General features: G+C 40.2%; 2 protein-coding genes across 2 annotated transcripts; one reads left to right on the plus strand and one right to left on the minus strand.

Moving 5' to 3' along the window:
- Positions 1–3,223: 3,223 nt before the first annotated feature.
- On the minus strand, positions 3,224–35,095 carry OTC (ornithine transcarbamylase). The gene is made up of 10 exons (XM_064473342.1): positions 34,860–35,095; positions 30,709–30,847; positions 30,041–30,122; positions 22,341–22,428; positions 16,192–16,345; positions 8,641–8,763; positions 7,904–7,957; positions 7,643–7,792; positions 6,458–6,595; positions 3,224–4,432 (listed from the first exon to the last, which is right to left on the minus strand). The coding sequence occupies exons 1-10, from the start codon at positions 34,934–34,936 to the stop codon at positions 4,373–4,375; spliced, it is 1,065 nt and encodes a 354-aa protein (XP_064329412.1). The 5' UTR covers positions 34,937–35,095; the 3' UTR covers positions 3,224–4,372.
- A 6,980-nt stretch (positions 35,096–42,075) lies between these two features.
- On the plus strand, positions 42,076–105,189 carry RPGR (retinitis pigmentosa GTPase regulator). The gene is made up of 17 exons (XM_064473355.1): positions 42,076–42,271; positions 50,484–50,576; positions 53,105–53,167; positions 54,748–54,906; positions 56,425–56,574; positions 65,435–65,593; positions 76,451–76,606; positions 77,172–77,296; positions 78,437–78,619; positions 79,522–79,687; positions 84,133–84,239; positions 86,050–86,115; positions 87,134–88,640; positions 101,037–101,200; positions 101,412–101,451; positions 102,787–102,875; positions 103,783–105,189. The coding sequence occupies exons 1-17, from the start codon at positions 42,076–42,078 to the stop codon at positions 104,002–104,004; spliced, it is 3,645 nt and encodes a 1,214-aa protein (XP_064329425.1). The 3' UTR covers positions 104,005–105,189.
- The last annotated feature ends 7,311 nt before the right edge of the window (positions 105,190–112,500 follow it).

Consider the following 112,500-nt stretch of genomic DNA (forward strand, 5'->3'; position numbering starts at 1 on the left):
TAAATTCTTTCTGGAAGCCTCTCTCAGCTGTAGTTACTGTGCTGTCTCTTAGCTTTGTACATAAAGAAGTACACAGGGAAAAAATGTTGTTCTTACTCCTTGAGAAAATTACAGAACAGCATTTTGCCCCTCTTTCTCCACTGAATCTCTAATTAACTTTAGATCACTTTCAGATGATCACGAAGGGTAACCAAAGAATCCCACCACTGCTGGTAACAAGCTGCAGAACAAGTGCTTACAGAGTGTGCAAACTGCTAATAAGCAATATTAACAGCACAGACTGGGATCCACCTGGCTGGAGAGCAGCTCTGTGGAAAGGGACCTGGGGGTCCTGGTGGACACAAAGCTCAACATGAGCGAACAGTGTGCTGCTGCGGCCAAGAAGGCCAACAGGATGCTGGGTTGCATCAACAAGGGCATCGCCAGCAGAGATAAAGAAGTCATCATCCCTCTCTACTCAGCGCTTGTCAGGCCACCCCTGGAGTACTGTGTCCAGTTCTGGTCCCTGCTCTACAAAAAAGGATGTGGACAGGCTGGAAGGGGTCCAGAGATGTCACCAAGATGATCAAAGGACTGGGAAGCTGCCATACGAGGATAGGCTGGGAGAACTGGGTTTGTTCAGCCTTGAGAAAAGGAGGCTCAGAAGGGATCTCATCACCATGTGCCAGTACTTAAGGGGCAGCTACAAAGAAGATGGAGACTTGTTTTTTACAAGGCGTCACATGGAGAGGACAAGGGGGAATGGACACAAGTTGCTCTTGGGGAGATTCCGATTGGACACGAGAGGGAAATTTTTCACAGTGAGGACAGTCACGCATTGGAATAATCTCGCCAGGGAAGTGGTTGACTCGGCCATGTTGGACACCTTCAAGAGTCGTCCGGACAGGGTGCTGGGCCATCTTGTTTAGTCTCTGCTCTTCCTAGAAAGCTTGGACTAGATGATCCCTGAGGTCCCTTCCAACCTGGGATTCTGTGATTCTGTGAGTACTGCATTCCTAACTCTAGGTGTAGCAACCCTCTAAAGGGCCATGAAGATAGTGAGGGAGTGGTAGGGTGCCAAAGCACTAGACCTAGGGTCATTTGAGATGCCGTAGGATGTCCTTGCTGGCCACCAGTTTCTGCTCTAAGTGCCCCATCAGTCCTGCATCACATCTGCCAGGCCTATGCAGATGTCTCCAAGACCCTCATCTGTCTAAAATGACACTAGAGGAGTAATCTCTGGGCCCTTGATCCTACCCCGGGGTCTCAGCTGGGATCAGACTTACCCTGGTTGTATCAAAGCCAGATCTAGTACTAGCTTTGAAGCTGCGGCTGGGCTTTGGACAACAAAGTCAGCACTCATATATCCCCTTGGGACACAGCACAGCTGCAGTGCCTGTCTGTGTGTGGGGTCTGGGTGTGGCTGTGCATATGGTGGCACACAACCTGCCCCACGGTGAGGGGGAACCGGGCAGGGGGCTCAGTCCTCCCTTCATGCCCCTGAGCCTGTGACGGATGAGGCTGGCAGCTGCCCCCACTGGTGCGGGGCCCTGGAGAGGGACCAGAACACAGCACTGCAAATGCGCAAAGGTGAGATATCGGACCAGGGGGTTATTAAATGAGTCAGATGTGAGTAAGACTTGACACACCCAAACTGGCCCAGGACCATTCTCTAGGTCAGACAGAAGAGCAGGGCTTTTGGGGAAGGAAGTTCTAGGTTATCAGGACCCAGGCCTGAGCCTCTCTGTAAAAGGATGGAGAAAACAATACCCTATCCTTCAAGTGCACTCAGCAATGAAAACAGCACTTCTACTGATTAAAGCATAATAAATGTAATGAAAAACACTGTAAGCTATTAGTGACTGCTACCTGTTATGCATTTGTTTTAAGCCCTTTGAATGTTGATAACTATTTTTTTCCTCTAGAAAATCTTTCTACATTATTGCTGTTTCCTTTACTCACCGCATTTGCAGTCATCACTTGTAAATTCAAGTAATGAATTCATGAGGAGTCTGGATGGCATAATAATTCTATCTTGCACACTACCACAGCTACCACCTGGCAACCCCAGGATGCTTAACCTGCGTAAGTGGATTAAGCCTCACTGTGCTGTTCTGCTGCTTGGGGAGGCAGTGAAAGTCCCTTCAGGCAGAACAGGAAGCCTTCAGGGTACCATATTTCTGGGTCCCCGGGGCAGAAATGTACATGCCTATTTGGTACCAACCCAACGCCTCTAGGAAGTGTCAGATCTGCTCTGCATGCACCGTGCAGACAGCCTGCACATGTTCAGTAAATCTGCCCACCGGGATGTGTCTGCCTCCCAGCACACACGACATGTACTGGAACTGAATGCAGAAACACGCAGTACGTTCAATGCTTCTGCACAACGGTCAGTCGCGCAGCACATGTGCACTAAGTCTGCCCCGTACTTCTAAAAAGCATCAGAATAGCTGATGGTGTGAGCAGTTTGTGCAAGACAGAGGAAAGACTATCATCCATCGCTGTATACATTCACAGAGGAATAGAACCATATGAAATTATCCCCCTGGAAATGTCGGATCCCATCGCTCACATGCTACGCAGCAGATCTATGCATGTGTTTTAAAAATGTCAGGGGGATTCAGATGTCTGGCATCCTGCTCAGATTCCTAAGTATAAAAAGAGTCTGTGATAACCTAGATGCACGTTAGCTCTAGTCAGAACACAGAGAAGCGATGGGTAGCAGATAATTGTTAATCTGTTCACTGTGAAACATTTAACAAAACAGCTTCGTTATTATAGATCTGCCTGACTTCACTGACAGTATATTAAGCAACACAATAAAACTGGTATTAACGTGTTTTTATGAAAGGACTAGCAAAATGAGTCATCTTACTCTCAGATAGCACTAAAATCAGGTTAGTAAGGATACCTACAATTCTCAGCACTGGAACACCTCCCTGGCTCCAAGAGGACCAATCATACTTCTAAGTGTCTTGCTGAACTGGGACTTAGTTCACTAAGCAGGACCTAAACCAACCAGAAATATACTGCATTCCATGCATTTTTCCCCACATACTGAATTCGGAAATAAAACATTGATTTCTAGCGCATAACCTATTCCTTCATCACTGACGCAGCTAGATCTCTGAAGTGTCACTGAATTATTGAAACCCTTGTAATGTTGTAATGGAAAACGCTAATTTTAAAAAGAGACACACAAACGCCTGCAAAAACAATGAATCAATCATAAAAGGGTAGATAAACAAATGTATTTTTATTTTCATTTCAGTGATCCGTGTGGCCCAGCAGTGAACTCCAATTTTGGAAGGAATTAAATAATGTTTTGTAGCTGGTCAGAAAATGGAAACCCATTTGCAGAATTTTTAAAAACTCACAGACGTTGTTCCAGTATTACAGCAGGAAAAAAAAAAAAACAAACCCACAACATATTCTTGAAACGAATTAGAAACAAGAAAGAAGGTGTTTATTAATAGTACTCAAAGCTTTACCCGACATATTAAATTCACACATCCCGCCACCTATAAAAACTACAAATGTCATGAATCTGTTTACTACTGAGAAGGATTAGCTGAAACGTACATCATGCTACAGCACCGGACAAAACTCAGCAAATTCTTTCCACAAAGGAAGCGTATACAATTTCATCATATGGTGCCCCTCATGTTTGCTAAGAAAATAAGAACTTGGTTCTTTAGCCAAAATTCTGTTTAGGGAGTGAAGGTCTAGGGGAGATGGACAAAGAATGAACTGGTTCCTTCCAGCCGTCTCTCTCTGCCCCATCCAGCTCTGTGGAAGCTGCTCTATTCCAATTCCGCAGCAATATCCCCCGTGCCAGCCCACAGGAACGCCATGGGGAAAGATAATGCTCCCAAGGTCTCTATACTTTTGGTGTCAAACAGGAGCAGGATTTGGAGGTTGGCCGGAGAACAGAAAGAGGAGCCAGGGTCCCAGGAACTAAGTGCAGGCAACCAAGGCAAACAGTAAAGCACTGCTTCTCTGCGCACGCTCCCCGAGACCGGCAATTAAATGGACAGGTTTAGAGAGAAGGTTTTGTCTGTCTGTACAAGTTCCAACACAGCTGTCTGTAGGCTATGCTATGCCTAAGATGCTGGTGAGCCAGCCATTAAAGTGTGGCCTTGGAACATTCTCTGTGACGCTGATCACTAGAAGGGAAAGCCAGCTTGGAGCATATTGATGAAAAGCAGCTTTCGCAATGGTGTTTATTGTCTTGAACATTTTCACAATGTAATCCAATGTTATACAGCTAACTATACAGTTTTATTAAAGAATCATTCATTGCCTTGATACTTTCTGAAGAAGATATACATATTTGCAGACCAGAATATTCTGCCGATGAGGAATATTTTTTTTCTTGGCAGGAATCCAAGCTTCAGAATGTAGGCTTTTGTAGCCGTGGTGAGTAATCTGTCAGCAGGGAAACCATGACAGCCTAGAGGAGGAAGAAAAGAAAAAAATCCAATCACATTGGAAACAGATACTCCATAAAAATAAATAAGGAGGAAATATTTTCCAGCTCTAAAGTCTTGGGCTGAAAATTATTGCCCTGACAAAAACTGCTCACTTAGATTTATTTGCTAGAATTTCTGATGATGAATCAGGAAAGAGCTGAAAATCAGTTAGGGTGCTCTGTCCTGTAGCTGATAGGTTTTCTTAGTGCGGACAAAATATATTAATGGACGGCCTAGGAGAAATTCAGACAAAGCATGTTTAGACCAAATGCTGAGGCCTTTTTGCTGTGTTATGTTGTATCCTCAGCTGCTGCGAGGAGATGTCGTAGGTACCCAAACGGCACCTGGGCTTGCTTGTGGATGTCAGCAAAACTTCCATTAGCATCAGCGAGAGGCATACTTGAATAAGGACTTGGAAATTATCCCAGTTTAGCTGTACTTTCTGTGGTAAAACATGGAAAATCCTCACTGAGGTTAATAGTGTGTCACCTACCCCTCCTGCCCTCCCCTAGTATTTGACACACACTCCAACAAAACCTTAGGTATGGCCGTGAAATGAGAGTAACGGGGAAGTCAGCTAAATAAAACGTGGTGCTGCAGCAGCTCTGCCGTCCTCCCCACACCTGTGCACATAACAAGCCCCGTGCTTGCTTGGTTTTGCCCAGGCTTGCACTGTTGCGATTTCACAGCAGTGCCTGGCTGCAAATTGTTATTTTGGCCCAGAACTGGATTCACAAGGGCTCTCCAGGGGTCGTGGTCGTGTTGCCTGTCCTTCCTTTCCCTTCAGCACCGCCCAGTGTGACAGGGAGTCCCAGGCACACAGCGGGGACTGAACGCAGAGCTGTGCAGCCCCCGCTGCCACCCATGCCATTGCTGCACTCAGCCCTCTTCGGAACTACAGCTGAGCAAATAATTTATTTTTCAGTTTGCTGTCTGAGCTGAAGGTGGTAGAAAATTATATATAAACAAGACCCATATATTCATTGTTTTTACAGCTTGATAAAATACAAATATGACATTTTTCTTAACCAAACAAAATGTGTAGCTTGAATCCAAAGTAAAGGGTTTATTTTCTTTTTTTAAAAAAATAATATTTGGGGCAATTAGTAGCATTGCAAAATTAAAATAAAAAATATGAGCACTTTTCAGAATTTTAAGACCAAAACTATGAATTTAACACAAATTTGTTAATAATTTTAACTGTGTCCAAAATCTGAGGTTTTGATAAATACAATACTCAAGCATTTGTTCACTCGGAGCATATCTAGACTTTGCCTGAGAGCTATGCCAATGCCATTTTTTGGATTTTTTTCCACCTCTGAAAGTTTTCACTAGCTTTTGTCAACATGATGGTTCTAAGGCCCACAATAAATAACAGGCTACTGAGATCTGGCAGTAATTTTCTGAAATTCTAGGAATGCCGAGAGGGGAGTCATGGTTTATGTTAAACGCCAAGTGTCCTCTCACGGTTCCCATGGATCAGACAGTATTACCCACACCATAACTTTTCAGGGTCCTTCAAAGCTTTGCTCTTGCAGCGCTTTCTCAGGGGAAGTTCCCATTGGTGTCAGTGGCAGTTTTTCTTGAGAGAAAACTGCAGATTCTCTAGCTTTAAGTGTTTGGGAAACTGTAGCTTCTAAAACCAGTCCCTGGGACCTCAGCATTTAACAGGTTTTAAAATTGAGCAGTTAAGTTAATCGTTAGAGTAAACCCAGTGATTTAAATACCAAAAAATTACAGTTTATACTGTAGATTTCACTTAGTGATAAAAAACTGGGTCAAGCAACGGCAGATTATCATCAAAACAGGTCACATTTGTGTCCAGAAGTATTCATGCTACATATATAAGATGCCTGCAGTCAAAATTGCGATGTGTTGTGGGGTGCATTTGAAACATATATTAATATTTACTATTTATTAAGGAACTAAGCTGAATCCAAGCCTGGAGCGTAAGGCAGAATAGAAGCTGATCCTAACCCCTAACTACTGTTATCTTCCTTTTTTACCATAATTGTCCATTTTCTGTTTTCAGCCTCCTGGAAAACCAACGATCGTGGAGAATAAAATACTTCGTCATCAACTTCTTCAGGTTTTCTTGGTAAACAATGTAAAAAAGTCCAGTTGGAAGCAGCAGATTTTGCAGTCTGTAGATTAAAAAAGCGTATAAAAATAAAGAAATACGTGAGGGTATTAATAAAACCTGTAACCAGTAAAAAGGTTAACAAATTTTATATTAGCTCCCGCTCTAGCTCCTTTGATGATGAACTCAGAAGAATTCCATTGACTTCAAAAGAATTCCTCATCTGTGAATAAGATGGGAATATCCCCATTTAAGTCAGTAAGAATTCAGTGCTGACTTCACAAAAGTCAAATTTTTACTCCTATTTCTCTGGCGTTAGTAGGGGAGTGAAAACGCCAGTGACCTAGTGGATCAATAAACTACAATCTTTATTTGAATGCCATGCAGTAATATAATACTATTGATAACTGCAACAAGAACTTACTAAACTATGATTTAAAAGGCTACAATTTTTTTGTTTTCATATTGTCACTCATAAGATATTGATCCAATACCAATGACAAATGAATTAAAGCATCTTAGGCCAGTTCAGGATCATACCCATCAATAGTATTTTGTGAACTTATGTTAAAGTACAGTCAGTTAAACCAGTAATTTTATCAGCAAGGAAAATGCCCTTTTTATCTTGGACGATAAATAGTTTATGACTTCACGCTTTGTCTGACTTTCTGCTGATAAGTATTTCAGCCAGATGATTTTAAAGACATATGTTTAATGCTTCATTCATTTACAGATATACAAAAAATTGCCCCAAATGCTTGCCAGGCATTTAAGAATTAATCTTGAAATAAAAATATAAGGGATCATTTCTGGTAGCAAAGAGGCAATGCAAAGTTAGAAATGGTTTTTAGGTCATAAAAAGTAAAGCGTTAGCTCTCCTGCACATGTTCTGGAGTTAGATCTCATTGGGAAGCTCTGAAAGAGGCCAAGCCATGTGAATGGTATAAGATAAATTTCATTATCTTTGTAAGTTTTTCAAGCTGGACAGAGATTTGCACCTGGTTGTTCCATGGCCCCACTCCAAAAAATACCAAACCCATGCTTCGCTGATGTTGATTCTTATAAAAGCAAATGTAAAAGCATCAACAAAACACTAAATCTCAATTTTTACCTGCATTGTAATCTGATAACCTTGAAATGCCTTTAGTCTTTCTTTCTTCTCCTCTTCTTGTCCCATACTTATCCAAGTATCTGTAACTAAGACATTGGCACCGTCTGCAGCTTCCAAAGGATCTGTTGTGAGAAGTAACTTGGTACCGTACTAATGTGAATAAAATAAGGAAGATCAGGATGACAAGGAACCTCAACTTTGTTTATAATGAAAAGAAATTCTATTCAAACTACTCTACTAGGCTATTTCTTAGGCTCCTACCTCTTTGGAGTACTGTTCAGTTATTTTAGTTATTCTGAGGTCTGGTTCAAAGCCCTGCCAAAAGAGATGATAGGTAACATATCATGGAACATATATAAGATCCTTACTGATTATTAACACTGGTTAGAAAAATACTGATTGAACCATTTGCCAGGGGAAGAAGAATGTCTTGCAGAACTGTAAAACTTGAGGAAATAATGTTGATTTTGTTGAAAGTTTATTTTGGAGATGAACTGGTGGAAAGTGTTCTGGTAAGGTAAGGAAAATGCATTCCAGCAGTTACAGAATGAAATGCCTACACATCATTTAATTTTTTGTTCTAAACTGATTCTTTGTTTTGTATTTTATATTGTATTACAATGCAGCATTCTAAAAAGCTGCATCACCAATCTGAACCAACCAAGATGCAACACTTCCATCAATCTGAAACAACCTTTAAATTTTTGGTGGGGGAGAGGACATTGGATGACTTTGTAACACTTTCTCGAATGAAATTGTCGTTCTCATTGATTTATGCAGCCATGAATTCCCCTCAGCCCTTCTGAAGCTGGACTCAGTAGAATTACTTGTGCTTTGCCTCAAAAGAACTGAACTGGGATTCTGAACCTTGGTTCTGAAAGCTGGCACTCCGGATACACGCAAGCACCACTAGCCGAGGCCCTTGGGAAGTATCCAAGTGGCTGAGATAAGAATGGGCAAAGTTTGCCTTCCCTACCCCACGCACATGGCTTTCTTACCTTGGGAGTCGCAATACGCAGGTGCATTCCCAGCTTTGCAGCACTCATCATGATGGAGTGGAGGACGTTGTTTCCGTCCCCGATCCAGGTGATAGTGAGCCCGTTCAGCCCGCCATAGTGCTCCTGCCAAACAAATCAGGCAGCCCTGGGGTTATGTTCCAGGCGAGCAGAGCAAGGTGATCCCCTAGGTAGGAGGGACCGATCAGGCAGGTCTGGTACAAAGCAGGCTGGCTACCTCAAATGCTAGCTGCATGGAACCATACCTTTAATTGAACTTACTGCAGCTACAAGATGGTCAGGGAGGGAAAGCCCCCCATGTCTTACATAAAGACCCAAGTGCTGCAGCTTTCTCCAGTGAAGGATACATTGACACGTATGCCATATGGTGAGGCCCAGGCTGAGATACACAGCACCAGACACACAGTAACTTTAGCACCAAAGCTGTGCAGCCATGGCTTGGTGCTCATAGATATCAGTGAATGGTAGAAATTCTTAATTTAGAGGCAGTCCTAACGCCTAGGATAGCGCTCCCAGCTTTGCCCAAAAATTGTGAAAATATCCCTATTCAGGTTTGCCATGGCTTGGTTGTCTCTACACGATGTTCCCTGTGGCCATGGCAGTGGCCATGCTCTTAGAGCACATTTTGGCCATCACAACTGTACAGCACAGTGAAGACCAATACTCTGAAAGCAGCTGTTCCACTCATGGCCTATAGGGTTTGCTCTCCATTGTATATAGCCAAAGGGTGCACTGATTTTTTGTAAAGTGTGGATTACTCTAACGGGAAACAGCAGACTGTAGCTTTGCCTGATGGCACTTACAGCCTGTACATGTGCAGCTACGCTGGCCTTCAGCCATCCACAGATAAGGCCTAAGGAGGAACAAGGGTAACAGGAGTGTCATATTTCCAGAGCAGGACAATATGAGGCCCTTAAGCAAGCCTTGTTTTAAATATGCATGTTTATAGGTACTTTGGTTGATACCAGAAAGTTTGTGAAGACGTAACCAAATACTTCTATATGCCTGCTCTGTACAACTCCACCTCATGACTCGAAAGACTAAAGACATGATGGAGAGCCTTTTATTCTTAGTTCAAAACCGGGCCATGCTACAATTGTGTTGTAGTAGCTGGAAGCCAGACAGTGTTTCAACACTTTGTGTGACATGGCTCAATGCTTGTCATAGAGGATAAGCACCCACATTGTAGAGCTGCACTAACTGGCAACCTTGCAGGCAGTCGCAACAAAGATGCCAAAAGACTGAACAGGAAAAGGGCTGGGACTAACCCCTCCTCTCCTGGCAGCAGCTTCTCCTAAACAAATAGTTGTGAAGTTATTCCAGAACAAAGTTACTGGCACTTCTGCCAGTGACCACAATTCTGAGTCAAAAATAGTAGCACTTGAAATATTGAATGACATTAATGCCGTTGAAATCTAAACCTCATAGAGTCCTAGGCTGCCTACAGTTTACGGGCTAAAACTCTTGCTTGTTCAGTTGAAGTTTGTTAACAGCAAGCTCACTGGCACAGGTTTGATGCAAGGGCATTTACAGGAGGGCCAGTCAGGACTTTGCTGACATGGAAGTTATTTCGGTATAACAGCTCTGCAGGTCTCTAGGATCTTTCAAAGTCCTTCCACATCTCCTAGCAATGGTGCTCCTAGGACAAGGCCAAACTAAAGCATTTATTTAAGGGGTTGTTTCCAGCTAGGACTTAGTGATAGCTGAGACATGAACCCAAAGCCAGGAGCAAATGAGACAGCTCTTAGATCTTTTGATCTCACTGGTTAAAAATAGACATTGCAGCCTGTAATGCTCAAAGCGCTGACTAGTGAGTCACAAATATACTTCTATGTTAAATAACTTCCACCTTATTACCAGCTGCTACTCTGCATTAAAAGAAGCACAGTGCATACTAAATACTTTTCTCTGTTTTCCCAAGCTACTAGCTGTTATAGATAAAATACGAAGTACTGGAGAGGTCTGTATAATGACCCTCAATATGTGCTGCAAATTGCAAAACCACATCTGCAGTGACTACTGTATAGAGTGGACATAGCTGAGCTAGTCTTAATGAAGATGTTTAGCTAATGGAAGACGTCATAGACAAGGCAGAATCAAGCTGTGTGTGCTAGTGGAGCCTATTTTATATCCTGTGCTAAGCTTTATGCTGCCACTGGTACACTACTGCTGTAACTCAAGTCTCTTCATCTAAAGCCAGCTCACTAGGACTGTGACTGTACTGCTTATACACATACATCCTCAGCTTCCAAGAAAGCTGAAATGATTGTATTGGTCAGAACCAGAAATCTTTGAGGCAATAGGAAAGCTACTGTACACGAGATACATTTTTTTCCTGTTTTATAGTATACGTTTATACAACTGCACAGAGAAAATCCTGCTAAAGGTGTTTTGCCACAATGGTAACACTCTAGGTTGAACCAGAACCTTTACAATACACACTTATCACCTGAGTCTTTGAAGACATTTTTTCCCCTTATAGCACTCCCCAGTTTTTCCAAAACCTGTTATAGTGATGTAGGCTTTTTACCTGATTGGGTGATCTGCAGTGTCTCTTCACATTTGGAACCTGACTTCAAAATATGTATACTCCTAGTAAAGCCATACAAAACCCAACATATTTAGAAAGTCTAGGGCCCTTCTCCCTTGTGAATGCCTCTTTGCAGACTAGTGATTGCTGCTGTAGTGCCACAAAACTTGGCTTTGCTATTCTCATGAAAAAAACCCTGCTAAATAATTAATGTCAATTTTACAGTCAATTTTCTCAACTTCGTGCTGGTTTTACAATATTTCATTCTGTTCTTATCCATGGTTGCAGTGTATCAGTGTATCAAACCTTGGGAAAAAATAAGCATGCCAGTGATTTAGCACTGTTGTATGTTTAGAGGAGACTGGTTTAACTAATTAGGGACATTTGTGTCTGCCTCTGCCTGGACTTGTTTCCAGCTAGGCTGAAACTCTGACACCATTATAGATTACTTCTGAAATGTTTGACCACAACAGTCATAACAGCCTTCAATGAAAACAAGCTTTTGCATAATGAATCAATAACCTGTCAAAATTTAAAAAGGAAAGCAGGGGACCAGTCAAAGCTTTAGCCCTTTGGGAGACACTGTGATCCAGTAAATGAGAAACTGGGCAACCTCAGATTTACAGGCTCTCAAACTGAGCTGAAGGCAGATGCTGGGCCGGTTATCTTTCTTACTCCCCCATTGGTTTTTGTTATGGTTATTGAAGCAGTATATTCTAGAGGATCAGTCCAGATCTTAGTTGGGATTTTAGAGGAGAAACCATATGAGGAATGGCTAAAGTAACTTGGTTTGTTCTGCCTGGAGAAGAGGAGACTGAGGGGAGACCTCATTGCGGTCTGAAGCTTCCTCACAAGGGGAGGAGGAGGGGCAGGCACTGATCTCTTCTCTCTGGTGACTGATGACAGGACCCGAGGGAATGGCAGGAAGATGCCAGGGGAGGGTTAGGTTGCATATTAGGAAAAAGTTCTTCACCAGAGGGTGGTGGAGCACTGGAACAGGCTCCCCAGGGAGGCAGTCATGGCACCAAGCCTGACAATATTCAAGAAGCATTTGGACAACACCCTCAGAGATGTGGTGTGAATTTGGGGTCGTCCTTGACCTGTGCAGGGACAGGAGCAGGACTCGATGATCCGTGTGGGTCCCTTCCAACTCAGGACTTTCTATGATTCTACGAATTGTTAGAATAGTGATGATGATGATGACAATAGTGATGGTGATGAATTTGAAGACTATAATAATTTCAGCTCTTTGGGTCACACATCGAGGAGAAGTTGAGAATATACGGCAGCCCTCTTCAAGCTGGGCAACACTGTTATTTGTTATGCTATTTAAAAAGGAATCACTGATGTATTTCTTATGCCAACCAATTATTTCTGAAAAAGAACTTTCCCTTCAGACCAGTGACATAAAAAGCTAGTGGCATATGGATCCACTCTAATTACCAGTCTGGCCATCCTGCAGTCAGCTACAAGTTAGCTGATTTGGCCAGTGACACTAATATCAGTCGAATCAATGTCAATACCCAGTTCGTCTCCGGAATACAAATTGTGTGATGCTGCCCTCCAGCCAAGCTTTGCAGAGCAGAAGTTGTGAGCCACAGCTTCTACCCGGGAGACTGAGAGGCACCGGGTGGACTCAGCAAGTGGCTGCTATGTGCCTTCAGCACAGACAGAGAAGTAAAGTGGCTCTGCCTGTCCACAGTACTAGCACACAAACTCATGGGCTTTAAAGGTCAAATCCCCAAACCCTCAAAATCAGGTTGCATAATGTTTACAACCATTTCTAGAGGGTTATAACTCAGGAGAAAACTCAGCTCAACCCAACTTTTAAGAAAGAGTGTAGCATGTATGCTAAGAAAAACATCCCTCTTGGCATAATAGAGGGCATTAATCCTGACCATAGTATTAAAGGGCAGAGCCAGCTTGGACGTCAAACATGTGAGGGGTTCCAGGTTGCTCAGGCACTGGGCAAGAGGATGTTGAACCTGAAGAATCTCACCCCGGTATTCATGAGAGGAGCATACTCTGTGACCTGACAAGGACACCCTGAATACAGAATGAGAACTGACAGCCCTGAAAATAAACCAGCCACATTGTCTGGGGAATGCAACAGGCTATACTGAAATAACCACACTAAAATGCACCTGTGAAAAGTGAATTAGAAGCCACAGGCAAGAAGACACTCTGACAAAACACACCAGGAAATAAGGCAGTTTCAGACTGAAGAGAAAGTGCTCGGAGAGGAGTCAAGAAGGCACATGACAAAATTAATAGGATTTAGAAAATGGGAGAATAAAAATGTGTTAAGCATGAATAGGGCCAGAGTGCATGTAGTCCTCTACTGGCAAATGCAGCAGGAGAAAAAAGACGACTAAAAAAAAAAGTACATTTTGGCTATGGACTGACAGCAAGGAAGAGCAGATCCAGGCATGAAAATATTTACAGAGATAAGGAAGAGACATTTTTAAAGAGAAATACGCTGCACAAAATCTGTAATTACATTTAACTATAACGCTAGCAGTCTGTGCCACTATTGTAGTTTGCATGTATGTACAAATCAAATAAATTGCCTTTGCATTGCAGGAAAGCAGTCCAAATCTTATATATAAACTTTCAAGTAGTTTAAAGAATCAGTGGTACTATTCAACATCCCTATATTAATCTTCCTGCAAGCAGTACGTGGATAATATCTTTTTACCCTTCCAAAAATCCCACAAGAAGTTTGATTGTGGTCAGTAACAGCTAGACCCTGTGGCTTACACTTCTTCAAGTGTTAATCCTACTTCCGTGACCTGGTAAAGTTCATTATATGATTAAAATGCTGTTTTATCACATGCTACTGGCTTTAAGGCTTGTCTTCGCCACCTCAGCATACAGTGCAGAGAGGAAAAAAGGCAGCAGAGGGGCAGGTCAGAAAGGGAAAGAGCAGGCAATGCCAACGCCCCCAGCGCGCTGCTGAGAGCCCCCCGCTGCCTGCCCTTCCCTCCTCGGCCAGAAAGCAAGAACGGAAAGTGGGTCAGAAACCAGTGGTGCAGCATGCACTTGGCAGAGTGGGGTAGCCACCCAGCTGCCCTCTAAAGACCTCCTGACAAACTCTGGGCTAAGGAACCTGCTGGAAAGACTCAGGGAGAGAAGGGCACAGTTGGAGGAAACTGCTCTGCTGATCAGGCTGACTGGGAAGGTGCTGCAGATTTTAAAAAGCTTCCATGGCTGTGCGAAAGCTGAGCCATTCCTTGAGATCTCTCTAAGTGCCCACTTTGTCATGGTACCCCTCCACATCAAATGTTCCTTTTGTTTGAGCACCAGCTGTTATGGTCCTGCTTCCTCATCATGTAAAATGGGCAGGGCCACTCTTTCCAAAGACGTCCTCCTCACTGCTTGATGCAACAAGGACATCCATCTGATGTTGCTGCTGCCCTAGGTATTCACACCAAGGAAAAGCCCAGCCTTGGGCTCACGTTCACGTGGAGCTTCTACCATGGCTGCCCTATACAAGGACACAATGGAGGAGGAGCAGAGGATGATCAACAGGGCATGTACTCATTCTGCTGATCTCCACAGGTTTCTTCCTAAGGTCAGTGGAGAAAGAGATGCATCTCTAGAGGGTGAGTACAGGGCAACAGCACTCTGAACGTTGGTGCTGTAGTCAGAGGCCTGGATAAAACCAGGCTTAGGGGCAGAGATATCAATAGTTGTGTAGACTATGAGTAACAGATTATTTCTGAAGCTTGTTATTCACAAGTGACAAAATGCTCATAACTAAGGCATTTGCAAGACAGAACCCCCCACAAAACACAACCATAAGATTTACCTGGTTTACATTGCAGACAGTGTTTAAATGAAATAATGACATTTAATGATTGATGACGTTCTCATTACAGCTTGCTGTCTTACGTAATTTGAACAGTTCATTGAGGCTGGCTCAATGTCATCTCATAAATGTACCTTATCCTGAGGTATGTGAAGTGTTTTTGTCTCAAGTTCACCAATTTTTGCTGGTCTCTTCACTTTTAGTGTTGAAAATTTTACAAAAAATACTAATCGAAGTAAGAAAAAACTGATTTTCGCTAAACATGAGTCTTTTACTATTCAAAGTTTAAGGTATGAATAATTTAATATTACTGTCACTAGATCTTTTCCACATACTGAATGTCTCATAGCCAAGTCTTCGACAGCTCAGAAACACAGCTGAATGAATCAAGAAATTATTCTGTCCTCCCTTTTTCAAGCAGTGTGATTTTTATTCATTCAGAAAGTAAACAAGGTCAGAGGAGTTCATCATACTTGTCAAACAGCACTGCAGTATAATAATCTTTTTTATAAGCCAGTTCCTCAATTGATTGTAAAACAGCATAGTACTTCTGCTCACGGATGAACATCTGGTATTCTATGTATAAAATGTTATCCTGCTGTCAAATCAACTATTTCATTAGATTAAACTACAAAATATTATCTTTTTTAACTATTCTTGGATGTGAGCAAAGTTTAAAGAGGTTTAAGCGCCTGAACACTAGGCGTTTGCAATGGTAGCATTAACTGCCTTTTCAAAATAAATTTGTTCAACCAATTTCCTAATATATGAATACTGATTCCTTTTAAACAGTTCACAGGTTGGGGCAGAATCAAGAGTGAACTACTGAGTTTTTTAAGTCAGTGGAAGAACTCCCACTGGCTTTGGTTGAGCCAACATCCCACCTTGATCTTAATATGTAAAGCCCCCTGCACATCTTTTGAATTGCAGCCTAATTCCAATGATGTACTTGTACAATGAAGTACAATGCTTAACCTCAGTCCCACTACAGCTGATAGGAATAGGTAATTGTTTTAAATTAAACAGGTCCTTAATTATATTGCTGGATGAAGATCTCTTTAAATAACAAGTGTCATGTAATTACCACTTAGAAAAATCTAGGAATAAATGGTTTTGAACCTTCCCCAAATACTTACCAAGACTTGGCAAAAAAAAAAAAATAATTGTTATTAAGCAGGGATTATATTGCTACCTGAAGAGTTAGGTAATCAGCTAAAATCTGGAGAGGATGATATAAATCAGACAATCCGTTGATTATTGGGATCGTGGCTTCTTTTGTCATTAGGTCCAGATCGTTATGCTTATATACTCGAGCCAAGATTGCATTTGTCATGCTGGACAGCACCCTAGAGGATGGCAGAAGATACCCAAGTCAAACATAATAAATATATCCCTGTTGCACTCATCAGCGTGCAACACATAAATATTAATGAGAAGTGGCAATAAATCAAAAATTTTCAGCTATCTGAATAATTTACCATGCCTGCATAGCACCCTTAAATGCAGACATTTAACAAGCTGCTAATAAGTAAGCAGTTTTGCTTATTAACAAACTGTCGTAAGTAAATGAAAACAGCTGCTGTATTTTATAGATTTTTTTCTTTTTAGCATTTGATTGTAGCTACCAAGGTAACATCAATAAATGTTAAGGTATCTGAACTAAGATAAGAGATTGCGTGACACTAACATTTGAAGAATTTAATAACTTCAGAAGAGATAAGGCGCAAGATTTCTTGAGTCTTTTAGCAAAGAACAAATGTAGCATTGACGGAACAGTAGTGTCTCTGTATGGTAGCCTGACCTTTGTGCGGATCAGGAATACAGACTTATCTTACATTACCCCAATACTTTACTGATCATAATGAACACAGAAAGAGGAGGCCAACAACAACAGCCTGTTCTTTCTCCTACCTACACACCTGCATATTGATACCCGTGATATCAGTGTTAAAGTAATGCCCAAATTTGAAACTCAGTATATGGATAGGGGCATGCAGCACTGTAGCACTGTGGCCTTAGCCTCATTTGCCAAAGTGTGAAAGGCTCGGAGATTAGCATAGTGGATTAGCATAGTATGCTCAGCATGCTCTGAATTCTTTAGATAAATTAAACATGGATTGGAGCTCTGCATTTCTCTGCATTTCTGTGTTTTAATCAGGCCCTGAAGCATGACTTTGAAGTAGCATTTTGTGTGGTTTCATGTTATCTCTAATAGGACCTTAAAACAAAACAAGGAACTGAATAGGAGAGTATGAAAAACCCTTGCAGCATCTATCTTCCTGAATAGCCATGAAGAATTCTGGTATCTCCTCTTGTGGAAATATGGCTATTAATGCCATGGCCTTTACACAGACAAATCTCCTGATGAAGCTACTGAAAAGTATTTTCTACTGACACCAGACATTCTTCACACAAACAAAACTCATAAAATGTTACAAGATTCCCTGTAGAGTGCTCTCTGAAGAAAAGACTGCCAATAGCAGCTACAGGTTAAAAGGAGGAACTGAACAGTGTATTTACTGATTGCAAGGTATTGGCACAGTTGCTGTTTGTGCCATTATTTCTTGTTAGCTCACAAGTTTGTTTCTCTGTGTGTGCATTTATTCTAGCTTGAAGCACGTGACTGTGGAAAACCTGCTCTGTTCTGAACTAGTTGTCAGGGTTTTGTTATCCATCTAACAGGTGTCCACCCTAAACAAGACATAGCCAGTCCCACCAGTCACAGAAAAGAGGCAATCACACTGGGAAATTGCCCATTTCTCTTAGAATGTTTTGGGGTTTTTTTTAGGATGTCAGGACAGCTGATTCTGACCTGCCATGACTGATAAAGAAATTCAAGATGGTTCCTTTATGCCATTAGAGGAAATTCAGTCATAACCAATTACAAAGTAGTGAAAACAACTGGATTGTCTTCCTTAATCTGTTGAAAGTAGATACTAGAATTATTACACACTTCCCAGCGAGACATCAGACAGTCCTTCTGCCAGCATTTCTAGATGTCATATCTTATAGTAGGAAACCCAGGTGGAAACTGGGTTTATTCTTTGTGAAATCAAAACCAAACTGAACTCAGAGAAAAAAAAAAATAGACCTCCTCTGTGGAGATTAAGTCTCCTGTAATCAAATCAATTTAAAGGAAACCATGTAAGGCTGGGGCTGCCTAGGAAAAAAGAGCTGGCTAGACAAGTCTTTAGTAAAGATGAAGTTTTAGAAGGTGAGGGGGAATAAGCACAAGCTCATCAAATGACTTTTCATTTAAGGTTCCTATGTTATCACCAACTACAAGGTCTTTTTCTCTTTTCATTTTTTTTGCAAGATTGTGGGCCTATAAACTTCAAAATCCCAGAGCCTGGAAATATATGAGTGTATTGGAATGCTGTATATCTCTCTCTTCAGAATAACTCTTATTTCTACAGAGAAAAGCTGGAAATTTTTACTCAAGTGTATCCTTTGAGGAACCCAAAGTGAAACACAAAAAGAACTATGCCTTTTTGGTGTGGCTGGCTGATCTCTGAATTTGCAAATGAGGCATTTGTATGTATTTTGGGTAGAATATTGCTATCCAAGGTAGCTTTGTTTTTGTTTTGAAAGTAGGCATCCATTCAAAAAGTTTCAATTTCTGACAAGGCTACTTCATTCTTGTTCAGAGTCTTACAGGGGCATATGATGGACGTGTGCTCTCAGTAAGCAGAGAGAAATAAACCTGTTCCCCACAGATGCAGAGATCAACATCCCCTAATGATGCCAGTGGAGTGGTAAAATCATCCTATGAGCTCTTCAGTGCTGCCACTGAACCTTATGGCCACTGAGCTACAGCGGTGCACAATGGAACTGCTCTATAGTGGAACATACAGATACAGTACTTATATTCCATTTCACGTAATATACCGGACATGCTAAACAGCACTGAAAGGCTTAGAGCTACTTAATAGGTGGTAACTTTTTGCTACTGTGTCAGCGTAAATCTAAATGTCTTGTGAAGCACGGAAGAACTGTATTATGAGCAGGTAATAAGTCACTAAAAATGTGTTCACAGCAGAAGTGCTTTCAACCTTTACCTGCTGCAATTCTAATAAAAATGGGGGACTTTCACAGATCTGTGACACTTTTGCTTTAAGTCTCAATCACAAGTACTTCTAAGGCCTTCAGAACCCCAGACACATGGCTGTAAATACTTGAAATACCCTCTGGGTCTACTACAAGAATTCTTTTTTTATTATTCTTACATTAACTGAATGAGGTTGGCCTGTTATCCTTCTTTCACAAGAAATGCCAAGGAATTAACACTCAGGTTGTTCTTTTGGGTAAACTCAGCCTTCATTATGCAAAGTCAATAATAATTCTGTTAACAAGAGCAGGAGTGAAGCAGAGCATGTGGGACTCTGTAAGGACTTGGGAAAGCCCTCACTCCACTGTAGCAGGTGAGTGCTCTGACTCAGCAAAGGTGCAAAACTCCCAAGCCAGGGTCATAAAAGGGGACTTGATCTGGAAGAGCAAGTAGTGACAAAGAAAAGAGGGCTGAAGGCTTGCATGGCAAGTGGGTATTGTGAAAGCTTTCTCCACAGAATGGGGACTCCTCCAGAATGGCTAGATTTTCTTGCTTCTACTTGTGCCATATTTCTTGTAGCTTACCGTCTGTCTTTTTCCCCTTTGCTTGTACAAACAAAGGTCATTCAAGAGCCTGTGAACCGAAGATGTAATGGTCCTTTATTACCCCATTTGTGAAGAAGAAGAAATGAAAACTGGCCTATACAAAGCATTCCCTTTGTGTATCAGAACGCATCTTTATTTGCTGAAGGGTTGGCATCTGGATGGCAGAGAGCATCCATATGACAGCCCTGCACATCTGGTGGAATGGTGCTTCAAGAGGTTATTGCAGGGGAGTGCTGCATTGCATAAGGGCCCTGACCGCATCCTTGCCCTTCTTGGGGGTTTGGCTGCTGGGGCTCGGAGCCAACCTTGCAGCAGTGCAGCTGAGTGCTACCCCTCATCACTCTGATGTCAGGGGGGTGAGGAGACAGCACTTTAAGGAGCCCCCATCAGGGCCAACCCCCATCTCTTGGGAGTCACATCTCTTGCTGCTTTGTAACCATGCCCATGCTGATCCTGACCTGGACCCCCACCTGCAGGCTGACATCTCAGCCTGGCCTTGGCGCACTCCCATGCCCACAGAGGTGCCCAATGCCTGTGGCTGCCCCCAGCTGCCTCCTGGCTGCCCTGCTCCCTGGCTGGGGGCAGTGGGACAGGTGCTGGCTGAAGAGGCCCTGCCCTGCCCGACCGAGGGGGAGCCCCTGGCACCTGAGCCTCCCTAGTCCCCAGGATGCCACCAGCCCAGATAGCACCCTGACACACTGCTCTGAAGAGTCTCACCATTTGTCCTTCCCTTCCCATTCACAAGTGCCACAGTGCACTCTCACATAGGCCCTGCTAAATCAACCCTTCCTTTGGCTTCACCTGCCACCTTTGGTGGTGGCACTGCAATACTTCCACATTAATTTGTCTTGAAGTCTGAAGTCATACCTTCCCAAATGGGACACCTCTGCACTTTTTCATTCATTCTCCACTGCTCTCATGTGTCACATCACTTCTCAATTTCAGTTCCTTTAAGCTGATATAAATAGCTGATCTTTCATTTTATATATATATATATATATATATAACTAGCAGGTCTTTCCAGCCTGGTCTGCTGGTACCCCTGCTCACCATGTTAGGTTTTGCCTCTTCAGTCCCAGTCACTCAGCACCACTTTCCCATCTCCATCCTACTGCACTTTCTGTCGGCATCCTCTCCTCCTCCCCTTTCTCTGCCAAAGGGCTCTCTGCTTACAATCGCCCAGTGAGAATGGAAGAAAAGACAAGACACTTAGAGAATAATAATACTTATTTACATCATTGTGGGGGATTTACCTTTGATATGGTTCCATTCACCTTTAATATGACATAGTAAGCTACATATGTTTGACTTGAAAAATCCTCCGTCTCTCAAGCCAAGAGTTGTAGCAAGGATGCATGTGCTCTGAAGCATTTAAATGGCACACTTTGATGAAGCTATAGCTATCCTGCTTAAACTGGGACTATGTCCCATGATGTATGAAGAATTTCTTTTGAGGGGATGTATTTGAATCCCATGGCAGTGTATGTGTTCTGCTGAATTGGCTATACTGGCCACTGGACACTCAGACTTGACCTTTAAGTCTCAGATTAATCTGCTCCATTTGTAGGCCCACATTTTGATTTTTGGATTTTTGAATCTTTTAAACTTGTAGTTACTAAAACAAGGCAGTGGGACACATGTTTGTTGAAACACCTGAACACTATCATTGCAGCTTACTGATACTGTCAGAGTTATGTCTCTAGCAGGGAGTGAGAGCTAAGACTTCCAAGCATCAAGAGACTGAAATTTTGACTTTCTACCACCAACACTCATATGTCTTCCACTTCAGTAGTTAAAGGAAAGAAAGGAAAACTTAAAATGTTCAAATGTTTGGTCTTTTTCTTACGTTTTCCTTGGATTTCATCACCGAGAGAACAGCAACATAATTCTCAAACAATCTATCCCACTGACTGTGAAAACTAGTATACAGCAGAGGTAATGGAACCTCAGCTGGCTGACTGCATATTTTGAATTGACATTGGAGGGAATCCACTGGAAAAAAAACTTGAGCTCAGTTCTTCCCTGCTATGGCAATGGGGGCTAGCTACCCATCCCTGCATGCATGTGGGACTGCGCATGATTAAGTTCTTCCAAGGGTGCCAGTAAAAGAAGAATGCCAGAGCCTAGCCTCCACAGCAGTCCTGACAGTGGGTACAGCTGCGGAGGAGGGTACATGAAATCAGAAACTGGCTGCGAAGTGTTGGTCAAGGCTGGTGCTGCTGAAATAGGGGGATCCAAGTCACCTTCAGTGCCACCCTGTCACTGAAAGTAGGCTTTGCTTTTTTATTTTTTTTTTTATTTGCTGTACTTCTAGCACCATTAGGAGCAATAGAACCAGAAGGTTCTAGTCTTGCTTGAATATATGTGCTGTCATCAGTGGAGCTATACTACTGAGGTTCATAAAATGTTTCCGTTTGTGTGACTGTCACTCTCATTAACATTCTAGCAGCCAAATTTGATACGATTATTTCTTGTTGTGAGACATTTTGGAGAGCTGGAGTGGACAGAATGATGGTGTACTGAACTACAGAGTCTGTGAGCTAATCTGTAAATATATAAGAAACCTGGAGTGCCGTCTGATATTTTTCCAGAAAGAAAATATTAGCTTCCAAAATTCTGTGAGACAGGTTTCAGCCTGATCAGCTACCAAATACATGGAAATGATCAATCAAGTGACATTTTACCAACCTTGCTGTATCTGTGAGACTCTCATTAGTGCCCAGATGTATGTCTTGTGTTGTAAGGAAGGAAGGATGTCCTCCAAGGAGAGCAAATCCTACAGCAAGGGCAAATAAAAAAGAAATTAAACACCAGCACCTCATATTTACAGCCAAGATTAAAAATCTCCTTCATGTAAAAGATATTTACAGCAATAAAAGTAAAAATCAGCAGGACATCCAAATGTTTCAAACACTTAAAGTCTGACACACAACACACAAATAAATATATTTTGGAATAAAATAACTCTAATGTGATGCTTTGCTGAAATCTTTAGGCATGAGTTCTGATCTGTGCTCATAGGAACAGTCATTCAAGCTGCAAGGCTACATATTGCCGAAAGCATCACTGTGGCTCCCTGTTAAGAGCTAGGTAATCCGTTCAACATGCTGAAGTTCTGCTTCAAGGGACTTAGCATCCTAGAAGAGCCATCTGAGTCACTAGGTGTAATTCCACATCCTGGCAAGAAGCTTCAAGTATATTCACTCAGATACAAAGCCCTAAGTCTACTCATATGCTATAACAAATTTGAGCTTGGTCACAAATGACCAAGTGCCTTAAAATTATAGTGTGACAGAGAGAAAAGGAAAGATCTTGGCCGCTGCCAGCATCCCTCCACCCTGCAATAGTTAGGAATTTACAAGGTGAGCCGAGGAACTGGTTAGGTCTGAATAATGAGATCCATTCCTGAACAGGAAACCATGGAAAGACCTGAGCATCATTTAAGAGTATAAAATACTTCGGGGAACTTGAAAAGGTGTCTGGATGGTACTTTGGATAAAGACAAATTACATGCTAAGGGCAACTCTCAGGTTCTGTCCTACCTTATTTCCGTTGTACCACCACTAGAAAGCTACCACAGGCAACCAGCTGACGCAGAGAGGGAGAAAAACAGCTTGTTTTCACCAATGCTTGAGTCTCCCTGCCTTTGCCTGGTTTAAGCCTAATGCCTCCCTTCACTGAATCTCAGTGGAAAGTCCATCGTGGCCACATATTGGAAGGATGGAGCCCAAGGGGGGCTGGTTTTTGAACTGTCACAAATGGTTTAGCATAAGCCTCGCACAGGACACAGGGTCCTACAACTGGGGACATACAAAGTACAGGATATGAACTGGGCTGTAGGTAGCCCTGTAAGGCATTTTCTGTGCCCTGGGGACGATTTTCCGTGTAAGAACAACTCCCTTCTAGTAAAGAAATTGTCAGGGAGATCTTGCCCTGTTACTAATATCCATGACAGAGGACATTTCCAGAGAGTCTGTGTCCATCTTATTTTTATTGTCAGGAAAAGAAAGGGTGCATACAGCACAGAAGAGCAGAGACCCAACTTCTCTACCAAACTGTGATCTCTTGGAGGTGCTAACAAATTCCGTGCTGTTAAAAAAAAAAAAAAAAAAAAGGAAAAAAATGTTAAAAGCTGCTCGGGCTATTATAGCCATTAGATGGCACTGCAGACATCACCAGGGCTGCAGCTTCAACAAGATGTTTTGATGTTTGTACAGGCCTGACAAAGATTAAAAAATTAATCCCACAGCTGCTCTTCAAATAAGGATTAAACCAGGACTTAACACTGAAACCTTTCACAGATGAAAACCAAGCAACTAGGTTCAGGCAGCAGGCCTGGGCCCCACAACTGGTCCCCTAACACAGAGTAGCCCTTATTAACTTCAATCCCACGTGGGTGAGGTCTCCCACTTTGCATCAGCTCAGTCAGTCTCTAGACTTTAAAACGCAATAGATAAAAATAATACCAGCAAATCATTGACTTTTGACTGCCTCAATTTCCTTAAAAGTCAGATTAAAAATAATGAAGCTCCAGACTCCACCTGAAAGGCAAATCTCTGCTCTGTCCAGCCAGCGTATACTCATTTTAATGAATGGGCCTGATTTTACTTACCTTTGTCATCATTAAGGATTGCTCCGAATCTCAACAAGATTAGTCAGACACAGCAAACCTTTAAGAATGAAGCATCACTTATTCTACTATTACTTTTTGATGTTAGAAAAGCACTATACATTTGCTGGTTGCTTTGCCCTCCTTTCTTGGTTATTAGAAGCATTTTTGTATTCAGGCAGGAAAGATGTTTATGTTTCCTCAAATACTTTCACTTCCTCTCTGCAGCTTGGACACAAACACTGTATTTATGGGAATGAGTATGCAAACTGTTGCCTAGATAGTACAGCCTATCTATTCAACAAAAGTTTTCAAGTCAAGATCTCAAGGATGAAATGTTTGTAGTAACTTTTCCTGTCTAGCTTCTTGTGGTTTTTTTCAAAGTCATATACAGTTATGTCAGTGATTTATCCCTGCAAGTTCCACACAGTACAACAGCTCTGCATTTTCGGCTTTTAAATGCATACACCTTGGAAGATGTTTCACAGTTCAGGCAGGCTCCTATGGACATGGTCTGTTTTCTATAAATGATGCCCAGGTAGAAAAAGAGAAATCTGGCCATTTTTTCAGAATTGCCAGACGTGAGGCAGCCCCGTTGGAGCTACCACCTGGAGTCTGTGTACACAGCAGAGTCAATGTGTTGGGCTTTCTGCTTGTGAACTGGCCATCTGTGCAAGCCTGGGAACATATTTCTATCCAAAACTTTCCATCTGGAAATACAGGAGCTCTGTGCTCTAGCTTTGTATATAGTTGCAGAGAAAGATCTTTGCTTCAGATTCTTTCATCCAGACTACTAGTAGAAAGAAAAATTGATGACTTTTGAAGATATGCAGGCACCAATTCAGCAAATAAGCATACACTGGAGTGCCGTGTTAAACTGGAAGATCTAATCCCCTTTGTTGTCACAAGCTGGTCATATCCAAAGCCACACGCTAAGTGTTTATATGAATCTTGGTATCTTCAACAAACTGTACTAAATGTTCATACTGCAGAGCCAGAATAGATTATTATCTCATGTCCACACTTCTCACTACTGTTAGTTTTCAAAAATTGACAGTTTTATACCTCAGGCTGTGGCATATTATTGAGCCCACCTATGCAAACTCTTTCATGTAGAACACGAGTGCTGGTGGTTGCACAGACATGGGTTTAATCTCCATTCCAGCCTGTCCTTGCTACATTGGGTAAGTGGGCCAAAGTGAATCCTCTAGTTCATATGTTGGATGCACGGTTGTGGAGCTGCCCTGCCATCACCAGAACCATCTTCTCAACCTCAGAGGAAGGATCCTTTTTTGTATTTCAAGAGATCTGGATTTGGATTTGTCTGTCAGGATTTACAATCTAGAAAGTATTTTTCTGATAACAAAGAAGTTTTCTAAGCAGCAATTACAGGAATATTCCTAAAATACAAATGTAAAAACTGATAAGCAGCTTTTTAAAGCTACCCCTCTAAAAGAATAGTAAGCTAAAAGAGTACTCTTGCCCCCTCTGTAACGTGGCCAAGTTAAATAATTCTAGTCATTCCAACAAAGAAAAAACCCTGTATTCCTGCCACGTAATACCGTCCCCACGACATTAGACCATACAAAGTGATACAATTATTTCTGTGACTATATGTAGTAGTGTTCAGGCATGGAAATCATGTTCCTCTCACCCCATTGTGTGAGAGGAGTGAGTTGGGAGTAATTCCACTAAGGCCAGTGGCAGTGAACCTCTGTAAAGCTGTTAAGACCTTGTATATTCCAGTGCACAGTGAAAGAAGGTATAAAGAGCTTTTCTGCCTGTATTGTTTCCTCTCCATTTCTACCTGTGACTTATTGTCTGCATTCAGCTGCTGTGAAATGGTTGGATTTATTTATAATTTGTTCACTAAAACATAACTGCAGCTGTATATTTTGAGAGTTATCAGTGACAATCAGAATATTTTACACCAAAGCTATAACAAAACCAGGTCATTCACCTTTATGCCATGCCTGATGATGTTTATTTTATGAGTAATATATGACCGTGTGGAACATCTTTGTTTTCAAAAAGTACGCAAGATTTCATGCAGAATGGGTATGGGATTCTGACTGCCAACAGATGACATTTTCCAGTATAATAGCAGAGATGTCATATTTTCCATTATTGCCAGTGATAGCAATAAATTTAGTAGGCTCCACAGAACTGGATTTACTTTGCCAATACCTTATGGAAGTTACTTGTAGTTCTTCATTATACTTACAACACCACTACTACTCTTAGAAATGGTAAAATAATATGGGTTTCAGAAATATGCATTATGACAAGATTATATTTGTTCAAGAGAGTAAAGGGCCAATGAATTATACCACAAGGAGCTGCACATTATTCAGTACAGTTGTAATGTCATCAGAATAAAACAGTTTAGAGCCGTAGTATGTTGGAAAAGCCACAAATGTCAACAGTTATTTTACAATGCATTATAAATTAATGTTTTTATAATCTTTGATCGATCTCAGCAACTGGGAGAAGTGCCCAAAGACTGGAGGAAAGCAAATGTCACCAATCTTCAAGAAGGACAACAGGGAGGTCCCAGAGAATTACAGGCTAGTCAGCTTCACCTCGATCCCTGGGAAAGTGATGGAGCAGCTAGTCCTGGACACCATTTCCAGGCACTAAGGACAAGAAAATCAACAGGAGTGGTCAGAATGGCTTCACCAAGGGGAAGTCACGCTTGACCAACTTGATAAACTTCTATGATGAAATGACTGGCCTGGTAGATGAGGGGGTAGCCATGGCTATCATCTACCTCAACTTCATTATGGCCCTTTAAACTGTCTCCCATAAGATCCTCATAGACAAGCTGCTGATGTACAGGCTGGATGAGCAGTGAGGTCGGTTGAAAACGGGCTGAATGGCTGGGCCCAGAGGGCGGTGATCAGTGGAGCAAAGTAGAGTTGGAGGCCAATGACTAGCAGTGTACCCCAGGGGTCAATACTGGGTCCAGTCCTGTTTAACATCTTCATTAATGATATGGATGATGGAGCAGAGTGTGCTTTCAGCAAGTTTGCTGATGACACAAAACTTGGAGGATTGGCTGATACACCCCACGGTTATGTTGCCATCCAGAGGGATCTTGACAGGATGGAGAAATGGGCTGACAGGAACCGTATGAAGTTCAGCAAGAAGAAGTGCAAAGTCCTGCGCCTGAAGAAGAACAACCATATGTACCAGTACAAGCTGGGGGCCACCCAGCTGGGAAGCAGCTTGGCAGAAAAGGACCTGGGGGTCCTGGTGGACACCAGGTTGAACATGAGGCAGCAATATGCCTTTCCAGCCAAGCTGGCAAATGGTATCCTGGGCTGCACCAGACAAAGTATTGCCAGCAGGTGGAGCAACGTGATCCTTTCCTTTTATTCAGCACTGGTGAGGCCACATCTGGAGTGTCCACTTCCGGGCTCCTCAGTGTGCAAGAGACATGGACATACTGGGGAGAGTCAGTATGTCCATGTCAACAAAGGGCCACGAAGATGGCTAAGGGACTGGAGTACCTCTCATATGAGGAAAGGCTGAGATCTGGATAGCCTAGAGAAGAGAAGGCTCAAAGGGAACCTTACTAATACATATCAATACCTGAAGGGAGGGTGCAAAAAGGATGGAGCCAGGTGCTTTTCAGTGGTGCAATAGGCACAAACTGAAACACAGGAGGTTCCTTCTGAACATCAGGAAACACTTTTTAAATTAAAATATAAGGATTGGGCACTGGCATAAGTTGCCCCAGGAGGTTGTGAAGTTTCCATCCTTGGACCTATTTAGAAGTCCTCTTGACGCGATCCTGGGCAACTCGCTCTGGATGACCCTGCTTGAGCAGGGGGGCTGGACCAGAGGAGCTCAACCTCAACCATTCTGTGACTCTGTTTATTTATTTTTCAGCAATGGTGTTCTTTATACGCACAGGGACAGTCAGACTTCTGAAAAGATTTCCATGGTGTTAATATATGGCAACAATCTCCTAAACACTGCATGGAGTGGATTTTGTAACCAGTGCTTTCAAAGTCTCTATCCCTTTATAATGAAACCCACTGATTTGCATCTAGTTGTTCCTAAGAGTTGCAAAGTTTTAGATTAATCTCATCATCAGAACCTTGTCCCACAAGTGATCTCTTTCAAATTATTGAAGGTGCTACTCGTGGGAAATGCTATTTGAGAGAGTTTGGGTATTTTATAAATGAACAATCCATTTCAATGTGCACTTTCACTGGACATTAGAAAATTGGTATTAAATTAGCTTATTTAGTTCAAAGGAACACATGTGACCCCACATTTGTTCTGAGTTAGAAATTCCAAGGGAGAAGTCATGTATGTTGCAGCTGAAACGTATAGAGTTTCCATGGACAGAAAACACTTGAGTCTGCCTTTGAAACAAAGTCTTAGGCTTAGGGGACTTAAGACCAATTAACTGAAGGTGTGAAGTTAATGCACAGAAGTTAAACTGCATTAAACTCCCTCGTGGAAGCTCTCACTCAGAAATAAATTGGTTTTATTTCACTGGAGGTTAATCCCTCTTGGATGAATTTATGTGCATTAACTCCCAGCCCTAAGTTAATTCATTTGAACTTTCCTGAGCTTCCCCTTTCCATAAGCCTTCAAAAGCCAAGGACTAAGTAGTGCTTCTCTCCAAATACAGAAGCATGAAGGATAAACAGATTCAGAGAATTCATAATTACCTGCCCACGTACCAGTATGGCAGGCAACTAGAAACTGGACTAAAATCTCTGGAATTAAAAGGTGGGTGGTCTTCACAGAGAAGGAATGCACAAGAGAAACCCACGTATAAATCCTGCTTATCTGGAGAAAACAGAAAGCAACAAGTCTACATAAAGACCAGGATCAGCAAGTAAACGGCTGTGCCAGAGGATACAAAGGCAAATTCAGAAATGCTTGCAGATAAAATTTCTTCTTCCGTTATTTTTACCTTCTCCCTTACACCTTGTAAAGAAATGTAAATACTCAACAAGTTTCCTGTCTCTTCACCAGGAGAAGTCAGCCCAAGGGATACTGGGTCAACTTAAATGTGAGAAGGGCAGACTTGTCCTTCCTTAATGTGTAAAAATGTACCCATAAGACAGTCACCAATTCATAGTTACTCCTTGCTAACATGCAAGCACATGAATGATTTATTTCAGCAGTCCTACTGACTTCAGAGCAACTACCACATAAATAAAGATATGTATGTGTTTCAGTGTTTGCAGGACTGTATCCTAAAAGAATAACGTTCTGGTGCCTGATCTTATTAGGCTAATACCTTGGAGTCTCCAACAAATTCTCTTCCGCTGTAGGTAATCATGTTAAATTTTTTCCCCCTAGTTTATATCAAGGCATTACCACGATTCCCAGTCTAAACACATACTCTGAAATGTGACAACAGTAATGCATAATACATTAGAAAAATATTTATTAGAGCTTGCACAGAATTAAATTTGTGATGCTTACTAAAATAGATGTTAGGAAATGTGCATCTTGCCAGTACAACTAGGAGCTTACACCAGAATTGCTTGCTTCTGCCTATTACTTTATTTCCAATTTATCATGTTTTGGAACAATCTGGTGAAATTTCAGTGACCAAAGGAACGTGCTTGCAACATTAATATGCAAAGTGAAACACAATTAGCTGCCATTCTTTTCCTATTGTTCCTTTCAGATTTTTGGCTTCTCCTGAGTAGAAATTGCTAAATACAAAATTATGCAGTGTTTTTCAGTACATATTCACAGTATAAAATTTCATATAAAACCTGACCGTGCCATTGCTCAGACCTACCTGTTTCTGCAGATAATCTTGTTCTTGTGCTTCTCTTCTCAAAAATCATGGCCAAAGATTTTCCTTGCATCAAAGGCAAATACTGGAACATGAAAGTTGAAGGCATTTCAATTTTACCATCATTATACACCTTACAATGTGAAATACTGCTTTCATATTTTAATTAAGCATTAGAAAATTTGAACAGGTGTTTTTTTAACCATAGCTTTGTTCTTCTGCCCTTCAAGGAATTCATTAGCAGTGGAAAAGTTAAAGGGAAAGAAGTAATTCTTGGGGCAAAATGCAACTGCATTTTGGCACTCAATTTGAGCTAGCATTAAGGAGAACTCTGATACTAATTTAATCCCATGCAGGGAAGTGTCTTCCTTTTCCTACATTTAGTGCTGCATGTACACCGTGTGTCAAGGGACAGGGTTAGCTGACAACAGGGAGTTATCTGGGCAAAGCTGTTTAACCTTTTCACTTGTGAAATTCTCTTAAGTATTTAAAGAATACTTCTGAACACTTTTCAGGAAGGCTCTTTCATTTGTATCACATGATTTACAGCATTTAAGAGGTCAGGTGATGTTGTTTAGGACAAAACAGCTGAATGGCTCACTCCCAATAGTCTTTACACCAACATTTGTTTCAACATCTGAGTAACCTAAATGACAGTTAAAGCATTTTACCTCTCCTTTGTGCTTTATCCTTTGTTTCAACTCTGAGGCCATCCACAGCAAATACTTCAGCTCATCTGTCGTGTAGTTCTGTAGAGTAAGGAGGTCACGACCTTTCAGATGAACACTCATTTGAGCTGGTGGCCCATACCTGTGTCAAAAGAGCAAAAAATATACATCTCTCATCATTTGACACTAAATTGTACTCATGCTAAAGCCAATGAGGAAGCAGCTGAAATGTCTCCCACTCCCCTCATTTGGCCCAGCTGGATCAGCTTAATGGCCTGCTAATTACTGTCAGACAGACACAACATGCCACTATGCACTATATCGATCACCACCATAATGGTGTCTCAAATCATATTATAAACTGTAAATTAAATGTAGTTTCTTTTGCCTTCTGATATGCATATAGCTTGACCGCATGCTGCCTAATCAAATAAACCCAAATGCATAAAGCCATTCAGGGCTTGGTGAAATGGCTTACGCATAGACCGCAAAGCTGCCCTTTGGGGACACAGAATACAGGGAACTGATCCTGGTGCTCCTTCTCCCTCCTTCGTGCTTTGTGGATGAGTAGACGCTTGCCATGTTCCACCCCACCAATACAAATGGTAGTATTTCTATAAATGTGCAAGAAATCACTTGATAACACTGGGGAAGAGGGTAAAAAGATCCAACAAAATAGCCATGTGTTCTGGTCCTTCTCCCACCACACAAGAAATGTTCTGGGCATGTGAAGTTATTCAGTGTATTCTGGCCTCCCAACAGATTTATGACTACAGAATCACATGAAATGGGGTATGAATAATCACCCACAGAAGTTACACGATCAAATTTCCGCTAGCTTAGATGAGGTGTCTTAATGAAAGTCACATCTAAGCCTGTGTTTCAACAGGCTTAAGATTAATAAGGGAGAGTGGCAGCTTAGTCCCTTCTCTGGCACTGTATCCACATCCCTCCTTAGCATAACACAACCTGCACTGTTCTTTTGCTAAGGTTTGGATGGGTACAAGCTAAACATGCCTTTTGAATTAAAGGCAGCATTTTTAGACTGCTCTGATGGAATGGAGACCAAACCAATGGACTGAGTGCAGCTACCGCTTTCATATTTCCAAGTAGGCTTCCCTTTAGCTCAGCTTTGAGGCCAGGCTCAGTTACAGCACCTCACAAGTGCCACATCTAGGAATATTCAAGAAAAAAAAAATAGAATTTCTGTTAATTTTTCTGTTAATTCCAATGAATAAAAGCCCTGGTAGCAGATAGGCCTATTACAGCTTCTAAAGATTTTGGTGTTATATTAGTTAAATCCGAGGGAAAGATTTTTTCTGGAGAATTCTGTGGCATAGTTTCCAACTAAAACTAGAGGAAGAGACCAGCTCTTAAAGGAATGGTACCACACATTATTACTGTCAGTTTGACATCACAGTACAAACTGCACAACTTTTTAAATCATGCAGCAGAATTTTTTACTTAACTGAATATATCTAAATGCTGTGTGTTTTCCTTCTGGACACCTTAAAAGTGCTTTAGATACACATTATACCATTGCCATTACTAAGATGACTTTTTTCACAGTGAAAAGGATTATGTGTAGCAGCAGAAACACGGAGAATATATGAAGAAGTAGCCCATGCATATGCCCTGCAGGTTAATATTGCTGGAACTCAGTATTTGCTGTCATGTGTCAGGGCAGTGTGCTCCAGAGATTACGCAGGCTGCCAGAGGCTCATCTGCTAAGCTAAGCACAATGCGCCACAAAGATTCCTATAAATGTGCACCGTCAGGGTCCGATCTCTGCACAGGCCCCCAAACTACAGGAGGGCTGGACTTTTCTGTAGCGCTGTGCAGATGAAGGAGTGGATTTCTTGCTTTCTAAGTTTAGAGTAATGTTGCCTGTGTATATTCTTAGAGTGTCTCTGAAAATTGATTCTTAAGTTAAATGTAATCTAAACTGTATGTGTGACTTTAGTAATAAATAATTGTGGTAGTACCATTTAAAATAATAATGTGCATTTTCAAGCCATAAAGACTAATCTTCACAGCATTACAACCATTAGTAAAATAAAGTTACATATTTTGCTATAAGTGTTATCCTTCTGTCCCTGTGCTTGCTTCCAACCTGAGGTAAACAACCTAGAAACATTAGGATGCATCCAAATGCCCCATTTTTAAATTTGAAGTGGGTGTTACAGAGCTAGAAAAATTATTTCCTGTACTTCCATATTCAATAGCTGCAGAATAGAATATACCTGACATTGTAAGAAAGGCTGGCTCAGGTAGCTTCTACCATAGCATGTAAAACAGCCTACTGAAGCAAGCTACTGAAATCCAGCCTTGAATACCAAGGCTCTTAGTTGATATTCAAGGGAGAGGCTCTAACTTCAATGTGTATATTCTGAAAGAAATTAGTTTCATAACTGTGACTTTTTTACTGTTATTATTTTTCAGAACAGGAATTTGCTACTCTATCCAGTTTGGGGAACAAATAAATGCTTGTCCTGTTTTAAAATCTATGCAATTTTTTGCTGCTTGGTCACTCTACTCTCCTTCACTGCAATGTTTCCAGAGGAGCTTTGATGCTGCTCTTTGAGTTTCTAATTGCAGCCTACAATTCCTTCCAGGGAGTTAGAGATTGTCTAATCTCAACCTGCCAAGCAGAAACTCCTGTTCATGGGTCTTGTTTTACCACTTGGCACAATTGAGAAGTGGACTGAGAAATACCCACCACTAATTTCTGCACTGGTAGATAGTGAAGTACTAAATTTGGTTACCCAGACAGGATTTGGAATTACCATCCTTGGAGATTTTCAAGACATGGCTAAGCAAAGACATAGCTGACCTCACATGCTGTTGTCAGGCTACAAGCAGAAAGTTGGACTAGAGGTCTGCTCCTGACCTTTATGTTCCCATGATGACTCTGTTTTATTGCTATGACCTTCAAGAAATGTGCTCCCTTCCCTGTTGTCCACATCCTCTGAAAGAGAGGCAGAAGTAGACAAATAAATTCCAGAGAAGGAGCATGAGACAAGATACCAAAGTTAAAATGTAACAGGCAGAATTGCAAGGTCAAGCAGTTGGCTTATTCCTTCTGAGCAGTGATAGCAATTACTTTGGACTGTTAGCACAGATTGGTAAATATTAGGTTATCCTGAAGTATCAACCTTAGTGTGCTTAACTTGTGATGCTCATAGACAGTGGTGATAGCTTATGCCAACGTTACAATATAATGTTAAAAAAACCCTAAAAATAACAAACATTATGTGGGGAGCTTAACAAATTGGATTACTTTATTGGAAAACCAGCTTTACTGCAGTTGCTTTCCAAACTTGTTTTTCTATCATCTCTGATGTAATGTAGAAATGATAAATAAAAATGACTTATTGCGTATTAGGATTCCCGTGAATGTGAAATTCTCGTATATTGTTCTCTAGAACTAACCATTTGTTACATAACACTGTTAATGCTATTCTTATTGACACTGACATAAAAACATATGAAGATGTGGAATTAAGTTTCAAGTCTTTAATTTTAACTCGATTCTGGAGATGTGACAAGCGTGAGAAGCAGCTTACTGAAACACTGTCATACAAGTACTTTTCTGAAGGCATGGCGGACGGGCACGTCTTTGCACCTGAAGAAAAAACGCAAAGCCAGTCACAGAGACAGGTCTACCTGGTTAACTTTGAATGCCATATCACATCATGCTTTTCCTGCGTGCCTCCAGTGTATACAAAGACAAAAAAATACTGAGGTGGAGATTCACTTTGCAGCTTCAGGGGGAGAATTTCCCCCCCAATACTGGCCCTGATAATTGTCTAAATGCGTAAGTATTTCCTGTACTTTATTCAGATAGTTATTTACTGATTATAGTACCTGCAATGTACACTGACCTCAAGAAGAAACATTCCTTCTTGACTTTGCTACTAAATCACACAGAAAGAATTAACAGCATTTCACAAACATTAAAAGGGAAAATCCTCCAGTCTCCTGAAGACACTGGGCTTGCTGCCTCAGGAGGCAAAAGGGCTCTAAAAATAAGGCGGGGGGGGCGGAAAGGTGCCTTTCTCTGAAACACTCTTTCACAGGATTCAACTGCTTTTGTCTCCAGATTTCTGACTAAACAGCACTGAATGCCAGACAAAACTAAAGGATAAGCTTACCAAAAATGTCTCAGCAGCTGCTTGCTGGTTGATGTTAGTTTTGCAGTACTGAAGAAGTTCCTCGTGTTAAACAGCATCTTCTGTTCGCATTAGACTTCCCTCAGTCCCGCAAATAAAGTTAACAGAAATGGAGGTGCATGAAGCAGAGAGCCAACTGTGCTGCTGTGCAAACGAGGGAAGACCAAGAAAAAAAGTCTTCACTTTGGTTGCCCCAGCCAGGGCCGGGCCTGATCACACTCTACAGATAGAGACTTTTCACAGGGCCCATTGCACCACTTGAGGTTTGTGCTCTTCTGCACGGGCCCCTCCTATAATACCTGTGTCAACAGCATTTTGTAGCAATTTTGTGTTTGTTAAATATTTGTTCAGGAGCATGTGCCAACAGAAGAAGGCAAAATAAGACTTGTCAGAGTGCAACATGAGCGGGGTGGCTACCTTGGGGATGGGACTGCAACTGTGGGGGCTCCCCAGCACCAGCACAGCCTGGGCAGGGACTGATGGCCCCATGCTGAGCCAAAACGAGGGTCCTGGGTCCATGGGTGTTGGGCTGGGCAGGGCCTTTAAGGCTTATTTGTGCCCTCAGGGCCCTGACAAGAATGGAGAAGGGCTACATCAAAAAATGTATATATTGCTGGGTTTTTTTTGGATCAAGCTTTCAGTTGTGCTATAGTAGCATTAAACAGCCCTCAGTGAGGCCCAGAAACATAAATATTGCAGCCTGCATACCATCTCCTCACGTTAAATTGCTTTCTGTATAATCTGATGTTGGTCAATTGCTAAATACTAAAGTGATTTCATTTAAATTTCTAGCTTCAAATGTAATTCTCAGAGAAGATTTTATGCCGCCTGCACTGTAGGTGGTTTTGAAATATGGCCATTACTTTCTCATTTCTTCCTCTGTATAAGGAGAAGCATACTTGCATAAATCAAGGTGATGGCATATCTATAAGAGATGAAGATATGTTGAAATTGCAATGTGAGGCTGATATAATTAAAACATATTGAAAAAAAAAAAGATGTTTGACTTCCCCAGAGAGACTGCCATGCAAGACAGGGTGATAGCTCTTGGTAGGATTTGTCCAGGACCCCTCATGCCAAGCCAACCCTGAGATACTTGGAAAACATAGCAGTTGCCAGGGGAAATGTCAGGGAGAAGCAGAACCCAATGGAAATTAATGGGAATGAAAGAGCCAGAAGAACTGCACACAGAGAGTAAAGTTTGGCCACAGTTCCCCTCTTGGTTACCCTTCTCTGGGAAATGACTCCCATGGCCTTCAAGCCCAGCCCTTGCGGACTGAGTGTGTGTCACTAGTGTCACCAAGAGAAAAGATGGTGGGGAAAGAAAAGGTGGTTGAGGTGCCAACACCCCCAGTCCTATCCTGCAGCCCTGCAGGGAGGGGACAGTGCCAATACCCCTTTGTCAGGTGACCCCTGGACAGGGACTGCCCAACCCCAGTTCCCAGGTGGACCAATTCCTTCATAAGCTCCTTTGAGTGACAGCAGCACCAGGTGAGTGGGGGGAGAGTCGGAGCAGCGTCGGCACTGCTGTTGGTGCAGTGCTCTTCTCTTACATTTGGGGTGACAGCAGCATCTCTCAGCATGGAGCCCTGGAGCCACCCCCAGTTCCTGCTAGCTGTCCCCAGGCTGCCAGGGCTCATTGTGCTACCATGTTAAAAAACTGACTCATTCGTCTCAACACCATAAAATGCTTCAATGTTGAAATCAGGGTTGAATTGGTTTGGCATATTTCTATATTGCAGAGGTTGGTATTGAAAATGGACCAATAGTAGTACATGGGTTGAGACACACTGGTGAAGAGAGAATAATGTAGTGTAAGAGAAAAATAGATTAGGAATAGAAAGGAATTATATTGATATAGTAATTTAATATGAATGTAAGGCCTCTCTGCTTGCTGAGCTGGCAAGGTCAAGGAGGCTGACCCTTTACACTTCCTTTCTTGAGGAGAAGCAGCAGTCAGCGTAGGGAAACGAAAGAAAAGCATTTATGCAGAAGTGGCTGTGCGGTGGTGCAGGAATTGTGCCCATGCTGCTTCCTTTCAGCCTGAAAAAACCACCTTGGGAGGTCAATGTCCTTTCACAGCTCATTCTCCCCCTGGCCTCCTGGCCTGAGGAAGCGCCTGACCTTTGTGCCTCTCTTTTGCAGACTAGGGCTTCAGCAGCTGGGGCACCTCAGAGGGGCAGGAGCTCCTCCCCCGCAGCTCTCTTCAACCTGCTGCACCCTGCCATACCCACAGTTGCATCTTCCAGTAGGTACATGTCTATGTGGACACCTCGGACTATGTGGCATAACTGGACCCCTGCTGACACAACTTCTGCTTCATCTGCATGCAGTGGTCATCTAAAACCAAAGCCAAAAGCCCACTTTACCAGCCTTTCCAGTCCATCCTGCACTGCGTGGTGGCCAGCAACGACTTCTAGGAGCTCAGCATCCAGCCACTTGCAGGCACTGCTCGAAACTCTTTCCTTCTCCCATCATTCCTTGTTCAAAGACCTCCTTACCAGGTCAGCCATCTCAGGCAGAGATACATTTGTCCCACTTAGTGAGGTGACTCCCATCTCTCCCCACTAGGTGTTGCCTTCAGATAGGATCTCACAGTCATAGAAACCAAAACCCTGTTGCTGACACCTTCTTCCTATGAATGTCTAATCGCTTCATAACTCTTTTATATTCTTGGCATCCACAGTATCTGGTAACTACAATCTCCAGCATCACTTTGTACAATAACTTTTGTTCGATTTTATTTTGAGCAGCTTTTGCTGGATATCCCCTTGCTCCAGACATAGGCGAAGCAGTTAGGGCAGAAAGGGACAATCAGAGGGACGATGGGATTCAGAGAGATGAAATCCCTGCCTCATGTAGGGGCAAAAATCACAAAGACTTTCTGGTCACTTTTGAAAATGTGGCCACCGTTCTTTGTGAGTACTTATATGGATACCCAATCTTATGCACCAATAACTGTATTGATTAAACTCTACATGAAACAAGGCTTAAATTGGTTGTCCAGGCTGCCAGCTGCAGCCTGTATTAGAGTACATCATCCTGAAAGTAAGACCTTTTACTTTGGATGACTTGGCGTATCTGTAACACAGAAGAATAGCAAGAAAACAGAAATCCATAACTGACTGTAGATTTTTTTGGGGGAAAAGCTCTACTGGGAGTTTGGGACTGCACATTAAATACGTTTAAAAGGCTACAAGCCCCTAGATTTATTCCAGTGGGGTCTGCACAACTGCCATCACCTAAGTGTGCCTGGCTGGGTGGAAGATTGAAGGTCTTCTCATGCACCCCATCAGAATACTTTACAGGGACATCTGGGTGAACCAGAGCGACCATCAAGCAGAGGAAGCTTGTCTTTTAGGACAGGAGAACCCCAGTGGTGACAAATTTTCTGAGTTACGTTCTGTTCATCCATCCGTGGCAGAGCAGCCCTGCCCTCCAAGCACTCAGCATAAGCAGTTGTGTCAGGAGCCTGGCTTGGCTAAGCAGGGAGCTCAAGGCAGAGCCCCGGTGCAAGCTGGCTGCTTCGGGAGCTGTAGGCAGGGGCAGGCTACAAAGGAAGGACACAGAAACCATGCCCAGGCACGTAGGGACGGTGTCAGGAAAGCAAAGCTCTGCTGAAGACGAGACTCGCAAGGGGCCTAGAAGGGAGGAAAGTCTTCTCTGTACAGCACCCGTAAGCCCGCTCCTGGCGTGCCCTGGCCGGCTAGGGGCCCCCGCACACGGGGAGGCACGGACAGACCGCCGCCAGCCCAGGGGGACTTTAAAATGGCGGGGAGGGAACACTCGGCCCCCGGCGACCGCCCCGCGCCGCCGCCGGCAGCCAGGGGGCGCTCCCCCGTCCCGCCCGCCAACCCCCGGGCCGGGCCTCCTGCCGGCGGCGGGCCGGGAGGCGCCGCGCTGTGCCGCGCAGCGCCGCTCTCTATGGCCGTTGCCCGTGGCAGGGCCTGTGTTTACTTCCGGCAGGCCGCTGCATGGGGAGGCGGGGGGGTTGTTGGCTGCCATGGCCGAGCCCGACCCCGCCGAGGAGGACGAGCTGCCGGTGCCCGGTGAGTGGCGCCGGTCTCTCGCAGGAGACGGAGCTTGCTGGGCGGTGGGCCGGGGTGGGGCGGGGTGGAGAGACCTCGTCCGCCCATGGCGGTCCCCGCCCGCCGTTGGGCGCCATCACCGGCGGTCCAACGACCGCCTCCAAGCCCCGCCGTGCGGCCGCGGCCCCGGGTCACCCCGCTCCGCATCTCTCGGCCGCCTCCGGCTCCCTCCGGCCTGGGAGCGCCGGGCGGCGGGCCGCCGGCTGCTGGCCTCCGGGGAGAAATACGTACGCTGACGTCAGAGATCAGACGGGGTCAGCCTTGCTGTCGTCACCGGCGTAGTATAGTGGTGCCGTGTCAAGCAGGCGGGTTTTTAAACTTAGTAAATGAGTTTTGGTCCGTGGTTTGACCTACGGTGACTTTTAAACAATTGCCCGGTGCCCAGACAGCAAGCATCTCCTTTATGTTCTGTGAGATTTAATTTTATGAATTGGTAGGACCTAATGTCCAAGCTGGTGGCTTAGGTTTTAGATGAGAAATTAATGAGATATGAAGGACATTTGTTTTTTGTATACATGAATATTTTTTCATATTAATGCTGCCGAAGGAAAAAGAAACGAACCAGAGAGCTCCACATTGGCATGAGTGCCAAAGACATCACCGTAAGCATGCTCAAATAGCAGCATGGCTCGCTGGCTGGATTTTTAAAATGAAACCATGTTTTCAGATGCATTTTAAGATGTCTGTGGTTGTAGGTGTGCCTACATAAAATGAGGCAAATCTCAACCCTTTCTTTAAATTTGACTGCATGAAGGCTTGTTTTTAATAAAATGGTGAAACACATGGAGAGAGGTAGGGCATACAATTGTATGCATGTTTGTGGAACGTGGTACATAGGATAACATGTCACTTGCAAATATGGGAGACTTGTGCATTACAGAATAATTTCGAAGTACATATCAAATTTATAGTTCAAGTGAGAACTTTGGGGTTTGCAGTTGGGATGCAGTGTATGAATGAGAATTAAACATCTCAGTGTATTTATTTTCAATTAAATAATGTTACTATCAAATTACATATAATTTTATGGTAGCAATATAATATTACTCTGTGTATTTGTGCTGTTATAGCTTACATGTTAACAGAAAGTTTGCAAATAAAAAGTTTGGTTTTTTTCTTTGTTTGCTTTATCTTCCAAAGAATGATTTTATGCTTAAAGCACAAGTTTTGATATTTTAAAATAGGAGATCTAATTATGCTTTGCCACGTTATCTGCATGGCTTTTGGCAAATTATTTAGCTTTTGAGGTAATTTATTTTGCTATAGAATTAATATATTTTGTGTCAAGCCACATGCTGGACTAAAAGGTGAATGAATAGTTAATGTTTTATGTTTTAAAACAACAGTGCTGACACTTTTGAAATTAGGAAGTGTTGAGAAAACTAGGCAGATTACAAGGGTGGAGGAGCTGTCTGGATTTTTTGGTGGGGGTGTTTTTGTTTGAGTCGTTTAGATCATGACCTTATGATCCAAGATGGTTGTGCCAACCTGTGTTTTGAAGGCTAAGAGTTTTGATTTTTAGGGGGGCATTTTTAGAGCACATGTGTCTTTTCAGATGGGTGAGGAAGAGTGGTCAGTTTGGGGCCTGTCACCTCTTTATAGTGTGTGTCTCTCTCTCTAATCCAATTTGGAAAACCTGTTTGAATTCAATTGTAAATGTAAGTGAGAGCTCTTTGTCTCGACGTGCTTTCAGGATGAGCTTTTTATTTTACTTTTGGAGGGCAGTTATTCAGGGTTCTTTTTTCTTTCTTTTAGGCACCTAGTAGTTTTTCTTAGAGGGTAGAGATAATGTACATTAGTGTACTTTAAAATAAATTATTGTATCTGTGGTTGGTTGACCTTGGCTGGATGCCAGGTGCCGTCCAAGCTGTTGACTCCCATCACTCCCATCTCAAGCCTATCACTTCCCCTCCTCAACTGGACAGGGAGAGAAAAACACAACAAAAGTCTTGTTGGTCAAGGTAAGGACAGAGAGTCATCACTCACCAATTACTGTCACAGGCAAAACAGACTCGACTTGAGGAAATTAATTTATTGCCAATCAAAAGTCAGAGTAGGGTAATGAGAAATAAAACCAAATCTTAAAACACCTTCCCCCCACCCCTCCCGTCTTCCTGGGCTCGACTTCACTCCTGATTTCTCTACCTCCTCCCCACCAGCAGCACAGGGGGATGGGGAATGGGGATTGTGGTCAGTTGTTTCATGTTGTCTCTGGCACTCCTTCTTCCTCAGGCGGAGGACTCCTCACACTCTTCCCCTGCTCCAGCCTGGTGTCCCTCCCATGGGAGACAGTCCTCCATAAACATCTCCAACATGGGCCCTTTCCACAGGCTGCAGTTCTTCATGAACTGCTCCAGTGTGGGTCCTTTCCATAACTGCAGTCCTTCAGGAACAGACTGCTCCAGCGTGGGTCCCCTATGGGGTCACAGGTCCTGCCAGGACCTGCTCCATCACAGGCTTCCCATGGGGTCACAGACTCCTTCAGGTGCATCCACCTGCTTTGGCATGGGGTCCTCCACGGGCTGCAGGCAGATATGTGCTCTATCACGGACCTCTGAGCAGCAAAGGGACAGCCTGCCTCACCATGGTCTTCACCACAAGTCACAGGGGAATCTCTGCTCCTGCACCTGAAGCACCTCCTCCCTCTCCTTCTTCACTGACCTTGGTGTCTGCAGGGCTGCTTCTCTCACATATTTTCACTCGGCTCTCTCCCAGCTGCTGTTGTGCAGCAGTTTTTTCTCATTCTTAAATACGTTATCACAGAAGTGCTACTGCTGTCGCTGATGGCCTCAGCTTCGGCCAGCGGCAGGTCTGTCTTGGAGCCAGCGGCATTGTCTCCGTTGGACACATGTGAAGCTTCTAGGAGCTTCTCACAGAAGCCACCCCTGCAGTTCCCCTGCTACCAAAACGTTGCCACGCAAACCCAATACAGTGTCCTCAAAACACAATATACCAGCAACAATACGTATTCTATTGGGAAACTAATGGAGACTAAGAAGAATCAGAAGGACTAAAATGTGAACCTGAAAACGAAGTAATCTTTGTGAAACAGAATAGGAGAAAATGCTTCAGCGTTTAAAAAAAAAAAAGTGCAATTGAATTAATAGGAAATGACTGTTTCAAAATGTATGAGGCCAAATTTGTTTTCACTAAAATTGACATTGTATTTTTGTGTTTTAGAATCAGGTGCTGTTTTCACATTTGGAAAAAGCAAATTTGCAGAAGATATTCCTAGCAAGTTCTGGTTCAAAAATGACAAGCCTGTACATATATCATGTGGAGATGAACATACAGCTATTGTTACAGGTCAGTATTTAAAAAATGGAGTATATGATAAAAGGTTATATATTTGGACAGCTTGGCAAGTTATTATTCTTATTTGAATAATGAGATAAAATATCAAATGGGGTTGTGGAGAGGAAAGGGTGCTGTTCTGAGGGGGCTATCGTATGCCTTTGAAGTTAGTGTGAGGTCACTGAAGGTTTTCACAAGATGTGCCCGCGAACTGTCATGAGTGAATTGATAATAACTGAATGTGTCACACTGGATTTAAAGTAAGCATGACTTTGTTCCGCTTGAATGTTTCCTGTGAATCTGACAGTATTTAGCAGACAATCTTAAATATAGAGGTTTCTGTCGAGGCAGTAAACAGTAACTGTTGAACACAATCAACAAGTTCATTAGGAATCTGTCTGAAACAATAGATAAAATTGTATCCCAGAAATTTAGATTTGAATTACTGTTAACTGTCAAGTGAAAATAACATTTGAAAGAGCAACTCAAAAAACTTCAGAAAATCCTACTAAAATCAGAAATAAATTGCAAAAGCATTCAAAGAAGCTCAGGTGCAATACAGTGAGCAGTGTATTTCTTTGAAAGGGTGGAAGCAATACCCATTGAAGATCTTATTCACTTTGTTTTACGTGGAAAGGACTACTCTTCTGTTGATGAGCACGTGTGTCGATTGTATTGACAATCAACTGCTAATAGATAATAAGACTTTGTTATGAAATTTATATGCATATTTTCAGGACTTTTTAATTGGAATGTGTTCATTCCTCATCAATGCCCAACTGATCGTTGCTCTTTAAATAATTTCTTGAGGGTTTCTTGCTATGTCCCCAAGTAAAGTTGAAGGTATCGGATTTTTAGAATGAACTATTCCAGGCATGATAAAAGAGTATGGATTTCGTGGACTACAGAACATCTTGAAGTGAAGTTATACAATGAATTTTTCAAGCCTAACTTCATAGAAGATGAATTATCCATGAATAGTTTATGTTTTGAACAAACTTAATACTTTTTCTCAGATTGAACCACTTCTATTGAATTGCCTGTTTTGTAACATTAATCGGAATGTGGGTGCACTGGGAAATCTTCCTTTCAACATTTTTTTAATACGTCCTTTTGTATGCCACACCCAGTTTGAAATAACGTTAGTATAAATCTAAGTTTAGACTAGTCAGTTTGAATTGCCTCCTTGAGCTCCCCCGGCACGTGCCTGTGCCAGCACTGTTACCCTAATTGGCAACAATCCCCTAATTCCCTTGTCACTGTAATAGTGATAAAGCTTTTGAAGAAGTCAACTTGCAAAGGTTTGCATGCAGCACCATTTCTCTTCTATCTCCCCTTCTCTCTGTTATTTTAATATATATACAGCATGTTTCAGAAATGTCTCTGTAGCTGTCTTTTGCTGTTGTAGTGTGCAGATAAATCACCAGGGAAACTTCTAGCTAATCAGATCTTTATTTTCTCAAAGCTTTTGAGGAGAAGGAACTGTAGAAGCATAGGTACACAATTTCTTTAGTACCAAAAGGTTTTTTGGAACATTGTAAAGTAGAGGCAACAGTGAGGGTAAAATATTGATCAACAACAAGCAAAGGTAGAGAAACCACAAGGGTTGTACAAAAAAGTGAGGGGAAACAGAAAATCTTTGTCCCTCATATGTTCTTCACACCTGTGCATGCCCATGTGCACTGCACGTTTCTGCTGTTAGATGGAGTTGGATGATACAGTGGAATTACAGCCCCGGGTGAAAGACATTGAACTGCAGTAACACCTGGAATAAAAGCTGCAGAAGTGCATGCCAATAATGAATTTACCAAGAAGGGTACAGACCTTCTGGGAAACCAGGAGCTTCTTGAAATCCAGCTGAACCTGAACTGGAAGAGACAAAAGACAAACGTCGCTGAGGAAAGAAAAGTGTCTCAAGCAGGTGTGTGTTAATGCATGCTTCATTTTATATTCAGTCTTTATTTACAGGTCACAGAATTCCTCCCTCTGTTTGTTTTGGTTTGTTTTCCCCACCCCCTGGAAGAGGTAGTGGCACCTGTGTACGTAGGGGACAGTGGGAATATCAGGTAGATTCAAATCTGATAGAAATATGTCAGTTTTACACTAACATGTCACAACAATCATAAGTAAAACAATCAGCCAAACTGATACAAAACATTCCTTAAAGCTGGGTTTGGGCAGGAGAGATGGGTACATCTAGCACTTAATTTTGACTGAATGCAAATGAAGAAATTGTACAGGAACTAATATTTAGCATTCAAACAAAATAGTCAGAAATTTTCAAATATTTCTTTAATCTAATCCAGCATCAATATTCCCATGTTTTAGGAAGAAAAGTATAAAGTAAATATAAAACATTCTGTTCTTTGGCTTTCTAGGTCAGGAGTTAGAGTCCAAAATTTTGTTTGCACACTGTGGCTGTATGTTAGAATAGAAAGGACTAGTGATAGTTACTTTGTGTTGTGATAGTGACTTTGAGTTGTCTTGCTGAGCTAGTTGGAGGAGCATTTCCTCCTCCAGTTTTTGGAGCTGGAGATTGAAGTCTGTGTTTCTTTATTCATTTGCTCTCTACCTTTAGCACAATCTTCATTAAAATATTCAAAAAGGAATTCTTTTAAGCAGTTGTCTTTAGTTCTTCATTGTGGTCATGAGCAGTATATCTTCCAACATCACTTGTAATGCTCTTATTAATGCTTGTTGCTCCATTTCTGTATTTTTTTGGCACAAGAATACTGACAGACCACTCCCTGCATCTTTTATAACTGCAAGTTTTGGAAAGCAATTTATTCATCCTGTTGGGAGCTTATGTGAAATAAGTGATGTTACACATATTTTTAAGAATCTCCTCCCAACACCTTACATTAATTTTGTTTTCTACGAAAGTCTTAAAGTTAACAGCTGTCTTATTGTTTATTTGCCTTGATTAGAGTATCCTAGGCAGCTTGCCCGCATTTGATCAGAGAGACTGATCCTGTTCACAAGGGGGAAAATAGTGATGACAGAAGACACATTTTCTGGAGAGAATTGAAATCCCCAATGCAAGAGGGTAGAAGGAAAGAAAGAAGTTACCAAGTGTAAAAGTAGGAGTGCATATGGAACCACAAGATAGTATGCTCATAATTTTGAGTTTTTTAAGTCATTAAACGTTCAAAAATTGACATCAAAGAAACCTTGGAATCTCTCCAGGTCTTTGGACACCAGATTCCTTCTATTCTTTCTACCTGCCACCAGGCTATGAGAACATGGCACAGTATCTTTTACATCAGCTGCAAGGGGAAAAAGAAAAAGTTTAGTACATATTGGTGTTGATCTTTGATATGTGCTGGTTTTGTTTGTGTGATGCTAAATGTCCTAAGCATGACTGTTCTTATTGCTCAATAAAGCTTTTATTTTGAGAATAACAAATCTGATATCATTCCCATTTTCATGAGACGCAGTGGAGTTGTATACGAATTTTAAATGAACTGTTAACGTAGTTTACTCATAAAATAGCATAAATAAAAAAAATTATACTCTGTCCAAAATATTACCTTTTAAGTTTTCTTCAGCTATAGCTTCTCAGTAGAATCTTGTAATAAATGTTCATAGTCTCTACACTGTCTCCTCATTTTATTTCCCTCCTACACTAATATAATTTAGAAAGCAAAGTGGGGAATATGTGAAAGACCTTTAAACATAGTTTATATGAAACTGGGCCTGCTGCTGAATGAGGTGGGAGCTCTGGTGAGGCAGGATGCAGACAAGGCAGATTTACTGAATGCTGCCTTTGCTTCAGTCTTTACTGCTAAGGCTGTCCCTCAGGCATCCCAGCCCCCAGAGGTGAGAGAGGAAATCTGGAGAAAGGAAGACTTCCCCTTGGTTGAGGAGGATTGGGTCAGAGATCATTTAGGCAAACTGGATCCTCACAGATCTATGGGCCCTGATGGGATGCACCCGCGAGTGCTAAGGGAGATGGCAGATGCTGTTGCCAAGCCACTCTCCTTCATATCTGGAAGATCATGAAGGGCAGGAGAGGTGCCCAAGGCCTAGAGGGTAACTAGTGTCACACTAGTTTTCAAAAAAGGCAAGAAGGAGGACCCGAGAAACTATAGGCCAGTCAGCCTCACCTCCATCCCTGGAAAGGTGATGGAGCAGTTCATCCTGGAGGTCATCTCCAGGCATGCAGAGGAAAAGAAGGTTATCAGAAGTAGTCAACATGGATTCACCAAGGGGAGATCATGCTTGACCAACCTGATAGCCTCCATGATGGCATGACTGTCTGGGTAGATGAGGGGAGAGAAGTGGGTGTTGTTTACGTCAACTTCAGCAAGGCATTTGACACTGTCTCCCGTAACATCCTCACAGGTAGGCTTAGGAAGTGTGGGTTAGATGAGTGGACAGCGAGGTGGATTGAGAACTGGCTGAATGGCAGAGCTCAGAGGGTTGTGATCAATGGCGCAGAGTCTGGTTGGAGGCCTGTAATTAGCGGTGTTGCCCAGGGGTCCTTTCTGTGTCCAGTCCCGTTCAACATATTCATCAATTACCTAGATGAAGGGACAGAGTGTACCCCCAGCAAGTTCACTGGTGATACAGAACTGGGAGGAGTGTCTGATACACCAGAAGGCTGTGCTGCCATCCGGCAAGGTCTGGACAGGCTGGAGAGCTGGGCTGAGGGGAACCTCATGAAATTCAGCAAAAGCAAGTGTAAGGTCCTGCACCCTGGGGAGAAACAACCCCATGCACTGGTACAGGTTGGGGGCTGACCTGCTGGAAAGCAGCTCTGTTGAGAAGGAGCTCGGAGTGCTGGTGGACGGCAAGTTGACCATGAGTCAGCACTGTGCCTTTGTGGCCAAGAAGGCCAATGGTGTCCTGGGGTGCATTGAAAGAAATCTGGCCAGCAGGGTGAGGGAGGTTCCCCATCTACTCCACCCTAGTGAGACCGCATGTGGAGTGCTGCATCCAGTTCTGATCTCCCCAGTTTAAGAAAGTCAGGGAATTACTGGAGAGAGTCCAGCAGAGAGCTATGAAGATGACCAAGGGACTGGAGCATGTGTCTTATGAGGAAAGGCTGAGACACTTGGGTTTTGTCTCGCCTGGAGAAGAGAAGATGAGGGGGGATGCTTATAAATATCTGAAGGGTGGACATCAAGAGGATGGGTCCAGACTCTTTTTATTGGTGCCCAACGACAGGACAAGGGGCAATGGGCACAAGTTGGAGCACAGGAGTTCCACCTAAATATGAGGAAAATCTTCTTTCCTTTGAGGGTGCTAGAGCAGTGGAACAGGCTGCCTGGAGATATCATGGAGTCTCCTTCTCTGGAAATATTTAAAACCCGCCTGGACACAGTCCTGTTGTTGTCCAAAAAGTGTATTCGTTGCCCGGTGTGCAATGCGTCAATAATCACACACTCCACAGAGATATTGCTAATTTATTTCAGGGTTGCACAAACCTGGGTGCTTGGTTGTTTTCCACAAATCAAGCACACCGAAGCCAACTACCTCATTATATTTATACAATAATCTAATATATATTCTGCCTATCTAATACATATGCATTCTAATCTACATAGGTTGCATAATGGCATTAAGTCACTCCTCTTGGCTCCGCTTCAGATCCTTCTGCACATGCCTTCCTCTCTTCGGGGGTCCTTGGTGGTCTTTACAGATGAAGCACTCTAACATTTTTTTATCCATACATATGGTTGCATGTCACCTAAGAACAATTCAAGGCCATTTTCTCTTGCTAACTCTCGTTTATTTTCTTCCAAAAGGAATGTTTGTCCTTGATTAAATGACCATGATATCCTGTCCCTAAGTTTAGGTTAAATATTAAAACATCAAACAATGCTTGATCAAAAAAAAAAAAAAGGGTCTAGATTCACGCTAATTAAACATAGATAAAACCTCTTCTTTCTAAGGGGGCTTGTTCTTTTACACTATGCTCCCTGCTCTGGGTGTCCCTGCTCAAGCAGGGGGGTTGGACGAGATGATCTCCAGAGGTCCCTTCCAAACCCTACCAGTCTGTGATTCTGTGAACACTTAGCTGCCTGCTATAACCAAGAAGCATGTTGAGGATTTCAGCTGGTATATTTTCGTCAATCCTAGTAGTCCCTTTCTTTATATCATGTTGTTTCCTGTTTGCTGCCCAGAGTCATTAAAATAATAATTTTGTAATTTTATGAATTATGAAATTCATAATTTTATGAAAATAGGGCCTTCTGCAAACAAAATTCTCTCATCTTTCCTGGCCAGCTTAGATTGCATCATGTCTGTTCCAAAACCTGATTTTCTGCACAGGCCCAGAAACGTTACTTTGTTACAGGCATTTGTTTAGGTTCCTCCTAGTTTTCTTATTTTCTGTTACACTGCTAAATGTTGAAGACTGACATTTTACAAAAGGCTGTCACTCAGTTGCAAAAGAACGTGAAAAAAATTCCTCTCATCTATTAAGCTCCTTGACTTACAAAGCAATGCCTGAAGATTTGAAGACTGGTTTAAGAAACACCAGGTTACAGGATGAAAAGCATGACCTGCTGGAATTTTGAATGGATAAAAGAGAATATGCTTAAATTGAATTATGGAAGCTTGGCATCATATTCCCACAGGAGTATGACTGTCTTATAAAGGCAGTTGAAAAGTATAAACCAAGAATACAAGGAAACATACATCAATATAGGATGCCATTTGCTAATAAAATGTCTTTCTGTTAAGGTGCATTTTGCTCTCAGAGACAGACAGCTCTGCAGGGGTTTTGACATGATTGCATTATCAAAATTGGGATGGTGATATAAATGCTATTAGTAAAACACCACGAGTGTAGACTTGACCTCAGATTTTCTTCCGTTCCAACTTTCTTGGAAAGACATAATATTGACACATAGCCCCATGTTCCAAAAATTACCAAATCTGACAATTTGATTGGAACTTTAGATACTAGTTATTGTTAGTTGTTGGTGGTTTGTGGTTTTTCAACTTTGTGTTTATATTTAAGAAAATAAATGGATTTTTTAACAGAGTAAGTATTTTTGTTATATTTTAAACATTTCAGTATCATATTGCAAAGTCTCTCTAAGCCATTTTGGCATTATTATGTGGAATTGCTGTTATGTGTTGCAATCATGTGATAATTGTTGATTGCTAGGGTGACAAAGTTTATTTACATGACAGCCTTGTGGTGGAGTCTAACTCACAAAGTTCTGCAGACCTTCATCAAAAGTAAACAAACTGCTTTTAATAGTTGTAAAAGGGTTTGGGTTTTTTTTGACAAATCAGTTTCTGTTGTTTTGGAAAGATTTCTGTTGGCACAAAGGTTTTATCTTTGGGTGTGAACTTCAGAGCTTTACAAAAGATAATTGTTTAAAAAAATGAAATGAAATTAAATTAATTCATTTTAAGGTATTGTTAGTAGCCGGTTATGGCTGTCTAATTTGCATGCCTGATGGCAAAATTTTCATCTGTTCATATACCATTCTCATAAAAAAACCACTGGTTATTCAGCATTACAAGAGTTCATTGTTTGTAATGGTAAAACCTGCAAGTTCAATGACATGTCATACTGGTTTCTGAAATATGATTCTAGTATTGCTCCTATTGAAGGTTTGTAATCTAATGTTTGCATTTAGGTTTACAAAACTCCCTGACTGCATGGTGGTGTTATGCATTTCTTCTTTACATGCAGAGTAACAATACAATTTGTAAACACATTTGAAAATTTATCAGAAACTATGTTCTCTAGAAGTGAAAATTTGTAAATCATTTTAAGAGAAGACATTTAGCAGAAAAAAGAAATGCCCCTCCCAATAAAATAAGCTGAATATTACAAATCTGTGTTTGTGTTATTTATATAGCTACATTATTCATTCCTGCTCAGTTAAATGTCCTGTTATTTTATAAGTAGGCCTGTAGATACTGTGGTTTCTGAACTGCAGGGTGTGTCCAAGAGCACAACATTTTATTTTCTGAAGAGCACTTTATCTGTGCTGTAATTAAAGGAGAGGATGTTTGTTCTGTTTTTTGTCCCTTCTTCTGGCTGGGGATTTCTTACTTAAACAACACAATTACTGCTTCTGTGCTGAAAAATCACAAGGACATTAATTACTGTTTACACTTAAGTATTGAATTGCCTAATCTTAAACCTTACATTAAAAAGGAAGTAATAAATAGCATAGTGTGTGAATGACCGTCTTCTCTTGTGTGAGATATTCAAACACTTGTATGGATTCTGACCGTGCTTTTTTTTTTTCAGGGAATGGTAAACTATACATGTTTGGCAGTAACAACTGGGGCCAATTAGGACTGGGATCAAAGAACACTGTCAGCAGACCAACATGTGTTAAAGGTTTGTTTAATTTTTTTGTCTTTTTGACAGGAGACCCTTGTGAAAAGGTACTTTAAGATGCAGTTCCAAAATAACTGATTCTGCTTTCTTTGCTCATCATGTGTAGCGTATTACTGCACAAGCTCATAAAGGCAGCTTAAAAGGATCCCTGACTGATTTTCCATCCGTTCCAGATTCTGAGTCCTTTTGAGTCTGAAGATTAGTTCAGATACATAAAATCCTGTCTTTTTTGAGGGCTCTTATTTTATGTAATATTTGCCTTTTCTGACAAATGGCATCTTCATTGTGACTGCAAAGACATTGATCAGATGCTTGGCCTCTGCAGTATTGTCTCTGCATTAGAAATCAGAGTTCCAACCTCATTGTGTAACCTTTGTATTACTTTTGTCTTAGCACCTTCATAAATTAAAAAATCTATCAGGAACTTTATACAAGTACCGCTCCATTTTTAGCAATTATAAGAAGTGCCCAAGGGGGCATAAATGTTAATGTGTTTGTAGGAAGCAGTAAAATAAATGCCCGTATTCTTTCATGTGTTGTAAAATATGTTTTCATTGCACTGTTATCTTCTTGATCTTTTCTTGCTGGTTTTATCTTGTCAAACAAAACTAAGTCAATACTTTTTCCCTATCCCCTTACTTATGTCAAGTCACATCTATCCCATTAACACATTTCTTTTCACCATTAAATGTTTATCTTCATTCTTTCTGCCAACAGATCGATCTGTTAGCTTATTGTTAAAAACAAATTATCCTGCTTGTTCAAACTCTTTTCTTCCTGATTTAGTTTATTCTGCTGTCCTTTATCTGCTTCTCTCTCTATTTCACTTCAGAGGGAGAATGCAGCTACTCTCAGGTTCACATCTTCTGTCAGCCATGTGAGAGACTGATTCTTACCTTGGCTTGAACGGATTGGGTGTCAAGTTTTGTTTTTACTGTCAAATTGCAATAGATAACAAAAGACAAAGAGATGGTGACAGCAATTCAAAGCAGACCTGGCATCCATTGTAAAAAGTCACAAGGCGAGGTATCTCCTGCAGTCGGCAGCAGGAGAAAGTCTTGGAGCTTTGCTCACTAGCTTTCAGTCATCCCTTGGCTTTGGGAATGCAGTTGCAAGGACACATTTCAGATTCTGCTTGAGGCCAAATGGTTGTGGCTGCATCTTTTCTGAGAAAATTTTCTGGGACTTGAGTAGAGAATAATGAAATTGGTTAAGAAAAATTGCCAGCAACGTTGTAAATATAGCATGGCTCATTAAATGCAATTGATTAGCCTAAGTGGGAGGAAGGTTAGAGAGCACAGGCTTCTGAAGAGCTGAATAGGATCATCTCTGAAGTCAGAGGCAGAGTTTTGGGATATAAAGCAGCAGGAGGAAGCCAACATTGGAAGTGTTATGGTTCCAGCCTGGTGGTGATGGTACGTATCGCATAGGATAGGCAAGACCCTGAATTTAGACAATGTACGTTTTGTGATAGACAGTTCATGCTTAAGTAGATAGATTTGTTCAGTGACTTGGTAGAAGGGACTTTAATCTGAATGTTATGGAGCTGCGGGGAGTTGATTTGGAAGGACTGAAAAAGAATTTGTGAAAGGGGTGATGGTTGTTGTCTTTGTCATGGACTAGTGCAGTGGAAAAGCAATTAGAGATACATTATGTAAAAATAATGCTGTTTTAAGAGCACTGTATAGGGCACATGGAAATGGCTGACAGCAGATATTGTTGGCAGTGATCAGTAATGGGAGAGACGATGGAAAAGTTAGTGAGACTTTTTTTCCTCTGTTTCTGAAATGGGGTGCACTGGTCATGGGAGAACAGGCACTTCAGTATTCTCTCTTTCCCATCAAAATAACTCTTGACACTTCTCGCGTGCATTCCCAGTCTTTCACAGTGACCAGACTGCAGAGAAGTAGATGCAATGGGTGGGTGGTGATTGAGCTGAAATTGAGACAGGTTGGTATATGGAAAAATTTTAGGTACTGGTCCAGATAGGACTGTCCTTAGCAACTGAGTTTAGTGATCAATAAGAGGACAGTGCAGAGCAAAAGTCTAGCAAAAAAGGTAGCTGTGTATAATGAAGGAAGATAGGGATGGTAAGACAAAAGAACGGGATGATTTTAAAGACTTAAGATAGTGGGAAAAGCATAAGAGGGAGTTAAGGATAGTGCTGTTAATGAAAACTGAAGACAGCTTTAAGCATGCATTTTGTCCTGCAACTTGATATATTCTTTGAGCCATATCCCATAAATGGTAAATTCTGGGGGATGTGGCATTGGGATGATGCAGCCCTCATCAAGTTAACCTGAGTGTCAGCTATAAGTTTTTAAGGTCTATATCTGTTTTCTTGACTTGGGGGAATCTTGATTTAATAAGTCATGTGCTAGGTTCAAATGGGCAACGAATCTTGTAATCATTCTGTGGGTAAAAATATGAAAAAAACAGAGCTCTGTCTAAAGCACAGAACATTTTGTTGTTGAACCAGCTATCAGCTTGTTTGTAACTTTCCCCCCCTCTTTGGCTTTAATTCATAGCTTTAAAACCAGAAAAAACAAAACTTGCTGTTTGTGGAAGAAACCACACTTTAGTTTACACAGGTATGTAACCTATATTATATACATATTAAAGATAGATTTCTTCCTTTGCTTTCATGTAAAATTACATTAGGAACCCCAGGAGTGTTGAGGAAGGAAAAATAAACAAAAATGGGACTGTTAAAGCTTGGGGGTTTGATATCTGGTTCTTTGAATGCTTGATTTATTCTGAGCCAATGCATTTATAAAATAATGTTATATAGGAGTTTGTTTGCAAAAGACAGATGAAAAACTTTCTTGCTGGCATTTGAGGTGTGGTTAACAATTTTCAATATTTCATTTAAGCCCTGTAAAGGTATATTAGTATTTTATATATCTGTACTCAAATTTACGTTTTACAAGTAATTTATCTTTATGAGTGTGAAGTTATATATTTGAGTAAATATAGTAGAACTGAATGCTTTCAAGTCTTCAAATTTTGTTGCATTTTGGTTAGACAAGGTAGTCTGCTATTTCAGTGATAAGTTGCTTTATTTGCTATAAATAAATAAACTGTAAATATAAACTAAAAATAAATTTTTAGAGAGACAGTATACAGATAACTGATGCAAATTCTTGTCATGCTTCTAAAATTTATATAATAGAATAGCCATCTTTGTGGTTGCAATCCTTTAGCTTGCAGTAATGTTATAAAGAGGATTGTTTGATTATTAGGAGGTTTATATATGCGGAGACCCTGAGCACTGTAAATAAGACTATTAGAATAAAACAGACCATTTTAATAACAGTTGAGTATGCAAGACTGCACAGGGTAAATATTAGTCACTTTTAGTGTACATGCTGGCTAGATAATTTGTGGCCATTTACATAGCAATGACCATTTGTAAATTGTATGTCAGTTGCTTATCACATTTGTGTCTGGATTTGTGTTATTAATGGGCCTTATCTTTTTCATCATAGATGAGCACTTTAGATGTGAAACATACTAAAACTAAATATAAATCTTAAAGTTCTCTTAAGTTGAAGATATCAATCATCAGCTTTAACTTCAATTTTAAGATTCTAAAGCAAAATAAAGACCTAGTTAATTAAATCACGTGATTTAAATATTAAAATGAGTAAAATATTTCTAACAAAAACCTAAGCAAATATATTTCATTCACAGTACTCAAAACCATCAAGTTACGCATCCCTTTAATTTACATACTAATATGACTTCAATTTTCCTGCATGTGACATCATTCACCATTTTCTTCCTGCTTTATCTTAAAATATGCATTATTTGGGGAAGGAAATTCTTCTAGCTGCCAGGGCTACCAGTAGTCATTTTCTCAGAACTCTTGCAGGCCTTGGAATTATATTTACTTTTTAGATCAGTCTCCATAATGGTGGGAAATGCAGGCAGTTGAAGTACACATAAGGCCTTTAGAAAGTTCTGATCCAAGCATGTGCAGGAAAGCCTCTTTGCTAGCTACAACAGAAACTGCTGATGTCAACTGAAGCATATTTCAGGGCAGTAGACCCCAACTTTTCTGTAATGTTTGTCTGTCAAAAATTAAATTACTTCCTCCAGTTTCTCTGACTTTTTACCACTGATGACAATGCCTTCATTCTGTGTATTACATGTGCTTTTCTGCATGCAGAAAAAGGAAATGTGTATGCTGCTGGAGGAAACAGTGAAGGTCAGTTGGGATTAGGTGACACAGAAGAAAGGACCACATTTCATTTAATTAGTTTTTTTACCAACCAGCACAAGATTAAACAGCTCGCAGCTGGATCATACACCTCAGCAGCAGTAACTGGTAAGAGCAACTGCTAATAAAATCTATTTATGTGTGTCCAGGTAAACATTTATTCCAGCATTCTGTCTGCCTATGTGGGTGTATTTTCTATGCCTCCCTGTCTTCTTGCCTTCATAACCATAGTCAATTTTTGATAGCCAATTGCCTATTTCAACACAATTTGGTAAGGGTGGCAGTCTCATTAACTTCCTACAATTTTTGTGAAAGTAGAACTTCTCCATGAGCAATGGCCTGCAATGGGAGCTCAACCCATACCAGTTTAGCTGGAATCCTTACAAAGGAGAGACAGTATGAATACCCTCAAAATGGGGAAAATCTTCAGTTCATTTCCAGGGAAGCCAGCTACGAAACATGAGTCTTATGAAAACTAAGTTTCTCTAATTCTACTTCTTACTGCAACTGTTTTGGTCTACTGGTACAGGCTACACAGCTGTGTCATTGCTAATTCTGAAAGAGGCCTTAACCTATGACCTATTTATCCGATGGCAAAATTACACAACTGTGACATGTTGAAGTCCACACAGTTACATACTTTCAGCCATTGGATGGGTGGTCCTTTATTACCCTGTAATGTAATTTCTCAAATTGTGCTATAAAGCAGCTGTTTCCATACAAGTTTAGGATAAGTTATTGAGTCTGTCACTTCAGAATGTAACAGAGAGCATAAGAGTGTATAACAGAGATGCTAGCCTGCTCGTTTGGTTTGTATTATTTTGTGACAGTTGCTAACATTCTACTGAGATTTGTAAGTCGGCTTTGAAAGATTTTAGTTCCCGACAGCATCTCAGTAGCACTGTAGATGGTACGGTTTTTTATTCACAACTTATTTTCCACCATTAAGAAATATGCAGAGAGAAGAACTCATCTCGTCTAGAAAGATCTAGAGATTTTTCATGTTGTTCACTACCTTTTTTCGTTTTTACTGCTGCCATTGGTCTTTGTGTCAACGGAGGCTGGTCTTAATAAACCTGGAACAGCTATTGTGATAGTTGAAGGAAAACAAAATGAAGCTGGGCAATATAATCACCTGTGAAGAGAACAGAAAGATAAGGCAAGAATAAGTGGGATGTGTACCAAATTCAGAACTAAGAATACCTTTGAAAGAATGAGAAAGCGATGACTTGCTAGTAAAAATGAGATGATGTCTTACATTCATCGTAATATTTTCATATTGACCTGTGACAACCGAATTGTCTTGTACACTGAATCTTCCTCTTTTTGAAGGAATATTTTTTTACATAGTACCTTTTCTGTTGCTATTTATGGTCTACCATCAGTTGATGACTAAGTGTTCTGTGTCACTTTTGAAAAGCTTAAGGGATACCCTCTTACTTCACACTGTTTTGTTGCATTGTGCTAAATACCATTTTATGTCCCTGAGATCATTTAGTAGTATCTACTAAAGCACTACATTTAGTAGTATCATACACAGAGTTTATGAAATGCTCTGAAATGGGTAGATTACCTTTTATTAGCTTTGGGTATTAAATCTGTTAACTATCTGGGTCTTCATTTTAGAGGATGGGCAGCTTTTTGTGTGGGGCGACAATTCGGAAGGTCAGATTGGTTTGGCTGATGAAGCCTGTGTCAGCGTCCCTTGCCAAGTGGATGTTGGAAAACCTGTTTCCTCTGTATCCTGTGGATATTATCACTCTGCCTTGATAACAGGTAAAAGAATGGGAATGAATAGCAGTTAGTGGAGACAAGTCAGTGGTTTTCAAATTATTGGTTTTTGTAAAGGTAGCTAATGAGGCATTAATTACTTTTGAAACTAGATATACCATAGTTGTTAAAACCTGTCCTGCGACAGAAAGTCATCTATGTAGTTTTGTATCACATTGAGAGATTTTACCAGAGACAGGTTCTCTAAAATGTGGTCCTAATTAAAGTGGGAAACTCGTATATAATCTACTATATAATTAAGAGTATTGTTGAATTAACGATACTGTGAGAAAAAAACTGCAGTTATTTTTCCACATTTGCACATTGTTGTGCAAAATTATATTAGAAAGAATGACTATCTTGCCACACTTTATTTTCATGAAGGTTATGACAAATGTTGTGGATTAATATTATAGTTTCAGTAATCCAACTTTTCTTGAGATTATTCTTTTTTTGTGTGTGATGATCAAATAATCATCTTCATGTTCTCCAGAAATATAAATATTGAATAGAGTTACTATGCTTTGAGGAAAAATTAATCTCATTTGCTAGCATTGCAAGACTGTTGTCAAAGTTTGATGTTATGTCTTAAATTCTAAGTTTTGAAGTCAGTTAAACAGGGAGTACATGATAGGAGAAGAACCATATGCTACAGTGAGACAGTTTCTGATCTTCAAACCAACCCACCTCTCTGTTGGTTTCCAAAGTGATGATGCCACTCTTTTTAATAATGCCAATATGGGTGAATTTATCAGTCAGTACTGATAGTGTTATATGTGAGCAGCCATGAATTCCTCTCAGGCATATAGATTTACTTTATTAAGCTTTACAGTTTAGTCCCCTCAGAGTAATTAAAGATATCAAAGGATCAATAGTTTTGATTGTAAAGCTTTTAATGGGTACCCAGGAACTATTCCGTCAGATACTTTTCTCAGGTTACTTGACAAATGTTGCTTTTCCACATAAAATATCTATTTGGCTCTCTGAGATGATGCTATTAACAGAATGAGAGCTTCCTATGGTGGACAAGTACTAATTAGGTATTATGCTGTTAGTGTGCAACTTTTATTACAGATGCTTTATTACAGTAAATGAATGAAGTGCCTCTGACTGATCAGGAGCTCAGTACCTGTTGGGAAATCTACAGCTTCCTGAACTCGAAGTAACTGGGGGGGGGGGGGTGGAAAAAAAGAGAAGATCCTTACTTCAACAATGTAGTAAGGAGGTGTGTATTTCTGCCTTAGAGCCAAGAGGTGAAGGTCTCAAAAGACTGCAGCGGGATGTGACAAAAGCTCTCATTAGAAGAAGGGTTGAGGACAAGCATCTAAGAGCAAGGAGAGAACACTGTGTGCCATGTGCTCTAAGGAAGTGGAAACTTTTATTGGAGGAGGACAAGAAAAAAGGATTAGGGTAGCAGCTGGGCAAGAGAAACAGACCCTTTTAAAATATCAATAGGAAGATGAACTGGTTATCAACTGTGAAAATGGAGAGTTGTTGAACCCCTAACTGTTTAAACAGGCCTGGGTGTGAGATGGAAAATCTTCATTTTCGGCCTTAGTATCTGCAAATCCTGCACAAACTGGGCTTCAGTCTATCTCGCTGAAGCTGCTGACGCACAGATGGCCTCTTTTATGGTGAAAGGAGTAGTTTGTTATTATTTTCCTTTGGGCCCTTTCTGACAGTTTTAGTTGACCAATACTTTAACTACCATAGAAATTTAGTGTTGGATATCCAGGTACTTTTACTGAATTGATCTTTTGTTGCGCTAGTGTCAGTGTATATCCAGACAGTGTTTAAAAACAAAGCTTATGGATTTAATCTAAGTGTACCATAGTTACATATTATTTTAGCTATGAAGTTAGCCATTAAATTATGAATTTGGAATTTCTGCAAGTTGATTCTGTTTGAGTACAGATGTAGTTACCTTATTTTTTCCTACAGCCTAGTTAGGAAGGAAGTCAGGGCACTCTGCTGTTAAAATTTTTTGCTTAAAAAAAGGTGACTTTTAGCATTATTAGGATTCTTTTTTCACTTACGGAAAACTCTTGCCTGTAGGACTCTCTGGACTGGCTCAGAACAGTGGTTCACGTCCTCAGTATTCTGCCTCTGAAGTGTGGTAGAACACAGCAAACTAGATAGTTGTGGAGTATTTGGAATATTCATATTACATGGATAGCGTTTTTTTCCCCTGAATTGCCAGTTAGTCCCTGAATTGTGTCTTGAAGTATGTTTAAAAGTTTGCCTAGCACAGGATGTTTTCCATATATTCTTATTGTATGATTTTACCTTGTACACTAGAATTTAGAGTTATTAGTGTTATTTTTAATATATACTTTTGGAGGAAGCATCTGGAAAAGAAAGTGGTTCTGTATTTCCAGAAATGAAATTTGAACTGTTCCAGCGAGTGTATAATCTGTATTAATTCCCTCAGCATCAATAAAGCATATCGGAGGAACTTTTCTGGATTGTGGTTGCTGTTACTATGGAAGAAATGGGAGAAATGCTGTTAATGGAAAGCTTTCAAAATCTGTAACTTATCAGTTATTCGAATACTATAGAATTACTACATTTTGACTTTTTAAACATGACTTATACGTTAAAAAGCATCAAATAATATACTGTCTTTAATAATAAAACATAGTTGCAGTAGGACTTGATACATGTTGCCGGGCTGAACTGATGAGCATGGCACCATATGGTTCGCTTCCTTAATAGATTTGCATTTGACATAAGCTGTATACTGGCTAAGCAAACTGTTAGGATCACAGGCATATCTGGGTTAAAACTGAAAGCTGTTTAATGAGTATACTAGAATACATAGTGTGGTCACAGAGTGCCCTCTCCAGGGCAGGATGTTCATTAATAGGAGACTATTGAGAAAAAAAGTGAAGTATGGATTCCAGCTTTTTTTTTTTTTTTTTTTTTAACTAGTGTTGTTATTTCTTTGAAACAGCTGGTTTTAGAAAGATTTTTTGTAGGCATTTGTCTTTAAGATATTTAGCTACTATAAAGTCAAGTGCAATGTCAGTGAAAAGTAGAGTGGAATCCTGACACAAACATTTAGCAGATAAAAGCATGTTTTATGGAAATTGTATGGCATTCAATCATCTGAATTTGTACACCAGTTCTATAACCCTTCCCCCACCCCCGAAGTTTCTCTTATCTAGTAGTTCCAAAACGATGATTTGTCACCTTTCTTACTTTTGCTTTTTAGAATGCCTTCTTTGCAGATGATAATCTGACTACTAAGCATGTCAGTCACCTCTGTTCTACCACGTACAGGTGGACCCCACTGGTGCAAAAAGTAGTTGTAGAGTAGAAGAACAGAATATACCCTGAATTATTTTAAATAAAATCAGGTCTGAAATTTAGACTAGGCACAAGCACAGGCAATGGCTAGCTCATTTCCATACCCAAATTAGGAAGATGGTCTTGTTACTCACTTCATGTTTGAAAGATGATTGTTTGCTCCCTTTTCCTCTACTTTGCAGTCTTCAAAAAGTTCCATTGAAAAACAGTTTTTAGTTTATAGCTTCCAGCCATCTTTAAGGACTTTTTCCCAGTATGTTTCCTTTCCTCTCTTTTTGCAGACTTGGGACGTTAGGTCCCCATATTAGAGGTATGTCTCAAATAAAGCAACAGAGAAAGAAAGAGCTGAAAGAGCGTAGCAATGATTTTGAGTCCATATACAGATATTTACTTGACTAGTCTTTGGCCACATTCACTCAAGAGGGGACATTGGCAAGCATGTATAGCTCATTTGTCCACTGGAGGAGATGGAGAGCAGAAAAAGCCAATGTGTCTAACCAGTACTCTGGTGTCTAAAGCAGAATTACATTTGTGGAGCCAGGAAAGAACTGAATATATTAGACCTCTTCTGGTGTTTTCTCTGCCTGAACTGTTACTATAAGCACGGTCAAAATAGATTGTCACTGACAAGATATCTCCTTCATAGAGCTTTGCAGGTTCCTTGAATTATTTTTTTTCATGTACTTTGTCATTATTTTTAGGGACCAGTTTTAAAGATCATCTATTCCACAAACACTTCCATGCTCAGAATTCCAGTGTTTGAGGTGGTTGCAACCAGTTTGGTCTGGAAGAAATACTACTGTTTTTTTTCCTCCTTCATTTATTCAAGGGATCATAGAGTGATCCATTTCTTTTGTCTACTGCCTTCATTTGCCACCAGCCAGGTCTCACGTCTTCTCTCATCTGCAGCATACACATTTGTCTTTGAGGGACAAAGATAGTTTTCCATTCGCTTGCCCATTTCTTTGACATGCTTCTGTAACCTAAAGTTTAGTGATACAGAAAATGTGCCACATTAGGGAAAGTTCAACATGTGAGAGTGACTCATGAGAGGAGCAAATTAAATAACCAGGTTCCACTGTGAACAGAAAGTCCTTAAAATGCAGATATACTGCACACAGTACATAATGTCCTTGAAATGCAGATGTACTGCACACATACTGTACTCAAAATTTATCCAGGTTTGACTGGATTCTTTTTATGCTTGATAGCTATTCTTCATAGTTTTTAGACTACAGTTTGCCTTAAAGGGATGTGTAATGTATTCAAAAATTGCTTTAATAAATGGGTTTATCTTTGTTAGCTGGATTATTAAGTTGAAAAAATGTAATAAACTTGATTAGTTTGGGAAGTCAATGGAAGCTTGGCCATTTGAATCTCTAATCCTATTAATTAGATTGTGATTGGATTAATATTTGCTGTGCAGTAGTGTTTAAAAAGAAGTGCTGGCCTCGTCAAAGGGAAATGCATAAGTAGTTAACTCCCAAGTGCTTTTGGGGCTTTATCAGCTTGTTTCTAGAAATATACGATGGATCCAAGAGTATTAAAACAATACTTACCTTCCAAAAAATGCAGCACTCTTTTTGTTGTTGGGTTTTTTCCTTTCTTTTCACTGAGAGACGCTAATCAAATATCTTTTTGATTAGGGAATGTTTTGGTTACAGAAAGCCTCACATTGCAGTTGATTTTTTTGCTGTTAGTTGGGCTCCTGTTTTAGAATAGAAAATTGATGCTGCTGCAAATAATTGCCATGTGTCAGCGGCTGAGGCCTGTTCAGAGTATTTCTCCACGTAGTTGTAAGAATAAGGACCAGAATTCAAACAGAAAATCAGACTGAACAGAGAAGCCTGCAAGTCCATAGTTTAGAAATTAAATGAAATATACTTCTCTGCAGCGTATCTGCTGTTTCAGAGATCATTCGCTGTTTCTTAAAAAACACAGACGGATTGAAATGACTGCAAAACACCTCTTAAAAAAGAGGTTAAAATGTCTTTAAAAATGTTAAAAAACATTTCTTAAAAAAGAAATGTAGAAGAATGCAACAAAGGTATGTCTGCACAGATGCATGCAGGTAAATGAAGTGTTATCATATTATTGGGGTAGTTTGTGCAGGAAAGAAAATGTCAGAACAATAAAAAAAGTAAGGACAGCTGGGAGGATGGACTTAGTTACAACTCTGATGGTGATAGTTGGGAAATACAGCTGCTATCCTGTTTCATTGTCTTGCTGAAGAGAAAGCAGCTCTGTGAATAGATTGTGGGTGGCTATTCTTAATAGCCTGAGCTCTGTGAAACCTTGCAGGAAGCTTGACATTGAGTAAGACTGTATTATTGTCATTCCCTGATTGCCTCTCTATGCAGTTAGAGCATTCAGTAAAGATAGAAAGTCCAGTTGCTAGCCTGAGTGGCCCAGGAGCATGGTACTTGAAGAGTCTGTGCCATTGTGAGAGGCAGAAGTGATCTTGGAAAATACAGAAACCCTATAAAATAGTCTGGAGTTTCTTTGAGGAAGGCAGGGGCTAAATTTCTCAGGTCTTGTAAGCTTTACAGATAAATATTGTGGCCTCAAAGTTAGGTTCTAAATCTGTGGTGGAAGTGCTGGGTTGCAACTTTATGTTGAGGCTTAGGACCCATTTTCCATCCAAAGCAGGAATTCAGCTCTTATGAAAAAAAGTCCTTTTTACTGTTTTTGCTCTTTGAGTATGTCTTACATTTTTTTTTCAGAATTTTTAAGTTAATTGATAAATTTATGCATTTAAATTAATTTGAACCTGAGGTAGCTTAAAAAATGCATAACCTCTTTTTTTTTGTCCTGAATGAACTTTACCATAAGAGAAGAGAAAAGACATACTTCAGGTTCTCTCTGTAGTTAAAATTCATTGAAAACCTGTCCTCAGGCTTCCTTTGAAGAAAATAGATTATAATTGAGCCTTTTTTTTTTTTTTTTCTTATTGTGGACTGTCTATACCAAAGGTAAGCTACATCACAGATCAGCATGACTGCTCCAGAATTACTTCCTCTGAGAGGATGGGAGGAGAAGCACTGCTTTATTAAAAGACAGTAGTTTAAGGGTTTTCAGAATGAATGAAAGCCCTTCTGATGGAGAGTCCTGGCAAAAAGTCTGTGCTGCTCTGTTGTATGCACCCATTGCTGTAGTCGCTCTTTTGCACAAAGTAATCAAGAGCCAAGTGCCACAAAGAAAAAAATATATATATTGCTGGCAAAAGAGTTTTCCAGGAAAAACAATTTGAATCAAGTTTATCTGTTGGATTTACCAGATGACTTAAATGAAAATGTATTACTAACTAGTTGTCCCATAGTTATACAAAACGAAGATGCGGTTTTGCAACCTGAAATTCTTGCTCAGTTTTTATTCATGCAAAAGGAATTTTTAAATGAGTGTATTACCAGAGTAAAGCTCAGGAAGATTCAATAAAACCTACACATTTCTTACTGACACCAGTTTTGACTTTCTCATCATCAGAATTAAAATTTCAAAAAGATAAAATTCCTTTCCTGTTTTGGCTTCGTATGCCCAAGTTTTAATAAACGTCAGTTCATTTTGAATCATATCCTTCAATTTTTATTAACTTGGTTTTAATAATTTGACTAATCTTGTTTGCTTTTTAGAATGCATACGTAGCTTAATTTTTTCTACTTTACATTCTTATTCACAGGTTTCCTTTTGGCTCTTCCATATTTCCTATTTCTGTGTAGGCTTATTTTTTTGGTCATTGCTATTGTCCTTAAATTCCCAAATTTTAAGTTGTAGCTGACAAAGTTCAAGGAAAAAGCAACAAATAGGGCACCTATTCAAATGGGGGAATATGCAGACTAACAGAAAACTAGTAATAAGTGTGTTTTCTCATGCTCTGCCGGTGTTCAACGGAGAGAGGGTTGCACTTCTCTAATGGTTAGTTCTGAACACCTAAATAAGGCTTCAGCTTTGAAACTTTATTTGAGCTTATCTGTTTTGATTGTCTATGGTGAAAGACCAGCATTTCTAAGAGTAACCCAACTTTCATGTTGGCAAGGAATTAATAGATTTTGGTAAGAATCTCTCAGATACTTGTGCATCATGCAATCGTAATGCCTCTAAATGCTGTAAATTTGTGAACACTACATGTATCCCTCTGAAAACACTAAATGTATTCTTCTGAAAGTAAAACTGCATTTTGTACTGAAGTACAAATCTGCGTGTTTCCAGAAATATTGTAGATGGGTGCTTCTGATGGCTGAGCTTTAATGATACGTCTGGGGTTTGATATAATGTTGATTATGTAACTGTAGCTATCTCTTTGAATTTACTCTAGCAGGCGGCTCCTACACCAGTTTAAACATTTCTTTGTCTTGGACTAGCTCCATGTGAGAGTTTTGTTTATCCTCGTGCTTTGTTATATCCCATGGTTAAAAACCAAACTTTTTCTTACATAGTAGTGTATGGTGGGTTTTTTTGTAAGTAATTTCAATTTCAGATTGTGAGCCACAATTTTCTATGAGGACACTACTACACAGATAATAATTTTCAGGAGTGGAGAACACTCAGGTATTAACTTGAAGCTTTCCTGGCAGTAAGGAAACATTTTCTACCTAAACCTCACTCTGACCTATTAGAATAGTTGGGGGCCCCTTAGCACGGAAAATAAGAAATGTGTATGTAGATAGATTGTAAAAAAAGAGGTAGATAAATGTAAAATGTAGATAAATTGTAAATGTAGCACTGGAAAGTACTTTTTACATGTTCCATTTTAACTCTGGTAGAAGGATATATAGAATGCTCTCTTGAATGGTAATTCACACTTAGATAGCAGTGAAAAAGCAAAGGGAGTGATTGGAAAGGTAAAACAAAGGAAAACCTCAAAGTAAAATTAATTACCCAAATTTGGGATTGAACAGTATTAGAATTGGATTCTTAAAAAGTCCAAGTAATGAGAAGGGTCTTCTTGTATGAATATGTAGCAGATCAGAAAGAAGTTACAGGAAGAGTTCTGTGAAGACCTCTCAGTATTTTTTGTTAAACTTAATTCTGGTGGAGTTATTGCTATGGAATCACTGCTCTGTGTGTGTGTGTGTATATATATATATATTTGTATATATAGCTCGTTTCTTGCTGTCCGACTGCACACAGTTTCATGTCATTTACTCTGCTTTTTTCTTTGAAGAAAGTGTGGATCTTCCATCAAAATTCCATAAAAAACGATTTTCTGTTTTAACTGAGATTCTTACAGGCAACTTCAGTTGACATAAATACTGTTTACAGAGGGAATTGTAACCTCTCAGAAGCAGGATGTGTATGGTTTTGTTTTTCCCTTGGCTAGATTCCTTGCAGGCTAAATATTGTGATTGTCATATGGAAGGGGCTAATATTTAGACCCTTCTTGGCCCATCAAAGCAGACTGCTGTGCACAGCTGTTTGGACATTATACAAATATGTTCAATTATCCCATTACATTCATACCCTTTTCTATCTGACTGGTTTGTGTCTGCAGCAGTCTTGACAGCCTATCCTTGCTTCTGAGTGCATGCTGGAAATCCTGCTCTGTTTTGTATTTTCACAGGAGATGGTGAGCTCTATACTTTTGGAGAACCTGAGAATGGGAAACTGGGATTATTGCCTGAACAGCTGAAGAACAATAGAGTCCCACAGCCTGTACTGGGAATTATGGAAAAGGTTAATAAGGTTGCTTGTGGTGGAGAACACACAGTGGTGCTGACAGGTATGCAATTTAACTTGCTTTTTTTTACAGCCCTATAACTTAATCAGTAAACTCAGTTTAAAGAATTTGCATCTCACTGAAATGTAAGATGCTGTAGTGATCCTAACTGGAAAACCATTGTACCTCAAGGAGGTGGAAATCCTCATAACAGTGAACCTAAGTGCAGGCCTGTGCATATCCCTTTGCTGCAGGATAAACTTTGCCAGCTGATTGTAACAGAGGAGCTGACAGGCAGCTCCTGCTTGGTACCAGTGGTCGTACCACCTGCGTTTCCATGCCTTTATCTAAAACTTCAGCAGCAAGTTCCCATGTGTGTATGTCCTTTCTATCTGACAGTATAAATGATGAATAGAGTTGTTTTGCTTGTAAGAAAATCGTATGAGAGCTCAAATGTCCAAAGTGGGGCAACCTTCCACGGATGGGATCTGCGTAGCATGCTGTGCCTGGCTGGAGGCCTGTTCAATTCCACACAGCTCAGGTTTCACAGTATCTGAAGGGATATGAGATTATTGATACTATCTTCTTTTTCTTTATGGTCTCAGCTCCCATAAATAGCATTTTAAGAGATACTTTAAAGAGTCTGAGTGCCTTTCTTACTGGAATTATAACAAGCCAGCATCCCCTAGCGCAACATGGGTGATTTGATGTTTCTTTCCTCTGAGGAGCTTGAAAGTGGTATTGGTGTGAGCAGGGAAATTTTAGAAGAAAGCTTCTATTCTGTGGTAAATTTAAATGACCCTGAATGTTTTGGAAGGCATTTAGGAAGTCACTTTTCAAGTAGCTGTCTGTTAATAGTGATGGAGATGCACAGTCTACTGGATGCCTAAATGGATTAGATCTCTTGTTGTGGTACACAATCTGCCTGTCACTTTGAGCAGAATAGAATCTTTGGCATACCTACAAAACTAGTCCAGATACAGACATTCAACATATTGTGCAAGTTACAAAAATGAGCAAATACAACTGTTGCATATTAGTTCACAGGGTTGTATGTATAGTACTTGGAAGATGAAATATGGTGTATATAACTGTACTATTAAATAGTTGTGTACCAATGGTGAATTAGCTTTTCAAAGAGATATATGCAAAGCATCGCTAGCTATTTATTTCCACAAGTTCTATCCTGAACTATAGTAGTATAGAAGCAGGAAAGGGAAGTTTGACTTTGCCCACAGATGATTTAAAAAATATCAGCTTTGGCTTGTAGTGAATTCTGAAGCTGTATGATAAGCCTGTAATTAATCTCCTACCAAAATGCAAAAACTCTAAAAACAAGTAGGGTATATAGATATCAGTCCTTCAATCTGTATTTTGAAAATGCTAAAGTCATCTCTTGTCAATCTTGTGGAGTGCCTTCAAGGTTATGTAATCAAAATTTCTAAAATATAAATTGAAAATTTAACTGAAATTGTAAGTAATATGATGTGCTATTGTACTGCAAGCCACTGGAGGCGGTAAAGGTGGAAGTGATGTGCTGAGAAAGGTTATGTGTAGTGATGAGTCAAGCTGCAAGATTCCAGGTAGGTTAAAACTCCTTTGTGAAAACTATGAAGAGGAAATAACAGCAACCAATCCAGGAAATAATGCAAACATTTGTCTACCTTTGTCTCTCTTCTTCCACCAACATACAGTCTTACCCTGGTGGTATTCTATGTCATAAAACAAATTTCTTTACATGAAATCAGATTATCATTATTAGGAAAAAAAATTACCATAAATTTTGGGCCAGCAAATGTATAAATCATAGTATTATTTTATGGTTTATCAAGTGAAGATCTGCAGAAAGAATTTGATTAACATTATTGATTATTTTTTTAAACATAAATCTGAAGCCAACCAATAGATATTTTGTTTTAATGTTATTTCATGTGATAAAATTTCGTTATAACAAATGACTGTTACAGATATTTAGTAGGAAGATGTAGGCTTGGATGACATCAGCGTTATAGTGAAATCTATACAAGAGCTAGAACAAAGAGGCAAAATATAAATGCCAAAGAACAAATACAGTGAAGAAAACACCATAGTGAGTCACTGTCTCAGTATGTAAGATTCACTTGCGTATGGAAATAGATTTCTAGTATAAGACAAGTAAGAAATTCGGTGCTGGCTTAGCTGGCAGTTGATGGTCAAAGTGCTGAGTGCCAGAAGATCCAGCTGGGTCAAGAGAAGAGGAAAACAATATTGTCCAACAAAATACATTTTCCTAAAGATTAATAGGTGTTCTGATAAGACTGATAGGTCGGATAGATGTTTTTAAATGTGCTTCAGCTACTAATAGGCTACAGCTGTGAACTTCTGCCTAAAACACTGACCAGAGTAGTAGAGTATAATGGAAATACTCTCTCAAGTGAAAGATACTTCATCAGGAGTGTTGACGTACATAAATTTTTCTGACTCAAAACAAAATTTTGGGGAAAAATTGAGAAAAGAGATAGATTTGGACACTAATAATTTAAAAAGTGAGCATACATGCATTATAGGCTTTGCACCAGAAACTGAACTTGAAATCAGTACTGGAGTTTATATTGCATCTTGAGATGAAGTGGCATGACCACAAATTGAGAATTCTGATGACAGATATATCTTTAAAGAGGAGCAGAAACATTTATACCTCTTTTAAGCTCATTTTTCTAAATTAAGAAAGTAGTATAATTTTGAAGAAATTCTGAATTTCATATATCATGATCTGTGAAAATGTGTGCTGCTTGGCTTTAGTAACAGAATATATACTGATGTGGTTTTCATCTTTTCAGGGTCTTTCCAGTTTTTCAGGGTGTGTTATTTCAGTCTCAAAAAATAAGGAGTGTCTGACTATTGTATACTCCCCCGTTTCATCTATCTCATTTAACAAGGAATAGGGTAGGAGAAAATGTCATATGGAGAAGCTGTTGCACATCTTGCCTTATTTCTTGTCATCAGTTCTACTTAGGGTTTATCAAATTAGAAGAAAGCATAATCCAGTTATCGCACTGAATACAAGGCAAGTTTCTTCCTGTCTCTCATACATTATTAGTCTATTCCAAAGCACTTCATTTGATTTCTTTTTTAGGACTGTCTTACCTATTCTATTGGCCATTTTGTATGGTAAGAACCACTGTTATCTGGGTTATTAAATCAAACTATTGTTCGGGATCTCTCCAGCAAGTATCAGAGTAAACGGTAGAAAGTATGTATTAAAATAATTCATTTTTTTTGCTCTGAAACTCCAAAACAGGAAGCTCATCTTTTTTCCCAGAGAACAAAATATTAAACTGTTGAGAACAATGATTTGGAAAAATAAAACTTTTGAAGATACAAGGTTTTAGAAATGTTGAGTATGGATTGGAAACCATCTTCTTTACAAGTCTTACTGTTACTTCTGCCTTTACTATTTGCAGTTGTTCTAGAGAATAAACAAAATCACAGTTAAAAATTCTATCATGCAAAAGCTTTCTCTCACTGATGCAGCACAAACCTATTCATTTCATGACTGCCTATCAGCCAGTTCAAGAAGATCATATCCTTATCCCAGATGATTTTTCTCAGGGACTAAAAAAAAATGCATCCACTACCCACAGTGCTTGCAAATGCTTCCTAATGAAAATGAAAGCTGTTGGTATCGTCACTTTCAAAAGAAATATGAGAGAGCAGCAATCCTAATTTGCATACTTTTTCAATAAAGCTTAGAAAAAAGTAAAACAACAGTAACTTGTGAATCTAGAAATTGGAGAAGAGAGAGATGATTGGGAGTGGCCTTAATATCTTCCATTTTTTCAGATGATGACGGATTCTCTGGGAATAATCCTCTCTGTAAAAGGGTATATTACCTCTTTTTATTCTCTGAAGGGAGGGAAAGGAAAGATATCTCTTCAAAGGAAAAAGTGAAGCACTCTTTTGAGACTAGATTGTTTGACATAACAATACAGCACATTAGTGCGTTAGTATATAAAATGTTGGATTTTTCATCTTCTGTCTCAAGGTCTTCTAAAAAGAACAGAAAGTCAAGATACCCTTTTGACAGAGAATGAAAAGGATGAAATAGCTCTACCTTTTCATGACAGAACTGACTGTTCAAACCATATAGGATTATCTAGATTTTTCAAACCATTCTTAAGCCTGTATGCTATTTGTACTGAAATCCCCAAAGTCCAATTACTAGCTCTTGTAAAACTGAGTATTGTGTCAACAACTGATTTTTACAGTAACATTTTTCAGCTTAAGCTGTTTAAAAATAAAGCTATTGTAAGAGTGAGTAGCCCATTGGTGTAGTAGTAGTCGTTGTTGTCATCATCCTAGTAGTAGTAGTAGTAGTAATAATAATAATAATAAGAAGAAGAATGTTCAAATGAAATTAATCTATGTGGAGAGACATAAGCATATCTGTCTGTTTCTGGTTTTCTTCTGTGAATTTTGAACTTCGTCTATAGCCTTACACAGCCAGGAATGCATGAATCTTAAAAATACAGGCTTGCTGGAGACAGATGGGGTCACCTGTTGCAGAGGGGGAAATAGATTCTGGCTCAGGAGTTAGCAGGCCTCATTGAGAGGGCTTTAGACTAGATACAAAGGGGGAAGAGGATAAAACCAGGCTTGCTAGGGTTGAGCCTAGGTGTGGCGTGCCTATGTTGGAGATGAGATCCATAGATCAGCTGAAGTGCATTTATACCAATGCACGCAGCATGGGCAATAAACAGGAGGAGCTGGAAGCCATCATGTGCCAGTGAAACTATGATGTGGTTGCCATCATGGAAACATGGTGGGATGACTCACACAACTGGAGTGCTGCAGTGGATGCCTACAAGCTCTTTAGAAGGGACAGGCAAGAAAGGAGAGGTGGAGGGGTAGCCTTGTATGTTAGAGAGTGTTTTGACTGTCTAGAACTCAATGACGGTAATGGTAAGGTTGAGTGCTTATAAGTAAAGATCAGGGGGAAGGCCAATAAGGCAGACATCCTGGTGGGAGTCTGTTATAGACCACCCAACCAGGATAAGGAGACAGATGAAGTACTCTACAAGCAGTTGGCTGAAGTCTCACAATCTCTAGCCTTGTTCTCATGGGAGACTTCAACTTACCAGATATCTGCTGGAAATACAACACAGCAGAGAGAAAGCAGTCTCGGAGGTTCCTGGAGTGTGTGGGAGACAGCTTCCTAACGCAGCTGGTAAGCGAGCCAACCAGGGGAGGTGCCCCACTGGACCTGCTGTTTATGAACAGAGGCCTGATGTGTGATGTGGTGGTCAGAGGCTGTCTTGGGCTCAGCGACCATGACATCATAGAGTTCTTGATTCTTGGAGAAGTAAGGAAGAGGGTCAGCAAAACCGCTACCCTGAACTTCAGAAGGGCAGATTTTGGCTTGTTAAGGAGTCTGGTTAACAGAGTCCCTTGGGAGGCAGTCCTGAAGGGCAGAAGAGTCCAGGAAGGCTGGATGTTATTAAAGAAGGAAGTCTCAAAGGCGCAGGAGCAGGCCGTCCCTGTGTGCTGTAAGTTGAGCAGGTGGGGGAGAAGACTGGCTTGGCTCAATAGGGAGCTTTGGCTGGAAGTCAAGAAAAAAAGGAGACCTTACCACCTTTGGAAGAAGGGTCAGGTGACTCAGGAGGACTACAAGGATGTTGTGAGGTTATGCAGGGAAAGATTAGGAAGGCGAAGGCCCAGCTGGAAATTAAACTGGCCGCCACCATTAAAGATAACAAAAAATGTTTTTATAAATACATCAGTGACAAAAGGAGGGCCAGGGAGAATCTACCTCCTTTGTTGGATGCGGAAGGTAACCTTGCCAGGAAAGCTGAGGAGAAGGCTGAGGTACTTAATGCTTTCTTTGCCTCAGTCTTTAATAGTCAGACATGGTCATCCTCGGGGTTGTCAGGCCCCTGTGCTGGGAGATGGAGCTAGTATGCAGAATGAAGTCCCAGTTGTTGAAGAGGTGGCAGTCACCGACCTGCGCCTTCACCTGGATGTTCACAAGTCCATGGGGCCGGATGGGATCCACCCAAGGATACTGAGGGAGCTGGCAGAGGAGCTTGCCAAGCCACTGTCCATCATTTATCAGCAGTCCTGGTCAACCGGGGAGGTCCCAGATGACTGGAAACTAGTGAATGTGACACCCCTCTACAAGAAGTGTCGGAAGGAGGATCTGGGAAACTACAGGCCTGTCAGCCTGACCTCGGTGCTGGGAAAGGTCATGGAGCAGATCATCTTGAATGCCATTATGCAGCACGTGCGGGACACCCAGGGGATCGGGCTCAGCCAGCATGGGTTTATGAAAGGGAGGTTCTGCCTGACTAACCTGGTCTCCTTCTATGATAAGGTAACCTGCTTAGTGGATGAGGGGAAGGCTGTAGACGTTGTCTACTTGGACTTTAGTAAGGCCTTTGACACTGTCTCCCACAGCATTCTCCTGGAGAAGCTGGCTGCTCACAGCTTGGACAAGCGCATTCTGCGCTGCGTTATAAACTGGCTGGACGGCCGAGCCCAGAGAGCGGTGGTGAATGGAGTCAGCTCCAGTTGGCGGCTGGTCACGAGTGGTGTTCCCCAGGGCTCAGTGTTGGGGCTGGTCCTGTTCAATATCTTCATTGATGATCTGGATGAGGGGATTGAGTGCACCCTCAGTAAGTTTGCAGATGACACCAAGCTGGGTGGAAGTGTCGATCTGCTGGAGGGCAGGAAGGCCCTACAGAGGGACCTGGACAAGCTGGATTGTTGGGCCAGAGCCAATGGTAAGAGATTCAACAAGGCCAAGTGCCGGGTCCTGCACTTGGGTCACAACAACCCCATGCAACGCTACAGGCTTGGGGAGGAGTGGCTGGAGAGCTGCCTGGAGGAAAAGGACCTGGTGGTGTTGGTTGACAGCCCGCTGAACATGAGCCAGCAGCGTGCCCAGGTGGCCAAGAAGGCCAAGAGCATCCTGGCTTGTATCAGGAATAGCGTGGCCAGCAGAAGCAGGGAAGTGATCGTGCCACTGTACTCGGCACTGGTGAGGCCGCACCTTGAGTACTGTGTTCAGTTTTGGGCCCCTCAGTACAAGAAGGACATTGAGGTGCTGAAGCATGTCCAGAGAAGGGCAATGAAGTTGGTGAAGGGTCTGGAGAACAAGTCTTATGAGGAGCGGCTGAGGGAGCTGGGGTTGTTTAGTCTGGAGAAGAGGAGGCTGAGGGGAGACCTTACCACTCTCTACAACTACCTGGAAGGAGGTTGTAGCGAGGCGGGGGTCGGTCTCTTCTCCCTAGTAACAAGCGATAGGACAAGAGGAAATGGCCTCAAGCTGCGCCAGGGGAAGTTTAGGTTGGATATTAGGAGAAACTTCTTCACCGAAAGGGTTGTCAAACATTGGAACAGGCTGTCCAGGGAGGTGGTTGAGTCTCCATCCCTGGAGGTATTTAAAAGAAGGGTAGACGTGGTGCTTGAGATATGGTTTAGTGGTGGATTTGGCAGTGATAGGTTAGTGGTTGGACTCAATGATCTTAAGGGTCTTTTCCAACCTTAACAATTCTATGATACTATGAATCAGTTCTTTTAGCAAATAGCATGTGTTAAAAAAAATTCTGAAAGCTGTATAGATTTTTGCCTAGGATCATCTTATTCATGGTGAGAATATAGAGGTCATGGAGATTAAAGACTGTTATGTACTCCAGAAGATGCCTGCAAAGGTGGAAGATACACAGTTACAAGGAAATATCCCTGTTCTTCCAGAAAAGAAAATGTAGGAAGTAGAGGAGAAGCAGTCCCAGCACTCAAGTGCTGGAGGTCCCTCGAAACAGTGAAGCCATTGACTTCTGCGCAAGCTCTGAAAACATTTCTCTTCATCCTTCAGGGTCCCTTCTCATGGGCTGCTGCTGTGGAGGCAGCAGTTCCCTCCTTGAGGCCAAGACAGGACTTGTGTTCTGTTCGTTCCAGGTGCCGTTGATATGGTTGAGCCTTCCTTGTGATTTACTGATGCACTGGAGGTAGTGCTGCTTCCCTCATGCTGCTGTGGCCATATGTCTTTCCTCTCCCCTTGTACCACTCTGGTGCTGCCTCGACCATGCCACAGAAAACTGTATCAGCAAAACCCCCCAAAACCTTGGTTACTGAGCTGAGCTGACTCACCACATAGCCAGATGGACATCAGGGACAGTGTAAGTGGGGACTGAAGAGAGAGAATGGGAGAGCAAAATCTGCCTGTTTGCTGGCCGTGTGTTTCATTTGTTTCATCCAACCATATCCTTACCAGGACTGAGTACAGTAAGAAGAAATTCTTGACTATGAGGGTGGTAAGGCACTGGAACGAGTTGCCCAGGGAAGTTGTGGATGCCTGCTCCCCAGAATTGTTCAAGGCCAGGTTGGATGGGGCTTTGAGCAACCTGGTATCCCTGCCCTTGGCAGGGGGGGTTGGAACTAGATGACCTTTAAGTTCCCTTCCAACCCAAACAATTCTATGATTCTATGATAAGAAGGTGACAATGAGGCGGTACTCCCTTTTGGATTCATGCTGTAGGCAAGTTCAAGTTCAGAATGATGAAATTCACCTCTGTCGTTTTATCACTAAGACTCTGAGGTTGCTTTGCCATAGACTTCTCTTTCCAGGTACTTATAATGACAGATTGGAGGAAATACCTCATTTCTGCTAAATGGGATTATTACTGAGGTTTGGCCTCACTTCTGCACCAGAGTGGTGAATCATTTAAGATAGTTGCAATTGTTTTGCCTTCCAACCAAGTTTTAGGAGGAGCAAAATTTAGGTGCTCCTCGTCTATAAGGGCAGTAGGAAAAATCATTCTTCTTGTAAAGGCACTCTAACCTGGTTTTGGAGTGGCCCATTCTCCTCATTATAAGTAGAAGTTGGGGAAAGAAAATAGTTTCCTGTACTTTTAAAGTTAGCATTTGAGAACATCTCTCTCTAAACACAAATGTCATCAGAGATCTAACTTGTTTTATGAAAAAGGTATTGAGTGTTTCAAGATAGGATTAAAGGTAATATGAAAAAGCTCCAACCTCACTCAAAATAATTATGTTAATCAGATAAAGCCATATAGTTCGAAAATGACAAGATCTGCCAGTTTCAGAAGAAGTGTTAAAACAAATGCAGTAGTTTTAAGCAGAATTTATGGAATAAGAAATTCTGAGAAAGCCATTTACTAAAATGAGGATAGGACTTTGGTTTGCTTAGAGAAAGCTCTTGTCTTTCAGGAGTAGTTTCTTGATTCTCATCCAGAAAGTGTAAATGTCACAGAAAAATTCTTACTTCTCATGTTACTCTAAAGATCCTGAGAAGGTGTTGCTTTCTAGCACTGAAATTTCCAGCAGAGGGAGCCTTACTATTACATTTAGTAGAAAAAAACAGCTTTACTAAATATTTTTAATCTACAATTGGAAAAATTGAGAGACCATTGGGGTTTTTTTTATGGTGTGAATTCATGACATCTTAATAAGAACAATTTAAAAGGGACAGAAGGGGCAAACCCTTTCCTAGAAAGAACATTTCCACAGGTAGTGCTACAGTATTTCAGCATGTTTTTTTTGAAAATGGAAAGTTCAATATAAATTATTAAGTGTACTATGGTAGTAATGCGGAATCTGGTCTGTTCTCTGCTTTCTCTTTCCCTGACAGTAGTGAAGGGCTAGTCTAGGGGAATGGTAACGTAATTTGGTTTTAATATTTCTCCAGTTCGTGGCTGCTCTGAGATGTTGGTCGCACGGTATAAACTGCTTTTGTGGCACTGAAACTTACTTTGCTATTTCAGTGACCTTGTTTCCTTGACACAAAGAAGTGCTCAGAAAGCAAAGATTCTCTGTTCAATCCCACACATTCAGCTGTGGATACCCATTCCTCTCTTGCTTTTGAAGTCAGGAAGATTTTTGCCCTGATGGCATCCATGCAGCAGGAGCAGGCATGTTCTGCACCATGTTCATGACAATGATGTAATGATATATTGCTCCCAAGTCTTACTTCTTTTTACTTGACATAGAATACTTTTTGTCCTTCTCAATCTTTCACAGTTTTTCACAATAATTTTTCAAGTTTTAAGTAGTACTTCTCCAGCTTTTCCTTTGTTGCCTACATGCAGAGAAAAAGCGGCTGGGAATAAAATTCCAGGAAAACGTCTCCTTTTCCCCAAAACACTTAGTCTTTGAATTTCCCTTTTCAAGCATGACCTCAACAAGATTTCCAAGCTTCACAGTCTTCCCCTGTTGTGATGGAGTGCCAGGGATGGACACACCAAGAATCTTTACTGCTTTGGAGAAGCTCCCATTCTTTTTCCTGGCACAGAGAATCCATTAAATGGACAAAACATAAATGTAGAAAGATGATTATTCTGTCACAAGATAACACAATTGTAGTGTTCTCTGTGTTTAATGCAAGGCTGATTTGGTAGCCAAACAGAATACTGAAACCTATTCTGTTGTTGTTCCAGTCTCGTCTTACAAACAAATTAGTATTGGTGTAAAGAGGTCTAGTCTATTAAATTTAGGGTCATACAGTGTACATCCAGGTAACCAGAAATTAAGATGAGACAAATGTACTTGAAAATGCACATATTTGTAAACATTGTGGTCTTGAATAAATTGCAGTATGTAAACTCCCATAAATTGTTTGTTAGCCAATATTTTGTGTACATGCGATCAGTGGATTATTTTGCAGTTATATTAAAAAAATATATTGCATATTGAACCATTCGAAATTATTTTCTGTATATATTTGAGTGCTTCATTGCCTGTTTTTTATTTTGTTTTATTTTGTTTTTAATGGAGAAATTTAATTGATTAGTTGATACTTTTTTTTAATTGATAAAACATTGCTTTTTGATGCTGATGTCATCTGACTTTCACTTGGCTAATAGAAAGCAGGTTATAATACATGTATCAGCACATTTGTTGTTAACTTTGCCTGTACATTTTCAGAGACAGATGTATATACTTTTGGACTTGGACAATATGGGCAGCTGGGACATGGTACTTTCATTTTTGAATCTTCAGTACCAAAGTCTGTGAAACACTTGAAGAAGCATAAAATACGTAACATTACATGTGGGGAAAACCATACTGCTGTAATTGCAGGTATGTAAGTGACAATTCTGAAATATACTTCCAGTCACTCTCTGTTATACTGTAAGAGTTTTCTTTATAAAATGAGCAGTAGAAAATGACATATGCAGACTTACTAGTTGTAAAGGTTAAGTAAGCTAGTTAGAAAGCCAGATTTGATATTAGGAATTTCTGATTCACAGCTATGCCCTGCATAGTTCTGTACATGGTATCTCCTGGGGAATTGTAACCTCATAATCATGCCTTGCTAACAAGGATTCTTGTTTAGAAGCCTTTGTTTTGCTCTACAATTTCAGTCTTAGTGTTTTGTTGTTGGTTTGTTTGGTGTTTTTTTTTTCCCCAAAATTGTCTAGACTAACTCTAATCTCCAACAGTACTTTGTCTGAAAATATTTATATTTCTGGATCATATTTATCTGTTGAAAATCTGAAAATATTTTTTTCGGGTTTTTGCTTTTGGAAAATAAATACTCCTTACTCACATGGCCTGTTACTTTGTATGTAATGGTTTTGTCCTGGTTTTGTCCTGAATCTTTGTTATTAATAACATCCTTTTTTTTTTTTTTATATATATACAGAGAATGGCCTCATGTTTACTTTTGGAGATGGGCGACATGGCAAGTTAGGACTTGGAGAAGAGAATTTTACAAATCAGTTTGATCCCACTCTGTGTTATAATTTCTTGAGGTTCACAGTCCTTTTGGTAAAACTCCTGTTTGTGCTTCTCAGACATCAAAACGTTTATATTTTTAAGAAACATGTTATTAGTGAGAGTTGAAATCTCATTATTTAATTATTTTTTTTCTACAACATTTAATTCGTAGACAACACAAATTGAAAGAAAAAGGAAATTACATTTACTTATATTGATCATTTAGTTTAGAATCTACGTGGCTTGGACTACACATATAGACTGCTTTTTAGGGTTTATTCAGTAGTGTTGTGCTATAGTGTTTTGGCCTATAGAGCTGGTAGTAGCCTGTGAAATTAAATATTTGTTGCTCTTAGATTGTTGGCAGTAGGGTGAAAACTAATATCTGTTCTGAAAACATCTTTTTAATTTTAACGATTATTTGTACAGTGGGATATTTATTCAATCTTAAGAAAATTTGAGGAGTTGCTTTTCTGAATCCAAATGGGATGAGAAAGAAGAAATACTGTTTTCTTTTAAGGGCATTGTTTTAATCTATTTCCTGAGGTGTCTGAGAAATAAATACCACAGAATTGCCAGCATGAAAAAATGCAAACATGGCTCAGGAGTGAGCAAAATTTGGGACAAAAGTCTGTGGCTCACTTCTGTTTGTTTACTCGATTTAGAGTTTAAGGAAGTTTTATCAGGAGTGGTAAAGGATTTAAACTTTTTAGAAAGTGAAACCTCTGATCTTTATGTAATTATACTTCGTCTATTGGAGGGTGTAGGACTTTGCATTACATTTTGTGGATTTTGCAATAAAATATCTAGGTTTGTATCACTGAAGTTGTCAGTATTGCGCACATTTGACTGGCATTAAAATAATTAGCTCCAATCCCTTCAAAATCCATGGAAATTCTTTGCTTTTTTCTGTATCAGTAACTTGATAGACCTATCTTGTGTTCTGTTCAATACAAATATGTTGTATTTAAGTAAGAAGAAATTAACATAGATCACTAGTCAGTAATAATTGTAATTATGTACTTTTATCTTGCTACTGTCATTAGGAGCTAAATTTGAACCAATTTAACATCTCTTATTATGTTTTTCTTGTCATCTAAGTCCCCAGAGATGTTTGTAAGAAAATTAGATCCTTGCAAATATTTGCAATATTTGCAAATGAGATAAGCAGACTTCTTTTTGGTGCTGTAGGTTGCTTGTGGTGGCTGTCACATGCTAGTTTTTGCTGCTCCAAGACCTAAAGGATCTGATGAAATACCCTTACAAGATGTATATGAGAGCCGTTTGACTGCTACTATCTCTAAAATGAGTGGAGACTCCCTACTAACAAACACCTTACAACTAACATCAGCGCGAATTCGACGTCGAGAGAGGGTAAATTCAGAGCTGTTTAGGGTTGCCATACTTGTTTTAGGAAACAAAGTAACTTTTTGAACTGAAAACACAGCAAAATACCCAGCAGATAAATATATCCCCTTACAATACAAGTTTAATTTTAATGTATAAAAAGAACAATGAACATCTACCCTGGTCCCAAAATAGATTTACGTAAAAGATAGGTATTGGTCAGATTTTACTTATTTATTTCTATGGAAAAGACTCAAATTGGGTTTGTATTTCTTTTAATTCTAAAAGATAGAGCCTGTCCCCTTGTGTTTTTAAAAATATCTTAGAAATATTAAGAAAAGAACAAGAACCCGTCTCTGAGTGTTCTCTCTGAGCCCTTGAATAGATTAAACAAGTTCATAGTTTATAAAATATCAAAGGGGAAGTTTCACAATCAGCTTAAAATGATCCTAAGATCCTGTTGCTACTTAAAACAGTAGTTTCTTCTCCTTTAACTCCAGTACACATTCCACGTGATTTCTTTAGCAGCACAATGAGTTGGATCATTTCACTTACCTGTCTGAAAACTAACTCTACCACAAAATCACATTTATTTTGTAAAAATATATTGATGCTGTGGATTAAGTAATGCAGTGTTATTTGAGGAACTAGTATTCTCATTTTAAATAAAAATAAAAATTCTTTTTATTCTTTGTCTATATTTTAAGACTGCTTGAGATTATTGTGTAGAAACAACCTAATATATCTCAGTCTATCTTTCTACTCCTTATAAATAATTAAAATGGTCAGGAAATTTTGTTTATGGTTTGCATAGAAAGTTGCAACACTGTATCATCAACTAAAGGAAAATACCACTGTTAAGTATGAGAGATTGCTTACGTTTTATTCCTCCACTCTTATTCGCAATAATTTTATTTAATCTTCTACAGGAAAAGTCACCAGAACAGTTTATTCGAATGGCACGAACTCTGCCTCCACTGGGAGAAGGCTTCTTAAAATCTTCACTGCCTGTGACTAGTAACACTAGCCCACTCTGTTTTTCTGCAACAAGTATTCCTAAAGCTGAACCTGTGAAGCATAGAGACCATGAAAAAGGTGAAGTGTCCTCATATTTTGTGGCTGTTTGCTGAGAATTATGTAGTTTGGCTCTCATCATTCATGATCAAATGCTCAGTTTGAACATGAAAGAAGGTTTAAGTTTAGTCTTACCTCAGGAGGGTCTGGCGGAATACAGACATAAAAGTTGAGAAATGCATACAACAAATTGCTTCACATTTGGTTCATGTTTGGAAAGTGTGCTCAAAGCTTTGGTGGAGGGTCGAATGAGAGAAAAACAACTTCTGAACTGTACCTGAGGTTCCTTAAGCCTGCAGAAATATGACTTCATGAAAATGCTGTAAGGTTAGTAATAACTTTATCCATTTTAACGAAAAAAAAAAGAATTACAGAAAAAAAAACTTATTAGGAACAGTCGTAAAGAAACAGGGAGGCCTAGAAGAGACCTTGAATAAGAAAAGAGGTCTGCTAATTCTTGTAGGACCTTTCTTCTTCACTTGGAAATGCAAAAGTACTCTTCACTCTCTGTATCTAAGATAATAAGGATTTGCAATATTCTAGCTAATGCAAAAGCCTGGATAACAATGATACTGACAGTGCTGGACTTTTGTACAGGGTCTCTGGAGCAGTTCTGGACTTTATCTGGGTTCCTGGGCATGTGTGATTTCCTGGGAAGAGCAGTGTTGAAGGGTGCACAATACAGTGCTTCTGTATAAAAATTTACTCAGATTTAATGGACAGTCAAATCCAATTTGAAAGTAATTAATTCAGTTAGAGTTAAGATGATTATTTCATAGAATCATAGATTGTCCTGAGTCGGAAGGGACCCACAGGGTTCACTGAGTCCAACTCTTCCCTGCACAGGACGACCCCAAATTCACACCATGTCTCTGAGGGTTTTGTCCAAGTGCTTCCTGAATATCACCAGGCTTGGTGCCGTGACTGCCTCCCTGGGGAGCCTGTTCCAGAGCTCCACCACCCTCTGGGTGAAGAACCTTTTCCTAATATCCAACCTAAACCTCCCCTGGCATCTTCCTGCCATTCCCTCAGGTCCTGTCATTGGTCACCAGAGAGAAGAGATCAGTGCCTGAGCCTCTTCCTCCCCTTGTGAGGAAGCTGCAGACCGCGATGAGGTCTCCCCTCAGTCTCCTCTTCTCCAGGCTGAACAAACCAAGTGTCTTTAGCTGCTCCTCCTACGGTTTCTCCTCTGAACCCTTCATCAACTTCGTCGCCCTCCTCTGGACACTCTCTAGTAGCTTTATGTCCTTAATGTACTGTGGCACCCAAAACTGCACACAGCACTCGAGGTGAGGCCACACCAGCGCAGAGCAGAGCGGGGCAATCACGTCCCTTGACCAGCTGCAATGCAGGGCTTGATGCATCCCAGTACTCGGTTGTCCCTCTTGGCTGCCAGGGCACACTGTTGGCCCATGTTCAAGTTGCCATCAACCAGAACCCCCAGGTCACTCTCTGCAGAGCGGCTCCCCAGCCTCTCGTTCCCCAGTCTGTATGTACATCCAGGGTTGCCGTGCCCCAGGTGCAAAATCTGGCACTTGCTTTTGTTAAACTTCATATGGTTGGTGATCGCCCAGCTCTCCAGTCTGTCCAGATCTCTCTGCAGGGCCTTTCTGCCCTCAAGAGTGTCAACAGCTCCTCCCTATTTTGTGTTGTCAGCAAACTTAATTAGTATTCCTTCAAGTCCGACATCCAAGCCATTTACTGGCCCTAAGATGGATCCCTGCGGATCCCCGCTAGTGACTGGCCACCAGCCCAATGTAACCCCATTTAATCCTTTGAGCCTGACCCATCAGCCAATTGCTCACCCACTGCATTATGCGTTTGTCCAGCTGTGTGCTGGACAGTTTGTCCAGGAGGATAGTGTGAGAGACAGTATCGAAAGCTTTACTGAAACCCAAAAAGGTCACATCAACTGGCTTCCCTTGGTCAACTAGGTGGGTGACCTTGGCATAGAAGGATATTAAATCTGTTAGGCAGGACTTTCCCCTTGTGAACCCATGCTGGCTGGGACCAATGACTGCGTTGTCTTTCAGGTGTTTTTCAGTAATTCCCAGAATAATCTCCTCCATAGTTTTACCAGGCACTGAAGGCCTATAGTTACCGGGGTCATCCCTATTGCCCTTCTTGAAGATGGGGATGACATTTGCCAGCTTCCAGTCAACTGGGACCTCTCCAGATTCTCAAAAGCATTGAAAAATCATTGATGGCATCAGCCAGCTCTTTAAGTACCCTTGGATGAATCCCATCAGGCCCCATCAACTTATAGGGATCCAGCTGGAGCAGCAAGACCTGCACAAGTTCAGGGACCATTAGGAGTTCATCATTCCCACGGTCACGGTTCCCTAGCCCAGGGCTCTGGGGGTCCCTGAGCCCACCATTGGTGACAAAGACCGAGGTGAAGAAAGCATTAAACGTCTCTGCTTTATCTATGCCTTATCTATGTCCCTGCTTGTGAGGTAACCATTCTCATCAAGCAATGGACCAATGTTATTTCTGGCCTGCCTTTTGCCATTATTGTATTTTAAAAAGTCCTTCTTATTGTCCTTCACAGTACTGGCCAGCTTCAACTCTAATTGAGCTTCGGCCACATGTATTTCCTCTCTGCAGTGGCGAACAGCATCCCTATAGTCCTCCCATGTTGCGTGACCTTGCTTCCACTGGCCGTATATGTTCTTTTTTCTCCTGTTTCAAGAATATCCCTGGTCAACCAAGCCAGCCCTTTGCCTTGCATGCCTGACTTCCTACATTTTTGGATTGCCTGCTCCTGTGGTTTTAGGAGGTGGTACTTAAAAAGCGACCAACACTGATGGACCCCAGCACCTTCAAAAGCTTTTTCCCAGGGGACCTTCCTAAGCAGTTCCCTGATGTGCTGGTTTTGGCTGGGATAGAATTAAGTCTCTTCACTGTAGCTGGTAAAGTGCTGATGGCACATTGATGCTTTAGTTGTCAAGTTGCCTACATAGCACCTGTAGTAGTCAGGGACCTTTCCAGCTTCCCATGCTTTGCCACGTGGGTGAGAGGCCAGGAGGGGCGGGGCCACAGCCAAGGCAGCTGACCCCAACTGGCCAATGGGATGTTCATTCCATACCATGTGACACCATGACCAGTACATTAACGGGGCAGTTGACACATGGGGGGAGGCAGTTGTGGGTTGGTGGGCAGTGGCACTGCTGTGTGTGGTTTGTTTTGGTTGTTCATTCCCCCCTTCCCCCTACCCTGGGCTTCACCTCTCGTTATTTTCCTTTTCATTGCATTATTATTGTTGTTGTTATTATTTTTTTGTTTTAATTATTAAACTGTTCTTATCTCAACCCATGAGCTTTCTCACTTTTACCCTTCTGATTCTCTCCCCCATCACGTCGGTGGGGGAGTGAGCGAGCAGCTGTGTGGGGCTGAGTTGCCGGCTGAGGCTAAACCACAACACCTGAGCAACCTGAAGTCTGCGCTCCTCATGTCCAGAGTTGAGGTCTTGCTGGCAGCTTTCCTTCTGTCACCATAGATTTTAAACTTGACTGCTTCATGGTCACTGTGGCCAAGGCAGCCCCCAATCTCTGCTTCATGCACAAGGCCCTCCCTGTTAATAAGCAACAAGTCAAGGAAGGCACCCTTCCTTGTTGATTCCCTTAGTACCTGTACCAGGAAGTTGTCATCCAGCTGGTTTAGGAGCCTTCTGGACCTGTTTGTCCCAGCTGTGTGGTATTCCCAGTTGATGTCTGGCAAGTTGAAGTCCCCTGTAAAGACAAGGGTGATGACTTAGAGGCATCCCTTAGTTCCTTAAAGAATAACTCACTGGTGTCATTCTCCTGGCTGGGTGGCCTATAGTAGACTCTCACGACAACATCCGCTTTATTTGTCTGTCCCTTAATCCTTACCCAGAGGCTCTCAACTGTGCCATTGCTTATTTGTAAAGCTGCCAGCATGTCCATTAGCATTTCTGGTTCCAGGAAAGCAATGCAGTGAAATTTGAACTGCCTTTAGAGTCTTCTGAGGCCTAAAACCTCAGGCGTTGTGCCGTATGAAACTGGTCATATACCTGATGAGCTTGAGGTGAACCTGAAAATGAACATTGGAGTTAAACTCACTGTCTCTCTATCCATTACACAGATAGTGTGCAATGTAGATGATATGACTGCAGCTAACTTAGTCTAATTGGTACACTATTATTAAAGAGATTATCCAAAAGAAGCTTTGTCCCATGTAATATTTATGCTTTGAAAGCCTGCAAAAATGGTCAGAGATCTACAGTGCACTGAGGCCAGATTGCTGAGCTAATGTTAATTCTGCTGAAAAGGAGGTGGAAGTGTTGCTGCTGTATCTTAGGCTGGGGGAATGAGGAATCTCAGGACTTTAGCCCTATGTCAGTAAAATAGAGATAATCTCTATTTTACAAGAGTGGGGTGTTCTGTTTGCTATCATATTGCTTGTTCCTATGGTATTTGTTTACTTCCACCTATTTTGCATTAAAGAAAAGAATCATCAAAAAGATAAACCTGGTGAAGGCTCTGCAGGAGAAGATTCAGATAATGAAAATAATGACAGGAACCTTGGAGATACAACTGACATCCTAAATATGGTAATATATTTCACTAATGAATCTGATTCAAGTAGTCTTATGCAGGGGAAGAGCAAAGCAGCTAAATCCTTCAAGTTCTAGTACAGAACTCCTGGCTAGCCCAGAACATCGTATATGGCATCAAGTAGTACTGACATACTGTTAAATGAGCATGCATTTCATATCATCCTTATCCAATGCTAAATTTTGTTTTCATTTTCCAAGTTATGTTGTAATATGAGATTGAAGTAGTCCAAGTAGCGCAGCCCGTCCCTATGCTTTAGCTCTGGATACCATAAAGAAAAGGAGAAGAACACTGGATACCACATGGTGATCTCTATCCCTGACCTTCCTCATCTGGGTGATTTCCAAGAGAGAGAACTGACAGAAATTAAGCAGATAGGTGTCTTCCTGTTCCAAGAAGAGATTTTTTTTAGGACAGGTGGATCATATTAAAGGGAAGATCAAAATGCCTGCATTTCGATTATTTGATCATCCCCAAGCATGTTCCTATGTATTTCTCTTATTCAAAAAATATGGCCACCTTATCACTTGTATAACTTTCCAAAACATTTTGTTCTCTCGCCAGATAGGGCATGTCCTGGCCTTAATGCAGTGCAGTGTAAAGAGTGTTGTGTTTTTGTCTTTTTTTTTTTAACTTCAGTGGAATGGAAACAAATGAGCAATTCACTGTGGGCTCAGCTCCGGATACATTGTCAGCTATGCTGGAGGGATTGCACGTTTTACAGGAATTATTACTTGTTTGCACTTAACAGTACTTAGTAATTTAACAATCTGTTTGTGCTTACCATTTATTTAATAGTTATAAAACTTTATTTTTGTTTACAAGAAAAAAATTGTTTTCAGATGTGATGCATAACATGGCCTCATTATTTATAACATATTGTGCACTTTTTGTGCTAAATTTCCTTCTCCTTTTTGTTTTTTTATCCATTGTGAATCAATTTTAAAACATCTATCAGAATGAAACAGTAAATTTGAAAAATTCTGTCAGGCAGACTTGTCAAAATACAAAGAAAAATGATTGCTGTTGTTGAATCTGAATGAATCTGTTACAGCAGAGTTGTTTCAGTTTTTCTAACCTGTGGCAACATACGTCTTATTGACAAGTGTGACAAGAGGAGGAAGACCCTTTAATATCATATTGATGGCACAAATTCACGGGAGTCAGAAACCTGAACTGTCCATGCTCCTTGTGTCAGAAAAGAATATCACGGTTAAACCATAAGCAGTTAACAAGCAGCAAGCAGAGAACATAAGTATCATCTCATCTGGAGTGTATGGGAAGGGATGACCAAAATCTCACTCTACTTGCCCACCTACTAGTATTCTTCTACATTGCCTTGCTTTTTTGCTTTATATAGAAGAGATAAAGGCATTAAATTCCAATGACAATTTCTGCTGTATAATGTTTCTTTGAACATGTACTTTCAAGGCCGTGGTATCAAACTGGATGTTAAGTTGAAGGTTGTGATGATAAAGGAATAAGGTGTTACATTTGTAGCCACAACTTCATAGTGAGTGGAAGGTGGATCTAAAATGTGTTGGTGGGCTGTAAGAGAGGGCATGTAGCTTTCAGTCTCTACAGACAGTTTAGGTATTGACATCTAAGCTGATTACCACTCTTTATAAGGTGTAAAGGAGGGTGCGGGAGTGAAATAGGTGAGTTGAGTGATTTGTCTCAACCTGACTGTGCAATAGTATTAAAATGTTCATATAACTTAAAATAGATCTGTTCAGTAGAACTGGGCTTTGATGCTGCTTTCACTATTAGTTATTTATTTTTTAATACAGATCTTATTCTTTGCAGACACATGCAGTGAAATTGAACCCCAGTGACCAGTCCTTAAAATTATCACCACTCCAAAAACAAAAGGTACTGTAACTAATTATATATATATACACACATATACTGATGTATAAAAGATCTATAATTCTTGTATTATCCTTGTACTTTATTGTTTTGCTTTGAGTTTTAAAAAAGCTAGGCAAATTTTATAGGCCTCCTCTTGCTAATTTTCTGAATACCTACAAAGTAAAATTCTAAGAAGCTGAGAGAAGTCAGAGAGGATTTGTGCACACGCACAGAACTCCTCATGTCCAGCATAGTTTGCGATGAGTATAAGGAACAAAAGGCTGTCATATACACTTTGTAACTTATGCTGATAGCATACATATCTACTGGTTTGTTGATATTAAAATATTTTAATTGACTTTTGGGACATAATGTAAGGAAAGCTTTTGTTTACAGAAATTCACCATAGAGTATATTTAAAGGAGCAATAATACTGGCTTTAGTTATGAAATCAAAATACTTTTGTATTATCTTTCTATTTCACTCCTAAAGTCATCCCAGCATTTCAGCATTTTGGTATATTTCATCATGATTTTATTTTATATTTTAAAAATTATTCTGCAGAATTTGTTTAATAAGTGTAAATTGTAAAGCAGAAAGACAACAGATTTTCAGACTTACTAGAAAAAAATGTAACAGTGAGTGCACTGGAAGGTTTCCCAAGGGGGAAGGTGGAGCAAGGTGTAAGAGAACTGTAGTTCTTTCCTTCTGTTTGCACAGCCTCACACATTGCATGTGCTGTAGCTTATGGGACATGATACTGGCTGCACAGTTCTTCCTGCATTCACTTTGCGTGCTTGGATAGTGAAAAAGGAGTAGTCGTACATTTATCATCAACAGACTGTTATATTCTTCTAATATGTGCACTTGTAAATTCATTTCTTGTGAAAGACTCTACCTTTTATGCTATCTTTTAGTCCCCTCATACAAATTGTTTCTTTTCTTGTTCGGATGTTTTTGTAGTCTTTTTCTTTTGCTGTCATTTGTCCTTAATGCTTTCCTTCTTTCTTTTTAATTTTCTGCTTCTCATGTGGAATAGAAGAACAATAAAAATGTGAAACTGAAAAGAGATGGTAAGGGTGGGCTGAAAAACAAGGATTCTGATTTCATGAAGGAGGGCCCAAAATTAGACTCCGGCTCTTTACAAAAGCAGTCTTCACTTTCAGAATCACCTGGACAAGATTTAGAAAAATGTACTGCCTTTGTAGGGAAGCATGTGGCCAAAAAAAATGCAATTAAAGGTAAATCTGAGCATGCACAAAGTGTTAGTACTTTGAAAAGTGGTGTTCAAATAATTACTAGGGACAAATGCAGATTATTGAAAAAGGAAAAAGAATATGTGGAAAATCCCGAATTTGTCAGAGAGGAAGTAACTTATAATCTTCCCACTGAAAAACAAATTCTGACTGAAAAAACAAATTCTTCCAATAAAAAGTCAAAACCTGCTAAATCTAAGCAATCCCTTAAAATAGATGTACTTCCTTCTGCATCCGGGGATCAGCCCCGGACTGATTCATTTGTTGTACAAAAACACAGCCCTGTTAAAAAGCAAGGAAGTCAAGAAGCGGTAGAAAGTCAAAACGAAATAAAGGATGTTGTTGAAAAATCTGATAAATGTGAAAGAATATGCGTCAGAGGAAAAGAAAGTAATGAAAAGCAGAGGAGTTTTAAAAAAAAGGATCATTTCTTAAAACAAATAGCTGTAACTATGTCATCATCTTCATCTGAGGAAAGTAGCAATGATCTTGCAAAATACGTACATAGGAGTGGGGAAAAAGAAGAGGTCGACTATGAAGACAGAGGGATCCAGAAGGCAATGAAAATAGTAGAAAATGTGAAGGATTTGGAAATAGAAAAAGAAGATGGTTTGATTGAGGACATGCAAACTTCAAACAATGAGAAAGAAAATGTAGAAAAGACTGATATAAAAAGTCTGAATGAGGAAGAAATAATCTCTGAGGCTAAATGCAATGAAGACAGGCAGTTAGAGATTGAGAATGAGGAGGAATCGAATCAAGAGCAGGAGAGTGAAGGCAGTGAAAAGGGTGAAAGTGAAAAAGAAAAACTAGATGAAACAGTTGACAGTGACGGTGAACTAGGGGAGGAAGAAGAGAGTGAGGTTAAAAAAAATAGAGATGAAGTTTCAGTAGAAAGACATGAAGATGAAGAGGAAAAAGGTAATGAAGAAAATGAGAGAGAGGAATCACAGGCTGAAAGAGACAGTGAGAATGAGGGTGCAGAAGGTGTTGAAGAGAATAATCAGGAACATGGCAAAGAGCAAGGAGGTGAGGAAGGCAGGTTGACGGAGGAAGATGAAATGCTGAGTGAGGGAGAAAGCGAGGATATGGAGGAGGAGGAGTATGCAAGAGAGGAAGACACTGAAAAACAAAAGGAGGAGCAGGTTAAAAGTGAGGGAAGAGATGAGGGTGAGGAAGGAGGTAAAGATAGAGAGGGGGAGGAAGAAAAAGAGGCAGAGGCAGAAGAGGAAGGAGAAGATGAAAATGAAGAAGAAAACAAAGAAAGGGAGAATGAAAAAGACAAAGAGGGTGAAGAGGAGGAGTTAGAAGAATCAGCAGCAGGGAGTGAAGAAGGAGAGGTATCCAGAGAACAGGAAGAGGAAGGTGCAAATAGGAGGACTAAGGAGGTGGCAGAGGATGGGGTGGAAGAAGAAGAGGGGGAAGATGAATTGGAAAAGGAAAGAGAAGAGGAGGAGGAGGAAGAGGGAGGAGCAGAGGCAGAAGCAAAAGGGGAGGGGGAAGAAGATGAAAACAAGGAGGAAGAGGAGGGGGAAGAAGATGAAAACAAGGAGGAAGAGGAATGGGAAAATGAAGAAGAGGAAGGGGAAGAAGGAGAAGATGAAGATGAAGAAGGGGAGGAAGAAGGAGAGGGAGAAGAGGGATTGGAAGAAGGAGAGGGAGAAGAGGGAGTGGAAGAAGGAGAGGGAGAAGAGGGAGTGGAAGAAGGAGAGGGAGAAGAGGGAGTGGAAGAAGGAGAGGAGGAAGAAGGAGAAAAGGAAGGGGGAGGGGAGGAAGAAGAAGGGGAAGAGGGAGAAGAAGAAAAAGGGGAAGAGGGAGAGGAAGAACAAGAAGAGGGAGAGGGGGAAGAAGAAGAGGAGGAAGGGGATGTGGGAGAGGAGGAAGGAGAGGAAGAGGGAGGGGGGGAAGAAGAAGAAGAGGAGGAAGGGGATGTGGGAGAGGAGGAAGAAGAGGAAGAGGGAGGGGGGGAAGAAGGAGAAGAGGAGGAAAGGGATGTGGGAGAGGAGGAAGAAGAGGAAGAGGGAGGGGGGGAAGAAGGAGAAGAGGAGGAAGGGGATGTGGGAGAGGAAGAGGGTGAGGGAGACGAGGAAGGAGGAGAGGAAGAGGAAAAAGCAAAAAGTAAAAGAAAAAAATATAATAATAAGCTTCCACAAAAGACAAGCAAACCCAGGAAGCCAGGAAAAACAGAAAGTACTGCTTTACCAAACAGCTCTAAACAAAAAATGAAGTCCAAACAACATGTAGCAAATGGTTTACATAATTCAGAACAATTTTGGAACAATGTGCTACCTCATTATTTAACGCTAAAGTAGTATAGTTTACTGAAGATGCATTTTAAGCCTATTCAGGAAGCTTTGGAACTATGACTGTTTGATTTTTAGTACTTAATTTTTTTAAATACAGACACAATATATTATTATGCATATACTTTAAGTGCCAATTTCTTGAAAACGACTGAAGAAAATGTTTAGATTTGGGAAGATTTTATGAGAGAAATCGTATAAATTGTTGGTACAGTCATTTACACAATCATCTTTATCATGTATGAAACAGATTTAAAATAAATGCTGAGGAGGCAAAACATGTTTGCCTCTTAATTAAATTATAATGTCATGCTGACAACCTGAATTATACATTGTAATGGTGTAATCTGCTTTGCCTTTGAATCAGATTTCTTAAGGTAATGCACCAGTTTTAGCTGCTGGATAGCTTACCTGTTAATGTGCCTGATATGAAAGGAGTGTCAGTAAATTGTCAAAGATACATATTTTTAAATTTTGGTATTACTCTGTATTCATTCTCCCTACTTTTCTTCTGTTCATGTGTTGGTAAAAAGTTTGAGTAGTCAGTGTAAATTAAAGAAAGGATGAGTTGCCAAGATTACATGGTTCCGTAGATGGGAGGTAAATGGCAATACAAGCTGGATAAATGGTGGCCTGGGCTTTTTTGAAGGCCTTAAGGTTAACTTCATCTTTTGGTGCCAGCACACAGTTATGTGCAAAAAGACAAATACAAGCCTCAGAATCTGGCCTAGATTACATTACAGTCAGAATGCATCTGTTTAGGGATAGTTTTTTTACTATCACATTCGGTGATTAATTTTTGATGATTTGATAATTGAAAATTCTTAATTTGATAATTAGGAGTTTGAAAATACACACCTGTAAGACATTATTTACTTGTGTATACTGTGCAATAAAGAAAAGGTTCAATATCTGCCTACAAAAGCCTAAATTACATTAGTCATCTACCTCTAAGGTTCTCAAGGAGGGGAATATACTTTGTTGCAGTGTGAAGTGTATATGTGCTTTCAGGATCAGAGCCTAAGCTTCTCCTCATCGGAGGAGATTTGTGGTTTTCCCTCCTAAAAATCATATCTGTGATCTCCAGAAAGAATATGATGTAATAAACCAAGAAGCAGATGGAATAGTAGAGAAAATGGCATGAAAGTCTGAATTCTTTCAGGAAAAGACAAAGTATGTTAATACTTCTGGAGTTTCCTTAAAATACACAAACAAATCTTGCAAGTTCTTTTCTGTGACTTTTAAGATGTTGCATTACTGTTTTAACTATTAGTGGTCGAACTGGCAGAAGAAGGGATAGGGACTCGTCATGCAGCATTATTACTTAAGTCATGTGGGTGGTCTGAGAAATTTTTGTAAACAGATCTCAGTATTGACATTCTCTAGAAAAATAGCTATTTAAATCCTATTTGAAAATGAGAACAGGAGAAGAAAGGAATAAAAATTAATAAATGTCATTCAATAAAAAAGTTAATAGAATCAATACGTTGAAATTCTGAAACATTTTTAATGTTGTTATGTAAGATACTGGCATTAAACGATTTTTGACACTATGTCTCCAGAATTTATCTTCTAAAAAGGCTTGGTAGATTAATAGTTTGCCAGTAGATTCTAGTCCAGTTCGATCGTTCTTACCTCAGTCACCCCTTCGATATACCGCATTTGAAGGTAAGATCACTTTCAGTCACGTGCCATACGCCCTCACTCTAACAGAAGGTTAGTCCAGTAACTGTGTTTTGTCCCTGTGAAACTTGTTTCAAGCTTTGGGATTTTCTGGAACACGTTGTCTTGACATCAGCATGTGTAAGTAAGTCTTTGGAAAAGGCTAAGTATCCTCATATTCTGATAGAGTGGAATATTTTAACAGTTAAATGCACTTCCTAAGAAAACAGCTCTCTAACAACAGAGTCCTCAGTTATTTAGCAGAAGTGCTGCATTATCACTGAACTGCTGTGAAAATACTTGCTTTTGAAACTTATGTGGAGCTAAGCTGTGTTATTTTATCTTTCTTAGGAAAGATTAGGGTGCCACTGTGATTAAACTTAGAGCAATATTGAAAAGTGTTTTCATAGGCCTAAAACCATGTTTCTTGGATGTGACATCTACTTATCTGTGATTCTAAAATTCAGCTTTGGAAGAAAAGTCTGCTGTGAAAAAAAAGCTGTTATTTCTAATGAAAAATATTTGCTGGAGAGAGGGAGGGGAAAGTGAGAGCACTTTGAAGCAAGTGATTTCCAATTCCACATAGGAATGGCTCTTCATTTACTGTTTGGCTGTAGCTTTTCATCTAAAGCCTTAGGCAAATGGGACCATTCATTGTTCCTCTCTTAACATGCGCTGATAGCATACGGCTTCCCAGGAGAGTAAAGGAAGCCAAGTTACGGGCATCTCCTCTTCTTTGAAAAATTAATTGACTTGAGAACTGATTTTATATTGTTTTGTGAATCATTCCTGTGGTAGGGGAAAAGCAGAGCATTACTCCAGCACTTCTAAGGGTTTTCCACAGAATCGTTACATAAATTATACACTGTGCCAATGTTTCTGGGCTTTGGGGGGACTTTGGAACTCCATTAGCGTAACGAGTGGAATTTTATTTCGTTTGACTCATACTGGTACATAAAGTTTGGTACTTGTGGTTTTGTGGAAATTCAGTATGTCCTTGGTATTTATTATGGGATACAAAAAATTTATGTGCAGTACTTAAGCAACATGGCAGAAGTACTCCTGAACTAGTTTTTAGCAGAGAAAAAAAATCCTTCAACAGACAACTGTTCAGACCAAAGGTCTGCCTAGTCCAATATCTTTTTTTTCTGCCAGTGGTGAATGCCTGGCAAAAACCCCAAGAATAGAGTAAACATGCATGTTACTTCTCCTGTGTAATCATTCCGTATACCGAATATATTCACTATATTCAATAACGTGTGGCTCGGAAGATGCATCTGTTGTACTTAATAGCCATTTCTTTTCATTAATTTCTTTCAGTCAGTTTTTAGCTCATTTAGCGTCCAGCACATGTTCTGCCAAACAATTCTTTACATGTTGTTTGAAGAAGTAACTCCTTTTTCTGTCTTGAATCTGTCTTTTGGTACCTTCATTTGATGTTTCTGTATTCTTGTATTAGGAAAAAAGAGCATTTATTCCCTCTTCATGATTTATTCCCTCATGATTGTCACATGGAAAAACTGTTCAGCTATGTGGTTTAAATCAAATCAAGATCTAGGTGGTTTATTGATTTATTAATAGCAGTTAACTAGTAATCAACCAACTACACATTCAAGATCAAGAGCAGCGATACAGCAGGGAACAACAACAAACGCTACGCATCCATAAAATGTTAATAAGCACCTGCAAATTTCTAAGCGCCCTCTAATCTCAGAAGTTTTAACCCCCCTGTGCACTCTCACATATGTGTTCACAGAATTGCATATGCACATACTGCCTTTTACAGCAAGCATGTATTACAAGCACATATCCCATTTTTGGGGGGTGGGGTGCAAGTCTGCTTTTGGCACACACCTCCTGCTAGGGATAAGGGCACTCTACATTACTTTTGAATATGCTGCATCACAGCTCTTCTCTTATGCCTGCAAAATTTCAGCAGTTAAATTTTCCATTATATGGGAAATTATCAAACTATTTACTGAGATAATAGTTCTCTCTTCATAACGGATACTGAATAATAAAAATTTCTGTCTCCAAACTACAGAACTGGTTTTCATTCACTATTTTTTGTCCCAGTGTATTATCTGGATAGGTACATGGTTATTCTTTAGAATGGGGTGTGTAGAAATCATACAGAAAGGGACATTTACTTTTTGCTTCCATTGCTTTTAGGTTTTTTTCCCTAGCTTTTCTTAGCTTTAGCCATCTTTTAGGATAAATTTTAGCTTACTTTCCCCAGAGATGACACTACCTTCTAGATCTTACATCTCAGAAGAGCAAGCAGTCTTTTATTTTTATTAACTGAATTTGTGGTGTGCATCTAGTCATTTGACAAAAGTGTTCTTAAATATTCTAGAACAAATGAGAGTGATTAAAGGCAGAGCATCTTTTTTAATGCAAAGCAAGTTGTTTCTTAGTGCATATAGGCTGGATTTATGAACTATGTACTCACCTGACCTCCTGTATATTGTTTTTAATTTTATAATGAGTATCAATCTCAGAATCAAGCTCATAAAAAACAGGATCTTCAGACAAAAGAATGTTGTCAGATGTGTAAAAAGAGAAGAAAGGGCAGCGTAAATGTAAAAGGGCAAATTCCCAAGTAATTTCTAAATGTGCAATTCAAATAATCGACAGTGTTTAGTACTGTGGCATTCTTTGAGCAACTGAGCAAATATTTTGCTTGCACAAATGGCAGACCTATAGTTTTGTCCTCAGTTAAACATGTTCATGATCTCAAGTCACTCACTGAGTTGTCACATTTTTATATGCTTATTCTTACGTTTTAATCGAGAAAGGAGAAGTTTGCTTTTGCATATTGGAAGGATTTTTGAGAGATAACTTTGGCGTCAGAAAATCACACTGCTGAGAGTTACAGAGGCTTTATTTTTCTACTGCAGAAAGAAAAACACAAGTACACTTAATCGCTGTCCTTTTTTTTAAGGATTTGTGATAGTTATTGCTTCTTTGCTTGGCAACCTCATGCTGTAATAATTTAAACAAATATTAATACTGTTATCTCAAAAACCCATACTTAGTTACGAAAATATTTATTATCGGGTCCCTGAAATGTCAATCGTAAAGATATTTACCATTGTGGCTTTCATAAATGTCCCAGCATTGAAAAATCAGCCATGACTCTCTGCTCTTTCTGTCCAAGGTGAGTTGCAGGGCAGTCTGTTGCAATGTCCCAGGTTCAATGTTACAGGTTTAGAGCTTTATAATTTCTCATGTGCACCCCACCTTTCACACAAGAGTTGCATTTGTGGTTTGTGTGAAATGGAGAGTATTTGGGGTTTCATACTGAGGATGTGAGAGAGAGCTAAACAGAAGTGGTTCTAACCGGAATTTTATATTAAACAAAGCCTTTATCTGCACCTATACCTGTAAGGGTATAGATCACAGCAGTATTGAAGGGTAATATTTCCTAGTCCCTGTGTACCAATGATAATACAAGAGACTGTGCTGTGCTTTCCAACTAGAAACTCAACAATAATCACCAATCTAGTATGAGTTTGGGATTGTGAACCACCCTGGCACAGGCTGGTTTTCTTACAGGAAGTTTAAAATACTTACTTTCATTTGATCCAGCATCTAGCCAAGGCACAAAACAACTCTCATGATTAGAAACACAGCAGCAGAACTGCTGCAAAACTTAATCTGTTTTACTAGGCACTTCAGTGTCATCTCTGAGGAGAAAAAGAACAAAGCAAACCTGAATATGTCCTCTATCAAGAGTACAGAAAGAAGTTAGGCTGTGTTTTAAAGCTGGCCTTCCAAGAGCTGGGGTAGAACTTTCACAAGGACCAGCATGATGTGGAGGACAATTGCGTGGGGAAGCTGGTGGGACTTGTGTTACTAAGTTGGGTGTACCTTGAAAAATCTACCCATGCAAGATGAGAGTGGGTTTAAAGATTATTGATAGCTGTACAGAAATTGCCACTTCTACATCAGGTGGTGGACCTCCCCTGACAGACCCCCTCGTGCAGGCTGTGGAGATTTTAGCAGTGACTCACGGGGCATCCTTTTCAGGAGTGTACAGAGGACAGAGGATCATGAAGAACCTTCCTGCGTGCGGTGGTGATATTGGTGAAAGTTTGCCTATGTCCATATTTTTATCTAAGCACTGAATGACAACCAGCATGATTAAGGCCGGATTTCCACAAAAAGCGCAGGATTTTGGAGAGGCGTGCAGTACTCTAAGCTATGCGGCACATTAAAAGCAGAAAGTAGTGACTCTCCTCATTCCCTTGCAAATACATGGAAGCTGCATGACAAACTCCAGGCACTAAAACCTTTTTCTGTAAGAATTCGGAAAAAATGCACAAACTGCATCCAAGTGTGGACTAATATTCCCAAGTTAGTTTTTCTGTCTCTGTTAGCATTAAGAATTTATTTTGTATGCAGCGTAATATCTTCTGGAGACACGCTGAGTTTTTGTAATAGCACCGACATATTCTGATGTGGAGTTACTCATTGTATTTCACCCGTTTTGCTTAAGTACCCAGGAGTTATTTTGGTATGCTATTTCCAAGTAACTGAATATTAAAAAGTATTTATGTTACTATGTAAAATAGTATAATCATAAGAGATTATACCTGATGTAAACAGTCTCACAAGTTGTTTTGTGATTCTTCACAAAACACCTTAAAAATTCTTTCTAGTTCTATAGAGGTTTTTTTTTTCCATTTCACCTTGGAAATTGATATTATTTATTTGTTCTCCAAAGAAAGCAAACTTTTTTGAGAATATAACACTTTTGTATATGAAAGCTGTAGTACATCTGAGCTATTTCAGAGGTTGATCTGTTTTCAGGAGTAAATAAAAAAAAAATATTCTTCTGAATTGCTGGAAAAAGAGAATCCTTTAGATAACCCTATTTAAATTGGGTTTTGTAGTGAGTAGTCAAAATCTAAAACAAACCTGAAAGTACAAATACTGTCTTTTTTAGAATGTAGCTTTACATTAAAATTTTATACATTGTTAAGTAGTTACTTATACTCCAACAAGAGTGCAGAGACATATCTTTCTCCAAGTATACCTACAGCAGCAAGCTGGCAATCCATGGAATAGTTACACCAAAGCCAACTGAAATAATCTTTAAAGATCAAAATCAAAAATCCCTAGTCCTTATTCAAAAAAGGACTGTCTACTACTGTGTAATAAATGTCAATGTACTATCTGTGAATGACACCTGATGTCTTGATTAATAAATGCCATCAGATTGATTCTCTTAATGCAAAGTATGTGCACTGCCAGCCTGTGACAAAGGTGCACAGATCTAAACTTGTAGGTCCCTGTGTTTGGCTTTTAGTAAATATATATTGTGTAGTAAAATAGTAGCAGCAGCAGAAGCACAACAGTGAAAAATGGGTCTGCTCAATCAGTTTGTAACTACATTATTTACAACTAGGGTTCACTATTTTATTCCAGTTTTCTCAGAGTGACACCATGCTGTTGGGAGGATGCAACTATAGTATCACAAGTACTGTTGTGGTAATTAGTCATCACATATTCAGGATAATCTGTGTATTGCCATGTGGCCATCTACTACTTTGAAACACTTTCTTCCATCATATTTACAGGAAAGCATAACTATCTTTAAAGTTCAATTTCTGCTTGACATGTAGCAATGGAAACTCATGCCTGATGTAAAAATGACTTCCAGTTGTTTCACTCTTGGCACAGTGTGCCTGAAATGATGAATCCTTCACTACCGTTGGTAAAAACTCTCCAAAACTTGGCTATAAATGGGCAAGTGGATGCGACAGTAAAAAACTGTGCTATCAGAGTTATTATTCGAAACGGTTTATTTTAGAAGTTGAACAGATAAGGTGGCAGCCAGAGACACCTGTGGCAAGCTGCAAATATAGTAAATGGAAGTGTGGCCAGTCTGGGACGCTGTTCAGTTTAACAGCAGTAGGTGTCATCTTTGGGGTGAAATGAGTGTGTCTCAGCTCCACCGATTTTTTGGATGAGGGGCATGGCTCAGTTGCCTAAACAAACACATCTAGTGTGATTTTAGGTGTTGTGGGATTATCCCACATGGCTGTGAGCTACGGTCCAGAATGGTGCAGGTCTCTGTAAGCCCCACGTAAGGTTGAAAGATCTCTGAGAACTACAGTGGCGGCTTAGATCCTATCTCCTTTGTAGACATGGGCATTTAGATCTCTTCGGTTAGGCTAACAGGTAACATTGCCTTTACGATAAAATCCAAACCCGATACGTAAGTTCACCGTAAGCAGAACCTGTGGAGTTGTACAGTAGTACAGTACAGTACATTATGCAGCTGTGAAAGAGCAGTGATTTTTGTAGGCATAGGAGTTGTACCCAAGTCTTGTAAGTTCTATGAGGCCACTGTAGATCTTGGTGTACAGTTTCTGAAGTGCTCTAGCTATGTTGATGTGGATGATAGCACACTGATTGTGCTCTGCTTTTTTATTCAAGTATGCTAAATATGTGTCCACCTGATTCTGCTTACCATATGATAGGCAAATTCTAGAATGCTGACAGTAATCTTGTACTTTAATAAAATATTGTTTTATTCTTAGAATAATGCTATTCTAAGTCCCGCTGATCTATGCTGGCTCTATAAAGAAGCAGAAAAAAAGGTCTTTTTAAATGTCATTCTATGACAATTTTCCTAGCCATTTGGAGCATTTAGTTCCACTGAGATTTTCACCAAATTTACAAAAAAAAAAAAAGTGTCCTACTTTCCTGTCTTTTTTAATTTAGCACTAGACTGTGCTTCTAGTAAGTATTTATAAACAGCAAGTTCTGGTTTTCTTGGTTGCCTTCTTTAGGTTTAGCTGCCAGCTTAATGAGAATTAGAGAGTGCTGCTCCTTATCAGACACCTTATTATCTGTGCAGGAGAAATAGTTTTGAAAGAAAATAAGCTTTGCATTTCTGAAATTATGTTTCGAGTATTTATATGAGGAGGAGAACAGTTGTCAGTGGATAGAAAGCTGGAGATCAAGTGTGCCTAGAGATAAGGCCAGAATATAGGTCGTTTGTGAGGTTGGAAGAAGAGCTTTTTTCATATCAGTTTAACTTTGGGACTGATTTTCATGTGAATATATCATGACTCTCTACTATGTAATGAGGAGAAGTTCTTCCCTCAGACCCAAATCTTAACTACTTTTATTGCCCACGCTGTATGGAACATCGGTGTTTTTGTTGTTAACTGCTTGACCAGTATCTCCATATCAGCAGAGCTGGAGATGCATGTGCTTATAAAGTGGGACAAATATTTCCAGTAGTCCAAAGCTAGACTAAACTATTCCTTTACACTGAGCTGCCTTTACATGTTTTGTTGTGTTTTGTGTATGTTTTGTGCATACGTGCCCTACTAATCTTAAATTTCTTCCAGTGTGAAATGGCTAGGTTGAATCCCTTCCATAGGCCATAACTGTGATAAACTTCTGCGAAGACTGTTTTAATTTTGAAGGAACCTGAACAAGAAAATTTTACCTTTCTCACAGATGTCTAAGTAATTCCATGTCAATCTGATTCTCCTCTGGAAGACTGAATGCCAGTATTTTATCCAGTGGGGAGTTTTTTTACATTTTTTACAAAATCCTGTGCACACTTCTGTACTGACTGTTGCTGTGTACCCATAGTGGTACCATTCAAGTCTACAGATAAACTATACCGATGATAAATAACATCACTTCCAAAGGAGTTTAGATGAAAACACTTTCAGCTTTTATTGTGCATTATTCCTCAGATATACTGCTATGTAAGAAGCAACCTTTTCTCAGCTCCTAGAAAGATGGAAGAATTATTAGCTTTTGCTTTCTGTCACAGATGCTGGAATAGAAGAGTCAAATTTGTAAAGAGTTTGTCATGTTCAGCTTCATAATCAATCTTCTCACTAAAACAAAAAAAAAAATCAACATTTCAAAAAGAGATCACACCCTTCTGAAACCTGCAGTCATTTTCCTCCTCCCTGCTTACCTGTTGGAAATGCCAGGAGACAGGATTCTTACAGTGGTTGTGCTTGTTCTCAGAATGACTTTCCACTGTGCGGAGCCCCCGGGACATGACAGCAGGATCGCCCCTGGGAACCTTTGTGCACTGCTGCCGGGAACCTGCACAATAGCGTGCCCGGGCACACGACCAGGTGGTAGCGGGAAATGGTGTGCTCTGCCCTAAGCGGTGGTGTGTGTGTCGGCACTGCTGCTCAGTCTGCTTGCTGTGTGAGAAGAAATGATCTCACTGAAATGTTTTGCACTTCGTTTGCTTTTGTTAGAGTTGAAAGCAGATTGCCTTTTTCACTATTTGCAGTGAAATTCACAGTTACAGAGCCAGACTGGAAAGGTGACTGGAGGAAACCTCAGTTAAGGAAATACTGGAAGATGCCTCTTAGGAGAAGGTCCTTTCCCCAGCCGTGTGAGCTGAAGTGTTCATCTGTTGCAAAGTGCTGGTTGTTTGGATCACCATTGTGCTATGCTGCCAAAGGGACTTTGTGCCAATGGCACGTGGTGATTTCTGCTTTTACTTCATTCCTAACATTTCTGGAGCTGGAGTACATAGCTGGCAATACAACATACTACCAGGGTACCTTCAGTTTCCCAGGTGCTCTCCGTAGCACCAGTCTGTGGTTAGAGAGTCAAGAAACCATTGACAAAGGATAGGAGGCAGCATTTGGGCCCAGGTATATGAAGGTGTTCAGAATAAGACCCATTCTTCTAACACGCTTTCAAAAGAGCGTGGAGATTGTTCACACCAGTTCCCATCAGTCCCATAGGCTGCACTAGAACAGAAGTGCTTTCTGTTCAGGTTTCTTTAACATAAAATCCTGGTTCAATACCTATATTTCAATCAATCATAGAACAAAAGCATCAGAATGCAAGCAGGTAATAGTACATTTGGGCACTGTGATGCAGTGATAAGGGTTCACTTGATTTGACATCAAAAGTTCTTCTTGGACTTGGTTTAGCCCCTTCTAGTTCTGCAATGGGAAGGAGAATGTTTCCATTTCAAATATTCTATTTCATGCTATTAGAAATACATAAGTGGCATAGTAATGGAAATTTGATTGAATGGAATAATAAGGATATAATTGGTTCTCTATTCTACATTTTTACAAAAGTAGTGTTTGCACTTTTAAAACTAATACTCATGGCTATTTTATTTTACTATACTGAAGTTTTATCCTGGGCTGAAACCGACTTAAATTCAAATTATAGTGTCTATATTGAATCAGATGAATCCGAATGTTGTATCTGGTATTGTTTTATTAATTTTCTTGGGAAACAGATTTTAATGATTTTTTTTCCAGCATTGGAATTACTACTGCTTTTGTGACCTATATGCACAATTCAAACATTTAAAATAAGCATTTTGTTTCAAATAAATTTTTTTGTTTTCATTGTTTTGCCATTAAGGAGATGCATTAGCAAAACATTAAAAGTCAACTGCACTCCTAATGTTCACCGGAGGTCTGTGTTTTTAAAATCTATTAAAATTAGCAGACCTCGAATGGGGGCTCCTGTCTTTGTCCTCACTCTGTCTACTCCTTGGAACATTTTATTCCGAGGTTTTTTTTTTTTGTTCTCAGTCAAATTGTGACGTATGATGCACTGGTGTAGGATGAGGACCGTGATATCATTGTGCAGCATGAGTTTCAAAATTATGTTTTGGCCATTTTGTCAAAGGAACAAAACTTGTCTGGAGATGAAGAGACAGATGATGATGATGATGATGATGAAGACACAGAAGAAGAAGCAGAAGAAAAAGAAGAAGCCGAAGGAGAAGAAGCAGCAGGAGGAGGGGAAGGAACAGAGAAAGAGGAGGAAATAGAGGAAAAATATGAAAAAGAGAAACATAGTAAAACACCTGAGGGAGAGAAAAGCAGTAATAGCACAGTGGAAACTGTAGAGGTAAAAGCAGTTACTCCTATTAAGTTATTGGTCTCTGAAAGAATTTGGTTCTATACTTATATTAATTTGAATATATGTGTAGATTTCTTGGAAATGCAGAGTTGTTGTTTGGGGTGGTTTTGGTAGAGGGAGGAACAAATATGTAGGTGTTAAAAATTTTATTTTTTAACAAGTTTGAATGCAGAGATTTCATTGTTTTGTCTCTCTATAGAGAGAAGAGAGTACTCAGAAAGAGACCATCATTCAGCAGGGTAAGAACACAATTCCGAAGAATTGGGCCATCACAGACATTCTAAAAAAAAAAAATAAAATTAAAAAGATAAAACTTTTCTACATAATCTCTATTACAAAAATACTGAACAATACAGTTATTGTCAGTAGTTGGTAACGCAGTTCTTGAGAGGTGATGAAATTTGAGAGGGAAAAAAAACATTACTAATTGTTAATGATTCCAACATGAAAAGTACTTTTCCCAGTTATGTGTTGGAGGAATTCCACGAGAAGGGCTTTCTCGTAGCAGGACTATGTCTTACTTGCTAAGAGCAGTTCTAGTTGTGCGGTGACAAAGTAATGGTAATTGTATTCTCTCTCAAGCAACTTCTTCAGGTGCCCGTGTTTCTGCACGTCAGCAGAGAAGTTTGTCAAAAGTCTTTCTCATCTCTGTCAACTGACATGTCCTCATTTTGTTCACAAACAGATTATTTTAGGTGAAATGTGGTAATTACTGACCACTGTTCAGAGATGCTGAAGATGTAAGTCTAGATGTTGCTTATAGTTCTGATGACAGTCTGAGTGAACTGCGTATTCCTTTAGAAAAGCTGGGGAGTGTGAAGTTGGGTGCCCTATATGCAAGACAAGTCAAAAATACTTCTTTTATTTTAGAAATTGTGGAATAATCTATAACTGTTCTTTCGAAAGAAAAACAATCCAAATGTGGTATAAAAAAGACCACTGCCTTAATAATGAAGAAGCTATGCCGTTTATTTTTAAGATTATAATGGAAAAAGCTTATCCAGAATGGATGCTTAAATATTTTTCCATCATCCCATGATCTGGAGGTTTTGTTGTTAAGTTCTAAATTTATATCATTCATACAGGGAGTATAGGAAAATTTAAATAGAAGAACATCAACTCAGATGGAAAGTTTTTCCTTTCCCAGAATTGTTTCTATGGAATAAAATTCATGCTGAACCATAACTTCTGCCCTAAAAGTCAGCTTTTCCAAATTAGAATATACTTTCATAATCAGTGTGCAAGGCATTGTCTTCTGTCAGCAAGAGGGAACGATGAGTGTCAAGTCAAAATATTTTATACAATGTCACTGCTATAAGTGTTCTGTTCTTGAAAATCAAGCTTCTGAAGAATAATATACGGGCATTATGTAGAGACATTAGAAAAAAAAAACCCAGAACGTTTTTGTCAGCTGGGCATCAAGTTGAACTGAATATTCTGATTGCTTTTTTTCTTAAAAAAATCCACATTTTATATAGTGACTTTTACTTAAAAAACAATTTGAAGAACAGTTTTTTCTGCTCTTAATTTGCAAGAATCAGAGGAAGTTAATATAAAGGTTTATATTATTGTAGAGAAAGAAAGCACTGACAATCACACTGTGAACAATTCTTCAGAGAACACTGATGACCAAATAACCGGAGGAATCATTGGGAGAAGAAAGGTACGTGGCCCAATTTGTCCTTCTAGTTTTACCAGTAACCAAGGCGGCAGTGGGCAGTTACCAAGCTGAAGGAAATACCCCAATTTACCTGGTCTGTGTAAACAAATAAACTGCTGAGCAGCCTGTTGCTCCTGTTTAAGATTTGATTTTATTTTGTTATAAAATAACTTAAAGTTGTCCAAATAATTGCTCTGTTAAATCTTAGCACTTCTGTCAGTAGAAACAAGATCAAGTCCATTATCTAGCTAGTTGACCTTCTATCTATTTCCAACATGCACTGATATAAAAGTGTGTTTTTATATATATTTATATATATATATGCATGTTGAGGTGTACCTTATATGGAATTTCTCACAGGTTTAGGATCCAAAGGCTTCTGCAGAGACTGTCTGCTGTGTTTCCTGTTGAACAAAGACCCTAAGCACCAATTAACTTCAAGCACACGTGTGGTCTCACTGACATAAAAACGCATTGTCATTAACTTTAATGGGACTACACGCATGTTTATAGTGAAGCATATTAAGCATTTACTGCTCTGGGGCTTTGCAGATCCGAGCCTGTATTTTTGGACCTTGCCTCAGACTCTTGACTGAAAGAAGCACAGATAATTTTGCACCGCTTGCAGTATTTTGTACAAACTGTACAGTGTGTAATTGGACAAAACGCAATCATTTTAACTTCTCTGATTCATTTGTGCTATTTTGACACATTTCAAATATTGCAGCAGAATGTTTTTCATTAACATTTTATGATAGTCATTTCATCTTGAAAAACGATTTATTTTACCGAGGAGAAATTTGCGACCTAAATTGACCTTGGTAGAAACAAAAGGCTTTGTGGTTTTTTTAACCTTGCATTTCACAGCTAACTGTTTTGGGCCTATTATTTACCTGGTTTTTTACTTCAGTTTTCCCTGTTTAAGCGAAAGCCACCGACAGGCCAGAAGAATGTATGTAGTGGAGAGGAAGATAGATCTGGAAAGCCATTACAGAGTGAACAAGAAAAAGAAAAGGAAGATTTATCTGAAGACAGTAAAGATGAAAACCAGAATCATACATTGGAGAACTCCAGGGAAACTGTGACTAACCAGGACAGAAGGATGAAATCTTCTACTTGTATATTACTCTAACACTGTTGTAGTATGTAAAGAATGTGACAGTCGTAAAGCACACAGTGCAATTTTTACTTGAAAACAGTTATGACTCACTAGAGACGTTGATGGTTGCTTTTTTGATTGATTTGATTGCTGTGATTTTAAACATGCAGACCATTTTTTGGATATTTATTGGTAATTTTCATAGTTGCAATTGATAGGCTTATCAGCATCTTGCTGGAGTTCTGTGGCCTTAACTGTTAGTGTTGTAAAACAAAATATATTTTTTTATGTGAAAAGTTGAATACAGGCATTTCATGGGTTTTGCTAAATAATTTTGTTCTGTTTCAGTCTACGGAGTACCATTTTCATATGATACGCTTGCAAAATTATAATATTTGATGTACATTATCATTTGGTTTAACATACTAGGTAGGAATATTGAGGTTCACATTTTGAAGAGGGCACTCAGTTACTTAGAAATACATATACCTTTTTCTGTCTTGACTTAGAAAAAATATCAGTAAAACTTTCAAGTTAACATGCAGGCCATTATTGAGGCTGTTACTTAAGTATGTGCCTAATATCATATATGGCAGTAGTTCCATTTGAAATGGTACCTGAGAGCAGTGTAAGTATATATGTAAGTATCCTGCCAAACTGGGACTTGGAGAAACCTTTCTTTTCTGAGAGATGCTGAACACCTTCACTCCTGCTGATGTCAGTGTGAGCTGGTGGGACTCTCTCCTCACAGATTCAGGCCCGATAAAAACTGGACATCCTCACCGTTGCTTCAGTGAGTCTCTAGTGAAGCTTTTCTTACAGGAAAATAATGTAACCACAGTTACTACGGAATAGTATAGCAAACAGATCATTATGGGCTAAATATTCATGTTTTTCTCAGGCAACCTGGCTTTTCTTCAGATGGAGACTGAGCAGCAGGCGTAATGAACCCCATTACTGGTGTGGATGAGAAGAATGTTTGTTCTTTTAACTAGTCCGAAAAGCAGAAGTGACAAACTGACTATTCTAATTACCAGCGTTCCCTCTAAATGAAATTTGATTTTTGAAAATTGAGTCCAGGTGAATAAGAAATATAACCCTTATGTAATGAACCTGATCCAGGGTCTGTGTTTATCCCTTACTAAAATATGCTTAGGTTTTTACAAATATACACAAGCTCTAGCACAAATACAAAATAAAGAATTATTTCTAAACTGAGTCCTTTTCAAAATACTTTACAAGAGACAGCTAATCTTAGTAGAAATCTTAGGAGAATGTTATTTAGTTTCACTGACATATGAACGTATTTTAATATGCCTTTGGCCATGTTTCACCTTTGGATTACCAGTTTTCCCTAGTTTCAGGGTTCCTTAACTTTTATATGGCATAGTCAGAAGTGTCTGGGGTTGGTTTTGACCTAGAAGTTGATTCAGCTGAACGCTGTGTGCCCTGTAAGTACGGCAGGTGCCCAGGTTCTTTCACGGGGCCTCCTCTGTGCTACAGTAAGCATCATACTAAAAACCTGGAAGCTTGGGTCATCCTTTGCCAGAGTTAATGAAGATCCTTTTGTTTCTGTAATTTTTCTTTGGGCCACTCCCAGGTTCTGCAATGAACCTTACCTGAGCTTTTTTTTTTTTCTGCCAATGTGCATTACATTTACATATTTTCTTCTTTTCCTGAATGCACATGTGGTTTCTGTTCTACTTGGGTACTGTTGTGAACAGTAAAGAAGTGAAGAAGGAAAGATAAAGTAAATAGTGTCCTCATAAATTTAAATAAGCTTTAAATTTTTTTTAAGGGGAGATCAATCACAGAAATTGTTACTGTAAGGACAATTCCTTTTTTAAAAATGTGAACTAATTTAGTGAAGAATATTACTTTAAAGTGGGAATTACCCTTAAATCTAATGCTACAGAAGTTTATGCATCAGATTCTAAATTGCTGAACATCAAAGCAGTTTCAGAGACTTGTACATTTATCTGGTCCATACCCTTTGCTTAAGAAGAAGCAGGAGCAAATTCATCCATTCAGATGTCTTTTTTACATGTCTTCCTCGGTAATAAAAAAGATTAAACAAATCAAACAAGTGACATGTACATGTGCATTAATTTAAAGGGTTTTTTTTAACAAGTTCACAATCCTTATGACAAAAATGTAAGGGGGTTCTAGTACTGAAAGCCTTTCCTCAACTGATGAGTAGCAGAAGGTTGTAAGAAACATTTAGAGTACATTTTCCCCTGTTTCTTCATGCTTTCCCAGAGATAACTGTATCAACGTAAATCTGTATTTCTAGATTCCACAGCCCCGTCACACAGCTGAGATTGTGCTTTAGCACGGCCGGTTTTCTGGAATTTCACCATCGAAACTACCACTAGGTGGGGTTTGTGCTCTTCGAAGATGTAACTGCCTCATTCCCCTCCGCAGCCGGACATTTTCCTTCCCCTGGCCCCTGAAAAGCAGTGAAAGGTACTCGCCCTGCATCAGAGTCTCTGAAGACTTTCGGTTTTCTGGCATATCGCTTTTGGCTTTAAAGTACTCTGGTACCTTGGCATGTTTATATAGCGTATTTTTAAGATTTTAGAGTATGTATATTTGTAAAAATACGAACACGGAAGAATAAAATCACGTATTTCTCAATGTATACACAGATGTTCAGTGGTCAAATTCTGATAGATAATTGTAGGTTGAGGTATACATGTTTGCTCTGAAAAGAACTGCTGTTCTGTTCACATCTTGCATACATATTTAAATACATACACACACACACACATATATACAATGATACATATATATGTGTATTACGCACTTACTAAGATACATATGTAGAGACATAAGTATGTATGTGTGTATGTATTTGAATGATCAAAGGCATGTATACCTGACCTCCCGAAATGCCCGTCTCGTGTATATTTACATATGCAAGTTTACTGACTTCCGGCAAGCACAGGATTCATTTATGCAGCTGCCCTCCCTGTGCCAGCTTGTGATGGTTGAAGTAGAAGAGAACACGCTGTTTAGATGGTATTTTATATACCCAAAGATCATAATAATAATAATAATAATAATGTATCAGATGAACTTTGTGCAACTTCTTCCTTCTGCTTCCAGGAAATAGTTGTATAATAGGCAGGCTACGTCCAATCTTTGTCCCTGGGGAAGATTTTAAGTCATGCTGTTGACATTAGGGTAGTTGAAGTAAATTGAATTAGTATCCTAATGGTAAACCACTGTAAGTCCTGATAACCATGTGTACACAAGCTAAACTTAGATTACTACTGATAAACCAAGTAGGGGTTCACTTAAAATGTACTCATGACAGAGACATTAACTTCTCCAGCTTTTGACAACTGGCTTTTGACATCTAGCATTTTTGGTACTTACTTAGTATATCAGAAATGCTTTCTTGCACACGGAGCCCATTCCAACTCAATTTCTGTTGAAACTGCTGGCCAGGCTCCTTGCTGACCCAGAAAGGGGGTGGTTCTTAAAGCAACATAGTTACACGGCCGCTGCCGGTGCTACTACCGCTATACGCTGCACCTGATACACCCAGGTGACGGAGTAACACTTCACTCAGATCTATGGCAGGCATCTAGCCAGCAGAGATGCTTAATGACACCTAACCTAAAACCACCTAAAATATCTGGATTAGCAGGAGAAAGGAAAACTATCTGAGTTAGCTATTAAAATCCAGTATCGAGCACATTTAAAAATACCCAAATGTTGTAAAGGAAAATAACCGTTTATTGCATCCTTGGACTATTTTCTCTCTTTAAAATACTAATAAACTATCTCTCAATTTCCTCAGGGTGTTTTTAAAAGTTACATTATTTATACTATTCACTACTCTCAGGGGTTTACAACACTTTCATCCCCTGGTGTCCTGGTTAAGTGTGATGAGATAATGAGAATCTCTAATTCTCACTATCAGCGGTGAGAGTTAGAGAAATTAATGCTTTGGTAGTAGGTCTGCTTTGCTCAATACCTTATACTGATGAGGTCTCAAACTTCATGCCTATTTGCCTTCCAAGACTGTTAGAATTACATCTGCATCACGCTATATAATTACCAGCCTCTTTTTCAGGACCAGCGAGTAATGACTCAACGAGACATTGCAAAATCTAAATCTGGCTAAATTGTTGTTCTTTTATTTGTGCACAAAGAAGTCTTTCCTTTTCAAGACCATTCTCATTTGATGTTGAAACAGTTTAGACACAGCTGTTTCCAATCACATGCATCAAAAGCTGAAGAGATAACAATTTTAAGAGATGTTAACAGCTTTTAAAAAATTAAAAATACAGAGGTTTTGTTCTCCAGTATATCTATTAAACATTACGCCATGTATCTGCTGATGCAACACATACTGTTCTTAAAAATATTTATGCATCATTCAGTATTTGAGAACGCAATATTGTCTTCCCCCCAGAATTTCTGGTTTGCTGGCTGCCTGAGACACTCTGCGAGTAGCACACACGCACCCCGCCAGATGGAAGGCGGAAAAGGCAGCTGGTGTTCTCAGAGACTTGCTACCGTATGTGTAACACATATATGCTACATATGTGCCTGACCCAGACTTTCATGTTGAAATTTTCCATAGCAAGGTTTTTGGTAGTGGAGAAATCGAGGGAAAGTTAGTCCGGCCATCTCCTTTATGCCATTGCTGGAAGGAAGGGCATGCAGCCACCAACAGCTGGGAAGACGCAAGGAAACTCTTCAGATCACTGATGTGGGGAGCACACAAGTGCTCAGGGATGGAACGCACAGACAGAAAGTGCTGCCCTGAAGAACATCCAATTTCCCTGAAATATATTATTTCTACAGCCAGGGCAGTATATTCTTTTGTACTTTTGTCACAGAATGTGCCATTAAGGTTTAGGTCTGACCTAAGAAAGAAAATTATTACGATATAACTTAAGATTGTTGTTTCATGCAAGAAACGATTTGGTCATTATCTCTGTTATTTAAGCTTATAGAACAAGAACTTCCATTGATCTACATCCTTCTGACATTTTTAGCCCGTGATGCCTTCTTGTAGGCTGGCTTCTAGTGTTTCTTTCCTGTCTGTCATCTTAGGAAAACCAGCTTGCTATTAGAAAACATGAATATAGCCCTTAAAAACGCAAAATGAGTAAAGTCTCTCTGACAGGCACGCTATCTGCAGTTGGAGATGCCTTTTGAACACGGCACTGAGCAAGGCACCTACTCTGCAGGAACTGAAGCACATGTGCTGGCCGTGGGGTTTCACAGGCATGTGCTGACAGCAGCAGCATGGTAAGATTGAGGAATTTTGTCTAGCATTCCCCAGACAGCGCTCTACGTGACACACATCCACCTCAGTCTTCCCCTCACTCTTTTTTGCCTTTTTGCCTCCCGGCGCCTCCAGTTCCTCACCACAGCAGTGCCTTCAGCAGAGCTTCTCCTCCTGCCCGTTATCTCCGCAGGTCAACCCCAATCTTTGCTTCCGTTTCGGTCTCCTTCTCCGGGGCTTTTCATCAGAGCTTCAGAAGCCTCCCAACACTGAAGTGCACCCCACCAGCCTGCCAGCACCCAGAATGCCCCCAGAGCAGGGTGCTGGCAGGGACCAGTGTCCTAGCGAAGTCCACACGCAACAGGCTGACGTCCAGAGGGACAAAATTGGCCCTAGGAGCTGGCAGTTACAAGCAGCTGGAAGGAGCATTTGATAACAGCAAACGTTGAGTAACAAGTATTTCTAACTGTTGCTGCCACTAAACATCTTAAGAAAGTAATTCCTGAACTTCAAGAATTGTAAGAACTGTACAGAAGAACTGGATTTTTTTTTTTTTTTTTTTTTGTTACTACTGTTTTAGGACTGTCTCTATTTCTGCAGATATTTACATGGGTAATAAGAAATATTAGAGCGTTCTCATTCAGCATTCTATTCACCGGGCTAAAACCATTGTGTAGTTTGGATTGGGCCCCCAGTTCGTCATCCTCTTATCATGACGAATCAAATCTTAGTTGGGGCTTCCAAAGCTTAATTACACACAGCTGGGTTATTGAGTTGGTTTTTATTTTTTTCCTTATCATTCTTTTACCATTTGGAGAAAAAGGAATAGATTGTTAAACATAATGAAAAACTGTACTTTACTGAATTGCTCCCCTCTACCAAAAGCTGTGTTTTTAGTATCACTCTAACTGCAGTTAAGTTACAGCTATCCTGGTACAGAGTAATAAAAATATACTTCTGAACTGCTATTTAAAAAAGCATGAAAGAGAAATTATGTGCTTAACTCAACTCCTTGGCATAATGAGAATATACCTTAAAGTCCCCAAGAGCGCTTTTCTTTGGGTCTTATTTATTCAACTAAAACATTTTCACGCACTTTCATCCTGCACTGTTGATTAATTTCAGTTTTCAAAGTTTTCTTCATTTAATCAGGGACTGCATTTCATTTACTTCCGAACAGTAAAAAACTGTGAATCTTCAATGAAAAGCATGCTGGTAAGTTCTTGTGTAATGCCAGTAGTGCCTGGAACTCCAAATAACCACAAGCTTAAATATTTGCAATTTTTTCTATGAAAATAGAAAGCTGAACTGTGGGGAAAAAATGACCAGGACTACGCTTTCAAATTCAATAAATGTGACATTTGTTTAATACATTCCTAGTTCCAACTGCTTTCTCCTATTAAAAAGTCCCTTAAGAAAAGTACTCTACAAAAATTTAATTTGTATTACAAATTCAAGAAAGTTTGTTAAAGATGCCTTGAACTTGTCTTCCGAGGCCCAATCTTTTGGGTGGTTTCACATAGCTGTCATTCTAACAAAGACGTAGAATAAGGGTTACATCGCACAGAGAAACTCCAGAGCTAACTTGCATCTGAATGAATGCACACCTCAGTATTTGCATGTTTACACGGCTAATTTCAAACAGTCCATGAAGGATACGTTCACACGGCTAGTTATGCTCGCGCTGGCGCCTGAATTTGAGCTGCAACTTGCAGCGTAGTCTTCTGCTGGCAGCGGCTTCCTGCACAACGCTACCATACTAGTACAGACCTTATGTTCTTAGGGAAAACGTCTAAATGCAGGCCATCGATTTGGAAATGGGCAGCTAAAAGGACATACACAAAGGGAAAGCAAGAGATACCTGACCCATTAAATCCGCTTCGAGTACCTCTATCCTTCCAGCACATTCGCGTGCTGAACTCTTACCAAAGCCTTGCAGCATCGATAAACTACAGAGATTATCACTATTTGTAACAGATTTCCAACCATTTAAAGGTTGGACTAGATGATCCCTGAGGTCCCTTCCAACCTGTGATTCTGTGATTTACTTTAATCTTTTCTATGATATCGGTGCCAATAATAATAGCCTACAGCACTCCTTTTTCCGTATTCTTCTACTTTCAAACAGAGTTATGCTGGTCTTTTTAATCTCTCCTCACGTGGAAATCTCATCTTTCCTTAGGCTGTTAAACAGCAATGGCCCCCCCCCCAAAAAAAAAAAACCCACAAAGTGATCAAAACTGAATGTCAAAGCCTAGCATACTCAAGATGCATCTGCACTGGGTAGAACATGATCACCTCAGAGAAGGGTTGGTGCTGAGGACCCAGTGCCTACGCATACCCATCCAGATATTTTACTCAAGAGGAGCTCTAGCCTCGCCCTGTGGCTGTGGGAGGTACGCTCGTTCCTGGGGCACGTTTCACTCCTGGGCACCGAAAGTAGTGGATTCGAGTGGGGAGGTATAGTTCAGGGTGCACTCCCGAACCTAAGGAAAACTCTGATTAGAAGAAAATGTTTTGGAGAAAGGTCCCAAACATAGCACCTACCCAGATTTTTATTCTGATTACCAGCAAGGTCCCATTTCTTTCTTAGGCCACTTTGGTATAGCCAGCTTCAAAGACAGGCAAAACCAGCGCCCCTTCTTCCTCAGCTCCCAAACTGACATTTCCCTTTGAGATGATTATCCATTCTCAGAAAATTGGCATCTCTTATTTTTAAAGAAATATTCCTTTACTTACTAGATAGTATTTCCCTGTTTGTCTGTGCTTCATTGCAAATACTGCAGCATGCAGGTGGGACCCCAGGAACTCCCTCGGGGTCTCTCCCCTGTACCCCCCCAGCATGCAAACCCTTTACAGGCAGCACGCTAGCTGGGGCCAGTGCTTCCCCGCACCTTCACCAGCGCGTGGGGCGCATTAGATGCTACCTCTAACGGTGGAAAGTGAGAAGAAAAATTAATGGCCGGGTCTAGCTGTAGTCAAGCTGCAGGGCTGACGGATCTCAGACTTCAATCAAAAAATATTGGAACATTTGATGCCTGAAGCCCTCGCTTCTGTAGGCTGGGAGCGCCTGGGGAATTTGCTTTCATCTGGAAGGTGGAAAAAAAAGCCTCTAGTCCTTGTGGTTATGGAAGGAAGCCTGAAAATGTGACCCCGCAACACCCTAGCAGCTCAAAAAGTTGATGGGAAATGCGAAGACTTCAAACTTTTTCTCTCAATCTCATGACTTGAGGATCTGACTCATGATTTTTGAACCCTTCAGGCTGGCCATCTGCAAACTG

This window comes from Phalacrocorax carbo, chromosome 1 (genome assembly GCF_963921805.1).
Source record: "Phalacrocorax carbo chromosome 1, bPhaCar2.1, whole genome shotgun sequence".
NCBI lineage: Eukaryota > Metazoa > Chordata > Aves > Suliformes > Phalacrocoracidae > Phalacrocorax > Phalacrocorax carbo.

Bases quoted from the DNA above. Each gene is read 5' to 3' on its own strand.
- OTC (XM_064473342.1), bottom strand. From the start codon at position 34,936: ATGCTGTTTAACACGAGGAACTTCTTCAGTACTGCAAAACTAACATCA. The intron at 22,429-30,040 runs GTAGGTCTGAGC...CCCTTGCTGTAG, and splicing joins AAGATTATCTGCAGAAACAG to GATTTGCTCTCCTTGGAGGA. The intron at 16,346-22,340 runs GTTGGTAAAATG...GCCATCCTCTAG, and splicing joins AGTCTCACAGATACAGCAAG to GGTGCTGTCCAGCATGACAA.
- RPGR (XM_064473355.1), top strand. From the start codon at position 42,076: ATGACTGTTTCAAAATGTATGAGGCCAAATTTGTTTTCACTAAAATTG. The intron at 101,201-101,411 runs GTAAAAGCAGTT...GTCTCTCTATAG, and splicing joins GCACAGTGGAAACTGTAGAG to AGAGAAGAGAGTACTCAGAA. The intron at 101,452-102,786 runs GTAAGAACACAA...ATATTATTGTAG, and splicing joins AGAGACCATCATTCAGCAGG to AGAAAGAAAGCACTGACAAT.